General features: G+C 42.4%; 15 protein-coding genes and 1 long non-coding RNA gene across 30 annotated transcripts in view; 7 read left to right on the top strand and 9 right to left on the bottom strand.

Moving 5' to 3' along the window:
* The window catches only part of ripor2 (RHO family interacting cell polarization regulator 2), a 137706-nt gene extending 120835 nt beyond the window's left edge, over positions 1 to 16871 (top strand). For 5 of the 6 annotated variants that reach the window (XM_061966928.2, XM_061966927.2, XM_061966930.2 and 2 more), the window contains exons 11-23: positions 1 to 64; positions 1464 to 1593; positions 1801 to 1947; positions 2130 to 2837; positions 2901 to 3091; positions 6558 to 6720; positions 6789 to 6921; positions 7547 to 7699; positions 7776 to 7946; positions 10758 to 10960; positions 11039 to 11122; positions 11239 to 11329; positions 16337 to 16871. The exon at positions 1 to 64 is cut by the window's left edge and continues 85 nt beyond it. In XM_061966928.2, coding sequence (XP_061822912.1) covers positions 1 to 64; positions 1464 to 1593; positions 1801 to 1947; positions 2130 to 2837; positions 2901 to 3091; positions 6558 to 6720; positions 6789 to 6921; positions 7547 to 7699; positions 7776 to 7946; positions 10758 to 10960; positions 11039 to 11122; positions 11239 to 11329; positions 16337 to 16437 — 2339 coding nt within the window. In that variant the 3' untranslated portion in view covers positions 16438 to 16871. The remainder of the gene's footprint in view (positions 65 to 1463; positions 1594 to 1800; positions 1948 to 2129; positions 2838 to 2900; positions 3092 to 6557; positions 6721 to 6788; positions 6922 to 7546; positions 7700 to 7775; positions 7947 to 10757; positions 10961 to 11038; positions 11123 to 11238; positions 11330 to 16336) is intronic. The other variant, XM_061966929.1, reaches the window with a different exon arrangement.
* Positions 16872 to 18114: 1243 nt separating this feature from the next.
* Positions 18115 to 23066, bottom strand: gmnn (geminin DNA replication inhibitor). The gene is made up of 7 exons (XM_061966937.1): positions 22920 to 23066; positions 22598 to 22683; positions 19399 to 19500; positions 19179 to 19329; positions 19033 to 19115; positions 18831 to 18941; positions 18115 to 18625 (listed from the first exon to the last, which is right to left on the bottom strand). The coding sequence occupies exons 2-7, from the start codon at positions 22667 to 22669 to the stop codon at positions 18470 to 18472; spliced, it is 675 nt and encodes a 224-aa protein (XP_061822921.1). The 5' UTR covers positions 22670 to 22683; positions 22920 to 23066; the 3' UTR covers positions 18115 to 18469.
* A 9-nt stretch (positions 23067 to 23075) lies between these two features.
* lg11h6orf62 (linkage group 11 C6orf62 homolog) lies at positions 23076 to 28781 on the top strand. Its single transcript, XM_061966936.2, has 5 exons — positions 23076 to 24475; positions 24547 to 24723; positions 24797 to 24922; positions 25712 to 25846; positions 27978 to 28781. Exons 1-5 carry the CDS (start codon positions 24347 to 24349, stop codon positions 28101 to 28103), a joined length of 693 nt encoding a protein of 230 aa, XP_061822920.1. The 5' UTR covers positions 23076 to 24346; the 3' UTR covers positions 28104 to 28781.
* Positions 28782 to 28963: 182 nt separating this feature from the next.
* acot13 (acyl-CoA thioesterase 13) lies at positions 28964 to 30353 on the bottom strand. The gene is made up of 3 exons (XM_061966938.1): positions 30192 to 30353; positions 29928 to 30112; positions 28964 to 29232 (listed from the first exon to the last, which is right to left on the bottom strand). The coding sequence occupies exons 1-3, from the start codon at positions 30273 to 30275 to the stop codon at positions 29073 to 29075; spliced, it is 429 nt and encodes a 142-aa protein (XP_061822922.1). The 5' UTR covers positions 30276 to 30353; the 3' UTR covers positions 28964 to 29072.
* A 152-nt stretch (positions 30354 to 30505) lies between these two features.
* On the top strand, positions 30506 to 38892 carry tdp2b (tyrosyl-DNA phosphodiesterase 2b). Its single transcript, XM_061966935.2, has 7 exons — positions 30506 to 30769; positions 30926 to 31053; positions 31182 to 31328; positions 31417 to 31508; positions 31577 to 31695; positions 38008 to 38178; positions 38255 to 38892. Exons 1-7 carry the CDS (start codon positions 30638 to 30640, stop codon positions 38528 to 38530), a joined length of 1065 nt encoding a protein of 354 aa, XP_061822919.1. The 5' UTR covers positions 30506 to 30637; the 3' UTR covers positions 38531 to 38892.
* Positions 38893 to 39895: 1003 nt separating this feature from the next.
* Positions 39896 to 53214, bottom strand: LOC133610562 (phosphatidylinositol 4-kinase beta-like). The gene is made up of 14 exons (XM_061966939.2): positions 53002 to 53214; positions 52097 to 52556; positions 51606 to 52033; positions 51106 to 51531; positions 46450 to 46677; positions 46162 to 46392; positions 45195 to 45289; positions 45024 to 45128; positions 44834 to 44957; positions 44655 to 44768; positions 44404 to 44555; positions 44193 to 44325; positions 43991 to 44111; positions 39896 to 41044 (listed from the first exon to the last, which is right to left on the bottom strand). The coding sequence occupies exons 2-14, from the start codon at positions 52542 to 52544 to the stop codon at positions 40863 to 40865; spliced, it is 2787 nt and encodes a 928-aa protein (XP_061822923.1). The 5' UTR covers positions 52545 to 52556; positions 53002 to 53214; the 3' UTR covers positions 39896 to 40862.
* Positions 53215 to 53614: 400 nt separating this feature from the next.
* rfx5 (regulatory factor X, 5) lies at positions 53615 to 65886 on the bottom strand. Its single transcript, XM_072914113.1, has 11 exons — positions 65742 to 65886; positions 61614 to 61768; positions 60428 to 60461; positions 60267 to 60349; positions 60042 to 60161; positions 59862 to 59978; positions 56647 to 56725; positions 56365 to 56563; positions 56212 to 56291; positions 56019 to 56141; positions 53615 to 55941 (listed from the first exon to the last, which is right to left on the bottom strand). The coding sequence occupies exons 2-11, from the start codon at positions 61733 to 61735 to the stop codon at positions 55162 to 55164; spliced, it is 1737 nt and encodes a 578-aa protein (XP_072770214.1). The 5' UTR covers positions 61736 to 61768; positions 65742 to 65886; the 3' UTR covers positions 53615 to 55161.
* Positions 65887 to 66156: 270 nt separating this feature from the next.
* psmb4 (proteasome 20S subunit beta 4) lies at positions 66157 to 73915 on the bottom strand. Its single transcript, XM_061966953.1, has 9 exons — positions 73768 to 73915; positions 72901 to 73097; positions 71826 to 71952; positions 71673 to 71752; positions 71453 to 71599; positions 66886 to 66967; positions 66703 to 66819; positions 66528 to 66616; positions 66157 to 66271 (listed from the first exon to the last, which is right to left on the bottom strand). The coding sequence occupies exons 2-9, from the start codon at positions 73023 to 73025 to the stop codon at positions 66259 to 66261; spliced, it is 780 nt and encodes a 259-aa protein (XP_061822937.1). The 5' UTR covers positions 73026 to 73097; positions 73768 to 73915; the 3' UTR covers positions 66157 to 66258.
* Positions 73916 to 74050: 135 nt separating this feature from the next.
* Positions 74051 to 77905, bottom strand: mindy1 (MINDY lysine 48 deubiquitinase 1). The gene is made up of 11 exons (XM_061966943.2): positions 77680 to 77905; positions 77364 to 77606; positions 77088 to 77290; positions 76965 to 77022; positions 76833 to 76897; positions 76596 to 76754; positions 75053 to 75155; positions 74841 to 74983; positions 74578 to 74766; positions 74381 to 74509; positions 74051 to 74304 (listed from the first exon to the last, which is right to left on the bottom strand). Exons 1-11 carry the CDS (start codon positions 77903 to 77905, stop codon positions 74227 to 74229), a joined length of 1596 nt encoding a protein of 531 aa, XP_061822927.1. The 3' UTR covers positions 74051 to 74226.
* A 4568-nt stretch (positions 77906 to 82473) lies between these two features.
* LOC133610566 (BCL2/adenovirus E1B 19 kDa protein-interacting protein 2-like) lies at positions 82474 to 93474 on the top strand. Of its 6 annotated transcripts, none has more exons than XM_061966951.1 (14): positions 82474 to 82569; positions 82764 to 82825; positions 86963 to 87031; positions 87098 to 87172; positions 87255 to 87296; positions 87373 to 87459; positions 87531 to 87683; positions 87749 to 87958; positions 88028 to 88130; positions 88909 to 89040; positions 89139 to 89225; positions 89294 to 89392; positions 89459 to 89493; positions 93018 to 93474. In XM_061966951.1, the coding sequence occupies exons 2-13, from the start codon at positions 82789 to 82791 to the stop codon at positions 89481 to 89483; spliced, it is 1119 nt and encodes a 372-aa protein (XP_061822935.1). In that variant the 5' UTR covers positions 82474 to 82569; positions 82764 to 82788; the 3' UTR covers positions 89484 to 89493; positions 93018 to 93474. The 6 variants fall into 6 exon arrangements, 5 of the variants coding, with proteins under 5 accessions (XP_061822935.1, XP_061822934.1, XP_061822933.1 ...); XM_061966950.1 differs by lacking the exon at positions 93018 to 93474 and adding an exon at positions 90176 to 90970; XM_061966949.1 differs by lacking the exon at positions 93018 to 93474 and adding an exon at positions 89639 to 90970.
* LOC133610572 (uncharacterized) lies at positions 84979 to 89340 on the bottom strand. The gene is made up of 3 exons (XR_009815896.1): positions 88894 to 89340; positions 87789 to 88031; positions 84979 to 87676 (listed from the first exon to the last, which is right to left on the bottom strand). It is a non-coding gene; the product is annotated as an uncharacterized lncRNA (long non-coding RNA).
* cdc42se1 (CDC42 small effector 1) lies at positions 90790 to 97195 on the bottom strand. 3 transcript variants are annotated; one of them, XM_061966959.2, is made up of 5 exons: positions 96922 to 97195; positions 95805 to 95930; positions 91709 to 91813; positions 91486 to 91557; positions 90790 to 91403 (listed from the first exon to the last, which is right to left on the bottom strand). In XM_061966959.2, the coding sequence occupies exons 2-4, from the start codon at positions 95856 to 95858 to the stop codon at positions 91489 to 91491; spliced, it is 228 nt and encodes a 75-aa protein (XP_061822943.1). In that variant the 5' UTR covers positions 95859 to 95930; positions 96922 to 97195; the 3' UTR covers positions 90790 to 91403; positions 91486 to 91488. The 3 variants fall into 3 exon arrangements, with proteins under 3 accessions (XP_061822943.1, XP_061822942.1, XP_061822941.1); XM_061966958.2 differs by having other exon boundaries at positions 90790 to 91373; positions 95805 to 95958; positions 96922 to 97194; XM_061966957.2 differs by having other exon boundaries at positions 95805 to 95958; positions 96922 to 97111.
* Positions 97196 to 97320: 125 nt separating this feature from the next.
* Positions 97321 to 98545, top strand: mllt11 (MLLT11 transcription factor 7 cofactor). Its single transcript, XM_061966960.2, has 3 exons — positions 97321 to 97588; positions 97947 to 98095; positions 98182 to 98545. Exons 2-3 carry the CDS (start codon positions 97952 to 97954, stop codon positions 98272 to 98274), a joined length of 237 nt encoding a protein of 78 aa, XP_061822944.1. The 5' UTR covers positions 97321 to 97588; positions 97947 to 97951; the 3' UTR covers positions 98275 to 98545.
* A 422-nt stretch (positions 98546 to 98967) lies between these two features.
* Positions 98968 to 107904, top strand: LOC133610565 (GA-binding protein subunit beta-2-like). The gene is made up of 8 exons (XM_061966947.2): positions 98968 to 99490; positions 101849 to 101956; positions 102026 to 102193; positions 102295 to 102489; positions 102572 to 102725; positions 102808 to 102981; positions 103055 to 103173; positions 106578 to 107904. Exons 2-8 carry the CDS (start codon positions 101849 to 101851, stop codon positions 106911 to 106913), a joined length of 1254 nt encoding a protein of 417 aa, XP_061822931.1. The 5' UTR covers positions 98968 to 99490; the 3' UTR covers positions 106914 to 107904.
* Positions 107905 to 108639: 735 nt separating this feature from the next.
* On the top strand, positions 108640 to 117520 carry anp32e (acidic (leucine-rich) nuclear phosphoprotein 32 family, member E). Of its 2 annotated transcripts, none has more exons than XM_061966955.2 (7): positions 108640 to 108824; positions 111532 to 111681; positions 111765 to 111887; positions 115326 to 115491; positions 115559 to 115686; positions 116177 to 116222; positions 116301 to 117520. In XM_061966955.2, the coding sequence occupies exons 1-7, from the start codon at positions 108771 to 108773 to the stop codon at positions 116378 to 116380; spliced, it is 747 nt and encodes a 248-aa protein (XP_061822939.1). In that variant the 5' UTR covers positions 108640 to 108770; the 3' UTR covers positions 116381 to 117520. The 2 variants fall into 2 exon arrangements, with proteins under 2 accessions (XP_061822939.1, XP_061822940.1); XM_061966956.2 differs by having other exon boundaries at positions 108641 to 108824; positions 115559 to 115650.
* A 2286-nt stretch (positions 117521 to 119806) lies between these two features.
* plekho1a (pleckstrin homology domain containing, family O member 1a) lies at positions 119807 to 132496 on the bottom strand. 2 transcript variants are annotated; one of them, XM_061966961.1, is made up of 10 exons: positions 132431 to 132496; positions 131788 to 131937; positions 129347 to 129487; positions 128643 to 128747; positions 128463 to 128558; positions 128105 to 128398; positions 127939 to 128036; positions 127706 to 127862; positions 122031 to 122143; positions 119807 to 121957 (listed from the first exon to the last, which is right to left on the bottom strand). In XM_061966961.1, exons 1-10 carry the CDS (start codon positions 132455 to 132457, stop codon positions 121315 to 121317), a joined length of 1824 nt encoding a protein of 607 aa, XP_061822945.1. In that variant the 5' UTR covers positions 132458 to 132496; the 3' UTR covers positions 119807 to 121314. The 2 variants fall into 2 exon arrangements, with proteins under 2 accessions (XP_061822945.1, XP_061822946.1); XM_061966962.1 differs by having other exon boundaries at positions 119807 to 121954.
* Between the last annotated feature and the right edge of the window lie 5518 nt (positions 132497 to 138014).

Raw genomic sequence — 138014 nt, 5'->3', positions numbered from 1 at the left:
AGGTGGTGGCGGTGGACGTCAACGACCTTGGGACCATTAAGCTCAACCTGGAGGTCACGTGGTAGTAAGTAATAGCCCCTTTGCGCCTTCCAATAGGATCCAATTCTAGATTGCAGTTGTGTAGTAATGTGCTGCTTCATACGAGGATGTGTTTCTAATACAGGAGAACCTAGATTTACGGAGTTAATTGGTACTTGAACAGGGTTTGTAAATAGAACGGTTTGTATATTGTATCATTCTATTTAATAGCAAGGCCAAAGAAACAACAATTAGCTGAACTGTCCTCATTTTCAGCCGCCCTGCCGACACACACGCATGCTCATACACACACTGTAACTAGCCCTGTGGTGCACTCACAGTCTGAAATGACAAAACTCTAACTTTTACAGCCATGTTGCTAGAATGATTAGGAATAAAAAGTTAAATCCACTTTACCTTGTCGGTTAATCTTCTTGACGTGCAGCGGAAGGGAGGTGGACGGGAGAGGGCAATGTCGACAACACTACACTCCCTCGCTTGTCCATTGCTTTCTTTGGACTCACAAGATAGCAAAAGGCTTTAAAAAAATTCTAAAAAGCACACCAAGTAGCAATTAGCACAATAGCTAACGACAGCTGCTAACTGCTTTGCTGACTGAATGATTACCAGAGATTGATGCGCCAACCCATGTGCTGCCGGGCACAAAATGGCTACATTGTGAGGCACACAATGGGTGGATGAAATGTCCGTACCACAGCATATACTTTTATTCTGTCCCGTGGTTCGTAGATCAAAAAGGTCACACGAGGGGTTTGTAAATCGAGATTCCACTGTATTTTGACCCTTTCATGTAGCTAAATAATAAAGTTGATTATTACGACCATAAACGCCATTAAACACAAAACATAAATACTCCAATTAACAACCCTTTTCCATTACTGCCGAGTGTGCGGTCTCGCAAGTCGAATCCACCCATGGTTGCTAATTAGCACCGGGTCAAAAAACATAACCAGCTGTGGCTGTAAGCGACCTCCTGATGTAGTTTTTGATTACCTCCACAAGATGGCAGTAGTTGCATTTTAAGTATCATGAGTGGTCAGCATCCCACTTCATGACTGCGTGGCTCTGTTGGTAGAGCGTCCATGCCAGCAACTTGAGAGTTCCTGGTTCGATCCCTAGCTTATGCCATCCTAGCCATGTCCGTTATGCAAGACACTTCACTCTTGCTCCTGATGGGTCATGGTTAGGGCCTTGCATGGCAGCTCCGCTATCAGTGTGTGAACGTGTATGTGAATGGGTGAATGTGGAAATAGTGCCAAAGCGCTTTGAGTACCTTGAAGATAGAAAAGGGCTATACAAGTATACCTCATTGTGAACTGTCCAAGTGAACATTGATAATGTTTCACTGCCCTCTGGTGGTTAGCTTTGAGTCATTACACCCAATAGCAAATCGGTTTTACCCTATGTTTGCTCCCCCTTTGCAGCCCCTTCGACGTGGAGGACCTTACACTGTCGTCGGGCAACGTGAGCAAAGCCACAGCGCTGCAGAGGCGGGTGTCTGTTTACAGCCAGGGCACACCGGAGACCCCCACCTTCCAGGACGCCTCCTTCTTTGTGAGTCTTCCAGGGTTTTCTGGAAGTCGGTTAGCTTTAAATGTCGTTGTTTGAACACAAATGTATTTAACATTTTCCCCCCGAACTAACCCACTACCCCTTTCCGCATTTCCACTTGAACCTCCCCCTCCCCACTTTGTATGTCACTTTAAATGTGCGTCCACTCCCCTTGCTTCTCCTAATTCCCTGCATGTGCGTCATGTAAAGAAGTGGCGGCCATATCCCGTGGAGCGCCAGCGTCTGTCCTTCCTGCACATGCTCAGAGATGCCCTGCTCGAGAAGCTCAGGCGCACTCGCTCCTTTGGGGACCTGGCCTCGCTCCGGCCTAGACCCAAATCCAGTCTGGAGGTCTATGTGAGTGTGTGAGGCACCCTTCCCCCCCACACCTAACACCCCGCTCCTGTGTGCCCACATCCCCGCTTCCAAGACAGAAAGTCACCCCCCCCCCCCCCCCCTGTCGGCTTTTTGTTTGTTTTTGTGTCTGCACGCTTCATCTTTCACTTTCATATTTTCAAACAAAGTCTTTGTCCTTTCAGTCGACTCTACCAGATGACGTTTTTGAAAATGGCGGCTGCGGCATGGCCGAGTGCAAACGGCTCTCGTTCACCTTCTCTGACACCTCAACGTCCACGCCCAGCCCGAGTCCAGCGCCCAGTTCCCACTCCCCGGCCCAGTCCAACCCCGAGATCACTGTCACTCCCCCCGAAACGAACACCTCCCCCTCCAGGCTCCTTGCGGCCAGAGAGGGCTCAATCGCGGAGGAGGATGAGGAGGACGGTGAGACGGGCAGCAGAGGAAGCGCCAGCCTGGCCAGCGACGAGGCGGCCGAGGACTCCGAGTGGGAACGCACCGAGTCCCAACGCAACTCCAGCGGCTCTAACCGCGGCTCAGACGCTCCTTCCTCATGCTCAGACGGGCTTCTGTCGACAGTGGCGCCGGAGGACGTCTTTTTGGACCATGCAGACGAGCTAAAGCCGGTGGAGCTAGACACTGAGGAGTGCGGCAACCTGACACGGCAGCTGGTGAAGCGTCTAACATCATCAGAAATGCAGGGCGGCGGCAGCAACTTCTCTGAGAGCGTGGGAAGCCCGAGCTGGGCCGGAGAGGGAAGCAGGGCCTTTCTGGAGAGCAGCCTGGAGGACGCCATCCACGGGCTGCTGATGACACTGGAGGCGCTGACACATCGCTGCAGGGAGCTGCAGGACCTGGAACAGGAAGTCATGCGACTCGAGGACCTCCTGAAGGTAAAAGAACAAACGGGTCTACAGTTAAAGCAATTTTCTAAATCTTCGCTCTCTTGTGTTCAGTGTCGCCTACCGGGTCACAGAAGTCGCTCGTCCAGCCTCAGCCTAACGGTGGAGAGTGCATTGGAGAGCTTCGATTTCCTCAACACGTCAGACTTTGACGACGAAGACACCGGAGACGACGCTGCTGCCGCCATCCTCAGCCTGTCGTCACAGAGGTCACCAATCTTTGATACCGACGGCGAGAGAATCGGGTGAGTTTTAGATTTGAATAGCTAACAAGAAATCTCCTTTAAGTTCCTTATTTATACTTATTTATTATAAAATTATCCATTATCCTCTTAGAAATCCAGAATCTAACTTTTTATTCAATTAAAATATAAATATTATTATTAGAGATGTCCGATAATGGCTTTTTTGCCGATATTCCGATATTGTCAAACTCTTAGTTACCGATACCGATATCAACCGATACCGATATATACAGTCGTGGAATTAACACATTATTATGCCTAATTTTGTTGTGATGCCCCGCTGGATGCATTAAACAATGCAACAAGGTTTTCCAAAATAAATCAACTCAAGTTATGGAAAAAAATTCCAACATGGCACTGCCATATTTATTATTGAAGTCACAAAGTGCATTATTTTTTTTAACATGCCAAACAGCAGCTTGGAATTTGGGACCTGCTCTCCCTGAGAGAGCATGAGGAGGTTGAGGTGGGCGGGGTTGGGGGGGGCCGGGGTTGAGGTGTGTGTGTGTGGGGTAGCGGGGGGTCATATATTGTAGCGTCCCGGAAGAGTTAGTGCTGCAAGGGGTTCTGGGTATTTGTTCTGTTGTGTTTATGTTGTGTTACAATGTGGATGTTCTCCCAAAATGTGTTTGTCATTCTTGTTTGGTGTGGGTTCACAGTGTGGCGCATATTTGTAACAGTGTTACAGTTGTTTATACGGCCACCCTCAGTGTGACCTGTATGGCTGTTGACCAAGTATGCATTGCATTCACTTGTGTGTGTGAAAAGCAGTATATATTATGTGACTGGGCTGGCACGCAAAGGCAGTGCCTTTAAGGTTTATTGCCGATCTGTACTTCTCCCTACGTCCGGGTACACAGCGGCGTTTTAAAAAGTCATAAATTTTACTTTTTGAAACCGATACCGATAATTTTGAAACCGATACCGATCATTTTGAAACCGATACCGATAATTTCCGATATTACATTTTAAAGCATTTATCGGCAGTCCGATATTATCAGACATCTCTAATTATTATTAATGATAGCATTAATCAATAATGTATTAGTGATAGGAATCTTACAACAAATCACAATTTGATTCCAATTCTTGGGGAGACGACTCGATTCAGATCAAATACTTGCAATATATATTTTGGTATAAAAATATTTTCTTAATTATTCTTTTAAAATTATTTTTTTAAGTGTTTTTCAGGAATCCTTTTTTAAAAAAATGCTTTTTAGGCCATATCCGCCCTTACTTGCTGTGCGCATATGTCAGCAGCCAAGAGGAGCTTGTGTAACCTGTCACCTGTTTTGAAAAGGTTTTATCATTTTTATGTCAAAAATATATAATGTTACAATTGGTTCAAATCCTAGAGTTGATTGTGAAACAAAATGTCACCCCAAGCATGAAATCAAATCATGAGTTATTGTAAGATTCGCATCCCTCATACACAGAGCTATTAATTAATGCTATTACTATTAATAATATTCATGTATTTATTGAATATAAATTAGGGCTGTCAAAGTTAACGTGATAACATGTTAACTATAGGTTTCTTTAACGGCACTCTTTTTTCTTTTTTTCTATTTTTTTTTTACATGTCATTAACGCTCATGTGTCCTTTTTGACCATCGGGATGTTCCACAGCGGGAGGGAATTGGCTGTGTTCACTCGTTACTGATTAGCCACAAGCAAGAAAATAGCGATCAAAAATGGACAAAGAAAGGGATACATTATGGAAATATCAGGTCCAAACCCATAAAAAGTTGTATTCTCGACAAGAGAAGACTATTTATTGCCGTGAGCAGGCTACACTGGACCAAATGCCTGCTGTGCGTGTCGTTTAAAAAGGTGGGGGGTGCTTCATTTCCATGATTAGGTCACAGTAAAGGTACATTGATGAGATTAAATGTAGATTGTTATTGTGACTGCTTTAGTAATGTGGCTTGAAAGCTAAACAGAATTTAAATTTAAAGACGGTAGGCAGGAAGTCAAAAGGGAACTTTCTATTGAGTCGAAAGGGAACTATTGCAAACAGTAAGGTCCGTCTTCAAAACATGTCAAGACACCTTCTCAAACCAATCACACTTAACCGGCTTCAAAAATAATCGCTAAGTTTTACATCTGGTTTAACTCCATTAAAAAAATTCAAATGTATAAAATGTGTTACATTACAATCATGCTTTGTCAAAGATGTTTTGTAAAGTAATCTGTGATATTTGCACCTAAATGAATTCTGCCTCACAATACGAAGGTCCTGAGTAGTCGTGAGTTCAATCCCGGCCTCGGGATCTTTCTGTGTGGAGTTTGCATGTTCTCCCCGTGACTGCGTGGGTTCTCTCCGGGTACTCCGGCTTCCTCCCACCTCCAAAGACATGCACCTGGGGATAGGTTGATTGGCAACACTAAATTGGCCCTAGTATGTGAATGTTGTCTGTCTATCTGTGTTGGCCCTGCGATGAGGTGGCGACTTGTCCAGGGTTACCCCGCCTTCCGCCCGATTGTAGCTGAGATAGGCTCCAGCGCCCCCTGCGACCCTGAATGGAATAAGCGGTAGGAAATGGATGGATGAATTCTAGTACATCAGTTGAGGAATATGGTGGGAATATTTCTGGCAGGTTGATATATTGCGCAAATTATTTTATAACATATAAAGAAATAAATAACTCCTCAGTAACAAAATGTTAAACAGGCTGAATTTATAATAAATAGAGAAGGTTAAGCGATTGTCATGCAGCAATATGAAGGTCATTAACTTGTACAACATGTAATGTATAAAAATATCAGAAGCATTTATTCAGGTAGAAATATTACAGATTACATTTCCAAACATCTTTGACAATCAAAGCATGATCGTAACGATCCACATTGTGTGTTATTAATGCGTGAAACTGGTATCCAAACATGGAAGTGTAGGTCTTAACGTCTGAATGCAAGTGCTCCTACAGCAGGAATACAAATTCTGTATTCCTACAAAACACAAAATCTGGACCAACATATAATTTTTTTAATCGTCATTAAAAGTGTGTTAAGGTCCTTTTTGTGTTGAGCTGTTTAAAAAAAACCCACAATGTTTAAAACAAATTTTGTTAAAGCAAACTAATTGTCCAGTTATAGTAATAAAAACTTGAAAATGATCTATCTATCTGCGATTAACTTTAGTTAACTTTAAAGACAAATTGTGATTAATCACAATTAAATATTATTTTTTTGAGCACTCCTACTGTGTATACACTTGATGGAGGACAACAAGCATCAGGCTTCGCTAAACATCTTAAAAATATAGCATAGAGCTCAGCATCTGCTTTGATTTAGATTTTCTGGCCACATTCTAGCGTGATGTCGCCGTTTAAATGTGATTGTAATGTTAGCATGTAGCTCTCATGGCTATGCTAGTTTTACTAACGTTTAAGTCTTTGTGTTATGTTGTTTTATGTGATCTATTACATACTTTTTCCTATCATGTTCGGCTGCCCTCTAGTGGCCAGCATCCAGAAGCACGGGGCCACCTGAGCGAAGCCCTGACCGAGGACACCGGGGTGGGCAACAGCGTGGCGGGAAGCCCCCTGCCGCTCAGCACGGGCAACGAGAACCTGGATGTGGCAGTAGTCATCCACCTGCAGTACTGCAACCACCTGATCCAGGTAGAAAATACCTCACCAGTAACCTCCTAGTAACCATACATGGACGCTAATTGGCACGTGAATGACAGCTGCTGACGGGAGCGGTGAGCACGTGGCGGCGGCGTGGCGTTCTCCTCAAGCTGTCCGCTCAGACTCAGCTTCTCGAGGAGCTGGCAGAGGTCATTGTGGACAAAGAGGAGGCGGTGACCTCAGCGGCTGATGGTGGGTGTCAGAACTAGCACTAATGCATACTTAGTACTTTATAATGCAGAGGTCTTCAACGTTTTCCAGGCCTACGCTGATGGGGAGAAAGAGCAGGAACCACCTACTTATATATTTTGTATAAAGTTATGATTGTATTTTGCATTAAACTGGTCCTTAAGGTACCATGTTATTGTGCAATACTAACAATATTCAAATAACAGTATTGTGCTGCTAATAGCACCACAATAGTGTTGGCTCAATGTTCATATGGACTTAAAGACATAACAATTGTGAAACTTTTTTTTTTTTTTAATGGAGTCCAACATGTACTGTATATAACAATTATTTTTTCATGTTGTCTTTTTATATTTTCACATTGAACTACATTACCGCGTGTTGGCTCAATGTTCATGTGGACTTAAAAACACACAAAGACATAACAATTGTGAAAAAATTACAGGGAGACATGAAAAATCTTTTTTTTTTTTAAATCAACCAAAAATTACACGGCCCTCTGAAGTACATCTGCGGACTCCCTGGGTGTTGTGGATCCCCTGTTGAAGACCTCTGTTTTAATGTGTACTTAATAGTTATCTAATGGATACATCATATGATGACTAATGTTTTGTTGTGTCCATGTCAGTCCTGCCGGGGCTAGCAGAGCGCGAGGCTTTGATGTCTCTGTGGTCTGAGTGCAGCGGGTCCGCCGGACTCTTCCACACCACACTTGACCGAATGTCGACCCGCATGACGCAGCGCTACACGCAGACGCTGCAGGAACTCCGTTCTAACGCAGGTTTGTGTTGTCGCCCCTTCAACTTGACGCAAAGTTGTGAGTAACTGTAACCCGTGTGTCTCTTCCTGCTCCGCAGTCATCTCTTTGGTGGTAGGCGACATGGCGGACTGCAGCGACCTTGTGGACTCCAAAAGTCCCACCGCCACTCTCTGTCAGGACGTCATCACCGTCTTTCAGTTCCACAGTTACGTGGTGGAACATGAAGTTGGAGACATGGGCACACACCTGCTCCACCTGGCCTGCGAGGGTAAGCAATCATGGTGGGGATGCAGGACACCGACTACTGTGATGGTCCTCAAAATGTGTACAGCAAGTACCACCACTACTTGAATATGGTTTCATATTTGTTTATACACAAATTTAAATTGTATGGTTATTTTATGTACCGTAGACTCCTGCTGTTTGTGTGGTTGACGTTGCAAATGATGAAAAAACTAACGTACCTGCAAAAAGCATACAGTGTACACCATTGTACTTAGGGCTGCACAAATAATCCAATCACGACTGAATGAAGGTGATGGTTTGTCTGAATAAGGCGAGGAGACTCGAATCAAAGATTAACAATTTATTCTACAAATACAGTACAAAGTCTGCCGCGCTCTCTCTCGATTGTCTCTCTGTTTACATGCATATATTTGTGTGTGCGTGTGCGCGTGCGTATATACTTAGTTTAAGTATCATTATCACGTACCATTATCACTGAAGGTTGAGGCTAAACATTTGACACACTGAGAGCAAGCCAGGAGCAGGCATGCTTATAGCTAGGCTTACCGCTAAGCTTGCTTGAAACAACACCAAGAAATAAGTGAAGTTTAAGAAGTGTATATGCAAGTGCCTGGCAGCAGAAAGCAAGCAGTTATTAACAGGAAATTAACATGTAGATTAATAAGAGTAGAGAGAGGATAATATAACAACAACAGTGGGTGTGTTAGCATTGCACATAACTGTGGTGCATTCAAGGTCTGCAGAAGAACGCGCAAAAGCTAAACGCTCGATGAGAAACATTATCGATGACAGAAAGTTGTGGGCTTCCTGATGCAGACTCTGACATGAAGGCACTCAATCGCTTTTCTCAACGAGAAGCGGGTGCCACTGTGGGCCCCTCCACCATCTCAAAGTACAGTTGTTTGAGGACATTTTGAGAAAAAATGACAAAAAGTCGCTATATTCTTGTGCTTTCAATGTTATTTTACAAACCCTGTTTTCATATGAGTTGGGAAATTGTGTTAGATGTAAATATAAACGGAATACAATGATTTGCAAATCATTTTCAACCCATATTCAGTTGAATATGCTACAAAGACAACATATTTGATGTTCAAACTCATAAACTTTTTTTTTTTTGCAAATCATTAACTTTAGAATTTGATGCCAGCAACACATGACAAAGAAGTTGGGAAAGGTGGCAATAAATACTGATAAAGTTGAAGAATGCTCATCAAACACTTATTTGGAACATCCCACAGGTGTGCAGGCTAATTGGGAACAGGTGGGTGCCATGATTGGGTATAAAAACAGCTTCCCAAAAAATGCTCAGTCTTTCACAAGAAAGGATGGGGCGAGGTACACTCCTTTTGTCCACAACCGCGTGAGCAAATAGTCAAACAGTTTAAGAACAACGTTTCTCAAAGTGCAATTGCAAGAAATTTAGGGATTTCAACATCTACGGTCCTTAATATCATCAAAAGGTTCAGAGAATCTGGAGAAATCACTCCACATAAGCGGCATGGCCGGAAACCAACATTGAATGACCGTGACCTTCGATCCCTCAGACGGCACTGTAACAAAAACCGACATCAATCTCTAAAGGATATCACCACATGGGCTCAGGAACACTTCAGAAAACCACTGTCACTAAATACAGTTGGTTGCTACATCTGTAAGTGCAAGTTAAAGCTCTACTATGCAAAGCGAAAGCCATTTATCAACAACATCCAGAAACGCCGCCGGCTTCTCTGGGCCCGAGATCATCTAAGATGGACTCATGCAAAGTGGAAAAGTGTTCTGTTGTCTGACGAGTCCACATTTCAAATTGTTTTTGGAAATATTCGACATCGTGTCATCCGAACCAAAGGGGAAGCGAACCATCCAGACGCAACGTTCAAAAGCCAGCATCTGTGATGGTATGGGGGTGCATTAGTGCCCAAGGCATGGGTAACTTACACATCTGTGAAGGCACCATTAATGCTGAAAGGTACATACAGGTTTTGGAACAACATATGCTGCCATCTAAGCGCCGTCTTTTTCATGGACACCCCTGCTTATTTCAGCAAGACAATGCCAAGCCACATTCAGCACGTGTTACAACTGCGTGGCTTCGTAATAAAAGAGTGCGGGTACTTTCCTGGACCGCCTGCAGTCCAGACCTGTCTCCCATCGAAAATGTGTGGCACATTATGAAGCGTAAAATACGACAGCGGAGACCCCGGACTGTTGAACGACTGAAGCTCTACATAAAACAAGAATGGGAAAGAATTCCACTTTCAAAGCTTCAACAATTAGTTTCCTCAGTTCCCAATCGTTTATTGAGTATTGTTAAAAGAAAAGGTGATGTAACACAGTGGTGAACATGCCCTTTCCCAACTACTTTGGCACGTGTTGCAGCCATGAAATTCTAAGTTAATTATTATTTGCAAAAAAAAAATAAAGTTTATGAGTTTGAACATCAAATATCTTGTCTTTGTAGTGCATTCAATTGAATATGGGTTGAAAAGGATTTGCAAATCATTGTATTCCGTTTATATTTACATCTAACACAATTTCCAACTCATATGGAAACGGGGTTTGTACTATTTGTCCCCCACAACATTATTCTTCTCTGCTGCGAATTATGCAAATTAACATGACCCCAACACCAGCAATGGACAGATTGTCCTTTAATTGCTTTCTTCCTGTTTCCGATTGACTTGAAATGTTCTTTCCATGAGAATATATTTATTTACTCCACAGTTAACATTGCAGACAGAAGAAATGTGTTCCACACATTCAGACACAACTGTGGTTACCATGGCAACAGTAAATACGCTATCCTCCTCATTAAGTATTTAATTTTAAACAGAGACATTTGCGGAGGTCCTATGCAGCGGAGACGCCTCCCGGTCTGCGTCCATGCTCGAGGAGACGCCGCCGTCCTCCCTGTGGCCCCAAATCAGCACCCTGAGGACGTTGGCGTCGCTGCTCACCGCCGAGGACCCTCGTCTCAACAAGGCTGCGGCCGACTACCTCGGCTCCGCTACGCTGCACGGACACTTTAGGAACAAAGTGAGTGGCTGAGCCGCGTGCGGTACGCACAAAGATTGTTTATTGCTGTGAGACGTTACCGTGTTTGTCTGACAACAGGCAGTGGAGTACTACACTCGGGCACTGTCGGAGGCGGGCGTTCAGAGTCAGAGGGCGGCATGTGCGGCGCTCAGCTGCCTGCAGGTCAGCTGTTCCCTAATATTTTGAGATCTTGTTAGTGTAGGTGTACCTAATTATTTGGCCTGTGAGTGTATTTGTTTACTTGTAACTAATTCGCATCCTATATTTTGCGTGTGTAGGCTGTGGAGAGTATTCGAGCAGTGGTCGCGCTCTGTGACTCTGCCGACGAGGAGCTGCGGCACGTTGCCATAGAAACGCTGCTCACGTTCGGTGAGTGTCATCCATGATTACGAAGTTCATAGAAATATTTAAGAAAATACTTTAGAAGTCTTTTCCTCACAATGCAACACGTCTTTAAACTCTAATGTAAAAGAAATAACAAGAAAATAGAAAGAAAACAATAAAAAAGATACTTAAATAAAAATTAATAGATACAATTATACAACATGCCGCTTGATACTTGTGCAAGGGTGTTTTTACTTGAATTGATCCGTTCCAAAGTCAAACTGTGACCATCATAATACCTTCAATAACTAGAGATGTCCGATAATGGCTTTTTTGCCGATATCCAATATTCCGATATTGTCCAACTCTTAATTACCGATTCCGATATCAACCGATACCGATATATACAGTCGTGGAATTAACACATTATTATGCCTAATTTTGTTGTGATGCCCCGCTGGATGCATTAAACAATGTTTTCCAAAATAAATCAACTCAAGTTATGGAAAAAAGTGCCAACATGGCACTGCCATATTTATTATTGAAGTCCCAAAGTGCTTTTTTTTTTTTAACATGCCTCAAAACAGCATCTTGGAATTTGGGACATGCTCTCCCTGAGATAATCCTAATACCCACTACAACTATGGGAAATACTATACTTTGACTTTCACAAAGTGCATTACTTTTTATTTTTTTTAAACATGCCTCAAAACAACAGCTACAAAAACAATGAAGGCACACAGCTTTAGTCCAGAGTATACTAGAGTATTAAAGTAACCAATAACATAGTCCTCCTTCAGTGCAAGACTGCCTGGCATACTGTATAACAGGAAATTATAAACTGGGCTCAATCTGCTCTGCTCTAACGTATTTGTATGAGTAACACAAATGTGCTGCACGCTAGTGGTGAGTGCTTGAAGTGGCCTACCAGTCAGCCAGAGCTTCTGAAATGCTGCATTGAGACAGGGCATCTCTGTTCACTGCAAGCTGCTTTCGTGTTTGCTTTTCATCCATCTTCCGCTTGTATTCATCGTGTATCTCCTTATGATCCTTGGAGAGGTGGGAGATCAAATTGCTTGTATTAAAGGAAGACGTCTTGGTTCCTTCTCGCATAACCAACTTTTTGCAGTCATTGGAAATTGCCAGTTTTTTATCCGTCACACACACTTTAAAATAATCCCAAACCATAGACGTGGGGTCGTTAGTCAGTCACCGAGTGAGCTCGCTTGTTAGCCACGGCTACAGCACCGGCAACAACACACTCTTGTTGTTGTTATGCTCCGCTCGCGGAGGTTTGATGAGGTCATCAAGCGTCGCCAGTAAACCTCTCATGCTGCAGTCGTCAACTCCTGTGTTGTGTGTGGGAGAGGAGAGAGGGGTTAGGGGAGAGGGGAGGGGCTGCTGACTAGAAGATGCAACTGCTCTGTACTGCTCCCTACGTCCGTGTTTTACCAGATATGTACAGCGGCGTTTTAAAAAGTATTTAATTTTACTTTTTGAAACCGATACCGATAATTTCCGATATTACATTTTAAAGCATTTATCGGCCGATAATATCGGCCGACAGCATGTTTAAAGTTGCAGTGTAAAAAGGAAGTTAACCACTAATATTAATAACAATAGAATGTAAAAATGTTTTTTAAATATTCTGAATTGTGTTTAAAGTGTAAAAACAAGTTAACCAGCACATTTATTCATATATCCATCCATCCATTTTATACTGCTTGTCCCGTTCGGAGTCGCGGGGGACAAGATATTTAATGTTCGAACTGAGAAACGTTATTTTTTTTTGTTAATAATCATTAACTTAGAATTTAATGGCAGCAACACATTGCAAAAAAGTTGGCACAGGGGCATTTTTCCCACTGTTACAGGGCCTTTCCTTTTTCCAACATTCAGTAAATTTTTGGGAACTGAGGAGACCAATTTTTGAAGCTTTTCAGGTGGAATTCTTTTCCATTCTTGCTTGATGTACATCATGGGTGTCAAACTCTGGCCCGCCGTGTAATTTCACTTGGCCCTTGAGGCGATATCAAATTAACACTAAAGCTGGCCCGCCGATTATATATTGCGGCGGTGCCGCGGTAGCACCGCATTCACCGCTAATTCCAATACTTGCCAACCCTCCCGGGAGTCTTCCAAACTTCAGCTCCCCCTCCCCGTATGCTTTTCAGCCAGTCCAACGAGTGCTGGCCCAGTCACATAACATGTGCGGCTTCTGCACGCACACACAATTGAATGCAACGCATACTTCATCAACAGCGATACAGGTTACACTGAGGGTAGCCGACTAAAAAACTTTAACACTGTTAGAAATATACGCCACACTGTGAATCCACACCAAACAAGAATGACAAACACATTTCGGGAGAACATCCGCACCATAACACAACATAAACACGACAGAACAAATACCCAGAACCCTTTGCAGCACTAACTCTTCCGGGACGCTACAAGGTGTGTGTGTGGGGGGGGGAGGTTTGTTGGTAGCGGGGGTGTATTTTGTAGCGTCCCGTAAGAGTTAGTGCTGCAAAGGATTCTGGGTATTTGTTCTGTTGTGTTTATGTTGTGTTACGGTGCGGATGTTCTCCCGAAATGTGTTTGTCATTCTTGTTTGGTGTGGATTCACAGTGTGGCATGTATGTCTTAACAGTGGTAAAGTTTTTTATACTGGCACCCTCAGTGTAACCTGCATCGCTGTTGATGAAGTATGCGTTGCATTCTCTCGTGTGTGCGTACAGAAGCCGCACATATCTTGTGACTGGGTCTGAACGATGTTAGAATGGATGAAAAGCGGACGTGATGATAGCTCGTAGAGTACGTTAAAGGCAGTGCATTGAAGGCACGCCCCCAAGACTGTGGTCCGGGTGGACGAGATATAATGACTGATGAACACCTTCGTTCGATAATGAAGGTTGCCTCAGCTCAAAGCCTGAGCCCCGACATTAATGAACTATCATCCAAGAAAAGATGGCAGGTATCTGGCTTGGGCACATCAAATTAGATCAGTGTGTTGCAAACTGAGCAGTTTAAAGTCCTGAATGGTTGTTTTATTCATTGTTATTTTATTTTTAAATTTATTAGCCTGTGGAAAAAGTTAATGTTGATATTTACCTCAGAAGGCTGCAAATAGAAAAGAGGCACTACATTTTTATTTCAATTGTATTTGATATGCCATTGATATTTTTTAATTAGTATTATTATTATTTGAAACTCGAGGTTGCATGTCACTATAAAGTTATATAAGCCTTGCTTGTTCAATATTCAATGCAAAACTTGTTTTGGGTCTCTATTAAAAGGTTAATTTGTTCAACCTTGGCCCGCGGCTTGTTCAGTTTTAAATTTTGGCCCACTCTGTATTTGAGTTTGACACCCCTGATGTACAGCTTAAGTTGTTCAACAGTCCAGGGTCTCCGTTGTCGTATTTAACGCTTCATAATGCGCCACACATTTTCAATGGTAGACAGGTCTGGACTACAGGCAGGCCAGTCTAGTACCCGCACTCTTTTACTATGAAGCCACGCTGTTGTAACACGTGGCATGGCATTGTCTTGCTGAAATAAGCAGGGGCGTCCATGATAACGTTGCTTGGATGGCAACATATGTTGCTCCAAAACCTGTATGTACCTTTCAGCATTAATGGTGCCTTCACAGGTGTGTAAGTTACCCATGCCTTGGGCACTAATACACCCCCATACCATCACAGATGCTGGCTTTTCAACTTTGGGCCTAGAACAATCTGGATTGGTCTTTTCCTCTTTGTTCCGGAGGACACAACGTCCACAGTTTCCAAAAGTAATTTGAAATGTGGACTCGTCAGACCACAGAACACTTTTCCACTTTGCATCAGTCCATCTTAGATTAGCTCGGGCCCAGCAAAGCCGGCGGCGTTTCTGGGTGTTGTTGATAAATGGCTTTCGCTTTGCATAGTAGAGTTTTAACTTGCACTTACAGATGTAGCGACCAACTGTAGTTACTGACAGTGGTTTTAAATAAATATATATAATTTTTTTTTTTAATTGGCCAAAAAAAAAGTGTCAGACATTGTTTGTTTTCTTATGGACGCTATATTATATTCCTTTACTTTGTTATGAAGCCGTACATTAAGGAGAACCCCTAAACGTAGGTAAACCGGATGTATAGCGTAGCGCTTTTATTTTGAAGCCGGAAAAGTGTGTGATTGGTTTGAGATATTGTCTTGACATGTTTTGATGTCGGATCGACTGTTTGCAATAAAAATAGTCTCCTTTCAACATCCTGCCAACCGTCTTTCATTTCTGTTGAACTTTTATTCAAGATTCAAGATTGTTTGTCATATGCACAGTTAAACAGACAGTTTGCCGTACAATGAAAATCTTACTTTGCTAGTCCACCCTTCAACAAGTCACACGGTACTTAGCTAAAATAAAAACAAAAATGTATATACAAGGCACAGTAAGTAACATAACATTGTTGCACATTCTGATTGACAGTGAACAGTATAAACTGCCTTTGTCTTCTTACTTTTTAAATCAGTCACTTTAACAATCTAAATGTTATGTTATCAGTGCACCTTAACCGTAATCTGAACACGTAAGTGAAGCACCACCCACCTTTACAACGATGCGCGCAGCAGGTGTTTGCTGCAGGGATGTCGCCTCTTCTCACGGCAAAAAATAGTCCTTTCTTGTCAGGAAAACAACTTTCCATGGCTTTGAACCTGATATTTCCGTAAGTTAGACTTACTTTTGTCCATTTCTGCTCGCTTTTGGTTCATGAGTAGCAAGTGAACTGCAGCCAAGTCCCCCGCTACGGCACGGCTCGAGGGTCAAAAAGAAAGTGTTCGCGTTAATCGCTTGTTAAATAAATTTGTGCCATTATTGAAATTTATAGTTAACGCGTTATCCCGTTAACTTTGACAGCCCTAATCTATCTATCTATCTATCTATCTATCCATCTATATCTATATATATATATATATATATATATATATATATATATATATATATATATATATATATATATATATATATATGAATGATAAAGTGAACATGAATGTGTGTGTTTTGGCAGGTGAGGAGGGGCGTCTGGCCTACGAGCAGCTGGACACGGTGCCGGGCGAAATGATACGTTTGGGCACCCGGCGAGGAAACGCTGTCACTACTGCCTTCTAAGCCAACATGTCACATGAAAAAAACTAAACTATGGAAACCTGCTAGCGGTCTCACTGACAGGGAACACACACACACACACACACACACACACACACACACACACACACTGCCTGTAATTTTTGGGGTTTTTAACTGGAATCACACACGCTTATTCACTCCTTCACTTCATTAACCTTTTTACTGTGAAAGCTTCATTTCTTTTTGCACTTGTAAAATACTCAGCTAGTCTCATGTGCCGCTTTGTTCCGTGTTCTACAACTTCTAGAATGTTCCGGGATGGCCACCGTGTGTGTCGTCGTGTTTCAGGGAGGCTAAGAGAGGACGTGCAGTTTTTCAAGTGCAATTTTGTATGTACATAGTTATGATTCATGTCAGGCAGGTTTCCTCACATAAGTTGATGGGGTGAAAATGTGAGTAGGCGTTTTTGTTTTTTTTACATAACCGTCCTAAAAGAGGCGTGGCTTCAATTAGATTTTTTTTTACTTTACTTTGAAGAATAATTGAAAAGGGGATGTTTGTCTTTCTGCGCTTGGCATCCTAAAATTCTCAACTTTTTAATTGTACTACTGAGATCTTATTTATTATTCATATCATTCTAATGATATTGTCCTGCGTTATACTGTATACATCGCAGGACTTTGTTTATGGGTTGTATATTTATGTTCTCAGCGGGGGTTTTTTTATATTCTAAATATTGAAAAAGGGTCTCTATTGTTACAATGTGATGTCACTCATGCTTAACTTTAATTTGAAGTTTGAATTAATGAGTCATTCTTTTGGGGAAAGCAAATTATAGTCCCTGAATTTAGATTTACTTTTAATACTGCATTAACATCCTATAACCAAAGGCAAAACATTTTGAGTTTAAGGCAAATGTATTTTTAGCACATTTTGGCCAGAATACAATTAAAGCCTTTCAAAGCACAATTAAAATTTACTGCTCACTGCTTCAAAAGCCATATGAAGTAAAAACTATTTTTATGGAATAGAATTTGCCCTTTTGTATAACCTGTAAATGTGTGCAAGTGAATCTAAGTTACTTTTCTTTTTTTTACCTACAGTACAAATATGGTCGAGGTTTTAACTTTTTTTTCCCCCACATGTGAAAAAAACTTTGTTAAAGTGAGCTTTCATTTTAAATAAATTGCAGTTGACCAGTGTTATGAAAGCATAGTTGGCTGTCTTAACTTCATCTTTGATTTAAAGAAGTTTTAACTATTGACTTTGCTCAATCTGTGGTATTGACTCGACTGTAAATGCAGGTGAACTTGTTCTGCTCATTTAAAAAGTTGCAATAAAGTTTATTTTTGCATATTTAAACAAACTGGTGGAGTTTGTGAACAAGTCCTAAATATTACATATCTGCAAATGTTTACATTGGACCAACAGTAAATTTAGTGGTGGGAGCATCAATAGCACACAATGCAACTCTTTCTCGTGATGCCCCTTAAAGAATGCCACCCTGTACACATCTAAAACCAAAAGTCAAAAGTAAGCCATAACCAACGCAGGTGGGGCCAAAACCCGACCCAAGGGTCATTTACAGCAAGAAACGTCTTTTTGGGCACAAAAATCCTGGAAACAAAACGCTGCTTACTTTTAAAAAAAGGAATATGACCACATTGAATCATGGCCCTCACTGGAAAGTTTATCACTGAATTAAATAAAGCCACAAAATAGTTGTAAAATGTTTAATAAAAATACAGTACACACATCAGTTTCAGGGTGAAGGTAAATAAAATGTTGAGTCAGTCTGTGGGAAAAAAAAAATTAAAAAGGAGTGGTAGGGAGCATTCAACAAGCTAAGAAAAAATAAAAATGGAATTGCTTGTGATGCAATATCAAGTGAGGTCTTACAGGATGCAATTCAGTCCGGACAAATAGTCTGTTATACAACAAATTACAACTTGGTTTATTTGGAAGGTGTGCAAGGTGGGGGTGAGGATCATAAGTCTGTCAAAGGCCCGCCTTTATGTTCAAAAACAGAATAATTTACTTATAGAATCAAGAATCCTTCCAGTAGCGTCTTTAGTCAACCCTGCTCTTTGTCTCCTTCGTCCTGGTCTGAAGTTTGCTCCTTTTCTGTGTCACTGCAATCAGACTCTTCGTTCACTTCATCGGCGGTTTCCTGACCAAGAGCCAGTCCCCTCATTTCCTCCAGGTTGTTGGGACTCTTCCCAGTCAGCCTCTGTATGGATTGTATGATATTTTAATTATGTCTAAAAGTAGATTAAGTGTACAGTAGCAGCTCTTTTAAAGCTACAGACAAGGACACGTTCCAAGAAGTGCTTTAAACCTGTATACATTCCAGCATAGAGGCTAGATTTTAAACATTCCAATGGGACCTTTTAGACCAATTTAAAATCTGAAAAATACTAAAACCAAATTTATACCTCAATCATGTCAGCCATGTACTGAACATGCTCAGCCAGCTCTTGCAGTTCATCATTCTCACCCTTCAGCTGAGCTATCTGCTCATCTTTGGCCTCAATGTCCTTGTGCAACTAGTGAAAAAAGGATAAAAGAAGTGTTAGAGCAATTAGGTACTGCAAAGGTCAGGGACAAAAGTGTGGCAACATTCAGCGATGAACTCACCTTCTCATTCTCCTGTAGAACATTGAACAAGGCTTTGCGTCGCTCCTCCGCTACCTCTTTCCAGTAGGCGGGAGGCGGAGTTTCTAGAAAATGAACATAAGGTAAGCTAGAGAAAAAGGTTCATCAGCACAGTCACAGCCGCTCACCTTTCACCATAAGCTCGTACGCGTCACTGGCCAAGCCATCCTTCAAAGTGGAAACATCAGTTTGTGTTGATTTGACTTCCACCTTCACTCTCTTCAGGCCTCTGCTTTGCTCCGCGTTCCACTGTTTGCGCTTAGGGATGCTTTTTCCAGCCTTCAGAAAACAAAAAAACAAAAATTTTAAAACCCTACAAAACCAACCCAATTTCCAGTTGCTACACACCTGACTTGACTTCCCCAATTGTCTGTTGACAGCTGAGGGTTGGAGGACCTGCAGCATCGGCCTGGAAGAGCACATAGTCTTTGGGGATTGGGAGAAGATGCTCTGTGGACAAAGTTAAAGGGTTAAACAGTCACCATGTAGGCAATGATTAAGTGCAACAAGAGTATGTGAACAAGACTTCTTAGGCCCCTTCTACACTAAGCCGGATAAGGTTACCCAGGGTAAATCCCACCTAACCTTATCCGTGTCCACACAACAATGCCACCGTTTAAGACCCCCTCCCTCCTCCGGCGCAACGCGACCTCGTACACATGTGTGGAAAAAAAATGCGCGCGTCATAGTCATCTCAGGGTAAGAAAACACTTCCAGGTCAGTGTTTCAATGTAGACTATTGCCACATTTCTTTTAACAGTAAACCTTGCTTGCCTCACCATCAGCAGCTGTTAGACTATTGTAGTGAATGACACCTGAGCCATCAAACATGAATCATATCTTTAATGGATGTGTGAAAGTAAACAATGTGATAAAGAACCATTTTACAGCAAGCAACAACAGGACAATGTGCTTGTAGGCTGAAATTGGCGGTCGTACTTGATGGCCGCAACCACTTCATGGCTTCACAATAGTTATGGAGTACAAAACTAAACGTTGAGTAATCGCTCGACATACATCACGGACAATTACTAGTAATAGTCTGCTTTGCCAGTCCAAATGTATTCGCTATTTTTCGTAGTCTTCCCTTGTCCACGGGAGCCTGCATTGTCTTCTCTCCTTCGACAAATGGATTAAGTTTTTCACTAAGTAGAATCACAGCTGACCTGGACATTCGAAAGTTCTCTTGCCGTCCTCTGACAACACACTCGGTGACAAACACATCCCACCAGGTTGCCGTTCTTCCAGGGCTTATCCAAAACCGTCGCTCAACATTGCTATGTTGCCATCTGAGATGTGTTGTATCCGAAATAGCTGCAATAGCGCGTTTCCTTCTCTTAAGGCAAGTGTCTCAAACACGCGGGCCGCAATTGGCCCGCGAGACGTTACTTTGCGGCTCCCACCTTAATATGAAAGTTTAATGTTAGTGCGGCCCGCGAGTTTTAAATGAATGGCGCTTGACAGCATTGTGTGCGGATCTGAAGGAATCTACCATTCACAGTGTGGTATAAGGCTCTCAACAATATCGAGGGCGTGCCGTGATGACACTGCCGTTAGTGTCCTATAGAATCTGTCATCTCATCATCTTTTTCTCCATACTAACAGCTTGCCGGCCCAGACACTTGTTGTAAGAGACATCAACTCCACGGCGAGCCCCCCCGTTGGCTCCAGACAGACGATATTTGATGCAATATTTCTTTGTTGAGCACAGGAGCACCCCGCCGTGTCTTATTTCATTTCATTTAATTTCATTTTTATTTATCTCCTTCATTGATGTGCATCTTTGATCCATAGACAATTATACCTCAATTATTCAATTATACTTTTACACACCAATGCCTGAGAAGGAGCATGCTGAAGAAAAATCTTAGATTTTTCTGCCCCCTTCAACATAATACGCAGTCTTACTTAATGATATCCCATAAACCAACAATTACATCCAAATATAACGAAAACAAACAAAAAAACACAAGTGCAAAACTTCATGATGTACAAACCGAACAAAAAAAAACAAAAAGTAATATACACCTCACGGGATGATACAAAAATACAAAACCAGGCAAAAAATAAGTAAAATAATAAATGAAGCGAAATCTAAACATTTATGGCTGTCCATACGATCTTATTGTTCTGTCTTTATATTTTTTTTCCATTGGAATATATTTTTACAATCTTTTATCTCATTGTAAAGAGAATTCCATAGTTTAACCCCCACCACTGATATACACATTTGTTTTAAAGTTGTCCTTGAATACTGATGTTGGAAATGACCTTTTCTTCTATGCTCTTCTTTCTCAGAAGTGATGACAAACATTTTTTGTAAATTTGCTGGTAATGTTTTACTTTTAGCCTTAAACATGACACATAATGTCTGTAACTTTACTAGCTCCTGTAATTTCAATAAACCCGAATTAATAAATAATATGTTAGTGTGTTCTAAGTAATATACTTTATGAATAATCCTTATAGCTCTTTTCTGTAGTTCATACAGAGAAAGTTGCGGTGCACAAGGAATACAATTTGAAACGTCATTATACAACTAGACATGCTGAGGAGTATGCAAAATACCAGGGAGATGAGAGAGTGAACCGGGTTGCAAATTTTAAAACAGTCTACTGAAGCAACAAGATTTCGTCAAGAAAGCAAACGAAAAGAGCGATGCAGCAGTCAAAGCTAGCTAAATGGTGAGTGAGATGGTTGCTAGGGCAGGAAAGCCATTCAAAGAAGGTGAATTCATTAAAAAGTGCATGTTAGATTTTTTTAAAGAAATCTTTTCTTGCGGCCCAGCCTCACCCAGTTTCTGCATCCAGTGGCCCCCAGGTAAATTGAGTTTGAGACCCCTGTCTTAAGGTATTCGTGTGTGATTTATAAAGCGCCTGTACATGTACAAGAAGGAGAAACACTGCCATGTCTGGATGACTCGCCTCCATCTTTCTAGTGGTTGCCACCGAGTTACCGAACGGGTTGTTATGAAGCTGGCTGTGGTGCGTTCTTTCTGGCGTCACTTCTTCTCCGAACTCAGTTTGTAAACGATCAATGTGTCCATACAAAGCTAAGAGCCGGACATTCAAGAAATAGACGGCACACTTACTTGTGTAAAAAAAATATCCAAGGAGGGTTATCTTAAACGATGGGTTAGTGTGGCTGACACGATGCTTAGGCTAAATAACTATTCGTTTAAGGGGTTATACGGCTTAGTGTAGACATAGCCTTAGACAGCCGTGGGAAAATGGAGGCGATCACTCTCCATTACACTCTCGATGTTTGGCTCAACGATACAACATATTTTGAAGGTGGTTTTAGATGCAAATGTCAATTAAAGACAAGTTGAATTACTTAACCAATCATCAGCTGCAATGACGCCATTTTGAAACTCATTTATATAGAACAGAGGGCCCTATGAAGTTAGATTTAACCTTTTCACGTCCAATATTTTTGTCTAACAAAAACACATGTTACGCACGATTACATGTTAAAGTCCAAACCCGCAAGAGTGACATCTGACGCCATTGTTACGGTTAATGTTGGTTTTAAGCGTGTTGCTCACCTTTACGTTCACTTGGGCGTTTTCGTTGGACCTCGCCGGGTCGTGTTGTCTCACTTTGCCACCGAAACTCATTTTCTTCCACAAGCCTGGTGATATGAAGCACAATAAAGCGCGTCAATTACATTGAACAGCTTTAAAAAATGACGTCTAAAACGCACTAGAATGTAAAACAGACCGGGTTAGCAAGCTAACTATGACGGCCTAACAAAAGTAGCGCAGAGTTAAAACGAACCAACATAGGTTTCAACAAGATAACTTGTCCACACAAGTAGTGTTACATTATTGGTAAAAATGTAATTTAGATCAAACTTCGTCGACTTACCAGTAAGTTAAAGTCCGAACACGACACTGGGAGTAACGCAAGTACACAACTGCTTCACTGTCTCCCGCCAGTCACATTAAATACGCCCTCTGTCGTCACGTGACTTGTAAATTCTCGCCTCTTATTTTGGTCACGTGTCACCCCTACGTCACGTTCCTCTTCCGCTTGGTCGGCCATTTTGGGGCAACGAGCTTGTTGTTTTGTGTGTGTGTTCGCCATTATTCGCTGCTCCTCACCTTAAAACAACCTACTGAACGCACAGAACGCGAAGGGGGACAAAAAATCGTTGGACGACAACGCCGTCAAGTGAAATATGGGCCCGCCGCCGGGAGACAGATCACGCCGCTCGTCGACTGAAAGAACGGGGGACTCCAGCTGGATTGTCGATTTATCTTGACATGGCATGCGGCAGGGCGAGCTTGTGACGACGGAGGAAAAAGATCAGAGAAACTTCCAGAAGTTGAAAGAAAAGCTAAAAGGGGCATTTTTGTTTCGCTTTGTCGAGTTGGCTGTTGTTAACGAGGCGGTAATTGTTCCCAGCAAGTTGTTGTCGATGACGCTAGCGAAAATGTTGAGCTCTGGCGCGGCTAATTAGCTTAGCATAGCCTGCGGGTGTTAGCATATCACACAACAGTCACGCTGGGCCTGGGCGAGAACAACGCGAACGGAAGATGAAGGAAATGTAAAGGCGAGCGAGTCCTCTCTCTCTCACGGACGCCCCTGGTCGAGCCAACAGCCTGGAAGATAAGATGTAGCTTTTTGTCGCTGGCTAGTGTCGGAAGTGGGAAAAGGTTAGCTTGCTAGCTCGGCCTAGCAAGTGTGCTAAAAATACAGCATGACAACCAGCAGCAGGCCGTGTGCCAAATGAAGGCCAGGGAAATGTCACGTTGCTTTGGTACTGAGCCTTCTTCCATGTTTCACAGTGCCAACATCTGGCAATCTGCTCGTCTGTCTCTATCGGAGAAGTACACATTCAGCCATGGATGAGGGACTTTGAGACGACCCAAATATCAGCCTTGTAGTCCTCAATTTCACTAGATATGGGTCTCTGTTGTTAATTTCGGTCTTATCTTTCACAGGAAAATAGTCAAGCCACATTTTGAGTTGCTATTTCACTCACTAACCCGGTAATGGCAGGTTGATGTCAACCTTATTAGACTTTAAAAGCAACATGGATTTGTGAAAAACTAACAAGGCGATGTAGTCTTCATCTAACACCCCAACCTTCCAAACACTGCCCCTTTGTTGCAAAAATGACTTAGTTCTGAGTTTGATGACCTTTTCAGTTTGTAGTTAGTGGCTTTTTCAGAGTTGTGTTGTTACCTCAGAGGCTGGCAAGCTCTCCGTAGTCTAAATACACACATACAGTAGAGCGAGTGATCAAACGTATTCTGCACAAGAGACGTTGTTGCCATCACAGTCCAACCATGGGGGATCCGACCACGCGAAGAAACCAAACAAGAACTCGTCTCCGCGCTCAGCTGCGGAAGAAAAGGGAATCTTTGGCCGATCAGTTCGACTTCAAGATTTATGTAGCCTTTGTTTTTAAGGAAAAGGTTTGCCTGCTCCAAAATGACGCTAACTTCCTGTTACGAGTATAAATATTCACTTGTCCTTGTCCCGGCAGAAAAAGAAGTCGGCGCTCTTTGAGGTCGCCGAAGTGTTGCCAGTAATGACCAACAACTACGAGGAGAACATTCTACGAGGCGTCCGGGAGTCCAACTTCTCCCTCGAGAGTTCCATAGAGCTCCTGCAGAAAGATGTGGTGCAACTCCACGCCCCACGATACCAGTCCATGCGAAGGGTAGGCAGCACGCCATGGACTACTTTGTGGCGGAAGTCATCTAACGCATCGCTTTTGTGTTCTTCCCTCGCAGGATGTGATAGGCTGCACGCAGGAGATGGACTTCATCCTTTGGCCGCGCAACGACATTGAGAAGATTGTCTGTTTACTCTTCTCTAGATGGAAGGGAGCTGATGATGAACCCTTCAGGCCTGTTCAGGTAAGTTACTCTCATTGCAGTTATAAAAAGACACATTAGGTACACGTGCTTTCTAATGACAGGCTGTATGTTTTAGGGCCTGTAAACTAAAAAGAAAATAGATATACCACAGGAATGTCAATGCAATATAGTCATTGTTTTTGGCAAATTTATTGGAGAAAAAACTAATGGTAATATAATATGTATAATATGACTAATATAGCTGTAATCTTGTAAAGCATCTCTTAAAAAATAAAGATTTAAAGGTTTAAGTGAGTCATTTTCATACATACTTTATATTTCTTGATTACTTTTATTTTATAAAGGCCTTTTTTTTTTTTTACAAATGTACAGTCAATTATGAGAAGGGGAAAAAACTTACTATAAAAACGGTGCGATTTTCCCCCAAGAAAAAAGTCCTGATACATCTATTTTTTGACAATACAATTCTTTAATACTAATTGACAATTTCCAGCAAAAAATATTTTCAAAACAGAATTTTACTTTTTACCTAAGTAAAGACAAATATAACAGAAAATGCAGTCAGACATGAGAAAACAAATATTACTAGTATTTAATTTAATTACATAATTTAGGATGTACTTTAATCAAAAATACTTTCTACAAAAATAAGCCAAAACATTCATAAAGTTACTTGTTGTATATTTAAAAACCTAAAGTTCATTTTTTTAAGTAAAATGTGTATTTTATTCAATGTCGTTAAAATGTGCAGGTGTACCTAATGTTATTTCCTTGTTTATGTGTGTTTGTAATTCATGTCTTAAATATTTTTGTATTGCATGTCTCCAGGCCAAGTTTGAATTTCACCATGGCGACTACGAAAAGCAGTGCTTGCATGCAATGGCTCGTAAAGACAAGGCTGGAATGGTCATGAACAACCCCACCCAGTCTGTGTTCCTCTTCATGGATCGACACCACCTCCAGGTGAGGACCAACAACTTCACTTCACATATATGTAGTGTGCAAGTGGTGTAACGGTACTTTTGATCACGGTTCATTCATGGTACAGTAAGAGAACCAAAACAAAACATAGCTTTGGCGTAAACCTCTTCAATGATTTTTAGAATAAAACAAAAACTGTTAGCAGCATTGATTGTTTCAGCTTGTGGCCCTGTTCTCCAACACCCTTGAACAATGGTGTCACACTGCTTTAATCTTATCCACTTGTTTTAGCCAAAAACAAAGTGCTATCAAACAAAAGGCTTTTCCTTTGTACTATCACTAGCCATGACTCCTGTATGCCAAAATCTGGGCTGCACTGTATTTTTAATTTATTTGCACAAGACTGTTAGACTTTTATACGCTGAACTAATGAAATCATTAGACCTCTGTACTGTACTCCCAAAAAAAATCTGATTTACACAGGGTTTCCACGGGGCATTAAAATCATTACATTGATTTCGCTAAAATTAAAGGCTTTAAATGGCATTAAAAAGCATTAAATTTGATGTCCAGAGGCATTAAAAATGTATACAATTACAGGACTGAGCCGAGAGTAATAAGTCGAGCAGTAAATGAAAATGAACTCCATAACTTTTCCGTCATCAATACTTTGCTACGTCTGTGTTTCTTTTCTTCGGCTACGACGTTCAAACTGGATACAAGAGGTCCGTCCGTTCCGGTAGCGTGAAAAGCGCCGCCTCAATACGGCAAAATGAAACGGCTCCGAGGGTCCAAACTTTGCCGTGATTTGGTCACTGTAGGTCTGTAGTCCTTAATTGTGACACCATGTCATGTTTGAGGTAGCTGAGCTTGTTCCAATGCGACTCATTTATTTCAGTCGTCTCCAGTTTGACACACACAGTAAATTAGCTGCCTGACACTTTATACATAACTTGCTATCTACTGTACCCATTTAAACAACTGAGAGGGTGTGAAATACAATTATTCAAGATGTTTAATTTACTCATCTTATTTTTGATGAATCTAAAAGATGCAAATATCATTTTAGTCTTTTTCTTAAAAGTGTAAATCAGTCATCCATTTCCGACACATGCATTATTTGCATTCCTAGTTTGATGTTTATTATTCCATGAAGCCTTTACCAAATGTTTTTAATTTTATCCAGATTAAAGAAATGTATCCTCCATTTTTTGGTTATTATAAATTATATTTTCAGAGAATATGCATTTTTACAGCATGTTTTAAAAAGACAGCATTTAAAAATGACTTCTGGGTATATTATATTGATCAACATTCTTATTTTGGGGTTTTTTGGGCGGAATAGAGGCGCTCCCATTACCTCCATTGTTAGAAATAGGATAGTTGGGATTTTGCTAACATTTATGACTTAAAATGCAAAGCATAAACAAGAAACATGTGTTCTTGTCTTACATAAGGATTGTGAATGGTATGCAAAATAAATTTAAAAAAAAGTTCAGATGCCCTTTAATAAGTGTTCTACATCCTGTGAACATGCTGATGCTTTGTTGAAAGCCAGGAAAATATATACATGTAAATACAAAAGTGGCTGGCTAACTTTTCAAAACCTGTTTAAAGCTCGTTGATGGTAAACCCAGAGAGGCCTTCCCGAAGCTTGTGCAAAAAAAAATCCAAACTTTGCTCAATGTGCATCAATACAGTGAAATCACACATGCCATTAACTAATCACAAGTCGGCCAATAAAGGCAGGCATCAGTTAACAATGTCAAATTTCTTTTGGCGTGACCAACAAAGCAACTTTTCCTGTCACCGCCACAACTGTCGGCCTCTACTACTGGAAGAAAAATAAAATACAAATACCTTTTCAGATGAAACAGTCTTGTGAGCTAATAGTAATTCACTAGAGTCACAGTTAATGTGAACTTTTCAACTACCGGTACTAAATATTACCGTTGTCAAATGCTTACAATTTTGTCTATACAGACAGTTGTAAGCTTTTGACTATATATAATAACTATCTGCAGAAGGGCATGGCATTAAATGTATTTTGAGTGGCATTAAAAACATTCAATTATACCTGTAGAAACCCTGTTTCGAATACTCGTATCGTTACACCTCTTTACTGTACCCTCCCTCCCCTGAAAACACCAACTGTCTTGTTGACTTTCCCCAGACTCCTAAAACCAAGGCCACGGTGTTCAAGTTGTGCAGTCTGTGCCTGTACCTGCCCCAGGACCAGCTTACCTGCTGGGGCGCGGGAGACATCGAGGATCACCTTCGACCTTACATGCCTGACTAAGGCTTCCCATGTGGGGGCTTGGGGGATACGCCCTTAGCCACCCCCTCCCTCACTTCTTCCCTCCCTCCTGCCTTCAGAAGCACTCTTCCTCACCTGTGTAAAGATTGAACTCGTGCTTGGATCTTTTAATTTTGGTTACCCTCCTTCATTCTCCCCTCCTTGTTGTTCCTTCTCCTCTGCAATGTTTGGATTGACCCCTCCACCCCTTTTTGTTCAGTTTGAGCCTTCCCTTCATCCCGCTTCAACATCCATTCATTATTTTCTGTGAACCTGCACGAACATTGATTTGGAGTGGTTCTTCTCAGCAGCAGGCATCATTGTCCATGGCAGGAACTCTTTATGTTGCATCCAGCATCCAAACAGGAATCACACAATGGTGGACGTGTTCTTTATCCTTGTTTTAAGGGAAGAGTGTGGAAGTTATCTTTTTGTTTGTCAGTTGCGCAGACTAATGGGGGTGGGCTATTACCGGAACAACTTTGCACAATTTTTGACCAAGGAAGGCATTGAAGCAGCCATGAACAATATTCTGCCACATCATAGCGTAGTTACTGCTTCTTTAGTTCTCTGCTGGATGCAAAACATTAATCGCTGAAGCTACTGATGTTTGATTCTTTTTAGAGATGGTGGTAAAAGTCAATCACTTCTACTTACTAATAAAAATGTACCTAACATTCACATTGATTTCACTGATAATTTGATCAAATTGGGGCTTGCTTGTCAAAGACTATGAAATAGTGCATTTTTTTCTTGTTCACTCAAGTGTGTCCAGTTGAAGGTTTGAAGCAAATAACTTGTTTTTCTGTTCTGATCAATACTGCTGAGCATATACCAATACAGTGCAAAATTTGAACTCAACATTGTTGTCCACTTTTTTTATTGCATGTGTGTGAATGATTGGGTGGGTGACTTTCTTAGAATGTTGTTTTAACCATTTACATGTTTAGTGTGAGTTAAAACAGAGCGTGTTCAGCTGCTGCCAAGGTGTTTGGTGTGTCTTCCTTGTGCGATCAGCTTCCCAGTGACCTTGTTGGTTAAATCCACAGTGGCAAAGGCCAGTGTGCGCCCTTGCTTTAGAACCTCAGCGGTAATTAGAACATCTTCTCCGATCTTTGCTGCGTTCATGTATCTGAAAAAAGACATCTATATTTTAGATTTCATCTTATAATTTAACTTTTTATACCGTTTAAGTAAAAAAGAAACTAATTTGTAATCGACAGTAATACCTCAACTCATGGTTCTATGACAGCTCTTAACTCAAAACAGTTGTATCTCAAATCAACGTCTCCATTGAAATCAAATTGGTGCTTGGCCCCCCAAAACAATTTTAAAAAGAAAAAAACTTAAATAAAAAAAGTATAAATGCAATAGAATGTACTACTGAAAACGATTTGTTTTATGATGTAATCTCCATTTACCTTGGAGAGTGGACTTCTATGGTATCTCCTTCCACCTGCGCCACTCAGCTTTTTCATAGATACGTGTCTGCTGTTTAGATATATTTTAAAATACTTGGCTGGCGTTGGACTTATTCTACTTCAGTATGGCGCAGACTAGCAGTGATACGCTCAAATGGCTTTTCCAAGTCGGCGAAACACTCGGTCATGTTTTCTATACACATACACACACCTCTTAAATTGAGATACCACTGTTCTCATTTTAAAAGTGACTCGTATACTTTTGGGCGGTTGTTCCGCCTCCCAAAACCAGAACCTCCACTCTGATTTTATCCTTGACACAGACCAGTGTCCCTGTGGGGTTGAACGTCACAACAAACCACAATTCAGTGTATTAAAAAAACATGCATCATCTACATAAACTCACGTAATGTTCATGTCGACGCTCACCCCCGGTGCTCCCCTCTCACTGTTCATGATGGCCAGGGTGGAGATGACGTCCACCAGAGTAGCTGTCAGACCGCCGTGCATCGTCCCTAACCGGTTGGTGTGCTCCTCTTCCACCCGCAGCTCACACACTACTTTGCCCGGCGTGGCAGCAAGAACGTCCACCTGAAAAGTGGCAAGATAAGATAGAGACGACGCTTTGAGCAACAAGCTAAACCAGAAACCGCATCAATCACACACTGGCCTTGCTCATGACTCTGTCGAAGCCTGAACATTCTGCCATAATTCGAATCATTTGCTTTAACGTGTTTAAAGAGACTGACGCCATGTTGATACAATTCTAAACTTCCTCAATGTCAAAATTATAAGCCGGAAGCTGTTCCGTTGCACTAAAACGGCCGGACTGAAACGCAAACACAATCATACCTATAGTGGTATGCGCGAACTAAAATCTGTAAATATAATCAAAACATGTTTGCTATTCAACCACTTCATTAAACTATTAAAAACCGTAGTTGTAATTTAAAGTTGATAAGTTGTGACGTGGAAACCCGGAATAAGAAACATGCGGAAGCATTTTGCCGGTGCACACCTGCCAACAGAAACAGCGGGATAACAATTCCAGTGTCAGGACATATTATCTTTTAACCAAAATATAACCTTTATTTGAGTTTTTTTTTTGTTATCGTAATGGCTACAACATCCGACGCAGGTGATTTGCAAGAAAGCCGAACTCGTCTCTGCGAAGAGTTTGCCGGCATTGCGGGGACCGATAGCGCCGTGGCTCAGTGCTACCTGACTGAGAATGAGTGGGACATGGAGGTACTAAAACAGGACAAACTATTTCTAACACTGATATTATTTTTTATTTACTTTTTTTCATACATGCTTTCCATCGGTCTTTTTGTAACACTAGAGAGCAGTAGAGAGTATGTAGTGATTATTTTTGTCGAATGTAAACATGGCTGTCCTCCATAGAGAGCAATAAACTCGTTCTTCGAGGCTGACCTGGAGAAAGCGTTTGAGGCAGAGTGTTCTTCAGATAAGGAGACTGGCGAGCCTGCAACCATGAGACAGAAAGTGGAGGAAAAAGCTCCAACAGAGAGGTAAAGACTTCTAGACTTGCTTCATTATAGTGTAAGCCTGTCAGGCAATAGTTTAGCACGTGCTGCTATGTTAGCTTGAATATTTTTTTGTCAACCCTGCAATTAATTGGCGTGACTGACCCCTACAGAATAGACTTAACTGGAGAGAGTCCCGGCTCGTCATGCAAGTCCCCCGAGAAAGACGCCGGGCTGTCGCTCATCTCTTGGAATGTGGACGGACTGGACATGGAGAATCTGGGGGACCGCGCCAGGGGCTTGTGCTCCTACTTAGCCCTGTAAGACATGTTTGTGCTGTAATTGGTTGGTTTTCATTTCCATGAAAACCAAACAATTACAGGGCCACCACCACCACCGTCTGTGCAGATACACACCCGACGTGGTCTTCCTGCAGGAGCTCATCCCCTCGTATGTCCAGTATCTAAAAAAACGGGCAGTCAGCTACCTTATCATTGAAGGTAGGTCTTATAAGGGGATCGTAAAGCTTGTGAGCGTGGCTTTTTACGAGCGTATCCTGCTTCACCAGGAAACGAAGACGGCTACTTCTGTGGCATGATGCTGAAGAAGGCGCGGGTCAAACTGGTGGAGAGTGAGATTGTGGCCTACCCCACCACTCAGATGATGAGGAATCTTCTGGTGGCTCAGGTGTGTTCATAATACAAAGCGTCTTTTGTGTTGTCGTACCGGAGCGCCAAGCACAGGGCTTTTGTCAAGTTTGAAGATGTTCTTTTCTGTGCAACCCTAGGGCCCAAAACAGGCATTACAGTGAAACTATTTACGAACCTAATTGGTTGTTGAACAGGGGTTGTCAATCGAAAAGTTTGTGTTGTGAAGCAAATTTCTCCATAAGAAACAATGTAATCAAACAATGGGTTCCAGCCTCGACAAGTCCTTATTTTAGTGAAGGTTTGTACACTTTGAACACAATATAAAGTGCTCTACAGAGGAGAGATACTGTATTTCCCACCGCTATATTATAAGTCTGCTCTGGCACATTTTTCCAGAAAAGACTGTTCTCATCACAATTAAAACATGATGTGGTTGCTGACTGTGATTTGGTCATGCTTGTGACAGCCATTAATGTACTCCTTGGAAATAGTCATTTAATTTTTTTTACTCGATTCGCTCTGTCTTTTCATGGTGGTCTGTTCAGTTTTTGGGACTGTTATTGAGTTAACAAAAAAGAAAAAGGCACACATGCTGACATGTGACTATGACATGACTCCTATGCAGAAAGTGCAAGTCTACGCCTTAGCAGCAATGTTGTCCCCTGCCTTTTTTGCCTGCAGGCGTCTGAAGTAAAGCGTTCTTACACAGACATATTTGGCTTGATCTAAAAGTTTGTCAATCAAAGTTTTCAAAGAGGGGTTTGTAAATCAAGGTTCCACTGTACATGTATTCTTTATGTTATATGATTAGATAGATTAGATGGTACTTTATTGATCCCTGAGGGGAAATTAGATTTTCAGTTTGAAGGTTAGCGGTCGGAAATTTCATCAGGGAGGTTTTTTAAATAATTTTTTGAATAATATTGCATTGTGTTTTTAATCACAACATTGTTATAATAAGATATAAACAAAGTATACACTTTCACCTAAGACCTCTTTCGGGCCCCAGGTTGTATTCAATCATGTGACTTTTTCTGAGACGTTTACTTCCTGTGAATGAAGTGGTGGTCAAGCAAACGAACATGGTACTGTGCAGCAACCAGTGTGCGGACTATCTGAGTATGCAAGGTGCCCAGATCCAACCACTAAAAGCAGATACGAGCAAAAAAGCAAACTATGCAATAGAATCGATCTCTATACATTATCAAAAAAATATCAGTGAATTGATTTCAAGGTTTATCCGTCGGTCGCGTTCCCAGACATGTCAAATTATCTGGTGCTCCAGACATCATTCTACACGACAAAACAGATGACAGCACGTAGGTCTACAAATTCTTTGTGTGTTGGTGATTCAAGGATTGGTATCAAGACTCCCGGAAAAATAATGCATCGTTTTTGCTCAGGGAAGGTTGCATTTCATGATTTAACTTTGCGTCTTGCCAGGACGTGTCCTTGTAAACAAACTGCAAGTAGCACTCGATAACCTCAATTAGATTTTTTTTATTTTCCCATCATGTTAACCACTCATTAAGATAATCAGAGACACCACTAAAAATCTGAATGGGTGTGAAAGAAGACGGAGAAGTGATTCAGCTCATTAACTACACGGCCATGTTGGCTTTTTGTTGTTGCACGCGTCGTTACCAGTACGCGTGGTTTTCCCCGTCTTTATCAAAATACATATAGATCCCAACGTGTATGTGTTAAAAACTTCATTTATGCTTGCTGCCTTTTGGTAAAAGCTGAACTCGTTTAGGTGTTGCTCACATTTGCTTTCTTTTATTTACACTTACCGAGTTGCTGGTTTACGAAACACTCGTAGCAATAATGAGTTTTTAGAACTCTGAAACAAGATAAAATACAAATAATATGAATATACAAACCCCGTTTCCAAATGAGTTGGGAAATTGTGTTGGATGTAAATATAATCGGAATACAATGATTTGCAAATCCTTTTCAACCCATATTCAATTGAATGCACTACAAAGACAAGATATTTGATGTTCAAACTCATAAACTTAATTTTTTTTTGCAAATAATAATTAACTTAGAATTTCATGGCTGCATCACGTGCCAAAGTAGTTGGGAAAGGGCATGTTCACCACTGTGTTACATGGCCTTTCCTTTTAACAACACTCAGTAAACGTTTGGGAACTGAGGAGACGCATTTTTTAAGCTTCTCAGGTGGAATTCTTTCCCATTCTTGCTTGATGTACAGCTTAAGTTGTTCAACAGTCCGGGGGTCTCGTTGTGGTATTATAGGCTTCATAATGCGCCACACATTTTCAATGGGAGACAGGTCTGGACTACAGGCAGGCCAGTCTAGTACCCGCACTCTTTTACTATGAAGCCACGTTGATGTAACACGTGGCTTGGCATTGTCTTGCTGAAATAAGCAGGGGCGTCCATGGTAACGTTGCTTGGATGGCAACATATGTTGCACCAAAATCTGTATGTACCTTTCAGCGTTAATGGCGCCTTCACAGATGTGTAAGTTACCCATGTCTTGGGCACTAATACACCCCCATACCATCACAGATGCTGTCTTTTCAACTTTGCGCCTATAACAATCCGGATGGTTCTTTTCCTCTTTGGCCCGGAGGACACGACGTCCACAGTCTCCAAAAACAATTTGAAATGTGGACTCGTCAGACCACAGAACACTTTTCCACTTTGTGTCAGTCCATCTTAGATGAGCTCAGGCCCAGCGAAGCCGACGGCGTTTCTGGGTGTTGTTGATAAACGGTTTTCGCCTTGCATAGGAGAGTTTTAACTTGCGCTTACAGATGTAGCGACCAACTGGAGTTACTGACAGTGGGTTTCTGAAGTGTTCCTGAGCCCATGTGGTGATATCCTTTACACACTGATGTCGCTTGTTGATGCAGTACAGCCTGAGGGATCGAAGGTCACGGGCTTAGCTGCTTACGTGCAGTGATTTCTCCAGATTCTCTGAACCCTTTGATGATATTACGGACCGTAGATGGTGAAATCCCTAAATTCCTTGCAATAGCTGGTTGAGAAAGATTTTTCCTAAACTGTTCAACAATTTGCTCACGCATTTGTTGACAAAGTGGTGACCCTCGCCCCATCCTTGTTTGTGACTGACTGAGCATTTCATGGAATCTACTTTTATACCCAATCATGGCACCCACCTGTTCCCAATGTGCCTGTTCACATGTGGGATGTTCCAAATAAGTGTTTGATGAGCATTCCTCAACTTTATCAGTATTAATTGCCACCTTTCCCAACTTCTTTGTCACGTGTTGCTGGCATCAAATTCTAAATTTAATGATTATTTGCAAAAAAAAATGTTTATCAGTTTGAACATCAAATATGTTGTCTTTGTAGCATATTCAACTGAATATGGGTTGAAAAGGATTTGCAAATCATTGTATTCCGTTTATATTTACATCTAACACAATTTCCCAACTCATATGTAAACAGGGTTTGTATCTGGTGCTCCAGACATCATTCTACACGACAAAACGGATGACAGCACGTAGGTCTACAAATTCTTTGTGTGTTGGTGATTCAAGGATTGGTATCAAGACTCCCGGAAAAATAATGCATTGTTTTTGCTCAGGGAAGGTTACATTTCATGATTTAACTTTGCGTCTTGCCAGGACGTGTCCTTGTAAACAAACTGCGAGTAGCACTCGATAACCTCAATTCGATTTTTTGATTTTCCTATCATGTTAACCACTCATTAAGATTATCAGAGACACCACTAAAAATCTGAATGGTTGTGAAAGAAGACGGAGAAGTGATTCAGCTCATTAACTACACGGCCATGTTGGCTTTTTGTTGTTGCACGCGTCATTACCAGTACGCGTGGTTTTCCCCGTCTTTTTCCAAAATACATGTAGATCCCAACGTGTATGTGTTAAAAGCTTCATTTATGCTTGCTGCCTTTTGGTAAAAGCTGAACTCGTTTAGGTGTTGCTCACATTTGCTTTCTTTTATTTACACTTACCGAGTTGCTGGTTTACGAAACACTCGTAGCAATAATGAGTTTTAAGAACTCTGAAACAAGATAAAACACAAATAATATGAATATAATTCTTAAATGGGAAATACTAAACGTTAAAAGTATATCAAACAAACCTTTAACGAAGTGATCACAGACAACAGACACTCGCTTGACCACCGCCTTGAGCCTTGCATATTTAATGAGTCGGTATATTCCTGGTATATTACAATGCTTTTTCCATGGAAACCAAATTAGTTTCATTCTTGCCGAATTGAAATACAAAAAAATATTGTTTTGGTATGTGCCCCTTAACCACCAGATGACGCCAGAAAACCATGAGCATAATCATCAGAGCTTTGACAAGCATAAACAAGTTAAACTGCTATTAAACGCTGAAATGCAATGAAAATGATCTTGGGCAGTTATACAAGATGGCAGATATATATAAAATATTTGTGTGAACTTAGTAAACTCAACCACGTACTGCCTACCTCAGTAGGCACTGTAAAATAGTATTATTGTCTACTGTATCAAAATCATTGTTTTCATGAATTATTGACTCATTCAAAGCTGTAATTACCCAACCTCAAATATTCCACTCGGCAACTTATTTTTTATAAATATTGCATTGACAAACAGGCCATAAAACATTAAAAAAAGTATATCAATTGTCAGATCTCCATCCATCCATCCATCCAATTCCTACCGCTTGTCCCTTGGGGTCGCCGGGGGTGCTGGAGCCTATCTCAGCTGCATTCGGGCGGAAGGTGGGGTACACCCTGGACAAGTCGCCACCTCATCACAGGGCCAACACAGATAGACAGACAACATTCACACTCACATTCACACACTCGGGCCAAGTTAGTGTTGCCAATCTGAAGTTGTTAAAACATTTAAAGCTTTGAAATTAAAAAAAAAATATTGCTGACTTATGACACTTTTATGAGCGGGTCCCTTTTGCTTCTTATGAGTAAGTGTGCCACACTTTTGTGACTCTTTTCGAGTTGTTTTTTCCTGTTTTGTGTGGTGTTCAAGTTCCTGTCCAGTACTCTTATTTTGTAGTTTCTCTTCCCCTGTCTGGCCACTGAGTGCTGGCGCCCACACCTGTCCCTAATTGGCAAATGGGACACACCTGTGCCCGGTTGTCTGATCATTGCTCTGCTCAGTTTATTTTCCTCCAAAAGGAAGTTCTGTATCTTGTGCATTTATTAGCTGCACTCGCCTTCTTTTGTTCTTTTTTCCCACTCCTAGTTACGTGTACTCCCACACCCTCGTGAGTGTGTTTTCTTTTGTTTATATTAAAGAACATTATTTTACTCACCGTCGGCTTCCTGTCTGCTGCAGCTTGGGGTCACGCCGCTAAGATATATGATCCAGCTCGTGACAAAGTGTGTTTAGTCAATCTTAAAGGTTGAAAATGTAAGTTAGAAACAATGTCATAACAATAATATACCCTCGGAAATTCAACAATAAGGTTGCTTGAATCAAATTAAGAACGTGTAAAACTACAACACCCTCTATCAAAAATACGAAATGGTTCGTGCCATCTGCATTGGGAACTAGCTTCAAACGCTTCACTCAAAACAGACGTCATAACATCATCAAAGCTTGAAAAAAATTTGACTCCCGGGAAATGCACAAAAAATATTATATTAATAATAAGGTATTACCATGATTCCTATTATCCACAGATGACATCCTACACTAGTCAGCTAATCTCTATTTTACACCCTGAAGTAAAGGAAAACTTGTCAGATTTGTAATCATATTTAAGTGAATAATCACAGGTTATAAATGATAAATGGGTTATACTTGTATAGCGCTTTTCTACCTTCAAGGTACTCAAAGCGCTTTGACACTATTTCCACATTCACCCATTCACACACTGATGGCGGGAGCTGCCATGCAAGGCGCTAACCAGCAGCCATCAGGAGCAAGGGGTGAAGTGTCTTGCCCAAGGACACAACGGTGGTGACTAGGATGGTAGAAGGTGGGGATTGAACCCCAGTAACCAGCAACCAGCAACCCTCCGATTGCTGGCACGGCCACTCTACCAACTTCGCCACGCCGTCCCCAATGTATAATGATTTTAAATTCATATTCAGGACACTTTTTTTGTTTTTGTTGAACAAAACCAAATTATTCAGGGAGTTAATCTTGATATGTTCTATAAATGTTCATCACATCTAAAAAGTCTAAAACCTTTTTCCTTGTTTTAAAAAGCTTGTTTAACCAAATCCATGCAATAATTATTTGTAAACATGTCAAGTGTGAGTCTATGGAGCAACAACGTTGGGTTTGGTGATTAGAGTCTTGTGTCAGAATTTGGTGCTACAACTTTGGTTGTCGCCACAATAACAACTCCTGCTTGGTCACCAGGTGAGCTTCAAAGGCAGCAAGCTGTGCCTGATGACGTCTCATCTGGAGAGTTGCAAGGGCCAGGCAAGCGAGCGGATGAAACAACTCAGGGAGGTGATGCGGAGGATGAGGGAGGCACCCGACGACATTACTGTCCTCTTTGGCGGGGACACAAACCTCAGGGACACGGAGGTTCGTGTCTCCTCTACTCTGCAGTGTGGTCCACATGGATTTAAATTAACCGTCCCTTGCTCTGCCCTGCCCCCAGGTGGCTAAGGTGGGCCTGCCCGCTGGCGTGTGCGACGTGTGGGAGCGCCTAGGCAAGCAGGAGCACTGTCGCTACACATGGGACACCAAGGCCAACAGCAACAAAGGCGTCCCGTATGTCAGCCGGTGCCGCTTCGACCGCATCTACCTGCGCCCGGCATCCCGCGATGGAGTTCCCAGCTTGTCCCCTGACCACATGGCTCTGGTGGGTATGGAGAAGCTGGACTGTGGCCGCTTCACCAGCGACCACTGGGGCATCTACTGTAGCTTCACATGATCACTTTCTAATTTTTACATAATGCTTTTGTTTTAAAGAACATCTTAAGATATAATTAATAAATGTATGCACTAGGGCTGCGAATCTTTGGGTGTCCCACGATTCGATTCAATATCGATTCTTGGGGTCACGATTTGATTCAAAATCGATTTTTTTTTTTTTATTCAACGCGATTCTCGATTCAAAAACCATTTTTTCCCGATTCAAAATGATTCTCTATTCATTCTATACATAGGATATCAGCAGGATCTACCCCAGTCTGCTGACATGCAAGCAGAGTAGTAAACTTTTGTAAAAAGCTTTTATAATTGTAAAAGACAATGTTTTATCAACCGATTGCAATAAATGATAAATGGGTTGTACTTGTATAGCGTTTTTCTACCTTCAAGGTACTCAAAGCGCTTTGACACTACTTCCACATTTACCCACTCACACACACATTCACACACTGATGGAGGGAGCTGCCATGCAAGGCGCTAACCAGCACCCATCAGGAGCAAGGGTGAAGTGTCTTGCTCAGGACACAACGGACATGACGAGGTTGGTACTAGGTGGGGATTGAACCAGGGACCCTCGGGTCGCGCACGGCCACTCTTCCACTGCGCCACGCCGTCCCTACATAATAATATAAATTTGTAAATTTTGTTTTAACTATTTAATGAACCAAAAATATGACTTATTTTATCTTTGTGAAAATATTGGACACAGTGTGTTAAGCTTATGAGATGCGATGAAAGTGTAAGCCATTGTGACACTATTGTTCTTTTTTTTATTCTTTTTTTATAAATGTCTAATGATAATGTCAATGAGGAATTTTTAATCACTGCTATGTTGAAATTGTTACTAATATTGATACTGTTAATATTCATTCAGGGTGCTGGAGCCTATCCCACACCAAGTGCAAATTACTACTAAAATGTAATAGTCTTATGTTTTAGTATATATGCACGATTTAACTACGAAACGTTAGTGCTTAGTTATACGTACGCACAACTGTAGTACGGTACTCCTGTGTAATATACTAATATGTGTCGTGTGGTATGAATGCACTAACATACTATTGTGTAGTAGTACTAAATAACTGAGTAGTACTTATGCGCTACTTTTTTGACATGGACAAAAAATGCTAATAAGCCAATCAATAAATGTTACCGTTTCAATTATTAGGTTGAATTCAAAGCACACTAGTGGAACCAAGCACCAAAAAGTATTTTCACATAAAGTATAGATTTACAGTAAACAACGTTACATATATGTCATACTTCTTTGACGTTAATTAGTATTTTAGAATGTTTTATTTTTGTGTTCCACCTGGTCTGGGGAATATATCGGCCATCGTTTTAGTTCAGAAAGTGTCAACAGTCCATCAATCAAGAAAGTTTATTCCAGTTTGAAGTTGTGTGTACAAAAACAAAAACAAGTTAGCTGGTTAGTACAATCTGAATGCATTGGTTATGTTAAATATAAATATAGACTGTACATTATAACATCTTCAAGGCTGCTTTGATGCTTATTTAGATTTGTATATTTAGTGGAAGTTAACCACTTCGTTGTCATACAAAGTTCAAGTACACAATCAGAAACCCGATTGGCTGCAGTCAACCACAGAGTACAATTAAGTACACGTTGCGTATTACATAGTCTGTACTACTTGAGTTACTCAGCATAGTAAATTTTACGTAAGCTCTCCTACACTACTGTTTAGTAGTACTATGTATGCACTATTAAACAACTACTCAGTAGTTAGTAGTACGCACTACTAAACTACTGCTGTGTCGTACTAACATATTATTGTGTAGTAGGACTATGTAATTACTGAGTAGTACTACTGTGGTAGTAATATTTGGTAGTACGTACTTTGTTCATTAGTAGGTAAGTATGTAACTTGCATTATGTAAGCAGGTGTATACATACTAGTAAGTACCTGCTTGAAGGCTGTACTGACGCTAGGTTAGCTTCCATTTTGTTCACATAATCAGAAATGTCCTGATTGGCTGCAGTCAATCACCGGCAAGGTATGTGTCGACCAATCACAGCGCACCAATGTAGGGGGCTCAAACAACGCTCTGTTAGCTGGAATGTTCCATCAAGTCTCAGCGACGTTAAAGCATCGTTCTACATTTCAATAAATGTGGATTGACGCAATGTATCATTTACAACACATCAGTCATCTTTTCCACGCCATCACCACGCGTGGATGCGTGCTAATGATAGCATGTTAGTGTTCAGCCCGCATCATGAGGAAAACATTCAGCATTTGTCGCGTGTGCTTCACATGGAGTGTTTATGTGCTTAAGAACGAAAACAAAAGAACAGCTGACTCAGCGTCTGGTCACATGATGCCGTTTGTGACGTACTGGAAGGAGTCGTATAGTTTAGTGGTGATGGAGCGCATGGAGCCGTCTACCAGCTGCTCCACCAGAACCTGCAGCTGCTCCTCGGTCAGGCTCATGTGGAAACGCTCCTTCAGGCCGCGGATGGTTCCGGAACCGTGGAAGCAGGCCAGCTGGGAACCTGAAGGTCACGGCCAAAAAACAAACATCAATTACCAGACAGCTTCTTGTTTCCGCGCTGAACGCGGTAAAAGACTGACAAATTTAAAAACACATTTTCATGTGAGAAAGAAAGGATTTCTTACAAAATATAATACTTATGTACGCACTACTAATAGTGCTACTGTGCTTACACACATTCTAATTTAGTGTCTACAGTACTACCACTTTGTAGTATGACATATAAAATAGTATGTGTACCACCAAGTATATACTACATAGTGTAATACAATGTGCGCACTACCAAGTGTTCATTACGGTGTGTACACTATGTAATGTGTATTATGTAGGACATACAAGTGCTTACTAATGTGAGTACTATTAATTGCACATATATAGTGTATACTATAAGTGTACATACTACAAACACTGCAAAAACTGAAATCTAAGTAAGATTATACATCTCAAATAAGGGTGATATTTGCTTATTTTCTGTCTGATAAGATAATTCTTCTCACTAAGCAGATTTTATGTTTGAGTCTTTTACTTGTTTTAAGGGTTTTGGTCCTAAATTATCTCAGTAAGTTATTACAGCTTGTTGCTGAGATTTTATGACCTATATTGAGTAAAACATGCTTGAAACTAGAATATCAACTATTGCAAAGCTGTGTCATCAACACTCACAAGTATAAAAGTACTTTTTGAAAGTACAGTAATCATTTCTTATTTCAAGCATGGAAAAAAAAAAATCATGATTTTGACACAATTGTGTCTCATAATTAAACCAGATGACAGCCAAATGGCCTTTGCTGTTTTATTTTCAATGAAACAATAGAAAATAGGTACTAGTATAGTAGTACAGTTGGCACAGTACAGTAAACTGACAGTTAATATTCAAACATTTAACATGTGACATTTCTAACAATTTTGAAAAGAAATAGTTCATGCACATTCAAATAAATTCTTCAAAATTGCAATAAAAAAAATTGTCCCGGGGGCCAGGCTGTGTGTATACATATATATTAGGGCTACAACTAACAACTAATTTGATAATGGATTAATCTGTCGATTATTACTTCGATTAATCGATTAATAATCGGATAAAAGAGACAAACGACATTTCTATCCTTTTCAGTATTTTATTGAAGAAAAAAAACAGCACACTGGCACCATACTTATTTTGATTGTTTCTCAGCTGTTTGTAAATGTTGCAGTTTATAAATAAAGGTTTATAAAAAAAATAAAAAAAAATTAAATCCTTTGCGCATAGCATAGATCCAACGAATCGATGACTAAATTAATCGCCAACTATTTTTATAATTGATTTTAATGGATTAGTTGTTGAAGCACTAATATATATATATATATATATATATATATATATATATATATATATATATATATATATATACACACACTTCTTGCGCACTAATTGACTGAAAGAGCACGCACTTGGCGCGATGATGTCATGTTATCGATGGAAAAATGCATTTTTAGACATTATGTTTTGCCTGAGCGGCTAGTAAACCCCGAGAGTAACAAGCCTTGTTGCCTTTCCATTAAGAACAAAAAACTAATTTTTAGTATAAGTTTGCTGGTTTCAAAATGTAATGTCGAGCGCATATCATTATGCCAAGATAATGGCACTAGCATTTACTTAATTTAAGAATATCTTTCAACATATTGAGAAAAAAGGTCTCATTTGTTTTTTCTATCAAGAAAAGTGCACTTATTAGTGAGAATATATGTATTTTGGGGTTCATTGATGTTAGCTAATTGTACTTGTTTTGGAAAGTCTTGGCAAGCCAAATTTTCTTCTTCTATTGGCAGATAATTTTGCTTAGTTCAAGTAAAATACCACTAATTGTTTTATTTTTTTTTACTTGTTTTTGAACACTGACTTTTTGCGGTGAAGTCCTTACTACCAAGTGCAAAATATGAAGTGCCCACTAATACATGCGTAATATTAAGTGTACATTACATTGTGTATACTATAAATTGTACAACGCCTACACTATGTAGTACTAACTTCAAAGTCCTTATTACCAAATGCGTAAGTGCACACTCCGTGGTGTGTAATTGAAATTGTACACTCTGCAGTGCACACAACTACAAAGTGCATACTATGGAATTATACACAATGCAGTGCACACTATAAAAGCACTTGTTACCAAGTGCATACTACTAAATGCACACTACAATGTGCATACTATTTAGAGCACACAATGAAGAGCATACTTCAAAACTTTAGTACCTACCAAAGTTGACAGGCTGTGTATACACTATAGAGTGTACTCCATGAAGTGTGTACTACTCTACACATTACTACTGCTGTGTAATTGTCCTATGCCATAGTATGTATCCATCCATCCATCCATTTTCTACCGCTTATTCCCTTCGGAGTCGCGGGGGGCGCTGGAGCCTATCTCAGCTACAATCGGGCGGAAGGCGGAGTACACTCTGGACAAGTCGCCACCTCATCGCAGGGCCAACACAGATAGACAGACAACATTCACACACTAGGGCCAATTTAGTGTTGCCAATCAACCTATCCCCAGGTGCATGTCTTTGGAGGTGGGAGGAAGCCGGAGTACCCGGAGGGAACCCACGCAGTCACGGGGAGAACATGCAAACTCCACACAGAAAGATCCCGAGCCTGGGATTGAACCCCAGACTACTCAGCACCTTCGTATTGTGAGGCAGACGCACTAACCCCTCTTCCACCGTGCTGCCCCGCCATAGTATGTATGTACGCACTATTTACCTATTACACAATACAGTAGTAGTTACTTAATAGTACGCACGCACGCCAAACTGCTCCTGTGTAGTATGTATGGAAGTACTATGTAGTTACGATGTTCCCTAGTAGGTATGGTCTAGTATGTAACGAGGTACATAGGACAAAGTAACTGCAATGTACTACATAGGAGTAGCTGAAGTAGAAGGTGTACTCGGGTGTTGTGTGTACCTTGCTGCATGATCTCCACTATGTGCAGCACCTTGTCCATGTACTTCCTGGCAGCGATCAGTCCTTGCAGCATCAACATCTTGTAGTACAGGAACATGTCTCCTTCCAGGCCCCCCATCACCTGCACGCACGCCTCACCTCTTAGAAAACCGCCCTCAACCACGCCGCTCCCCAACCCAGACCAAAACCGAGGCGCACTCACGTCGACAAACTCGGAGGTGAGCTTGAAGGCGGACGTCTCGAAGCCGAGATTGCGAGGAGAACTGGACAAGATGAAGCCGAAGTCGATGTGAATGATGTGACCTTCCGAGTCCAGCAGGATGTTCCCATTGTGCCTGGGAGGGAAGCAGACATCTTAACCTGGCATCTGTAGAAAGGTTGTCATGGAAACAACAGTAAGCTCAGCGTCGGACCTGTCTTTGACCTGCAGCAGGTAGCAGATGAGGCTGTATCCGGCGCAGCTCTGGACAAAATTCCTCTGAGCCGTGAGGAACTCCTCCGTGGTGGGGCTGCCGTGCTCCTGCAGGAAGTATTGGAGTAGCGAGAGCTGACTCTGCTTACGGACCTGAGACGGGGAAAAACAAGCGCCATCTTTTTCTGTCTTTGTCTGTGAGAGGCGTTTGGTCGGCCATCATGTGACCTCGCCAGGTGTGCGCCAGCGTACCTGATGGAGGGACACGGCGTTGAGGACGGGCTCGATCATGCCGCTGTCCGACGACATCACAAGGATCTTGTAAGGTTTGATCCACAGAGGAATTCTCTCCTGCTGCCAGATGGACTAAAAAAACCAGAGGCTAAACGCTAACACGCTAACGGCCACGTGAACGCAAGAGTCGGCGGTACCTGCAGCTGCGTCAGGACCTGATAGGCCAGCAGTTCCTGTCTCAGGTCGTCGCCACACTTGACGATGACGGACAGAAGACGCCAGCTGGGCAGGTGACCATACGGAGACGCTTCCCGGATACGCCTGCAACACGTCCCACGCACACCTGGTTTACTCCAGACAACATGGCTTCGGCGAGGCGTGACCTACCTGACTTTTTCCTCCCAGGGTTCTTTGAGGGCCACAGCTGACGGGTCCTCGGGGTCCCTCCTAAACGTGGTGGGCGTGTGCGCCAAGTTCTCCGACAGGCGGCGTCTGAGGAGTCAAAAGGACAGGAAGTTGACGAGGAAGTCAAAATAAAAGCGCGGCAGGTAAACAAACCTGATGTCTCCAGCCGCGATGAAGACCATCTCCCTGCTCTCCAGGCTGGTGATGCTGTCCACGGAGAACTGGCTGATGTTGTCGCTGCTGCTCGTCTGCACCTCGGCCACACCATGCAAACGTTAGCACTCGAGATGTCCGATAATATCGGACTGCCGATATTATCGGCCGATAAATGCTTTAAAAAAATGTAATATCGGAAATGATCGGTATCGGTTTCAAAAAGTAAAATTCAGGACTTTTTAAAACGCCGCTGTGTACACGGACATAGGAAGAAGTACAGAGCGCCAATAAACCTTGAAAGCACTGCCTTTGCCAGCCCAACCACATAATATCTACGGCTTTTCACACACACAAGTGAATGCAATTCATACTTGGTCAACAGCCATACAGGTCACACTGAGGGTGGCCGTATAAACAACTTTAACACTGTTACAAATATGCGCCACACTGTGAACCCACACCAAACAAGAATGACAAACACATTTCGGGAGAACATCCGCACCGTAACACAACATAAACACAACAGAACAAATAACCAGAATCCCTTGCAGCACTAACTCTTCCGAGACGCTACTATATAAGCCCCCACCTCGACCTCCTCATGCTCTCTCAGGGAGAGCATGTCCCAAATTCCAAGCTGCTGTTTTGAGGCATGTTAAAAAAAAAAAGCACTTTGTGACTTCAATAATAAATATGGCAGTGCCATGTTGGCATTTTTTTCCATAACTTGAGTTGATTTATTTTTGGAAAACCTTGTTACATTGTTTAATGCATCCAGCGGAGCATCACAACAAAATTAGGCATAATAATGTGTTAATTCAACGACTATATATATCGGTATTGGTTGATATCGGAATCGGTATTTAAGAGTTGGACAATATCGGATATCGGCAAAAAAGCCATTATCGGACATCTCTAGTTAGCACCGACATCAGCACCCTCGTTAGCGTGACGTGCCGCTCACCTCCACCTGCAGCTGCCCGATGTCATCGGTGGCCCAAGCCTCGTCGTCGTTGTCGTAGTTGTTGACGGTGGAAAAACTCGTCGTCCGCTGCTCCGACGTCACGGCGGCGCCACAGTCGAGGTTGTCGGCAGAGCGGGCCGAGCGGATCCGCGTCTCGGGGATCCGAATGGGAACAGGGGAGGTCTCGAAGCTCTCGCACTGCAGGACCTCCACGTAGATGATGTATGGCGCCTGCATGAACCAAACGTTATAGTCCAGTACGGAGGAGCTAGCAGGCGGCGTGCTCACCTTGTCTTTGGAGTTGAGCACCACGGCCTGCGTGTGCGGGATGCGGACCACGTGGTGCTGGAAGTCGGCGGTGGGCAGCCACACTCGGGCCGGCAGCTTGTGGTTGAGCAGCGACAACTCTGAGATCAGCCGCTGCGTCTTCTGCTCTTTGGTGGGCAGCGTGGCCAGACGCTTCCCGATGGCCAGCAGCGACTTCACCAAGTCACGCTGCGGACGCAGACGCTCCAGCTGAGGACCACAAGCATCACAGCATATCATAGCAACGCCTGGTCACTTCTTAACTGCATGTTACATGGCCGGGGACAGATGGAGCTGCGGTTCACTCATCAGCCACCAGAGGGCTCTACAATGCAGCCGCAATGTTGCCAGGCTGCAAGCGGACACATGGAATCACTTTGGAGAAGGGAAGGGAAGATGTTTGTGTGACCTACATTCCACATTGCTCGGACCAATGAACTTTGACATGGCCAGCGTTGTCACATGTCAACATATTATGACTATCAAGCGTTCCGTAAAAACCTCCACGCTGTGTCATTATTTGAACAAGCGTGCGACAGGAAGTGCCCACACAACAAACCACCAGTGATATCGCTAGGTTTTCAATATAGTGAATTTCCAACGGGTAGTGATTTGAGTTATTGTATTTAACAACCAAGCATTAATATGCAAAAAAAATAAACAAGTGTCCTGGCTCAAGATAGTCCACAGGTAAAAATGTAGCATTTAACTTACATATGCAAGTACAGAGAACATGGAATACGTTGTTATAAAACAAATATCAAAAACAACAACACGCCTCATCTAATTTCAATAAAGTTGAAATTGGTTTGTTTGTTTACTGTAAGTCTCATCACAAAAAAAGCCCAACGCCGACCTTTTTGTTAGCAAATTTGCTGATGAAGTCTTCGAAGTCGGCTTAGCTGACTTTCAATTGTAAGTCCAGCAAGACTATTTAGCCTCTTGGCTTGTTGTGGATCTGAAATTGTTTTTAACTAGTTTCACTTTGCTAAACGTCTTTTCTGCATCTGCAAAAGTCATGGGGGCAGCATGGCGTAGTGGGTTAGAGCGGCCGTGCCAGAAACCTGAGGGTTGCAGGTTCGCTCCCCGCCTCTTGACATCCAAATTGCTGCCGTTGTGTCCTTGGGCAGGATACACACTGGTGAATGAATGATAGGTGGTGGTCGGAGGGGCCGTAGGCCCTAAAGGGACGGCGTGGCGCAGTGGAAGAGTGGCCGTGCGCGACCCAAGGGTCCCTGGTTCAATCCCCACCTAGTACCAACCTCGTCATGTCCGTTGTGTCCTGAGCAAGACACTTCACCCTTGCTCCTGATGGGTGCTGGTAGCGCCTTGCATGGCAGCTCCCTCCATCAGTGTGTGAATGTGTGTGTGTGAATGGGTAAATGTGGAAGTAGTGTCAAAGCACTTTGAGTACCTTGAAGGTAGAAAAGCGCTATACAAGTACAACCCATTTATCATTTATCATAACTGGCAGCCTCGCTTCCGTCAGTCTACCCCAGGGCAGCTGTGGCTACAAATGTAGCTTACCACCACCAGGTGTGAATGAATGATGGGTTGTCACTTCTCTGTGAGCGCTTTGAGTATCTAATAATAGAAAAGCGCTATATAAAATCTAATCCATTATTATTATTATTATTATTATTATTATTTTTCGGTATGATATGAAAGTCAGTGTAAAACAGTCCCAAAAAATACTTTTTACTCTGTTGTTGTGCGCTATTATGGTGTCTTTCATTTTATATCGATACAAAAACAAACAACAAATCTTTGAATATTCAACTTTTTTGTATTCAGGCTATTCAAATGTCCCACTAATAACACATTTTACAAGACCACATTGAACACATCATGATAACGTAACTCATAATTATTACTTAGTAACCATTTAATTATCCATATCCATTAACTAAGACAGAAGAATAAGCAGTTGTCATATTGTTGGAGTTGTCCCGACTTTTTTTGTGCTCTTGAACGCATCACTGGTTAAAAAGTGCGGTGTAGCATATGACAAATGACAGTTGGTTTTGGCCTGATTTGTACGACAGCCAATGCATTGCTAGATATACATTTTTTACTAATGCTTTTGGGGTAATTACGGCCGAATATAAACAGTTGTGTTCAATAAAAGGGATCTTTGGAATTCTGTGTCTCGACAGACGTTACAATAATTGAACAGTGTTGACGAACATCTGTTATGGCCGGCGGCCGCTGGTCACCTGTCACTCACATTGTTGCATTGCAAAGTCCTACAGAATATATTATGACTTTATTTTGTTTAGAGTTCAGGTTATATTTGATTTTGTGCGCTGCTTATTCTTTGCTGTGCGTAGAGGACACCTGGGCAGAGCGTAGATGCGCATGTTGGGCTTACCTTTTAGAAAGAAAGTTTTTAATGTCCTGGACCCCTGCTGTGTTGCTCCTACTCCTGGCCTCCTTCCAAACTATATTCTGATGTCTGGACTTGTGCTTTTTGAGGGGCATCCTAACCCTGCTGGAGTTTGCTCGCACTCACTTAATTGCGATGAGGAAGAACCATGGTGGGAAGAACGAACCAAACTATTTTTTTTTATTTTTTATAAAAAGTGGCCAAAGGGGTTATTGAATTTATTTAATTACAAAACCCAAAACCAGTGAAGTTGGCACGTTGTGTAAATCGTAAATAAAAACAGAATACAATGATTTGCAAATCCTTTTCAACTTATATTCAATTGAACACTGCAAAGACAAGATATTTAATGTTCAAACTGGAAAATTTTAGTTTTTGCAAATATTAGCTCATTTGAAATTTGATGTCTGCAACATGTTTTAAAAAAAAGCTGGCACAAGTGGCAAAAAAGACAGAGAAAGTTGAAGAACATCAAACACTAATTTGGAGCATCCCACAGGTGGAACAGGCTAATTGGGAACAGGTGGGTACTATAATAGGGTATAAAAGCATCCATCCATTTTCTACCGCTTGTCCCTTTTGGGGTCGCGGGGGGTGCTGGAGCCTATCTCAGCTGTATTCGGGCGGAAGGCGGGGTACACCCTGGACAAGTCGCCACCTCATCACAGGGCCAACACAGATAGACAGACAACATTCACACTCACATTCACACACTAGAGCCAATTTAGTGTTGCCAATCAACCTATCCCCAGGTGCATGTTTTTGGCGTATAAAAGCAGCTTCCATGAAATGCTCAGTCATTCACAAACAAGGATGGGGCGAGGGTCACCACTTTGTGAACAAATGCGTGAGCAAATCGTTTAAGAACAACATTTCTCAACCAGTTTTCGCAAGGAATTTAGGGATTTCACCATCTAAGGTCTGTAATATCATCAAAAGGTTCAGAGAATCTGGAGAAATCACAGCACGTAAGCGATGATATTACGGACTTTCGATCGCTCAGGTGGTACTGCATCAAAAAGCGACATCAGTGTGTAAAGGATATCACCACATGGGCTCAGGAACACATCAGAAAACCACTGTCAGTAACTACAGTTTGTCGCTACATCTGTGAGTGCAAGTTAAAACTCTACTATACAAAGCGAAAGCCATTTATCAACAACACCCAGAAACGCAGCTGGCTTCGCTGGGCCCGAGCTCATCTAAGATGGACTGATGCAAAGTGGAAAAGTGTTCTCTGGTCTGACGAGTCCACATTTCAAATTGTTTTTGGAAACTGTGGACGTCGTGTCCTCCGGACCAAAGAGGGGAAAAAAAGAGTCGAATTGCTATAGGCGCAAAGTTCAAAAGCCAGCATCTGTGATGGTATGGGGGTGTATTAGTGCCCAAGGCATGGGTAACACACATCTGTGAAAGCACCATTAATGCTGAAAAGGTACATACAGGTTTTGGAAAACATATGTTGCCATCCAAGCAACGTTATTATGGACGCCCCTGCTTATTTCAGCAAGACAATGTGTTGCAACAGCGTGGCTTCATAGTAAAAGAGTGCATCGCTGCAGCGGCAGCATCGTCTTCTCGCTGCTGTGCGCCTGGTTGCTCGGCGCCTACTCGTCGGAAATGCACATCGTGCACATTGAAAATGTGTGGCGCATTATGAAGCCTAAAATACGACAACGGAGACCCCCGGACTGTTGAACAACTTAAGCTGTACATCAAGCAAGAATGGGAAATAATTCCACCTGAAAAGCTTAAAAAAATGGTCTCCTCAGTTCCCAAACGTTTACTGAGTGTTGTTAAAAGGAAAGGCCATATAACACAGTGGTAAAAATGCCTCTGTGCCAAATTTTTTGCAATGTGTTGCTGCCATTAAATTCTAAGTTAATGATTATTTGCAAAAAAAAAAAATTAGTTTCTCAGTTCGAAACCTTCGAACATTAAATATCTTGTCTTTGCAGTCTATTCAATTCAATATAAGTTGAAAAGGATTTGCAAATCATTGTATTCTGTTTTTATTTACAACTTATACAACCTACCATCTTCACTGGTTTTGGGTTTTGTAGAATATTGTATGACTTGTGGCTTTATTTTAATTCGGATTCATTCAAATGAATATATATTAGTTCAGTGTCTGCATAATCATTTGTCATGTAGACTACAGCAGGCTGTGTGTTATAATTGCTCTAAACTTGAACTACTGTGAAGGACTAACTAACAACAACAACAACAACAACAAAGATGGCCGGACTCACCTCTTCATGGACAGCCTCCACTTTGGGGTTACTCCCCGTCCTTCGGAGGCCGCAGCCCGGCCCGCCGCTCGCCATGGTGGCGTCTGATTTGGACCTCTGGTGCGTCCTTCTTGAGGGGGACAGAGCGACGTCCGCCCCTCCTGGAACGAAAGACCCATCAAGCGGGCGGTCTGGGACGCTTGCGTCACTGCCGTGATGGCGCCGGTGAGCACGGCGGTAGGACGGTGAGGTCGCCGGGCAGTCAGAGGCCGAAAGCGTCCGTGAAGGGGCGGCGCCGGCGGGCCTGAGTTCATCAGACAGGATTAGCTTTCGGAGTTTGGCGCCCCGGGAGTGCCGTTGCGTGGAGATGTGCATGTCCGACGAGTAGGCGCCGAGCAACCAGGCGCACAGCAGCGAGAAGACGATGCTGCCGCTGCAGCGATGCACCTGGTGGCGCAAAAACACGCATCAGAATACGGCGACGTCAGTGTGAGGCGGGGCGGCGGCGGCGGCGGACTCACCAGGTAAGGTCGGATGGCGTCGCCCACCTCTGCGTCCATGTGCACGTACATGCTGAGCAGCTGCGGCAGGTAAAAGTCCACCTCGCTGTCGGCGAAACTGAAGAGGCGGTTCCCGATGTACGCCTGCACGCCGGGCTCCTTGGACTTGTACAGGTACGCCATCGCCATGGAAACGTCAAAGAGCTTGGACTCGAACAACCGCAGCAGCCACGACTGTTTGGATGACGACGACGGCGGGGGCGGCTCTTGCTGGGAGCAGCCACGCCCATCCGCCTCTTCATCCTCGTCTTCTTCTTTGATCGAGGCGTTGTCAGCACCGATGTGCCGCCGCTCGTCCAGAGCGAGGGGCTCCGCCCCCTCTCGACTTTGTAGTTTGACCTTGAGAAGAACTTCCTGACATGCCTTCAGCGCCACTTCGGGGTCGATGACTGCAGGAGCGAAACAGTGACTTTCAAAATGGCTGCCAGTCCTTCTTTTAGTGTCGACCTTACCTTGCTCCGCCTCCATGGCGCTCTCAGAGATAGCCTGGTCCGCCAACGGACTCGGCCCGTTGGCCGCAACGTCATTGCTGGCTGCGATGTCGCCGCTAGCTGTGCCCTCGCTGGCACTGCTGAGGCTACCGGTGCTCCCGATGCTCCCGCTGGGGCTGGAGCTGCGGGGGCTGGCGCTCGGCGAGGATGGCCGCTCATCTTGAGGGGGCGGGGGCAGCGGCAGCTGGGGTCGGGGCTGATTGTGGCGGTGACGACGGCGACCTGGGCCGTCAGAGGAGCTGTCAGAAGAACACGAGGACGACGATGAGGAGGCGCTGGAGGGAGAGGAGGGGCAGGAGAAGGTAGTGGGGGAGGAAGAGGAGGCAGAAGGAGGGGCCTCGGCAGTGTGGGCGGGGCTTAGGTGCAGCAGGCGCACGGCTGGGGAGAAAGAAACTTCGGTGTCAGCCATTGTGGAAAAGGTCTGCAAAAAAAAAAGAACAGGACACACGTGACTCCAATGACGTCATCATCCCTTTCGCCTGACAAAAATGAGTTGGGTGGGCGGGATCAATCCTCATCACACACACAGACATGAGAATATGACGTCACGAAAACGTGACGTGTCACAGGTGAGAAGCGCGCCCCCAGACGTAACATCAACACATGAAAAAAAGCGTACATACACAAATGCGGACACTTGATGTTCTGTTACGTCAGAGCCTACGTCAGGCTGTGACGTTTACATCACAATAATAAACATTGGGATTCGTTTTCTTATGACGTCACGGATTGACAACTGTGTTTGCAAGCGACCTGTGTCGACGGATGATCCGCTACGATGAAGACAAAGATGGAGGAGTCACGTAGAATAACGAGAACAAACGCGAGCGGAGAGGAGGAGGAGGAGGAGGGGGAGCGGGACTTACCGGGTGCTCGAGATTTTGCCGCCGTCAAAGGCTCGCGCACGTCTTCCTTCAGTCTGTTTCTGGAGTCCAGCTTGTAGTCCAGTTTCCAGTTGAGCTTTCAGAGTAGAAACTGTTCCATTTGGTACGCTTCTGGTTCTGGTCTGTGGCCTGACCGCTGAGCTTTATGGCAGCAGTGACGCAAGATCAAGTTTCCTTCACCCAATCAACAAAATAGACACTTCCGGGTGCGCTTTACATAATAAAAGCAGACAGGATTAGTTAATTTGATATCTACGTCCACATCAACAAATGTTCTTAGATTTTTGTCTTTTTAATATGTAAAATATACACCTATTGTCACATTAGTGACGCCTTCTTCAATTATCTCAATGTATTTGGCTACAGGTGCTTTACTTTGAAAAATCGGCTGTACAAGTTCCGCAAGAAAATTGTGTGAATTTTGCTGATTGTTGATGCTGCGGATTTTTTTGGTCAAGTCTTCCGTTCGGACCAAAACACAGAAATATACACGCCCACTGACTTCCTCCCCCAGTCAGTTCAAGTTGAAATGAGATCATCCAGCAAGAAGACCAGCAGCTAGGAATCAAATGTTGAAATAGAAGAAAAGCAGCAGCTCGTTAACATCACGTTTTATTCCCATCAGGCGGTGTAGGAAAATAGATCCATTGTGACTCACATGAGTGTGTCACTTTCTGTCTCTCTTCACAACAAACAAACAAAAAATTGGACGCGTAGGGAAATTAAAGGTGCTTTACGCTGATTATTCTCTTCTTCTTTTTTTTTTTACACTTGGACCGACGTTAACAAAACATTTCAAGAATAAAGTGCGAACAATAAACACAAAGCGGGAATTTAAAAATACAAAACTGTTACAGGAAAACCATGCAGGACACTCAGAGCGTCGTCATAGCAACAAAAGCACACACAAATACACAGAAGAAGCATTTCGTTAAAAAAAACATTGATTCACTCCACGAATAGACTTCCTGTTGTCTACTGTGACTTGAAATGTTTGGGACGTCACAACCACAACAGAACCGTTTTGTGGACTGTCGCTTCCTAACAAGCCGCGATGGACCAGGATGGTGAAAAGTGTTGTATTCGCCCACAAGTGTTGTCCTTTCCGTTGTGTGAAAGTGCAATACGACAAGTGTGTGTGCTACCCGATTTGTCTTTGATTATCTGACCCGGTGACCCGCCTGAACCTTTTCATCGTCTTCCGCCACAATGCAGGACCAAAGGGTCCCGTTATCCAATCGTCATTTCATGTAGCCACTCTTCCAAACACGAGCAGAACAACAGAACCCCACAGTGCATCCTGGAGTAAGCTCCGGTCATATTTTCATAGGTTCCCGCTTGAGCTCTGACTTTTCCAGCAGGAAGTAAGGAGTCTTAACTTCCAGCTCCTGCAAAAAGCAGTGACGTTGCAAAGGGGGCAAAGGGTTTCAGGTCATGTTGACGCCACAACACACACGCACACACACACACAGTCACAGGGTGTAAAACGACAAAGGTCCATGGCGGCCCCAAGGATCGTAGCACCAGCGGCGAAGTGAACAGAGTGAAACTCCGCCTCCTTCAGAGGTCCTCCTCCTTTTTCTAATAATGCTAAAAATAATAATCACTGATGTAGTTGTGTTAGTGCAAACAAAGCATGAGCTAGTGGGCTAATAAACATTCATTTACTGCATTGGAACATTTGCTTTGTGCTTTGTCTTTTTTCTGTCTGTCATCAGCGGGGATGACATCATACAGTAAGTGCACGTTCATTTAGGCTTGATGGAATTGGGAGGGGCGCGATGTTGTCTTTGACACAAACACAGACACACACTCACACAGAAAGCAGCTGATTGACAAGGCTGAGTTCTGCTCAGAGAGGTTAGCAACAAAGAACCTTAACAAGGTTCTGACCCGTAGTACCAAAATAAGTCCATCAATACTGAACTCTTTTTTTCCGAATGGACGGCTGTGCGATGGCATAAATTTGGTGAGGGTGGGGGTAAGAGGGTAGGGGGGGTGGGGGATTCACAGTGCGTGTTGAGTGCAATGGAAGCTGATGGACCGTCAGCGAGGCCTGGCTTCATTCATCCTCCTCAACTGGCTTGGCCAATCTGGGATTTCCACCAATAGGGAAGGGGGTGGGGCTTGGTGAGATCAAAACTAAGGAGAAGGCCCCTCCTCTTCCTGTTTCTGCTGCTGTTTGACGGAAGCGGAAGGACAGTCAGGCGGTGGGACGCTGACCTCCACCGGAGTGAGCGTAATTTCCACTTCCCCACGCTCCTGCTGCAGCCTGGGAGGAGGTAGTGTAGTGCCGCTGTTGTTGTTGTTGGGTCTTGGCGTCTTCTGAATCACCTCCACCATAGTACGCGTGCGCCCGGGCGTCGCCGTCTCCCAGCCAGCATTACCTGGACTCTGGAACAGCAGCAGCGGGCGGGTGTGGCGGTCCGGCTCGGAATTTCCGCCCGCTTGGCACTGCACCACCACGCCCCGGTGCTCGACCAGCCTTGGGCCGGTGTCTGACGTGATCGGAACCGGGCTCAGAACCAGGCCCGGTGGCTCCTGGATCACTAGCTCCAACACGGACTGTGACACGGGCGCAGAGGAAGCCTTGTGGATGACGCCGCCCTTCACTGAGGCAATGACGGGGCTGTGGGGTGGGGCTGCGGGTGGCGGAGGAGGCTGTGGGGGGAGGGAGTGTTTAGGCAAAGTGTCTTCAGGTCGAGGTTTTCTCGGTCTTCCTCGTTTCCGTTTCACCGGGAGCGCTGCCAAGCCACCGGATCCGCCGAATGAAGTGCCTGATGTCACCTCTAGGGGGCGCTTGTTGGCGCTCTCTCGAGTCTCATAGGACAAACAGCCCTGAGGAACGATCATTAGCTGGCCCTTCTCCGGGATGGAGCTCCGGGGGAGGATTCTGGGTAACTGCTTCATGTAGGCCTCAACCTGCATCACGTCGTAAGAACTCCCGTCAAATAAGCCAGCCACTGGAGACAGGGATTGATTGACAACAGGTGACCTACCGCAGGACGCAGAGAGGAGGCGGCAGGAGAGGGCGGAGCTTCCTGCGACAGCCCTTTGGATGGCCCCTTGTCACTGGCCGGAAGCTTCCCAGCCAACGAGGAGGCGGTGTCTCCACCGTCCCTCTATGGAAACAGGAAGTAATGAGCGGCAGTAACAGGAAATTATGGTGGTGAGAGGCCCAAAGGGCAGCACCTTGTGGTCAGCAGTGTCGCTGTCACATTTGGGCGCCAACGGCGTTCTCTTGATGACCTTGTGAGGCTTGGCGGGACCTCCTGCAGCGCACACACACACAGGGTCACCGTGGCGACCACTTGGAAATGACATGAGAAGATGTTAAAGACAAACCAGCGAGCGTTGCCGACGCCACCAGCTCCGCCTGGCTGCAGCGAGGGTTGACGAGGTGCTCATCCATGAGGTAGTGAGCAATCTCCACCACCGTGTCGAACGAACGCTTCAGGATCTTCTGTGCCCAATCACAGATGAGCTTGCACGCCGCGTCTGTCACTTCCTGCTTGTACGTTTGCACTAGCTCAGTCAGCTCCGCCTAAAGAGGAAGAGGAGGTGCTTCAGCAAAACATGATTTGTGCATGAGCATGGGTACTTGTGTGTGTGTGTGTGTGTGCAGACCGGGTCATTCTTCAGGTCCAGGTTGGGAAGCAGAGGCATGTTGAGAACCATCTTCCTCCTGATGCCGCTGTAACAGTATGTGTCAGCCGACCAGTTATGGAATCAACGTCACATGACCTGAGCATCGTCAACAATAAACCCCGGTCGAGTCATACCAAAGACTATAAAAATGGGACCCATTACCTCCCTGCTTGGCACTCAGCATCAAGGTTTGGAATTGGGGGTTAAATCACCAAAAATAATTCCCGGGCGCGGCCACCGCTGCTGCTCAGTGCTCCTCTCACCTCCCAGGAGGGGATCAAGGTTGATGGGTCAAATGCAGAGAATAATTTCGCCGCACCTAGTGTGTGTGTGACAATCATTGGTACTTTAACTTTAACTTAACACTAAAACGGAGCGTAACGCGTTGTATGGCTCGCTAGTTTACTAACTCTGTGATGTAATGACTCTATGTCAAATAAAATACTTATGTGAGTACACTTCAATAAGTGTACTATGCACACTGTGTACTTAGTTCTGGAGTGTGCAAACTGACAGCAACTGCAATGCTATTCCAGATTCATTACGGACACAGTGCACTTACCGCAAATGACCATCACACGATTGATTCACTTTTTCTTCTCTCCATATTAATGGTGAATTAAAACCACCCTCGTTAGCCCCTCCCCTTCCGCCTTGTAGCAAAAATGGCAACTATTTAAGGTGCCAGGTGTCTAATGCTGCGCGATTTTTTGAGTAGGATGTACAGATCGATCGACCAATTTTTCTTGAAAAAGTATGTGATCGCCGTTGCCTGTTAATGCTTTTTAATGCCGATTAACGCCAATCCCCTCTGGCTGACAATATACCTATTTTTAATCCCCCGGCTGACAAGCGGCTAGCAGATAATTACTGGTATGTGTCTCCATACACCGGGAAGAGCCGTTCCCCTAAGCTAATAATAATCGGCGGTATAGCCCGTGCCAGCAACTTGAGGGTTCCAAGTTTGATCCCCGCTTCCGCCATCCTAGTCACTGCCGTTGTGTCCTTAGGCAAGACACTTTACCCACTTGCTCCCAGTGCCACCCACACTGGTTTAAATGTAACTTAGATATTAGGTTTCACTATGTAAAAGTGCTTTGAGTCACTAGAGAAAAGCGCTATATAAATATAATTCACTTCACCTCCATTACGGCAAGTAAACTGGATTTCTTAGTACCCTATTTAGTATTATTATCACTGGAGGACGAGCCGAAACATGTTACACACCGAGCACAAGCCAGGAGCAGGCATGCTAATGGCTAAGCTGGCCCATAAAATAGCTTTAAACAACACAGAGGAATAAGTGCTTAGTGAAGTTTAAGAAGTGTAGATGGAACCGTGTTGCAGCAGAAAGTAAGCAGATGTTATCAGGAAATTGACAAAATATGAGTCTTTAGAGAGGATAATATAACAGCAACTATTGATGCGTGTGCATTGGAGCTGTCAGTACACCACCTCAGAGTCACGTATAAAGAGAATATGGCCAACCTGGTTTCAGACGCCATGACTGCTACCAAATTTGGCTGATGCGATGAATTTGCAGCGCTTTCTCGTCCGTCTTATGGCGTGCATAAATGCCCTGTTGTGCAGCATGGGGCTGCACCACCCGCCAGAGATGCGGAAAGCTTTTATGTCGCTTCCTCGCAACACGGAAAAAAGAGGAGTATGGGAAGTGAAGGTTCACGAACAACACTGCAAAGCCACGGATTACTGCGTCTTGTGCCAGTTAAACACACAACACAACGTCTGCGTTTTGTTCAGTAGAGAACACAAATAACAGAAGAAATTAACAAATTAAAGAGATGTTTTGACAAAAACATCTCAGTGAAACTAAAATAATGCTATTGTCTAACAGCAGAAGAGAAAATCAAACACAACTACAAATAGACGGACATTGAAGAGTAAAAGAAACCACATTTTGGGCGTAATAATAGACGATAGTGGATGAATAAAGTTTGTCCGAGTCTAAAAGCACAGGCAAAGCACAAATACGTTGGAGGCAGCCACCACAGCTGACATACTTCACACAAAAATCACAATTTCTCTGTGATTGTTTGTCCAAAGCTAATGAAGATTTTGGCAAAATGAGGGTAGTAAGTTATTTTTTTGGTCGTTGTGTGTACTTTTTTAAAACGTTTTTTTGTGCCGTGTTGTGCCTCTCGTTTAGTTGGCCATACTCTCACTATAGGACATGTCAGAGGAGGGTGGATCGATCCATAAATTGGTGATATTGATACCAAGGGGAGTATCAGTATATGATTGATACTAGAGTGATTAGGTCGCTCTTTTTTTTTTTTAAATCTTTTGTTGTTTTGTTTTTGCTTTTGTATGTTATCGTGTACTATTGACTTTGTTATACACAAACAATTGTTTGTAATAAAAGAGCATAGGGAACTAGTTTAAATATTGTGTTGATATTGTTAAACTGCCAATGGCAATCACCTCCTTTCAAGCCTACATAAACAGCATTACCCGGTCTGCTTACTTTCATCTTCGGAACATTAATCGTCTTCGCCCATCCTTTACCCCACATACTGCTGCCATACTAGTCCATAGACTGGTCACTTCTCGCCTAGACTACTGCAACTCTCTCCTGTTTGGTCTCCCTCACAAGTCACTTCACAAACTTCAGCTTCTCCAGAACTCTGCAGCCCGGATAATCACCAGAACCCCTTCAATCGAGCACATCAACCCTGTTCTGCAGCAACTCCACTGGCTACCCATCAAACATCGTATCCACTTTAAAATAATTCTCCTCACTTTCAAAGCCATTCATAACCTCTCTCCATCTTATCTCTCTGACCTGATCCATGTCGCTACGCCCTCACGTTCCCTAAGATCCTCTTCATCCATCCATCTCACTGTCCCTTTATTTAAACTGTCCACCATGAGTGCCCGAGCTTTCAGCCGCTCTGCCCCAAATCTTTGGAACTCTTTACCACCAGACCTTCGTAACTTAGATTCAATATCCCTCTTCAAATCAAAACTCAAAACACACCTATTCCTGACTGCTTATTCATTGTAATCATCTTTTCTTCTCTATCTTTGTTGTTGTTGTTGTTTTTTATCCAATTTGATTTTATTTTGATTTTGTACGGTGTCCTTGAGTGCCCAGAAAGGTGCCTTATAAATAAAATGTATTATTATTATTATTATTATTAGGCTAGTCTCCATGACAACACTAGACAGGATATTTGGACTGTCCTCTTCCGCCGAGCCTTCGGGCCTTGATGTTGGGGAAAATGTCTCGGATGATCTTCCCAAAGTTGGCCGCGCTCAGCGGGTGATGTTGCAGGTTGTCACAGTAGCGCCTGGACAGGACACAGACAGTATGGTGAGTGACTGCGTGTGTGTGTATGTGTGTGTGTGCTCACTTGTAAGTCTCGTAGACGTCCTGTTTGGGCAGGCAGGTGTCCGAATGCTCCTCCAGGTGGCTACGGATCCAGTTGCAGGTGTGAAGTTGCTCTGATGTGGTGAATGAACAGTCACCTCCGCTACACACACACACACACACACACACACACACACACACACACACACACACACACACACAGTCAGAAAATGACTTATTTGGGTGTCTGACAAGGCAAGCAGCAGACCTTTTGTCGCCGGCACCAAGTCCCGAGGGCAGCTGGAGGTACAGGTACAGCTTGTCGTTGTCGGAGAAACGTTGAACATCTTGCTGTCAAAGCAGAAAACAAAGTCGCTGAGGTGAGGTTTGACTTTCAACCTCGCAGATCAGGAATTAGACAAGTCTTACCAGAATCTGGTCCACTTTAGTCTGAACACTCTTGCTGCCGCACAGAGAAGGGACATTTTTATTAGCAGTATTGGAAAAAAACATGTTGTGTCATATACATCTCTTTTTATTTTACTTCTAACACAAATGGCTCTGGATTCTTTCATAAAGACTATACAGTTGTTCAGTGCCAATACCACTAGGAGGGACCACGTGATTACGACAACAGGTCACGTCACTATCTTATCATCAAAATAATAATGTTTGCTTGTTCTACTATGATGGACTGAAGTGTTAAATTGATATACTTATATTTTGTTTCTGCTAAACGTCGCTTCAAAAGCTTATAACTTCAAACTCACATCATAGTGACAGATTTACGGCCATATTTCTAAAACGACCGTCTTATATACAATTACATTGTAGCCAAACCTTGTCCCTAAAAATACAATGTCTAGAGAAAATATGTTTTTCCCCATTTATTATGTTTTGTTTACTTTTTAAATTAATGCTGAAGGGGCATAGCAGTTTTGAATTGACTTTACTCAAGTCAGAGATAATAAACACTTTTCTTTCCCCTTTGGACCTATCAAACATTTTTTTTTACCTTTTTATATAAACTTTGGACATTATCTGAAATATGAACACATGACTATTGAAGATATTGGATTAAACTGAATTGTAGTTGTCACAGTGTTGTTTATTGCTCATATGTAATTATTTATTGTAAATACAAATATTTACATAACATGTAAAATATCAATAAAACATTATTTCACAATATTTAATTATAAACACATTTGAACTGCAGTTTTGGTGGTTGTGTCTTTCAGGCACACCCTTCCATAGCCAAATGTACTTCTGGTCACCCAGAATAATACAGTAAACCCTGATTTGGCAAAGTAGGAATAGTTAATTATAAATGGAATATTTTCATAGATAGGATATAAAAAAAACGAGATTCTAAATACAGTTTTCCACATTAGGAAAGCCCTCTAGATATGAAATAACACCTACATAGTCACCTTTACAAGCCGCAAACTTTGACGACTGTGTTACAATGCTCACTAGGCTGCAGTCAGCCCTTAGCGTGTTACACTAGTGACTAAAATGAGACCACAAACAATATCTCGTTTAGTGTCACAAAAAGCTACGGGCCCGGTTCTTAAGAGTTCAAATAGTTTGAATACCAAGGAACATAACTTACGAGATGTTGGTCTTGAGCTTCTGCAACAGCATGCTGGGCTCCGTCTCGCCCTCCACCACCTCCAGACCTGCCTCCCCCTGCAGGGAGGCATCTCCACTCGGGTGAAGTTGCTCCTCCAACATGTGGAAACGCTAACCAGTGCTCACAAGCACCATCTGAGGAGATTAAAGATGCTAAAAACCAATTCAATGTAGGTCAATATATCCTAAACCAGTGATTCTCAAACTGTGGTAGGGGTACAACTAGTGCAACGTAGGCTCTATCTAAAGAATCACTTAATTGAGTGGTTAGTGTTTTGGTTTTAAATACTCAAAGTGTTACTGTTCAAACTGTGTGTAATGCTACAGTTGCCAAATAATTAACACTACTTGTTAAATGAAATCTCTGCCTTGTTTTAATTAATACTTAGGCTTAGTATGCCACCGTATTTCAATGTTGGTCAATATGGTGGTACTTGGAGAGCCAAGTGTTTTCTGAGGTGGTACTTGGTGAAAAAAGTTTGAGAACCACTGCGCTAAGCTATCTCAACCAAAACATGTTCGTCCTTGTTTTGCCTATCGTTCACAATCATTTTGAAAGACAAGAACATGCGTCTTTTTTGGGAAGAGGGGGGTTTAAAGATGATAAAAAACGCTTGGAAGATGTGGCTAATGGGAGTAACCGTTGTAGCCTTTAAAGCCCTCTAAAAACAACTTCAAAACCCTTCATCAATGTTTTGTGTACACACTGCAAGTCTATATACCTGTATAATGTAGTAACAGACACATTCATAACAATATGTAATATGTACAATATTTACCCTATATTTGGTCATTTTAATCATTGCCGAAACTAATTCTTCTGCTCATTTTGTTTCGTTTCCACAGCAGCTCATGTCTGACTTCCAGCAACAAATGTGTGTTCCTGCTTCCGGATACAAAACGCATGTGTGTTCTAATCATAGCAGACTTGGTAACAAACAACAAAGATGACTATTTTTGGACAAATGAGGATTGACAACCTTATACTTTTGAATCTGGATTTATGGAGGATTAACTACTGCTTCTAGAAGCCAGTGCAAAGGAAGAGTGAGATGTTGGAGCAGAGAAAACCCGAAAGAGTGAAAGTGAAACGAAGCTGCAAAAATGTGGAACTTGAAGCCATGTTATTTCGACATAAATTGATTGCTTATCCAAAATCAACAGGAAATGTCCCCGGACAGATCAGATGAACAACTGTCCATCGAGTGAGTTACACTGTAAATATTGATCATGATACTCGCAGCACGTCATGCGTGTTATTACAACTACAGTACATACGATCTCTGGCTCTCTGTGTACAAATATGAAATGTGGGCTAATACTTTACAAATACTGTTATATGATTGTTCATGTTTTTCAGTCAGTACAGACTGGTGTCCTGACGTAGAAGCTAGCTTATCTCTTGTCATAGTTAGCTTTTATGGCTAATATCATAGCACGCCGATGTGTTACTATGCTAGAAAAAGAGTTCCTCAGTGTTCGCTCTTACAATAACAATGTCGCTACAGTTTGGCTTTTATACAGGTTAAGAAATGTAAAAAAAGTATTGTTGACTGTTTTTTAATGCATTTCAAAGTGATTTATTGGTAGAATTGATTGCTCCCATTAGCTGCATTGCACGCTACCAAGATTGATTTAATTTTCATATGTTAGAAAGCGAACAAAAAAAACAACTTTTGTCGTCTTGTCTTTCATAATGAGTGTGAACTATAGGCAAAATTCCCCAAAAAGTGCAGTTGCCCTTTAAAGACATGAGTCCAGAAGAAAGTTGGCCGACTTCAAAAAAGAGGGGGCGTGAAAAGAAACATTATTATCAATGTCGGCTATAATATTTTCCAATTGTATAGAGCAACAGATTAGCATAGCTATTGTAAGTGTTTACCAAACAAATACAAAAAAATGTACCTTTTCATTCCGGCTCTTGTAAAAGACGGATTTTCTTCAGGTCTAAATTAGAGATGTCCGATAATATCGGACTGCCGATATTAGCGGCCGATAAATGCTTTAAAATGTAATATCGGAAATGATCGGTATCGGTTTCAAAAAGTAAAATGTATGACTTTTTAAAACGCCGCTGTACGCAGTGGTACACGGACATAGGGAGAAGTACAGAGCAGTTGCGTCTACCAGTCATACTTGCCAACCCTCCCGAAAATCTCCCAGGGCAACCATTCTCCCGAATTTCTCCCGACTTCCACCCAGACAACAATATTGGGGGCGTGACTTAAAGGCACTGCATTTGTGTGCCGGCCCAGTCACATAATATCTACGGCTTTTCACACACACAAGTGAATGCAACGCATACTTAGTCAACATCCATACAGGTCACACTGACGGTGGCCGTATAAACAACTTTAACACCGTTACAAATATGCGCCACACTGTGAACCCACACCAAACAAGAATGACAAACATATTCCGGGAGAACATCCACACCGTAACACAACATAAACACAACAGAACAAATACCCAGAACCCCTTGCAGCACTAACTCTTCCGGGACGCTACAATATACACCCCCCGCTGCCCCCTAACCCCGCCCACCTCAACCTCCTCATGCTCTCTCAGGGAGAGCATGTCCCAAATTCCAAGCTGCTGTTTTGAGGCATGTTAAAAAAAATTATGCGGAGTGGGGACGGCGTGGCGAAGTTGGTAGAGTGGCCGTGCCAGCAATCGGAGGGTTGCTGGTTACTGGGGTTCAATCCCCACCTTCTACCATCCTAGTCACGTCCGTTGTGTCCTTGGGCAAGACACTTCACCCTTGCTCCTGATGGCTGCTGGTTAGCGCCTTGCATGCAGCTCCCGCCATCAGTGTGTGAATGTGTGTGTGAATGGGTAAATGTGGAAATACTGTCAAAGCGCTTTGAGTACCTTAAAGGTAGAAAAGCGCTATATAAGTATAACCCAAAGAATGCACTTTGTGACTTCAATAAGAAATATGGCAGTGCCATGTTGGCATTTTTTTCCATAACTTGAGTTAATTTATTTTGGAAAACCTTGTTACATTGTTTAATGCATCCAGCGGGGCATCACAACAAAATTAGGCATAATAATGTGTTAATTCCACGACTGTATATATCGGTTGATATCGGAATCGGTATTTAAGAGTTGGACAATATCAGAATATCGGATATCGGCAAAAAAGCCATTATCGGACATCTCTAGTCTAAATCACAAACTTCCGTCAAGTTTCAGCGTTTTGCTTATGCGGTTGTTTTTGGAGGTTGTTTTTTTTTTTTTTTGCAGCATTTGTTTTTAATCTTGCATTTGTCTTGTGTGCGTACAAGGGCCAATAAAAAGTGAGTTGCGGTCCAAAGACGGCGCCTGGGCCAAACTTTGGACACCCATTGGTTAAAATGTCCAAACTTTAAAAAATAACTTGCATTTTTAATAGAACCTATTTGATCAATTGAATACACTTTTGAAGAGCACATTAAATGACACCTGGCGTCAAATACAAAATTATTAAATGACAATAAATGGATTAGGAAAAGGAAACGAGAGGACTTCCCAAGTGAACCGCCAAAAGGCCGCCGTCCGCTGACATATGGCGGCATTGGTGAACCTCTTCTCCGGCTCCGAGCGGAGCTGCGGTCTTGTGCCAACCGAGCAGCCTCGGCCGGGCGCACACACAGCCCCCGCATGTTGAGACACTATTATAGTGAGCAACGGTGCTCATGTTCCCTGAGTGTGAGCTCCGAGGTGCCGGTGCCATGTGTCGCCTTTTGACCGAACGAGCAAAGTTAGCGCGGGGCTAAGCGGCTAACAGGACATACCGCCGCCACATGCTAGCATAGGGGTTACTCCGGTGTGTCTCTGACCGACGTGACGCATTTACGCCTCGCAAACTGGTTACATATTTGACATTTTAGTCGGGGCAGCATTATTACAGACTGACGACGATAGGAACGAGGAGCTAACTAGCCTAGCTCGATTCTATCAGTTAGCATAAGCTAGCACGCAACGAAACAACCAATACACTTGTTTTTATACCCTATTTTACTTGAGAAATAACCCCCAGCCATAGGTAATGATTTGTGTTGTTAAATTACAATAGGATCGGTCACTCGTATTAGAATTATAGTTTTTAAAAAGAAAAGGAAAGTACCTGAGCCAAGATACAGCAAAAAAGCCTTTGAGATTTTTTTGTGATTGGCCGACTGGGTTATGTCTGCCTGACTACAAAGAAGACGTCTTTTCCCATTGGTGGGCTGTCGCAAACCTACCCGGATACCAAAATCCAGCTCGACTCCATTCGTTGATGGCAAATATTTTTCTGAAGGGGATTATTTTGATTGGGCGTAACATTGTGGTCTGCCCAGTTACGAAACAGGTGATTTTATCTGGCGAATTCTGCATAGCAACAGCCTGGCCTGCAACAAACACCAAGAACAATGAAAAATAATAATGTTAATAATTTAGTAATGATAATATAATGCATAAAACTTTTTTTTTTATTTGATACTTATAACATGCTACTGAATCTTTATTCATACACACATCTTTCCAAAAACAATACCGTGTTTCATTTCACACATTTATTTGCAACAATACAAAAGTGACAAGAATCTTTCTCGGAGACAAACAGTAGCATGAGAAACTTGACGTCTGCCTCCCCCTTGTGTTCATTCAAAGCCACTGCAGACAAACAGAAGAAGCACACTTTTAATAACAATACATTTAAATGTAAAAAAACATTTATATAACCGTCAAATATATATATATATATATATATATATATATATATATATATATATATATAAAAAGTAGCTAAAAAGTTTAGGACATACCACTTTTTGAGGAATGGATGGATTAAAAGAAGCCTTATGTAATGTCTTATGTGCTTTTACATAGCACGTTTTACTAAGTAATGACCGAGTGAACTTATCCCTACCTGACCATGTGAGCAATGTCCCAGTTGGTTTCAGAAGACAACGGTCCAATGATCTCGACACCCTCCTCTGTTACTATGGCAATTTCATACTGGAAAAGTTTGAAAAAGTTTATTTTGCTGACAAAATACTTTGACAGTTCTTTGTGGTCAGTGTTAACAATCTTGTGTTTCTCACCTTGTTGTAGGAGCGAGCATCTCTGTAGTAGAGCACTTTGAGGCAGCGCTCCACCAGCTCCCGTGCTTCCTGTTTGCTCAGCTCACCCTTGTTCTCAATCGCCTCCCTCATTAGAGGCTACACACAAATATGTCAGATGTTAACGGAGCAAAAAAATTGTCTTTTGGAGGATGGATTATTCACCTGAGCCAAGTAGGCACCAAAGCCAGTTGCCACCATGGGGGCCTCGTAGGCCACGCCCAGCTTGTCCACGAAACCAAGGAAACTATGAAAAGACAAAATAGTCGACTGATGACGAATACATCATTTACTAAAGAAAACTGTTTTGCATTAGCTCCTCCAGTTATTTTTTTTTAAATGTTCATTATAGAAAGCATTAAAAAGACTTCAAAGTAATCTACTTAGTCAAAATAAAAACTCGCAATTTAATACTAATTACATTATCATCTAATTTAACTAATTGGCTGTGACCCGTGTGTCATTTCTGTGGAAAAAAAACAAAATATTAGCAAAGAACAACCGGTACAATATTTTTAGAATTATAAATGATCTTTTGTCTCACTGCTCGTTCATGTTAAGAGTCCCCAAAAGTGTCCAAAAAGACCATAGCGACTAAGTGTGATACCCCAGATTCCTCCTGCTGAGTCTTCTTATTCTCTGGCAGACCAGGTATGTATGAGGTGTGTGAATAAGCAGTGTTACGATGCATACAGAGTTGTGACAAGCTACATTTACAGACAGCCCCATTACAATGTGTTTATGAGCAAGGGGGAATGGCAGGCCGTCACAAGTAAATCAATGTATGGGAAACACGTTGACATAAGGCAGTGCTTCTCAATTAGTAATAGCATATATCTTGACACGTACAAAAACATTCTCTTTAGGGGGGGTGTGATAAAATTATCTGCTCTAGAAAAATTTCACTGTGAGTAAGTTCCAAACAGCCCGTTTAATGCAGTGCTTCTGAGTGGGGCGGGCACCCAAAGCTGTGAGGTTCACATACAGATAGAGTAATAAACATTAACTTCAGCGGAGGCGTAAAAAAAACGTTGTCCCTTAGGGGGGTGTGACAGAAAATAATTGAGAACCACTGACATTAGGGAACTAATTGTTCATAGAAATTATCCCTTTGGTCTCACATATTATGTCAACTAGGCATGTAACAAGGTGATAAACCACAGTAAACTTTTGACGGTTAGTATTACTGCTTTAAATTAAAATGATAAAAATGAGATTGATAAAACTGATAAAATTGCGGAGATGGTTATACTGCTAATTAACTGGAGAAGCAAGCAAGCGCTAGATAGCTTAAGTGGTAACATGAATGCAAGTGTCATTAATGTATTTCCCTATTAAGAACATTATCTGTGCATTTTAAATAGTAAAATCCTGCTAGTAAGAGGCAGCTAACAATACAGGTAATCGGGACACCATCCATTCAGTCTATGAAGCCCTATAAACCAACACCGTTTTCTGTACATTATGCAAGTACCGGTATGTCATATAGCATTTTGGTCATTTTAAGTATCACCGTAACTATAGCAACGGTAGCGTTCATTGCTGTGCAATGTCAACAACAGAGAGCACTTTCTGTGTCTGCTACCACTAATGTCAGACGACTTTAGCGCTATCGTGTAGCACTATTGCTAAACGCTTCAAAATAACAGCATATAACAGTGACTTACAATGTCCGCTCTCACCGTAGGGCCAAACAATTATGGCAAAAATAAGTCACGATTATTTGGATTGATATTGTAATCACGATTAATAACACCATTATTCATTAATTTGAAAATATATTAGTATTTATTGTACCACCAAAACTCAACGGATATAAATTGATAACGAATAAATCACAGCAAGTAAAATAATAGTAGTAACAATAAATGTAAATAGCAATATAAAAAGAATAACATTTAGTTTTTCCGTTTAAAGTATTTTAAATTCAGTTTTTTACCTTTTACACTTATTTTACCACCATAGAGTGTGTGCTTTTGTGTCAAATTATATTTAATACACTTTTTTTTAAATCAAATGCAAAAATCCTCACATTTATTGGTGCATTACAACTTCGGAAAATTTTGACCAGTATTTTAGGTCAAAGCATAATTGTGTAAATGTATCAATGGCCCCGGTTACACTGCACATTAAATCTGATTTGTTTTCCCTCAAGTGACACAGATCTAATTTTTTTTGCTAAACGCTCCAAAGTGCTTCAAACCTGATCTTTTGGCATCAGATTCAGGCCACATCAGGAGGTAGTACTGAATCCGATTGGAATCTGATCTTTTCAAATGTGACTTCAGTCTAAACGCAATGCAACCTGAGTGTGACCTGAATGTGATTTTTTTCGTCAGCTTTGGGCAAGCTATGTCATTCGTGTGAAAGACGCAGTCGCCAGCGAAAATAAATATTTCATCACATTTCGGTTTCTATTTAAGACGACCAAATTTTCGGTGCCTCACTTGTCAATAGTGCGCAAATAATAGACTATGTAATAAATGAATATAAATAATAAATGATAAATGGGTTGTACTTGTATAGCGCTTTTCTACCTTCAAGGTACTCAAAGCGCTTTGACACTACTTCCACATTTACCCATTCACACACACATTCACACACTGATGGAGGGAGCTGCCATGCAAGGCGCTAACCAGCACCCATCAGGAGCAAGGGTGAAGTGTCTTGCTCAGGACACAACGGATATGACGAGGTTGGTACTAGGTGGGGATTGAACCAGGGACCCTCGGGTCGCGCACGGCCACTCTTCCACTGCGCCACGCCGTCCCTAATATATATTTTGATTCCGAAGAAATAGCGATTGTTGAAAGACTTACATGTGAGTTGAAAAATAAAGCTCCCGTAGATCCAAGCTGATGTCCGTGTCTCCTCTACTTGACAGCCATAAGACGATAACAACCCTCCCAAATATATTACACTTTACATTATATTACTTTTATTCACCTTAAAAAACAACAACATTTGCTTCAATACTCGCAAGGTGTTGCGACTTTTATTTTATTTTGTAGTAGTAGCGACTTCCTCTCTATCAACTTCCTTTGTTTTCACTTTATCGAAGTGTGCATGCAAGTGACGTCGAGACCGCATTGAGGTCTGTACGCGTTTACACTGGAGTCTGATAAAAATCACATTTTACTTGCAGCGTAAACAGTGAGCTGGATAAAATTGAGCTCTAAAAAAAAATCCCACTTGGGCCACTTTGGCCTGCAGTGTAAACGTAGTCAATAAGTGTTTTTTAAGTACATTATGCTTGTGTAATGTACTTATTTTGTTAGTGCGGTCAGACCGGGTGTGGGGCACCCTGCAATTATTGTGAAGGGAGAAATTGTGCTGTGCTGTTGTCAACTTTACGAGTAAGGAGACAATTTCAAGCTGTAAAAAAATAAAGCGCACCTCTCAAGTTGCGACTGCCGTTTGTAAATTGATCTTACATCAATCAATCAATGTTTATTTATATAGCCCTAAATCACAAGTGTCTCAAAGGGCTGCACAAGCCACAACGACATCCGCGGTACAGAGAGCCCACATAAGGGCAAGGAAAACTCACCCCAGTGGGACGTCGGTGTGAATGACTATGAGAAACCTTGGAGAGGACCGCATATGTGGGTAACCCCCCCCCCCTCTAGATTCGATGATGTTGTTCACAACAACACAAGCAGATGAGATGTGTTGTGATTGTTCTTGCTAGCTTTAGCTTCTTAGTTTACTCGCTGTTTCAAGGGGCCGTCCCACATTGTTTAGTTTAAGATGAGGCGGTTCAGTGTGTCGGGAATAAATGAGCGATCCCGGACACATTATTTTCCCCAACAAATGTCACACAGCATAATGAAGCAGTAGGCTGGTTGGTGTTACTGGCTAACATCTTTGTGTGTATCCTATAATAATCTTTACCTATGAAAACACCATTGTTAAAGGTCAATTATTTTCATGTTGCTGCTGATGTTTAAACATGTCCTCTCACACCAGGGCACTTTATTTTACATTTTGTTCTTTTACATTGTTGTTAGCTGAAGAATTTAGCATAGCTAAATGTTTTCAAAGAATAGTGGAGATTATATTTGAGTTTTATTTTATTATTTTCAAGGCTTTTTCTTTTTTATTATCTCAAAACACCTCTTAAGTTGGGACCCTATTATAAAAAACCTACTTTTCTTACTTGTTGGTACCTGTTTTTGTGAATATGGGATCCCAATCAGTCCCCACATTTTTTAATCAAGGCATGGTGGAGAGATTTAGTTATGTCAACGGATATTTCCATTTATGGGTTGGTTTATGGGCTTTATCGGGATAGGAGTTAAGATTTATATCGCCCAGCCCTACACTTGTGTTACCAACAGTGCTATCACAGTTTAGAGATGTTCTTCGTTTAACTGAGCGTTACAGTAGGCCTTATGATAGCATTGTGTTTATATGTATGAGTGCACGTGTGTACCTTGTTTGAGTGTTAATAATGAAATGGTGATATTGAAGACATTTTATAATGCTACTAAATGTTTTTTGTGCTACAAGTGAAAAAGCTAAGCATACAGCCCTGGAAAAGTAGTTCTTACAATAACAATGTTGCTACAGCTTGGTTAATATGCAGGTCTCGAAATGTAAATTGAGCATCGGTGGCAGGCCACATGCTATAAAGTAAATACAACTAAATTGACCTTTTTGAAGGCAAATTAAATACTGGAAACCATGACTCTTATCAAAATCAAAAAACGTCAGGGCTCATTTGGATCACCTCTCCCCGTTGTAGAAGCCGCCGATGACCACAGTGTTCCACAAAGGGTTCATCTTGCTGCGGCGGTTGTACATGACTCTGGTGAGCCAGGAGTGGACCGCCTTGGGACTGTAGCTGTGACCGTCCCCCAGCAGCTCCTCGTCAATGCTGTTTTCGGGAAAAACAGCATTACCACTTTTGTGACTTTGCTCGCTCAACTTTCAGGATTTGCCACGCTTACACCATCTGCTCAATGATATGCTTGAGGTGCTGGTAGTCGGCGTAGTCTCCTGAAGCGCCCAGAATGGTGCTGTTGTTCACCTGAAACACCAAACACACAAGCTGACGTGTCCGTCGCCGTCCACACCAACGCCGCACATCTAGAGACTCTCACCTTCATGAGGCGGGAAATGTTGCGGAATCTTGCCAACGACCCATATGACCCCAGCATGTCAGCAGCCAAGATTACACCACCTTTGAACTTCAGTCCTAAAACTGACGTTCCAGTAACCATGGGGGTCCTGGGGAGAAAAAATATTGTCATCCTGCTGTACCACCAAGTAGGAACATACCCAACTCAAATTGGTTATAATATACATTATTAAGTTTCAAATCGGCAGCACGGTGGAAGAGAGGGGTTATTGCGTCTGCCTCACAATACGAAGGTGCTGAGTAGTCTGGGGTTCAATCCCAGGCTCGGGATCTTTCTGTGTGGAGTTTGCATGTTCTCCCCGTGACTGCGTGGGTTCCCTCCGGGTACTCCGGCTTCCTCCCACCTCCAAAAACATGCACCTGGGGATAGGTTGATTGGCAACACTAAATTGGCCCTAGTGTGTGAATGTGAGTGTGAATGCTGTCTGTCTATCTGTGTTGGCCCTGCGATGAGGTAGCGACTTGTCCAGGGTGTACCCCGCCTTCCTCCTTGAAGCTGAGATAGGCTCCAGCGCCCCCCGCGACCCCGAAGGGAATAAGCGGTAGAAAATGGATAGGTGGAAGTTTCAAATCATACATTAAAAGACACTAGCCTCTGTGTAAATGTAACTTTGTAGTATTTGATTGAGACTTGTATTAGTAGATTGCACAGTACAGTACATATTCCGTACAATTGACCACTAAATGGTAACAGCCGAATAAGTTTTTCAACTTCTTTAAGTCGGGGTCCATGTTAATCAATTCATGGTAGAGGTCTATTTAACACTAGCTGGCTAATCCACAGCACAGAGATGACAAAATACATACTTAATATTTTAAAGATTCCTTTATTTTAATATTGAAGTTCTACACAACAAATGTATCGTTTTCGAGGCTTAAATCTGATGTAGTCTTCCATGAGCTGAAAATTAGCAGTTAGCTTAGCAGCAGTTAGCCGCGTCACTTCATGATGATACAGCAGCGGCGCTCGGACCGAAACTGGGAACTAAAATTGCGCCCCAAAGACGACAAGAAAGGGCGAATTCAGAAGCACTCACAATGTGTGTCGAACGGGACCACATCCTGCGTCCGGTCCAATGCTGCTGCTGCCGGGGAAGGAATAAAACTGGCCCGGTTTTGGTCCATTCTCCCAAAAATTTAGCCTTAAACTGCTGCCGTCCATGTTGGATGTTTTCCGGAAGTGACGTCATGGCTCCATTTTGTTGGTCTTAAGACGCCTCAGTGTCGCCGTCTACTGTTAGAATGAAGCTACAGCTATTAATTATGTGCAGTTTGTGTCGTAAATTATGAAGGTAATGTGTCTTTTTACACTGAATTTGTTTAACTGAATTTTTTTGTGATTGAATTTTGTAAATTCTATTTTTTACAACAACAATTTCATTGAATAAAAATTTGTCAGCAAAATTTGCGTGTTTAAAAATTCGGTTTGGTAAAATATTGTTTAAAACTGTGTAAGCCAGTGCAGAAAAATGTGTTGCTTCAATACTCAAGACCCTCTTCCAGTAAAGTCGGACGGAATGCAATCAATTCTGCCTCAGAACCAGCCAACGAGATGTGAAATGTGTAGTTCCGTGACACACATACCGGTATTGAGAATATGTGACAATATTTCTACACTGAATTTTTACACACTGATTTTTAAAACACTATGATTTTAAATACAAATTTATCTTAAGAATATTTATTCAATGAATTCATCAAAAATTCAAGCGCAAAAAAAAAATCAGTTACATAAATTCAATGTCCAAAAAAAGCTGATAAAACACAAATTAAACTCCATACATATAGATACAAGTATAACATGTATGCAAGATGTATGATAGATTTAGCTTTTGTCTCATAAATGTTTTAGTATTTTTAGAACGGTTTTCTAATTCTTACGTTATCATTAAATTAATATATACCTGCTTTTGCCACTACGGTCTTGTTTAGTATACTGCAAATGGAATTGCTGCTATTAGAACCTGAAATTACATAAGGCCACACCCAAAGCACTTTTACTTAAATAGCGCATACAACAAAACAAAGCACGTAACTAAAATAACATACAGTACAAATAAAATATTAAAAAATAAAAGGTATCTAAAAAATCTAATCCGAGAAGCTAAACCCATTTCTGCTTTACTGCTATTTGTCATTGTGTGGGTTACCATGGTGATTTTCACCACAAGTATTCATCACAAACACTTTATTCAAACTCTTTTATTGGACGCCTTGAAATGACATGAATTGTTATCTTCACCAACACTGGACGATGATGATGATGATGTAACAAAGAGAGGAGTATCTCATTAACGGAGTCATTATGAAAAAAAGCACTAAGGTTTGGCATCAGTGTGTATGATGACGAGGAGGATGTAAAATTACAGGAGGACACAGTCAGAGGAGTCTTTCTCTCTTCTCCTGGCCCCTCCTGGCTGTGACGCTGCCTGACCGCTGACCTAGAAGCACAACAGGATGTCAGCATGGCGACGAAGTCTGACTTTTTATTTTTCAGCCAATTGTTGCCGTAGTTACCTGAGGGGCTGCCTGATGAGGGCCTTGCTGCTGATACTCTTCCTGCTGGAGCTGCTGGGCCAACTCCAGGTCACTTAGGGGCCCTGAAGCCCCGCCTTCTTGCTGCAGAGACACGGCCACTAGGTAGTCCTAACACACACACACAGTTAGAAACCGCCATTAAAAAAGACCTCACGGGAGTCCTGCCGACATGGCACCTGGTCAATCTGCCTCTGCTGGTCACATGGCGGCAGCTTGGCGGGTGGCGAACCTCTCTGAGGGGGATGACACAGCCGGAAGTGTGAGTCACAGAAGTTTCCGTCTCCTTCGACGTTGTGCAGAGACTCCCACACCAAGGTCTCCTCCCGCAGGAAGCCCTGATCCGTCACCAACAGGTACAAGTGACCCTGGGGGTGCAGCGGGATGACAGCATGCACGTCAATTTACTCTGTGAGTGTGTGTGTGTCTGTGTCTGTCCCACCTTGTGTTTGATCATAGTACTGAAGTGGTTATTCCTGAAGAAGACGCACATCTCTCCTTCTTTGGCCACCGCATTGAGCTCACACAGGCCATGATAAGACAGCTGCGTCGCCGTCGTCTCCAGGAAGTGCTCTGCCGCTAGCCCTGCACACGCGCACACGGCATGAAAACAGCGACTGAAAACCACAACCTAAGCAGGTGTGAGTGTTAGACCTTCGCTGACTTGACTGCTGTCACTCGAGTGTTTATAGTCAATGATCTTCTCCACCAGCTGGTTGTAACTCAGTTTTCCCACAGCAGAGGCCATCTCTGGACTCTACACACACAGACACACACACAGTACTCAAGGCTGCCGTAATGGAGGCGCTCACAAGTCATCTGGATCAGAGTCAAGTATAAAGACAGTATAGCCAACTTGGTTTCAAACGATCTCCTCAATGATTGGTCAAAAGGCACTCAAGTGACTATAGGGTGCCATGACTGCTACTAACTATGTGTTTGCGGCGCTTTACAAGTTTTTCGACATGTATAAATGCCTTGTTGTGCAGCATGAGGCTGCTCCACCCACTAGAATTGTGGAAAGCTTTTACATTGTTATCCCTACAACCTAGAAAGAATACATATGGGAAGTGAAGGTCCGCGAACAACACCGGAGAGCCACAAATTACAGCGTCTTGTGCCAGGTGAACACACAATACGACTGTTTTGTGTAGGAGAGAACACACAGAAGCTAATACAAATAATAACAGAGGAAATTAACAAATTAAATAGATAGTTTGACAAATATAAACTACTTTTGAATCTCAGTAAAACTAAAATACTGCAATTTGGTAACAGTAGAAGAGAAAGTCAAACACAAATAAATGGACATTGAAAGAGTAAAAGAGACCACATTTTGGGTGTAATAATCCATGCATCCATTTTCTACTGCTTGTCCCTTTTTGGGGTTGCTGGAGCCTATCTCAGCTGCATTGGAGCAGTAGGCGGGGTACATACACCCTGATGATAAAATGATCTGGAAATCTCATGAATAAATGTACAAGATAAAGTGGCAAAAAATACGTTCATAATCAATAAAGCAAAATATGTTATGGACTTAAAATCACTCCATATTCAGTGCTGCTCGTTAGTGTTACCCAATCTTGAGGTATTGTGCAGAAATATTGGCAAATAACTACAAAAGTACACTTATTCACTGTGCATGTTACAGAAAAGAAATATCAGTTAGAATAATACATAATGAGTGATATATACAGCGATTACAAATACGTTGGAGGCAGCCACCACAGTTGACAAACTTCACACAAAAGTCACAATTTCTCTGTGATTGTTGGTTAAAAGCTAGTGAAGATTTTGGCAAAATGAGGGTAATAAGTTTTTTTTAGGTCAATCTGTGTATTTTTTTCTGCGGTTATTGCACCGTCAGTTGTGTGTTAGACTTCCTGCTGGTCACGAAACACTGCAGGAATGTAGCAGCAGAGTGTGTCAAGTACGGTTGCAAAATTAGACCTTCACGAAAAAAAAAGCAAGTTTTATTCTAAGTTTATGAGCTGCAGTATGTTTAAAACTATATATAGACTTATTATTTTGGGGGGGGGTTTGTCAGGAAAAACGTCATAACGACAGCAATTGCATGCATCCCGAGCACAGCCGCATACGTCCTTGCTAGCAGTCACGGCGCTTGTTGTTTAGTTGGCAATACCCATAGCCATACGTGAGTTTGATCTAGATGATTGGCAGGCAGTGGGCGTGTCACCTGAGGATCCACCAACCAGCCGTGGTACAGCGGGATGTCCAGCAGGTCGAACACTATGCACTCGGGTGTGTACTCGAAATCCGTCACGCCCGTGAAGCGAACGTTCACGTCAAGACCCGTTGACAGTTTTGGCAGCACTGCCATGGCGTCACTCATGTTCTGACACACACACACATACACATTGACTTTGTAAACATCTTTTGCAGAAAGCGTGTGTGTGCGTGCATGTGTGCATACTTGTTGAAAGTTGAGCTCCACGCCTTGTGTCTTTTCTCTCGGTGTAACTGACAGCACACACTCACCTGCAGAGCGTATATACAGGCGAGGTGACTTACAGTGTCATCATCAGCTGATTGGCTATGACATTACCCAAGTGAGCCATCAGGTCTTCCGTGGTGACAACTTCAGTGTGAGCAGGAAGCTTGGCCTACACACGTAGACACACACACACACTTATACAAAAAGAATATCGTGTTTGTGGTGTTGTGTTACCTTCCAACGCAGGAAGAGAATGTTCATTATGGCCAGCAGAGGGCAGGGTCCGTTCTCGCTCTGAGTGATGATGGGTGTCTTTTTCTCCTTCCACGTGATCCACTTCACCAAGTAATATGCCGGTGTAGACGCGCTGGTCTCTGAGGACGTGGCCGTGGCAGCGGCCGTCGTGGTAGCAGTGGCTGTCATGGTAGCAGTGCCCCCTTTGAACAGGTTGAAAAAAGTCACAAACTGGAAGCCCACTTGGGTTTATTATCATTGTCATGATGTTGTCACCTGTCAGCTCGTCCTCCTTCAGGCTGGCCACCTCATTGGACGGAGAGCAGCCCTCTGCCCCCAAGGCGGAGTAGGACGAGGACAAGATGTCGTCCGCCTCCTGGCAGCTTCCAGCAGCCGCCAGCCCGTCGGACATATCCAGACTGGGAATGGAGAAGGATGCTGAGTCGCTGGACTCTCGCAGCTCATCTGAACTGTCGGCCGTCGCCACAGAAGAACTTTCCAACACGTCAGCGTCCTGACCTGCAGGCAGACAATATGTTTGTCGCTGAAACATGACAAAGATGGTGTTACCATTGTAACAAGTTGTTCTCACCTAGCGCTCCTTCTGTAGCCACGACATCTTGTAGATCTCCTTCCGTGTCGTTGACATGTGTCAGTTTATTTGGTGTCAACTCTACTGGGTCGGCACCCTCCTGTAGAATGCTGACGGGGGCGCTGCTCGTGAGGGGTGCCTTGACCTCTGACCCTTCTGTGGTTGTGGTTACAGTAAGTTCTGTGGAGACGTGCGTCGCAGCGGGGGACGAGACAGACTGGGACATGCTGGGACGACGAAGATGATGTTGAGCAGTTACTCAGGAATCGGTCTCATGAGACTGTCCACTCAGTCCTCAGACTTGTGAGGAGGACTTATGTTGAGGCCAACAAATGAAGATCCAACATGACACGGACGATCTCCACCCGTCTGCCTTCTGTCAGCGTTCCATAAAACAAACGCATCTATGTGACAGTGAACACTCATGAAGAACACTCAAAACTTTCACTTGCGGCCGTCACAGTCCTTAAGAAAAAACATGAATTAAAAACCGACATTTTTAATGTTGTTCATTGAAAAACATCTTGGATGTACCGGTAGTCATGACCATGACAAACTGTTAGCAAGCTCTGCTAAGGTGCACTTTGCTAGCTGGAGGAGAAAGCTTCTTTCCCAAAACTTTCCCGGTACAACTAGACCCAAACTTTAGGTAACAATGTTGTACAACCATGACGTCCTTACCGAGAACTTTTCACCCAGACGAAGAAAGTCACCTCTTTTGAGTGGAACAAAGCTGCTCCAGACCAAAGTCAGCCGCTAATGACTTAACAGAGCCATTGCTTGGCAAGTCCCAACCTCACAGAACCAAGGAGCTTCGGTAAGACAGTCGACCCCGGCTCAACAGTAAGCAGCTTTGTCCGACAACAACCCCCCAGTTTGCCAAGCCGCACTAGCTTCACATGCTAACACAGCAAACTAAGATAGCCAGGTTAGCTGCTGAGCTGGCGTTCATTTCCTGTTTACAGCCAAGGCCACACCTACCCCACCAGACAGTGACGTCATCACGTCTCAACGTCAAAGGCTAACTAGTTAGCTTCTTCAAAGACATAAAAACATAAAAATTACGACCTGTTACTCTAACGCACGCACCTGGTTGGTAAGCCGACGTGACAACCAAAGACACTCAAATTCAAAATGATAGTATTCTAAACATAAAGGCAAATTAGTAGCATTTAGGTTTATTTTTGCTTGCTTCGCTTCAAAGTAGGACACACGTGAAATAGCTTTAACGTCGCTGGCATGCTAACAATCACTGTCAATAATGCAGTTAGTTACATCTAAATACAACTAAGCAGCGATGTTTAGATTTAGATTGAGATTACCTTTTTACTTGCGACACGCTTCGATGTTTGTTGACAGTTCCTCGGGTGGGCGGAGCTAGCCCTGTTACCCCTTTAAGCATCGTCGATGACAAACTTGTAGTCTCACGAGGTGATTTTGTTTTGACTAATTAAAAAGGACATCAATGAGGTTTATTAGCGGGAAACAGTTCAAGTCAAGACATGAGTCGGATTTAGCAGCATGGGGCAACAAAGACACGACACGAAGTGCGTTGTTTTCTCCGACTGTGAGCGAGAGAAAATCACTTAAACACATTAGTAATATTAGGTATTAGATTAGCATAGCGGGTGAATGCAATGTGATTAATTATAACATTATTGTGAAGGTCTCGACAGGAAGTGGCATTTTATTTAGCATAGCTACGTCACAAACTGGCGCGTTTGAGGTAGTTTGTGTAACGTTCTACTGAAGTTAGGACAATTGAGACTTTAGCACAACAACGTTATTTCTCAATTGTTTGTAAATGTTGCCATTTATAAATAAAGGTTTATAAAATAAAATAAAATAAAAACAAGTAGGACACACTTCCGCCTTCTTCGGATGACAGGTCAGTTATACTGTCTCTTAGCGGCCGAGTGGGTGCACTGCTGCTGTGAAATAAGTAATAAAATACACATCTGTGTTCATTTCCATGCAAGCGCAGGGCAATTCTTGCACAATAATAATTGGTTTAAAGAGAGAAGCCAAGCACTGTGCAAATTATTTATTTTCAGGATCTCCAGCAGACTAGACAGGTGGAGAATGTGTTCACAGCAGAAATAAGTGACAATTCAGCAGATGTTTTCCAAACAATGGATGTTCATTTGTGTCTTTATCAAAAAAGCTTTTTTTGGACACAGAATTTATGTAAATCAACTGTTTGCGTTTGAATGTCGTTGAATAAAAAAATGTACGCAAAAAAAAAAAAAAAAAAAACTTTAGCACAACAATTCCTCAGTTGCTAGTGCCCACTTTACGTGTCATTAATTTTTTTTTAAATAAGATGGTTTCATCCCTGCGATGAGGTGGCGACTTGTCCAGGGTGTACACCTAACCTGACTCTTGCCAGATCCTTGTGTCTGACGAGAGTAGAATAATTTGATTGATTGATTGATTGAAACTTTTATTAGTAGATTGCACAATGAAGTACATATTCCGTACAATTGACCACTAAATGGTAACATCCGAATAAGTTTTTCAACTTGTTTAAGTGGGGGTCAACTTAAATTGATTCATGATACAGATATATACTATCATAATACAATATCATCATAATTATTTACATTATTTACAATCCGGGGTGTGGGATGTGGAGGGGGCGGGGGAGGTTAGGTTTGGTTGATATCAACACTTCAGTCATCAACAATTGCATCATCAGAGAAATGGACATTGGAACAGTGTAGGACTGACTTGGTAGAATATGTACAGCAAGTAGTGGACATAGAGAGAGAGATCAGAAAGCATAAGAATAAGTATCTACATTTGATTATTTACATTTGATTATTTACAATCCGGGGAGGTAGGATGTGGAAGGGAGGGTGTTAGTTTAGGGTTGAAGTTGCCTGGAGGTGTTCTTTTAGTGTGGTTTTGAAGGAGGATAGAGATGCCCTTTCTTTTACACCTGTTGGGAGTGCATTCAATATTGATGTGGCATAGAAGGAGAATGAGTTAAAACCTTTGTTAGATCGGAATCTGGGTTTAACGTGCTTAGTGGAGCTCCCCCCGGTGTTGTGGTTATGGCGGTCATTTACGTTAAGGAAGTAGTTTGACATGTACTTCGGTATCAGGGAGGTGTAGCGGATTTTATAGACTAGGATCAGTGCAAGTTGTTTTACTCTGTCCTCCACTCTGAGCCAGCCCACTTTGGAGAAGTGGGTAGGAGTGAGGTGGGATCTGGGTTGGAGGTCTAGAAGTAATCTGACTAGCTTGTTCTGGGATATTTGGAGTCTAGATATGAGGGTTTTGGAGGTGCTAGGGTACCAGGAGGTGAATTGATTAATGTGGACCCCGACAAGTTGAAAAACGTATTCGGGTGTTACCATTTAGTGATCAATTGTACGGAATATGTACTGTACTGTGTAAACTGTACTGTTTCATATAATGTATTCTCTTCCTTTTCAATCTACTAATAAAAGTTTTGATCAATCAATGGATGGATGGATGGACTTCTCAAAAGACAGCTGTCGCAAAGAGGCCACACATGTTGCAAAACACCCAACAACTTCCCACTCTACGGTGAAGGACGGTTGTTTACATTTTAGATCTTGCCTGTTGTGTGAAGTTGGCATCCCTTATAATTGCAAATAATAAAATAACATTGCCATTTGTTTGTGCTACATAACCATACCCATAACATAAAATACAAATGTTGCAGCAAACGTTTTGGACAAGTTTAGGGAGATTTTGACAAAAGTGGCCTGGCTAGCTGGTTATGAATAAAAACAAATCCAAAAATGTAGCGCAAACGTAGTACAAATGAATAGGATGCGTTTGGGGGAGTCTTTAACAAGGTTGGTTATGAATAATAACACGTTAATAACATAAAAAGTATAATAGACATAAATATTTTGCAGCACAAACATTAGGAAAAGTTTGGGGAGGTTTCTACAAGGTGGAACGGGGCTGCATGGAAATATATATTATAGTTAGGAAGAAATACAATTGCAGCATATGCGAATGGGACAAGTTTGGGGAGATTTTGTCAAGGCAGTGGGGGAGTATGATGTCACTAGTCAGAAAATGTATTTTAGAATAATTTAAAAACCGTAATGGCACAAACAAAAATGTTTACAGCACAAATGGCAGTGTTGTAATAATGCAAATGGGGGCCAACTTCACACATGTTCAGATGTTGCTGTTCTTTCACATCGAAGGAGCCAAATGTTTTCATTATAAAAAAATTTTTTTCAAAAGCCTTGAGTGTATAGTCACCATTCCTTTAAACTATATATTCCCAACACAAAGAGGTGGATGATACTGCAAATTGACAAAGTACAAAGTTTTGCTGATCCAGGTCAATGGTCGTTTGTTAGCACGCCAACACCTGTTGACGTTTTGAAGGCGGGTTTTAACAGGCCCTGCCCCCAAGTAACAAGATGCCTTCTGATAAGACAAGCAGGCTGAAACTTGATCTGCTCCTCATTTGATGACGCTGACCTTTAAACCAGCCGCTGTTGACTTCCTGTCTTCTCCTGACTTCCCTTTTTTTCCATCTTGTTCCTTCTCAGAATGACTTTGACTTGTTTGCTCTTGTTCAGCATGTTCAACTGACACACACACACACACACACACACACACACACACACACACACACACACACACACACACACACACACACACACACACACACACACACACACACATACACACACACACACACACACACACATACACACACACACACACACACACACATTTTTTAGATTTCTTAATAGGTTGGTCTTGTTGCCATGGAATCACCCCAGTCCCTCCCTCCCACAGGTGAGGCATCAGAGTCCACCCATACAGTGATGACATCATCAGGTGAGCCAGCCAGTTTCCTGTGTGAGAGGTGACCAGCGCTGAGCTGCCGTGAGTGTTTTTTTATTCTTCTTAAATTGGTAAACTTTGTGTGATCGTTGGTTTTTAAGTCGCACAAAGTTCTTGTTCGCAAAAAACTCTTGGAAAGACGCAGACGTTCAATTCCTCAACAAGACACATTCTCTTATTATCGACATACCGTGTATATTTTTTAACAACATCAACTCTGTGTCTGTGTTTGTTAGTGCATTCTTGTGTAGTGAAGCCAACATGTCAGCCGTCACTACAACATCAAGAACTGCTGCAGGTATCTCAACAACACACTCGCCAAACACTACATTAGGTACACATTGCAATTATTTAGAATGACAGCCTGATTTTACTTTTTTTAACGGCACAAAACATCTACAGCACGACAAGCAAATTATCTGCAACACGCCAAACAAACAATCGGGGGACGGCGTGGCGCGGTTGGGAGAGTGGCCATGCCAGCAACCTGAAGGTTCCTGGTTCAATCCCCACCTTCTACCAACCTCGTCACGTCTGATGTGTCCTTGAGAAAGACACTTCACCCTTGCTCCTGATGGGTCATGGTTAGGGCCTTGCATGGCAGTTCCTGCCATACGGAGATAGTGTCAAAGCGCTTTGAGTACCTTGAAGGTAGAAAAGCGCATTAATTGTATTTTGCTTTTTATTTGGTCTTTTTTGTGTTAATATTTATTAAGTAGAAGTGAGTAAAGAGTGTGACGATAACTATAGATATGATCTAGATGCTTAGTACAATAAACTAACCAGCACTTTTACTGTATTGTAGTTTCACGATATTGTAGTATCAATATGTTAGTTTTTCTGTATTATACTTTCATTATGTTAAATAAGTAGTTTTTCTATAGAGTACTGTATAATTGTATAATGTTAGGTGAGTAGTTTCCCTTTTGATGTAGTTTAATTATGTTAGGTAAGTAGTTTTTACTATATTTTAGAATTACTTGTAATTTCAATATGTTAGGTAAGTAGTTTTACTGCGCTGTAGTTTCACTTTATTTTAGTTTCTGGATTTTACTGTATTGTAGTTTTACTTGTAATTTCAGTATGTCAGGTAAATAGTTTTACTGTATTATGTTAGGTAAGTAGTTTTACTATATTTTATTTTTTCTTGTAATTTCAATATGTTAGGTGAGTAGTTTTACCGTACAGTATTGTATAGTTTCATTACGTGAGGTGAGAGCTTTATTGTAGTTCCAATATATTAGGTAAGTAGTTTTGCTCTATTGTACTTTCACTTTATTGTAGTTTCATTATGTTATGTAAGTATTTTTTTTTCTGTATTTTAAGTTTTACTTGTAATTTAGTTTTACTTTATTGTAGTTCCAATATGTTAGGTAAGTAGTTTTGCTCTATTGTACTTTCACTTTATTGTAGTTTCATTATGTTATGTAAGTATTTTTTTTTTCTGTATTTTAAGTTTTACTTGTAATTTAGTTTTACTTTATTGTAGTTCCAATATGTTAGGTAAGTAGTTTTGCTCTATTGTAGTTTCACTTTATTGTAGTTTCATTATGTTAGTTAGGTAAGGTACCAATGCAAAAGATAGCAAAAAATGTGCTGCTGCAGTGTTTATGGATTTAACAAAAGCATTAGACACACTTAATCATAGCATCCTAATAAACAAATTAGAATGGAATCAGAGGGTTGGTCTTGAACTGGGTTAGAAGCTACTTAACCAACAGGAAGCAATACGTGAAGATAGGCGAACACACTTCCACAGAGCTGAAAATATTTTGTGGCATACCTCAGTGATCAATACTTGGACCAAAATTGTTCAATCTCTATATAAACGACATTTGTAAAGTTACAAAGGACTTAAAGTTAGTATTATTTGCAGATTATACAGCTGTGTTTTGTTCAGTAGAGAACACAAAAGCTTATACAAATAATAACAGAAGAAATGAACAAATTAAAAAAATGTTTTGACAAAAACAGACTATCTTTGAATCTCAGTAAAACTAAAATGATGCTATTTGGTAACAGTAGGAGAGAAAGTCAAACACAAATACAAATAGACAGAGTAGATATTGAAAGGGTAAAATAAAACACACTTTTGGGTGTAGTAATAGATGATAAAATTAACTGGAAATCTCATATAAATGGTAATGGTAAATGGGTTATACTTGTATAGCGCTTTTCTACCTTCAAGGTACTCAAAGCGCTTTGACACTATTTCCACATTCACCCATTCACACACACATTCACACACTGATGGCGGGAGCTGCCATGCAAGGCCCTAACCACGACCCATCAGGAGCAAGGGTGAAGTGTCTTGCTCAAGGACACAACGGACGTGACTAGGTTGGTAGAAGGTGGGGTATGAACCAGGAACCCTCAGGTTGCTTTATTCACTAACGGTGTTAAAAAAAAATCAATTAGAATAATACATAATGTTGGATATAGAAACATACAAATATACAAACCCTTTATTTATTGAATCACACACACAAATATTGAAATTCAACGATTTGGTGCATTTGCAAACAGCTAAAATTATGTTTAAAACAAACTACACTCTGCTACCCAAGAATGTACAACAATTCTTCTCAACAGAAGAGGAGAAATATAACCTCAGAGAAAAATCTAATTTAAAACATTTGTATGCTCGTACAACATTTAAAACATTTATCATATCCGTATGTGGAATTAAATTATGGAATGAATTAACCAAAGAAGTCAAACAAAGCACCAATATGATTCACTTTAAGAGACTGTTCAAACTACAAGTGTTCACAAAGTACACAGAACAATAATTATGATGAACATCTTGAACCCTTTTTTTATTTTTCATTTTTGTTGTTTTTGTTGTTGTTGTTGGTGTTTTAGATAAAGATTATATATGTATTTAATATTTGTTTACTCACTATGGTATATTATTTATGTATTCACTGTTCTGTTACAGAGAACAAGGAAATGGGATAAAATTGCTATGGTATGAAAAGGGGTAGGATTAAATAAGCTCGGCTTCTTCCTACTCCTTTTCGGACGTGCTGTAATGAAACAACTGGAAATATGTGATGCATTACGTTGTATCGTATGCATGTCCGAAATAAACTGAAACTGAACTGAACTGAACTAAGTAGTTTTTTCTGTATTTTATGTTTTACTTGTAATTTCAATATGTTTAGTAATTAGTTTTACTGTATGGTATTTTCAGTTTGTTGTAGTTTCATTAAGTTAAGTAAACAGTATACTGTATTGTAATTTCAATATGCTAGGTGAGTAGTTTTACTTTTTAACTTTTTTTTAAATTTTATAGTAGTTTAAATATGTTAGGTAAGTAGTTTTACTGCGTTATAGTATGTTATGCCAAGTGAGTAGTTTAAATTATTTAACATGTTAACTTAATTGTAGTTTAATTATGCTAGGTGAGTAGTTTTTATTTATTTTAGTTTGATTAAGCTAGGTGAGAAGTTTTCCTTTATTTAAGTTGTACAAAAAGTGTACTTTATTATATTTTTATTGTGTTAGGTAAGTGGTTTTACTGTATAGTAGTCATTAGACCAGGTGAGTAATTTTGCTTAACTGTCGTCTTTCACTTAATTGTAGTTTAATTATGCTAGGTGAGTAGTTTTCATTTATTTTAGTTTTAGTATATTGCAGTTTCATTATGTTAGGTAAGTAGTTTTACTGTATTGCAGTTTCATTACGCCAGGTGAGTAGTTTAACTTTATTGGAGTTTGATTAAGCTTGGTGAGAAGTTATTCTTTATTTCATTTTTAAGTTATTGTCGTTTCATTATGTTCAGTAAGTAATTTTACTGTATCTTAGTTTTACTTGTAATTTCAGTATGTTACTTAAGTAATTTTACTGTATTGTAGTCATTATACCAGGTGAGTAGTTTTACTTTTTTGTAGTTTTTAACTTAATTGTAGTTTAATTATGCTAGGTGAGTATTCCTTTATTTTTGTTTTACTCGATGGTAGTTTAATTATGTTAGGTAAGTAGTTTTACTGTATTGTAGTTTCATTGTGCCAGGGGAGTAGTTTTACTTTATTGTAGTTTGATGTTTTATTGAGGTAAGTGAGAAGTTTTCTTTTATTTCAGTTTCACATTATTGTAATTTCATTATGTTTGGTAAGTAGTTTTATTGTATTCCATCCATCCATTTCTACCGCTTATCCCTGTCAGGGTTGCAGGGCGGGAGCTGGAGCCTTTTGTAATTTCGTTATGCTAGGTGGGTAGTTTTACTTTATTTTGGTTTTACCTAATATAGTTTCAGTATGTTAAGATACTAGTTTTACTGTATTGTAGTTGTATTATACTATTTGTACTTTATTGTAGTTCAATTACACCTTTATGAGAGCATTCAAAGTATCACTTTGGTTAAATTGAATTGATATGATTTGTTATGAGGACGAGTTTCTGTATATCTAATGAAGTGACTATCAAATAGAACGTGAGGAAGACTCGTCAGTGCAGGGGTGCAGTGTTGCCATGGAGACAAGAGACGCTGATTCAGCAGGTTAGAAGCACGCAGACAAGAGGTGAAGGTGATTGACCTCTTTCATGAGTGATTGTTGTTGTGAAGAGGAAAAGGAGGAGCGGGATGAAGACAGGGAGGAAGAGGAGGAGCGGGAGGAAGACAAGAAGGAAGAGGACACAGGTGAGCAGACAGTGTGATGAAGACTCAGTGAGATGTCAACATGTCGCCTTTTTTTCCTCTTATCACCATCATGGTCTTCAAGGAGGAGGAGTTGGGGAGGAAACGTCATCCAGAGCCACAGCAGGCAAACCCTCTTAACACGTTTGACAAATGTCTATTTTCGCTTTCATCTGTCTGATTTTCTTACTTCCTGTCCTCAGAGCGTCCCAGCACCCTGCCGATATCAATATCTTGTGGCGTGAAGAAGAAGAGAGTCCTGGCAGCTCCGGCCCTCAGCGTATCCTTAGGTGACACCCCAATGATGAAGGTCAGCGGCCTTGTCTTGTTTGTCCGCTGACGCCTTCTTCGTCTTCTTCAGGACGCAGCGAGTCTGGCGACTTCCACTCGGCGTTCCTCTCGCCGTCTCCTGGGGATCAAGATGATGGCGTGCTGGACTTCGACCTGGACGCCATGGAGACGCCGTCAGACAGCGAGTCCCTCCGCTTCCCCACCGACGACCTGGATCTGGAAGGTGATGGGTCAGAGGGTCATGTGTGATGTCACCAAGGATGACATCATCATTGTGTGTTTTCTCAGTGGATGTGCAGGGGGGCAGCGTGTTAGCATCCTCTCATACCGGGTCCTTGCTGGACTCCGAGCAAGGTGGACTGGGAGCGCTGGAGCGTGAGGATGTGGTGGACCACAAGGGCACCAGGTGGCGCGCTTTCACCGTGGACGAGCCCCCTCAGCAGAGCCGTGTCAACATGAGCGTCCTGGAGCCTTTCCTCAAGATTCTGTCACATGGAGGTACGACCGGCCCACACACACAATACCTCAGAAACCTGCTGTGACCTTTCACCTTTGCCAACATCTCAGGTTACTATGGAGACGGGATGAATGACATCATTGTGTTTTCCTCCTGTTACTTGCCGGAGAACGGTCTGGAAAATTACCAGTATGTGATGGACAACCTGTTCAGGTCAGTCATGTTCTCACACACACGCGCACACACACACACACACACATTTGTATTTGTTACCTTCTTGAGACCTCCGAAAAATGCCTACCTCTTTAGGACCAACCTTCCTAGGTATATAAAGATTTGTATTTACAAAATTAATAATATATACATACTATGCAAATATGAAAACGGTAAGCTTTTGGTTCTTTTTTTTTTTTTTATATAATTGGTTTTTGTCTTCATTATTCACTTCAAGTTATTACAGTATGTCTCTATATACATATTTATTTATTTATTTATTTTTATTAATTAATTTCAATGTCTTACACACAGTTGCTATTACATATGTTTACCAGAGGGGGGAGCACTTGAAATTTTTACACACACTTGTTATTTCATATGTTGACCAGAGGGGGAGCACTTTTAAAACCGACACACAGTCCATGCATCCATCCATTTTCAACCGCTTGTCCCTTTCGGGGTCATGGGGGGTACTGGAGCCTATCCCAGCTGCACACGGGCGGAAGGCGGGGTACACCCTTGATACGTCAATTTGAAAAGTCCCTCCTATTTGGGACCACCCTAATTTTGATCGATTTCACCACCAGGGGTGCAAATGAGACATTCTCTATTAGATGCAATGGGTTTCCGTATTGGGACCATGACTTATGTCTTAACTTATTCACCGGTCCTCATATGGAAGGTACTTCTCTTGTTTTAAGAAGGGTAGAAATACAAGAACATACACACACACACACACACGCATACGCATGATACCCACGTGCATGTTTTGTAGGTACTTGGTGGGAACGTTGGACCTGATGGTAGCCGAAAACTATGTGATCGTTTATCTTTGTGCTGGAGGACAGAAAGACAAAATTCCCGGGATCAGCTGGCTGAAGGAATGTTACCACACCATCGCATGGAGGTGCTTTCTTCTGTCATGTCAGTGTGTGTCCATAGGGGGGCGTCAGAGCAACCTGGGAGGTAAACTTGCATACTTCATCATCATGTGTTTGTGTGCAGGTTAAGGAAGAACCTAAAAGGCGTGTATGTGGTTCATCCTACCTGGTCCATCAAAGCGCTCATCACCATCATCAAACCCTTCATCAGGTGCGCTCCCCCTCTTCAAAGCAGGGGACTGTGACCAACTTTGACCTCCTCCCGCTCCTTTTCCTCAGTTCAAAGTTCAGCAGGAAGCTTCAGTTCGTCAGCAGCCTGCAGGATCTGGCCGCCTTGGTCCCCACTGAGCATGTGCAGATTCCAGACTGCGTCAGACTGTGAGTGATGATGTCACTGTGAGGAGGATGATGATGATGATAATGATGAAGGGTGTCTCCCTGCAGGTATGACCACAGCTTATCCAGCTGAGACAGCCAGGGTAAGATGGTGGTCGTGTTTACAGAATGTCACCTTAATCAAGACAGTTTTGTGTTAGAAAAATGTTCCAAATAAAAGTGTCACAGCAGTGAAGTGCAGCCTTAGTAATTACCAATATGGTGAGGATATGTTACAATGTTTTACAGACTATTCCTCGCTTTAAGCGAGCAAAGTGTGCGAGCTGCCAACACCTCCATCATGTTTATTATGGGGCAGGAAACACTGCAGCCATTCATAGCACAGGAAAACACCAAGTGTGTGTGAGATTCCAACGGCTGTGCAGGAAGAGCCAGGCAGGAAGGAAGTGGGGTCTGCTGAGGAAAGTCCATAAACAGGAACACAGAATCCAAACCGTCTTTTCTTCACACTAACGCTACACCACAAACAGCGAGCTGACACGCTCACAAAGCAAGCAAGAACCGTGTATCGAGTTTATTTCAATGATGTTTGAATTGTTTGTTTCATGTTAAAACCAAAAGTCGGGTAGTTTTTTTGTTTTTTTTTAATTACCTATTTTATTTATCCATCCAAAATTTCTACCGCTTGTCCCTTGGGGGTGGTGGAGCCAATCCCAGCTGCATTCGGGCGTAAGGCGGGGTACACCCTGGATATGTCGCCCAAAATTCACACTCACATTCACACACTAGGCCCAAATTTAGTGTTGCCAATCAACCTATCCCCAGGTGGAAGTCTTTGGAGGTGGGAGGAAGCTGGAGTACCTGGAGGGAACCCACGCAGTCACGGGGAGAACATGCAAACTCCACACAGAAAGACCCTGAGCCCCGAGATCGAACCCAAGACCTTTGTATTGTGAGGCACACGCATTAACCCCTTTTTTTTAATTTAGTTATTACATTAGGTGAGTAGTGTTTGTTGTGGTTTTATTACAGTGAGTGGGTAATTTTACTTTGTTTTTTTTTGTAAAGTCGTTACTTAGTTGTTAGTACATACTAATTTCTTGAATATAAAACTTGATGTAATACACACACACTAGCGACCACATCATCCATTGCTTTTGCCTCACCCATTCTCCATGACAAAAGACACACTCAGGTTTTCGTAAGAGGATGTTACACATCCACCCCCCCCCCCACTTTAAAACTTCAACCAAGTCCCTACCCGATAAACTGTATTTACACAACTCTTTGTCTCACATTACAGCAGCTCTGATGAGTCCAGATGTTAGTCATAAAACATGACGTAATCTCTCTCTCACACACACACACACAAATGTTTCAAGTCACATTCGACATAAAAGGCACACACGTATTTGCTTTTCAAAATAAAGGCACACAGCTGGAGGGAATATCACATTTATTACATAACGATGGGTGGAGCTAACGTGTTTGGACGGCATTATGTAAGCAAATATGAAGTGTAGTTCTGTAAAGTTCAGTCTTTGTGGAGGTCAAAGTTCACGCACATTTGTTTTGTTCGAGCACAAACGACACGATCAATAAAGTGACTCCAAAGTTAAATTGTCATTTTGTATGTTCGATGTAAAAAATATAGTTGAAAAAGTGCTAATTGTTAAAACCAACAACAGGAAATGATGCGACGCCAAGCTGCCAGGTCATGTGACTAACGGGGTGCATCCTGGCACAAGGAGGAAAGAATGAACATTTCCACCAACAGTTGTCATGTGTCAAGCAGCAGAAAAAAGGCATTGTGGGTAAAGTGGACTCCAGTGACGTCACGCTTCAATCTTCTTCCTGTCTGCCCTCTAGTGGTGGAAGTGCTCACATGTAGGGCATGTCATGGAAGCAGGAAGTAGAGCATGGCACGCTGAGACATGAAGTCCTGCTTGTCTCACGGCCATAATGGCCCCCCTGCGACTGCCCCGAAAGCAGCACGTCACACCGGGACTCCGAGGGTCCACCGCTGGCGGAGGAGAGGGAGGTGGTGTCAGTCCTGTCAATAAATATAATAATAATAATATAATCGTGTTAGGCCTGTTCCCCTTAATAGAAAAACACTAAACGTGAAGGCTTACCGGCTATAGGAGACTGTTCCTGCCGTTCATGTTTGGACCTTTGGACCTCATCTGCTCCTGAACCGAGCCTGACTGAAAACACAAACACACACACACACACACACACACACACACACACACACACACACACACACACACACACACACACACACACACACACACACACACACACAGTTAGAGTGGCACTAAAGATTGTGTCAGTCAGTCAATGATGGATTCTTACAGGCTGTAGACCATCTGCCATTTCTCCAGAGCCAATGTGTGTCAGGTGCATGAAGTTGGTTGGTTCTCCGATCATACTGCGATCAATCTTCCTTCTCCTCTTCTTCTACACACACACACACACGTACACACACAAGCATAGTAATAATTTAGTCCTGCTCCACGAGCCTCAAATAACTTAAAAAGAGTCCTGATGGTTTTCTACACGTTCACATAGTCTTGTTGCTCATCTACATAATCATAATGATGATTGATACAAATACAAATTGGTAGCGCACACACCTTATCGTGGTTTTATTACGTCAGGATAGTAGTGTTACTTCTTTTTAGGTTTACCGTATTGTGGTTTTACTTTTAGTTGACCCTGCCCCAAGTGGAGGAGTTCAAGTACTTCGGAGTCTTGTTCACGAGTGAGGGAAGAGTGGATCGTGAGATCGACAGGCGGAACGGTGCGGCGTCTTCAGTAATGCGGACGCTGTATCGATCCGTTGTGGTGAAGAAGGAGCTGAGCCGGAAGGCAAAGCTCTCAATTTACCGGTCGATCTACGTTCCCATCCTCACCTATGGTCATGACCTTTGGGTTATGACCAAAAGGACAAGATCACGGGTACAAGCGGCCGAAATGAGTTTCCTCCGCCGGGTGGCGGGGCTCTCCCTTAGAGAAAGGGTGAGAGGCTCTGTCATCCGGGAGGAGCTCAAAGTAAAGCCGCTGCTCCTCCACATCGAGAGGAGCCAGATGAGGTGGTTCGGCATCTGGTCAGGATGCCACCCGAACGCCTCCCTAGGGAGGTGTTTAGGGAACGTCCGACCAGTAGGAGGCCACGGGAAAGACCCAGGACACGTTGTCTCCCGTCTAGCCACACCCACCCACCCAGCGAGCACGCGCACACACACACACACACACACACACACACACACACACACACACACACACACACACACACACACACACTTTGTAGGACGGTGTGCTTATTTAACAGTAAAGACTTCACATTTTAAAATAGTCAATAGAGAAGTGGCTGCTCTGCGTTGTGTTGGGAAACACTGAGTTCTGGCCAGCATCCATCAAAAACCTCATTAAAACCCCATTTTGTTCCCAAAGTCTTGTAATCCTGGAGTGGTGAAACATGTGCCCATCCAGAAACCATCTTGGCTGCAATGGTAACATTTAAGAATGATTTAAGAGGCTTATGTTCCACAGCGTTATTCCACCTTCAAATGTGACCTCATCTGGACACATGACAACACTGTGGAAGATTTTGGAACATTCTAAATGTTCTTCTCGCAGAATAAAAATGTGTGTTTTACAGGACAGAACATTCCAAACATGGCCGACAGTCATCACATCAGATGTTGGCTTGGCGACGGCCACACGTCAGAGCGTGTGGGCTGAAAGAGAGCTCGCCTCCTTCTGGGCCTCATTTGACTCTCTGGATGTCTTTTTCTACTAAGGCAACATTTTACGTTTTAACACGTTACAAAAAACTCAAGTGGCTTCGACGTGAGTTACACGCCTTGACTGCTGTTGCTTAAGTAATCACACAAAAACAAAGTCTGTGTATAAGTAAGGACAACACCGTGTCTTATTGTCTTATGCACATAAATATAAGTTTGTGTATAAGATATATGTTAATATTGGTGGTTATTAGTGACAGGACTAACATAACCGTGTAATTATGTGGTTACCATGGCAATGAATTCATGAACAACAATCTGCTTTGACCTGGTGAGACTTTTGCTTACATGTTCTGTATGACTCTGTGCTGCTCATCAAAAACGTTGTACAAACCCGGTTTCCATATGAATTGGGAAATTGTGTTAGACGTAAATATAAACGGAATACAATGATTTGCAAATCCTTTTCAACCCATATTTAATTGAATGCACAAGGACAAGATATTTGATGTTCAAACTCATAAACTTTATTGTTTTTTTGCAAATAATAATTAACTTAGAATTTCATGGCTGCAACACATTCCAAAGTAGTTGGGAAAGGGCATGTTCACCACTGTGTTACATCACCTTTTCTTTTAACAACACTCAATAAACGATTGGGAACTGAAGAAACTAATTGTTGAAGCTTTGAAAGTGGAATTCTTTCCCATTCTTGTTTTATGTAAAGCTTCAGTCGTTCAACAGTCCGGGGTCTCCGCTGTCGTATTTTACGCTTCATAATGCGCCACACATTTTCAATGGGAGACAGGTCTGGACTGCAGGCGGACCAGGAAAGTACCCACACTCTTTTTTTTACGAAGCCACGATGTTGTAACGCGTGCTGAATGTGGCTTGGCATTGTCTTGCTGAAATAAGCAGGGGCGTCCATGAAAAAGATGGCGCTTAGATGGCCGCATATGTTGTTCCAAAACCTGCATGTACCTTTCAGCATTAATGGTGCTTTCACAGATGTGTAAGTTACCCATGCCTTGGGCACTAATGCACCCCCATACCATCACAGATGCTGGCTTTTAAACTTTGCGTCGATAACAGTCTGGATGGTTCGCTTCCCCTTTGGTCCGGATGACACGATGTCAAATATTTCCAAAAACAATTTGGAAATGTGAACTCGTCAGACCACAGAACACTTTTCCACTTTGCATGAGTCCACCTTAGATGATCTCGGGCCCAGAGAAGACGGCGGCGTTTCTGGATGTTGTTGATAAATGGCTTTCGCTTTGCATAGTAGAGCTTTAACTTGCACTTACAGATGTAGCGACAAACTGTATTTAGTGACAGTGGTTTTCTGAAGTGTTCCTGAGCCCATGTGGTGATATCCTTTAGAGATTGATGTCTGTTTTTGATACAGTGCCGTCTGAGGGATCGAAGGTCACGGTCATTCAATGTTGGTTACGTGGAGTGATTTCTCCAGATTCTCTGAAACTTTTGATGATATTATGGACCGTAGATGTTGAAATCCCTAAATTTCTTGCAATTACACTTTGAGAAACGTTGTTCTTAAAATATTAGACTATTTGCTCACGCAGTTGTGAACAAAGGGGTGTACCTCGCCCCATTGTGAAAGACTGAGCATTTTTGGGAAGCTGTTTTTATACCCAATCATGGCACCCACCTGTTCCCAATTAGCCTGCACACCTGTGGGATGTTCCAAATAAGTTTGAGGAGTATTCCTCAATTGTATCAGTATTTATCGCCACCTTTCCCAACTTCTTTGTCACGTGTTGCTGATTATTTGCAAAAAAAAAAAGTTTATCAGTTTGAACATCAAATATGTTGTCTTTGTAGCATATTCAACTGAATATGGGTTGAAAATGATTTGCAAATCATTGTATTCCGTTTATATTTACATTTAACAAAATTTCCCAACTCTTATGGAAACAGGGTTTGTACTTGACTGGGTGGCACATTTGTGAGTCACAGCTAATTTTCTATTGATTCTATGCCAAACAACTCATCAATTCCTAGTCCACCGTGTTGTAATTGTTACATTTCTACCAAAATATTTCCGTGTATGTCGACATATGTGGCATTATTGTCAACTTCCTCATTATTGCTTGGTAGCGTGCGGCATCACAATTACTATGACGTTACACAGCATTAAAATATTAACACAACTTTCTGTTCAGTGCAAAATGAGCTTCAAAATAAAGCATGGCAGTATTAACTTGGATTCTACACCCTTTTATTATTTTTTTACCCCCACGTTGTTAGCCACCGAAAGAAAGTTTAGCGCATGACAACATTGTGGTTAAGACACACAACAAAACTGCCAAAACAGCCACTGAAGCTAGCAACAGGAGCCAAAGTGAGAGCAATGACAAACATTAGTTTTGATGCAGAATGCAAGAGTTAAAAAGTCTTGTTATCAGCAATCACCCTTAAAAGTCAACAAACATGTCTGCCAGCGTCATGGATGTGCAGAAACTCCCGAAACAGTTATTGTTTTCCCCGCTGCTATGCTAAAAAAGGTAAGTTAGTTCAACTTCCTGAGAGTGAAGTCAGTGTGTGTGTGTCTATTGTTTCAGCACAATAGAGCAAAGAGAAGACTAAAAATGCAAGCTTCCTCACTGCTGCCTAATACTCACATGTCAATTAGCATTAAAAGTAGATTGGTGACACTAAGGTGTGTGTGCGTGTCTCACCGGCGGTGGTTTGGCAACCACGCAGCATCCCATCTTGTGCCAGAAGTCACTCATGCCAACACACCGCCTCTCTGCTGCCGCCCTGCAGGCCGGGGACACAACTGCAGCCTGTGTGTGAGTGCGCTCCTGGGGCATTCAGACAAAAAAATTAGGCCTGAAACGACACAATCAACAAAGTGAGTATGAAAAATAAGTAATTTGTCCAGAGAGGACTCGCACTATAACTTTATTAACACACAAACACATCTTGTTACAGTAGGAGTGTAACCTTTGACCTCTATCTAAGGCCAGGTTGTCTCCAGTGCTGAAGATAAAGCAGGAATGTGAGGAACAAGCAGCTTCTTGCTTGACGACAGGAATGTCAGGCACGAACGCCGCAGGGATGTGATCCATGTCTTCGTCATGTGATGAACAAGTGCGTGTGGCGTATGTGGTCTTCACACTAACACACAGTCACATGTTGCATACAACAGGAAGCAAAGGGGTCAATAAGGAGTTGCTTGATGCCGCTCACTCACACATCTGCTCTGCTGATATGATTGATTGACCGGTCAGCGAATGTTGACTGTTTTTTTATTGGTCACTGAAATGAGTACGTGTGTGTGTTAAGGTTTAAGGTTAAATCCACTCCACTGCACCACAAACAGCGGGCGGGGTCAAAGGTGGTCATGTAGCTGACTCACATTCTGTGGCCATGCAGAAAGTGCGTCGCCATGGCAACAATTACTCTTCAGTCTGGGACATCTGACCTTGTGAAATATTTTAGCATGTTGCTAACCTAAGAAGACTACAAAGAGGCTAACAACGACAGTAATGGAGAAAGACTCCGTTATGAATTCGCACCACGGGAGCTCCGCCCCCCTCATCCAAATATGGTCGTTACTTCTGTTTTACCTCAATTCATTAACTTGACGTTCAGTACACTACAGTACAGTATCTTAACCGCCAAAGAAAGACCACCTTTACACTCACAAGAGACATAGAGTGACAACACTGGTATCGGAGTTCTACCAAACGAAGTGATGACGCTCATTAAAATATATATTTTTTAAAGTATTCCTCGCTAAATTGACACGTACATTACGTGGAGAGTAATGAAGGAGAAAGAAAAGGTTACCTGACACAAGAAGCGGCAAACTAGAAAAGTGTTTCCGGGCGTAGTGTCCACTGAGAGTGTCCTAAGAGTGTTCACAGACTGTCAAGTACGAGAGTGTGTGTGTCTTTTCGTTTTTAAGGCGCGGCTCCATACAGGAAGTCCCGCCTCCCAGCTCCGAGGCAAGCAACCGGCGCGGGTGAAATAGGCTAACGTCGCCCCCTGTTGAGGCAGCGTGCTCACTGCAGCAGTCCCAGTGAAAATACCCGTCACCTCACGACATGGGAAAATAAACCAAACATCGTCATTGCATTAAAGATACAAATAAAAGCACCAGTGTCTCATGTGAGGACGACACGTGACGCATTGAGTTTCCATTGCATGAAACAATCGAGTCTTTCAACATGAGAGTACAAGCTATATAACAAGGCGAAAAATAAACAAAGAACAATACTTTCACTGCTATCTTTTTGGTTCCTCTGCAGTCATTGTATGAAAGAATGGTTTAAAATTCTGCCTTTGTATTTATCCGGAGGTGTCTTTTGTACTGAAATTCTTAAGCGGAAGTGGTTATATTTTTCCAAGTGTGCTTGACGGCAATCTCATCAACCTGCCGCATCTATTTCGAACGTCTGCAAATAAAAGCAGCGGAGGAACAAAGGCATCGCTCGTATTATCACACTTCAAACAGGTAAATAGGATTTTTAGGCAGGGTACTCTTTCGTGTCATCCTGGCGACATATGTGTTTAATTCATTGTGAACTATTTACAATTAAAACATGTAAGCACGGGGGAAAAAATCGTGTCATTTTATATAGTTGGATATCTAGAGAGTCTCGAATTGGAAATAAATCCAATAACAAAGGTTTCAAATTGGACTGATCTCTGGCATCCAATTGAGTGGCCAACGCCTAAATGTAGTGCAAGCCTCACACACACACACACACACACAGATGGTGGAAATGTGTCATCTCTATGAGCTGTATGCAGAATGGGAACACTGACTTGGGAGCAGGCCCGCAGTATTGACACATTTATTTGTCCTTTAGATTGCATGATGATGGAGAAATCCAACAGCCAGTATGAGTCCTTCCTTTTCTGGAGGCAGCCCATTCCTCCTCTTGACCTGGACGAGCTGGAGGACCTCGGCTTCAACTGTCCTCACCGAGGCAAAGACAGCATGGGGCCGGAAAAGGAGGTGAGTGTGAGCAAGGCTCAAACAGAAGCGTTCTGATGACGTCAAAGGTCACACACAGTAAATATGTTTACTTCTCGCCTGTGCAGGAGGAGCTGACCCAGTTCTCATCCTTCAACTACTGGAGGGCTCCCATCGCCAGCGTGGATGCTCTGCTAGACGACCTCAACCTGCTACTGTGAAATCCCACTGGCCATGTTTTGCTTTCGCATGCTATGTGACCACACGCTTAAGAAAGGTCGATCTTGATTTGCACAACATTCTTAATATTTTATGAATCAAGAATGACGAGCAAATAGTTGCAATATTTGTGTCTCTTTGTTGCTGTTATGTCTTATTTATTTCAAGCTGCTTATTTGGTGTTTCACTACGAGCAGGCCGCACCATGAAGCCAATGGACACAAAAACACGGAATGTACCAAAGTCTGGCAACAATAAATATTTTCTTTCATTTCAAAACTCTTCTGGTGGTCATTGCATACTCCATGTTTAAACGTCTTTATTTGTATTCAGAAATGCATTTAGGTGTCATCAGTAGCAGAAGTTAAGCTTTTCAATGTTGCTTTGGTGGTTCCACCCCAAAGTTGCTGGTCTGAGGTCAGCCGTAACGCCAGGCACTCTCGTCGACCCGGAAGAAACTGATCCACAGCCAGCCTCGGTTCCAAAAGAAAGCCCGCCCACCCGGAGGTTAACTTTCACCTCCGACGTCGTAAAGCAGCCATATTGCTACACTATAAACACTAGGATGACCGTTTAAAACCAACTTTAAACCAGTTTAAGCTCGGGTTGTATTGTCCATCACCCAGAAAAGACCGGGTACTCTGTAAAGTTGAAAAGTCAAGTATTTCACGTGCTAACTGTGCATGCTAAGGCCAATCGCTAACAGCTAGTTTAAATTTTGACACTTCCTTGTCGAGGATTTCAAATTAAAATGTTCTACTGCAAGAATTACAATCGACACACGGTATTATTCAATAATAATCACGTTTAATGTAATATTTACGTTTCAATATAGGATGTAGACACTACGTGGTTGCTTTAAATTATACTAAACATCGCAAACTTTGAACAGAGAAGTCTCTCAGCAACTCTTATTTTGGAAGCAACACTCACAACATCCGGGCATGTACCACCCCGACTTCGTTTTACTTCGGCCAGAAAACAATTTGGCGGAGTCAAGCATGCGACGGCGGCGCCTAATGTCCAACATTTGAATATAGTCAATGAATAACGCTACTAATCATTGCTTTTGATCAAATTTTCCCCAGCAAAAACAGACGGAAGGAAGCACACACAGCCGCCCCTCCCAGAGCAGTTTGTGTGGCGTTTAGCTTGCTCGCTAGCTTGCTAACGTTAGCAGCCCAGCAGCAGTCTTTAGCTTCCAACAAGCTGGACGCGGTAAGTTACTTTTCTCCCCCCTGCGGAATAAAACCGCATTCTAGTTTGCCTTTTGCCGACAGCCGACTCTCAATTCGATCTTACCGCTTGAAAACCTCGTCAGATAAACGTCCACTAAGCGACTCGACGTTGCGCGCTCGAAGAAAGCTAGTTAACCGGATGTGGAAGTAGTTTTTTCTCGGTGTGTAAAATAGGAAATTTCTCTCTGACTTCCCCCGGAAAACCAACAACTTTATATCAAACGGTTTCCTGTCCGTCTTGCCACGTACATTTCGCGCTGGTGGACATGCTATTATTCAATGTTGGTGATTTATAAACAAGCTAAGTGCGCAGGGGATACGTGGCACATGGCGGACTCTTTTCTGTCCACAAGGCGCGTAAAATGGCTCCTCCGTCCGGCGAGAAAAGCTTCGTCTTTCGCAATCACACACCCCGTGGAACCATATGATTCCATTATCGGACGACTCTCCTCGCTAGCTGTTGCTAACTTTTGAATTCAAAGTTCGAAGCGTACGTTTTCCCCCCCAATGCATTAGCCTGGTTCGTTTTTATTTATGTATTCTCTATTTCATACAGATAAACGTTAGGGATTAAAGAAGCATTGCAATTTCATGTGTGTGAGATTGTTTTACTCCAAACCAGCAGCTACTCGAAAGTAGCAGGTGTTTATGGAAAATAATAGTTTTTATTAGTAGACTTGTGTGCTATATACAGTTGTGCTCATAAGTTTACATACCCTCGGATAATTTAGGATTACTTGGCAATTCTTTAAATAATATGAATGATAACAGCCTTTCTTCCACTCATGGTAATGGTTGGGTGGAGCTATTTGTTGACAAACAAATGTTTTTACTTTTAAATTAAAATGACAAAAGAAAATACCCAAACAACCATGATCAAAAGTTTACATACCCCAGTTAATTCCATGTATTGGCCCTTTAACATCAAAGACATCTTGAATTATTTTGTGGTAGTTGTGGATGAGATTCTTAATTTTTTTAATTGAGAAAGCTTCTCATTCATGTTGACAGAAAGCCTGTAGTTCCTGTAAATTCTGGGACTGTATTGCATGAACTGCACATTTGAGATATCCACAGAGTAGCTCAATGATATGAAGTTCAAGAGATTGAGATGGTAACCCCAGAACCTTCACTTATGTTTTGGATCATTGTCATGTTGGAATGACCAAAAACGTCCTATGCACAAATTTTTCTACAGTATTTTCTGATGACATGCTGCATTCATCTTGCCATCCATTTTGGCAAAGTTTCCTGTGCCTTTTGTAGCTCACACATCCCCAACATATCAGTGTTCCACCTCAGTGTTTCACAGTTCCTTTCATCATAGGCCTTGCTGACTCCTCTCCAAATGTAACATTTATGGTTGTGGCCAAAAAGTAAAAAGTTTGTTTTCATCATATTCAAATTACTTTGTTCCAGAAGTTTTGAGGTTTGTCTCTGTGCTGTGTGGCATAATGTAAGCGGGATACTTTGACATTTGTGCAGAATTGGCTTTCTTCTGGCGACTCGATCATGCAGCTTGTTTCTCTTCAAGTGCCTCCTTATTGTGCATCTTGAAACAGCCACACTACACTTTTTCAGAGAGACTTGTATTTCAGCTGAAGTTATTTGGATTTCTCTTTGCATCTCAAACAATTTTGCTGGCATTTGTTGCTGAAATCTTTGCTGGTCTACCTGACCGTAGTTTGGTTTCCACAGAACCGCTCATTTTTCACTTCTTAATCAGCTTTTTAAACACTGCTGATTGGTATTCTCAATTCCTTGATATATTTTATAACCCTTTCCTGATTTATGCAGTTCAATTACTTTTTGTCATGGATCCTTTGATAATTATTTTCCTTTTCCCATGATTCAGAATCCAGAAATGTCTGTGCAGCACTGGATGAAAAAGGCTCTGTCAGAAGCCCAGTTTCTTACTGACCCTTTTTTTTTTTTTTTTTACATACAGCCACACACACACACTAATTACAAACAAATAGACCACAGGTGAGGATGGTAAGCTTGATTAGCCATTAAAACCTATTCGTCAACTTTTGTGCATGTTATCGGGTCAATGTCACTGGGGTAAGTAAACTTTTGATTAGGGTCGTTTGGGTACTTTCTTTTGCTATTTGATCTTAAAATTAGTTGTTTGTCAATAAATAGTTTCACATAACCCTTAACCATGAGTGGAAGAAAGGCTTTAGTGTTATCATTCATGTGCTTTGTACAATTTTGTCTTTAAAAAACAGTTCTTGTCAGAGGTAGATAGCGATATGACATCCACATGAATTTTTTTGTACTTCCAGTACCGCACTAAGCGTTCTCTGTTAAATAAAAGTGTACGTGTGTGTGTCAGATGTCGTTGGTGGACCTGGGCAAGCGTCTGCTAGAGGCGGCACGGAAAGGTCAGGATGACGAGGTCAGAAACCTGATGGCCAATGGAGCTCCATTCACTACTGACTGGGTGAGTTGCTGTTGATACTTCAAGTCGTCTCCTAACGTTCACCACCATAACGACACGACCGCCCCTCAGCTGGGGACGTCCCCCCTCCACCTGGCCGCCCAGCACGGCCATTACTCCACAGCGGACGTCCTGCTGCGAGCTGGTGTCAGTCGCGATGCACGCACTAAGGTGGACAGGACGCCTTTGCACATGGCCGCAGCTGAGGGACACACCATCATCGTGGAGCTGCTGGTCCGAGTGAGTCGCTGCTGTCGTGACCCGTGACCTGAGTGGAGCTTGCGGGGTTCGTTTTCAAAAAAGATGTATGGCTGGTTTTTCAACTACGTGCATCCTTCCAGAGCGGCGCAGACATCAACGCCAAAGACATGCTGAAGATGACAGCGCTGCACTGGGCGGCACAGCACGGAAATCACAGTGTGGTGGAGACCCTCATCAAGCACGGAGCTGATGTGCACGCGCTCAGTAAGTTCGACAAGACGCCATTCGACATTGCCGTCGATATCCAAAACACCGAATTGATGCTGCTTCTGCAGGTGAGCAAAACGCCTTGCAGAGCGTTAACCACTGACGGTAGCATTTGAGCATTTTCTCAAATGCACTTGTGTGTTTGTGCAGGAGGGCATGCAGAACCAAGTGAACATGAACCAGGTGAGTGTGAATGTGGAGTCCGGCAACACCACCAACCAGCCACAGTTCATCATCCAGGGCATACCTGCCATCCAGGGCGGCGTGGTCAATTTGGCCGACTTGCTCAACAAGGCCAGCACAGGTATGTGCGCACACACACACACACACACACACTTGAGCTGCAGTTAGCCGTGAGCGTGACTTTAGTCTTTGTCTTAACGCAGAGTCTGAGGAAGCGATGGCTGCCAACGCTTTGGATTCCAACATCCAGCATGCCACCGTTGTCAACGAAGGAGGTCAGAGAGTCATCACCATTGTAACAGACCAACATGGCAATCTGCAAACCACGGGGGGGATGTCGCAGCCCTTCTTTGTCACTATGCAGCATGGACAGCAAAGTATGACACGTATCCATCCAACACACACTACCTCTCCTCTTTGTTAAGTGTGTGTGTGTGTGTCTGTGTGTAGTGCTGGCAGTTCCCGCCAACACCGTGACTGAGGAGGTGGTGGCGGAGGAGTCTCAGGCTCCACCCTCCAGGAAGAGAAAGTTGGAAATGGCTAACAATCACAACGACACAGGAGAAACGGTGAGTGAAGTATAGGGAAAACTCACGTGAGGCCACTCGTACCATACTTGGGCCCACTTTATGCAAGAAGTCCGCCATCTTTGGCATGTCACACGTCCTCTCCTTTGGCACAATGAGAAGGGATAGTCTTCCGACACAATTCCACGCACGCATGCATCATATTGAATGACTCCTGTGTACGATACCCCGGCTCGCTCCTCGCCCTCCAAACCCTTTTACGTAGCCTGACGTGCACCTTCAGAAAAATTACCATTATTGTGAAGTTTTATCTCTTCTGTATACAACTCGTTTAGAAGACGTACAGCCCACTTTTACGGTCTTCACATACTCTATTTCATCTCAATATTTGCAGTAAAAGTTGACTGTTGTAATCCATCGATTGGTTCCAGCTCCAGTCCATCTCTCGCTTTGGTTATCATTGTTCAGAAGCAACAAAAGAAGCCAACAAGCTGAAAGGTCAACTAGAGTTGTGTGGTTGTGGTGACTTAGAAAACACGGCGCCTAATTTTATGCACTCGTCCCTGACAAAAACCTACACAAATTTAAGAGGGCAACAGACGAGTGCAGTGACTTGACAGAAACATAATCCAGGTTTACAATACATCATAAAAATAATATGAAGACTGAAAATTATCCAAAAGTAAAAACTCACAGAACATATGCTCAACCACCACCATATTGGTAGTAAAGATGTCTCATTTAATTAATGTAATCATCCCTCTTGCACGTAATTAATGACCGTTGCACAAAATGAATACATTTACGATTCAGCATTTGTGACCCAGCAAATGTATACATTTGACCATTCTCACTCTTTAAAAATATGCAAGTTTTTTCCCAGCAGAAAACATCTCATTCATCCTAACGCGATAATGTATATTGCGTAATTATACAAGTAAATTGTACATAAACAACCCCACAATTTGTATATGAGTATGCTTTACTGATATTGTCAACGGTTGAGATGTACCAATTTGTTTGGTGTTTCTTGAGGCAAAGCAAAAGTGACACTTATATTTAATTTTCTCTCACTGCCAAAGCCTAATTAATCCATCTGTCATAGGTGGTGTGTATCTATACTTTTTTTATAATTCAAACTATTATGTGAAATACAGTTACCGTATTTTCCGCACCATAAGCCGCCCTGGGTTATAAGCCGCGCCTTCAATGAACGGCATATTTCAAAACTTTGTCCACCTATAAGCCGCCCCGTGTTATAAGCCGCATCTAACTGCGCTAAAGGGAATGTCAAAAAAACAGTCAGATAGGTCAGTCAAACTTTAATAATATATTAAAAACCAGCGTTCTAACAACTCTGTTCACTCCCAAAATGTACGGTAATGTGCAAATGTGCAATCACAAACATAGTAAAATTCAAAATAGTGCAGAGCAATAGCAACATAATGTTGCTCGAACGTTAATGTCACAACACACAAAATAAACATAACGCTCACTTTCTGAAGTTATTCTTCATTCATAAATCCCTCGAATTCTTCTCCTTCGGTGTCCGAATTAAAAAGTTGGGCGAATACGGGATCCAAAATGGCCGGCTCCGTCTCGTCCAGCAGTTCTGTGAATCCTGCCTTCCGGAAAGCTCGGACCACAGTTGTGACCGAAATATCCGCCCAGGCATTTACGATCCACTGGCAGATGTTGGCGTATGTCGTCCGGCGCTGTCTCCCTGTCTTAGTGAAGGTGTGTTCGCCTTCGGTCATCCATTGTTCCCACGCCGTTCGCAGTCGTGCTTTAAATGCCCTGTTGACACCAATATCGAGCGGTTGGAGTTCTTTGGTTAATCCACCCGGAATGACGGCGAGTGTTGTATTTGTGTGCTTCACTTGTTTTTTGACACCATCTGTGATGTAAGTTTAAATTCTGCGTTATACGCGTGTCGCTTAGTAGGAGCCATTTTGTGGTCTTTACAGATGTAAACACACAAATGAAATGAAACGCAATATCCGGGGGCTTCTTCTTCTACGGGGGCGGGTGGTTGCTTACAGTAGAAGAAGAAGCGCTTCCTCTTCTATGGGGGCGGGTGCTTACCTTGGCGGTTGCTTACCATAGAAGAAGAAGCGCTTCCTCTTCTACGGGGAAAAAAGATGGCGGCTGTTTACCGTAGTTGCGAGACTGAAACTTTATGAAAATAAATATTTATATTAATCCATATATAAGGCGCACCGGGTTATAAGCCGCACTGTCAGCTTTTGTGAAAATTTGTGGGTTTTAGGTGCGGCTTATAGTGCGGAAAATACGGTACTTCTGCTGGCTCAGGTGTGTTCATAAAAGAAAGCGTCTTTTGTGTTGTCGTACCCACACATAAGTGTGATATAAAGCGATGTTCTATAAAATGTGGTCGTGCCACATACCCCGGATTTTAGCCCGTTTCTGCACCCACCATAGTCAACTGTGTTGTTTTTCACTAAATTATCGGCTATCAACACTGTATCGACCTACTGCTGGATAGTGCCTGACCCATTTTGTGACGTGGGTGCACAATCCACCATTAACGTCACATCCTGTAGGGTGCTATCCACCAAACATCATCGTTATCGTCATCAAACCTTGCCGTTTGCCAGCAGTGACGTAAAGCAGATGGTACAAATGTTTGTTTACCGTACTTTCAAGATTCCGTCAGTGTTCGGCTTTGCTGGGCTCTTTTTTTTTTTCGCTTGTCAAGAAGAAAACAAATATTTTTGTTGTCGTTTCTGAAGCGGATCATTGACGCGTGTCTCCTTCGTAAAAAATGCATCCGTACAACTGCGTTGAGACAGAGTTAACACTCTAGCAAGGACAAAGCACAACGCAGAGAAAGATTCAAACAATTTAAAGACAGAGTCACGTTACTGTTCACTGTTAACAAGACAGAAACTCGCAAACTTCAACCACAATGCCTTGGCAAGTCTGCCAACCACTGCTGTATTCACCATATACATTTAGAACATTTTATGATATTTTTTGAAGTAAAAAGGGTAAGTTATATTTAACACCGCCTTCGGGTTTAACGGACCCCAAAAACAGCACATAATCGATCTTTGAGGGTATATTTTAAGCTGAAACCAGGAGGGTTTTGTGAGTGAATAATTCACATGGGTTTAAGGGTACAAGTCATTTGTCAAAAATAGATACTTTTATGGGTGTCTCAATTACCAGAGGGATTTTACCATTAGAACCTCTGCCAAAATATTGGATACAATCCACAAAGTCAGTAAAATTGCAGTATAACACCAAAATAGAAAAGATAGGACAAGCAAATCTGTCGTTGAAGGATAAACGTGTGCCAGGAGAGGTGGGGGGAATCACGCCCAAATTCAGCATGGCACAATTGGCTGGGTGTGTGTACTACTTGATTTGTCTTCACATCAGGTTATTTTTGAATTATTTTGTTGTTCTATTGTTGCACGTAGGAGCTGCTACAGAGGCAGTTGCAGGAGGCTAACAGGAAGGCACAGGAGTATCGACAGCAGCTGCTGTGCAAGGAGCAGGAGGCTGAGGAATACCGCGTCAAGTTGGAGGCAATGTCCCAGAGCCAGGCCAATGGCACTGCCACCAACGCAGCCATGGCCGTAAGCCCCGAGGAGGTGGTTGGCGGTGAGGATGAGGAGGACACGACGACAACAACGACAGCGGCAACAGCGGGCGTGGTGGAGGAGGGAGAGATGGTGGGTATCATCATGGAGGGAGAGGAGGGACAGGTGACACTGGTGGAGACTGGAGGAGAGCCCACGGGGGTCAGCTCGTAACAGACGGAGGTTCGACAAGGGAACAAAGGCTTCTGGCGAGTGATAACGAAACGCGTCAAAGACGGACGACGACAACAGGAAGATGGTGTGAATACAGACTGACATGATGCCGTCCTTTCGGCGCCGCCATGTCCATCAGAAGTAATCTCCATGCTAAATTAGCGCTAAACTTTCTGTTTCACAACTTTATATCACTATGCTTACAAAACTTCCTGTTCCATTAACCTCACTTGTGCTTCTTGTGCTTTTGTAGCGCTCGTCTATTACTCAAATCATTACTTTTGAATGTGTTGGCGGATGGAAGAAGCCCACTTTGGTTCCTTTTTGTGTTTTCCAAAAGTCAAGCAGGAATCCCAAGCGTCACCGTGGACTTTGCAATGGGAATCTTTTGGGATAAAAGTACCTCACTCAACTCTGCGTTTTGTTGACATGCTGATAGAAAACTGTGAATTTGGAACAAACCTAAATCCTTCAGTTATTTGCACCATGTCAGAACTCCTGATTGTTTTTGTTTGGAAGGAGATTTGGAAACTTTGGGGAAACCAGCAGGAACATTTAAGCAGTTACTGAAAATGTGTCCATTGAATTGATCAGTGAACATTTGTTGTAAAACAATCATGATGGAAAAAAAATCTGCATTCCAACGTGTCTTTTACAGTTTTCCAACTCCATTCTTCAAGTCGTCTTACTTGTGTCAAAATGTGCAAAAGACGGAGAGAAAAAACTGAGGCTTAAAAGTACATGAAGGAAAAAATAACTGATTTAAATGCAATGTTTTGTCCCTCCTGGACTACCTGTGATATGCCTGCTGCGCCTTCCCTCCTTTATTCCATTTTCATAATTCTTTGTTTGGCAGCATTTGAGTCTGTTGTTTTTTTATGAACTCAAACCTTTTTCTATGTATATATAAAAGTTGTATTTTTTTAACTGTATCTGGCTGCTTCACCATGATAGCAATGCTAACCTGATATATAAACACTTGTCAACGTCATTGTCTTCTTTAATAACACCCTTTGACTAAATTGGCCCTAGTGTGTGGATGTGAGTGTGAATGTTGTCTGTCTGTCTGTGTTGGCCCTGCGATGAGGTGGCGACTTGTCCAGGGTGTACCCCGCCTTCCACCCGATTGTAGTTGAGATAGGCTCCAGCGACCCCGAAGGGAATAAGCGGTAGAAAATGGATGGATGCTGCAAATTGTCTTTCAAATTTCGGCTTGTGTCAACAAACACCATGCAAAAAGCACTGTGATGTAGTTTTGGATGTGACATGTCTTTTAAATGATCTTACTACTTCGAGTTGGATAAACACTTGAGTATTTAAATATAAGATATAGCATTCATGTATCGCAGTTCAACGTACAACCATCATTTTAGATTGATGGATTGTTCGCCCAATCAGAAACGGAGGCCAAGCGGTCGCCATTTTAGTCGTGCCTACTTCAATATGTGAGGTTTAATATCAAAAGTATCGACGTTAGTCATTGATTTTCTCTGTTATTGTCAATGAAAATATTGTCCGTTATAGTGGCTTGAACGAAGACGCAAAAACTCATACAGCATTGGTGTTTTTGTAAGCAAACAACTCCGCTCCCAACGAGGTCTACGCAGACAGTTGGTGCGCTTTTGGATTAAGGCAGCTCAGCCTTGACTGGCAAGTCTTCTGTCCAATCAGCGGCTCAACTGAAGCTCGCGGCCAACCACGTGCCGTAAAGGGCTGGGCCACAGCAGAGGGGGCAGGGCGCGAGGTATCATGGAGGATCAGTGAGCAAAGTGAAGCCATCAAGAGACCAGCAAGCAGCGCTCTTGTCCTGGGGACTTTATTGTACTTTGCCGCCTCGCCGCTGACTAATATTTCACGATGGACATGAAGAAGAGGATCATCCTTGAGTTGCGGAACCGAAACCCGGCGGAGGTGAGCATGCGTAATCCGAATTTTTGTTAAGAGTTGTGGTCCTGGATGTGATGGTCAAGATGAGCGGCCAGCCTGAGACTAGGAGCCCGCCCACCGACCGCACTCTGCCCGCCAACTTTACGTTACTTCCAGCATGTTTGCTCGAACATTCTGCAAGTAATACGGCGGACTTGAAGAGGCAAACGCGGATGGACATGGAGGCATCGGCGCATTCCCGTCCGCGGAGCCATTACTAGACTACAGTATTTTGCACCAGATGGCGCCTAAAGAAAGAATGTTTCGCTACACTTTAGAATCGTTTCACTTTTAATTTACTCTTACTGCGCCAAATGAACGTCGTTCTCTTTTGCGCGCGAACTCGGAACAAGCACGACGACATTTTATAGCGGACGGAACCATTTTGTCCCTCGTTGACGTCCACAGAGGTGGACCGCGACCCGGCACACTTTAGTGGACATCCGTGACCTTTAGGGACGTGTGACACGCGAGCACGATGTGACGTGCTCGATTTGGTTCCTTACAAATACATTACTGTAACGCTGCGACTGAGTAACGAGTACAACACCTCGGGCGGACGCGAATCAAAATGGCGCTTTGGCGGATTAGCGCGCCTGACTTCCGATGAAGAACTGCCTTTTTTATCACGTTCGCCTGCCGCTCTTGTGACGTCGCCAAGCTTTTCTACCGCTGCTGGTTCGGGTGGTCAGCGACCCGAACCTTTGATACTACTCAGACCACTTGCGGGTTCGGCGTGGAGTCGTCCTCTTTTACGGGGCAGACATTTTATGCGGGCGTGTGCGCGTGCAGTGTCGGTTATATAAGCCAGCCTTCAGTGGCGCGCGCATACAAAGCAGCGGGTGTCATGTTTTGCCAATTGGGGGGCGCCGGCAGCAGATGCACGCGCACGCCGAGGAGTAGTTGCAATGTCACGTGCACAGCAGATGCACGCGCACGCCTAGGAGTAGTTGCACAGCTAAATCCTCCATTTGTAACGTCGTAGTAAATGATAAACATGGATTGACAATATCCCTCTTTTAGCCAAACTAGTTTTTATACCGTATTTCCTTGAATTAGCGCCGGGGCGGTAATTAGTTTAAAACCTCTTCTCACTCCGGTGCTTACCAAAGGCATGCGGTAAATTTAGGCCTGGGCTTATACATTTGAGTGTGATGTAAGGATGCCATCATGAAAAGCACATTTAATAAAAAAAAAAAACGTTATTGTGGTCTTACTTTTACTTTTAAATGAAGTCCATGCGCAGCTCCTTCTGGACAAAAGCATCGATGACTTGTTTATAGAAGTCTTCCTTATCTTTCTTCAGTTTTAAAAGTCTCTCTGTCTCGATGGAGATCTTCCTTTATTACCTCCTGCTTCGATTGAAGGTCCAGTTTAGAAAACTGTTTTATTTTAGATTAGGGCTACAACTAACGATTAATCTGTCGATTATTACTTCAATTAATAATCGGATAAAAGAGACAAACTACATTTCTATCCTTTCCAGTAGTTTATTGGGGAAAAAACTAGCATACTGGCGCCATGTTCTTTCAACTTGCCAAATAAAACAAGGAAAATGTTACAAAAATGCACACTTTTGACACCCCTGCTATAGATAATAAAAATGTAATCTGATAAATGTATCAATAAAAAGCAGAGCCTGACGACGCATGCGCGTTTACCATAACTCTCTCACTCTCTCTGTCTCTCCCCCTCCCTCACAAATGCTGCTGCACGCACAATTTGTTGTGTTTTTAACCTTCTTAACCCTGAACGTACATTGAAAATGCACGCAACCCTAACTCAAAATGCCGGACATTTGAGGCATTTAAGAAACGCCGCCCGACAGCCCCGCAAAAGAGGACATGTCCGGTTAAAAGAGGACGTACGGTCAGGACCTAGCCCGGTCGGTTTCACGTCCGGTGAAACCGATCGCTGCTAGTCCTCTTTTGCTAGCAGCTCACGGGCTAGGATAGACTGACCATACGTCCTCTTTTCACCGGACATGTCCTCTTTTGCGGAGCTGTCAGGGCGGGGTTTCATAAATGCCCCAAATGTCCGGCATTTTGAGTATTGTTTACACAACGTGCAGTACGCTACTTAATATGTCCGTGTGGAAACTCGTTCGGTACACTTCTATGTAATCCTCCATGTTAAAAGTGCAAGCGAGAGGAAAGAATAAACGATCGCTGCTAACTGTTGCTGCTTGTTGTCACTTCTTCTGCAGCCGAGTAGTCTCAAGAAGGATCACTAGCGCCCTCTACCACCAGGAGGCGGGAGTCATTCAATTACTCATATTTGACACACGCAGCTACGGTATATTAATAAAACATAGCTGCTTACTGTTCTTTTTAGCATATTCAATAGCTTGGACCTTAAATCCTACTGAATAGCTCTTTATCTTCTTCCCTTTATGTGATTTTAAATTATTGAAATCAGCCTCCTCCATTTTGAAAATGATGACAGGTGAAGTGTCACTTGTGACGTGACGAGTTTGACCCGACGGAAACTCTAGGCATATGCTAATTATTTTGCGAAACGAGTTTGACCTGGCGGTAATTCTGGACATGCGCTAATAAAAATAATATTGTGCGAAACGAGTTTGACCCGGCAGTAATTCTAGGCAGGCGCATACTATATACCCGGCGGCAATTCAAGGAAATACGGTTTGTTAACTAGAAGTGACGTCACACAGGAAGTTGTTGTTTGTCAGGTGGCTGAGATGGTGGTGGACAGCTGTCAATCAGTGAGTGGAGAAGTGGAAGGTCTCACAGACAAGTTCACAGAGCTGGAGGCTCTCAGCATGGTCAACGTAGGCCTCTCCTCGCTGGCCAAGATGCCCACGCTGCCCAAGTTACGCAAGGTGTCGTCTTCTCTCGTTGTCTTATGTTCATGTTGCCGTGACGTTGACACGTGGAGTTCAAATGTCTTGACGGTGTTCTCCAGCTGGAGCTGAGCGACAACAACCTGTCGGGTTCTTTCGAGACTCTGTCGGAGAAATGTCCCAACCTGGTCTACCTCAACCTGAGCAACAACAAGATCAAGGAGCTGAGCAACGTGGAGGCGCTGGTCAGTGCACACGCTCGCGCATATTGAGTTTATATTTGTTCCTTCCTTTTGAGCACACATATATTTTACATGCACATATGTTATATTTCAAGCAAAACAAATCTAATAGTTTGAGTGATATACATTTATTTTCGCTAAAATGTATTTGCATGTTTGCTAATATCCATATTACCGTGCATAAATTACTTCTTTCTGCACGTGCCTCTCTCCTCCTCTGCACCTTGAGGTTTTTTTCCCCTACACTTGCTCTGGTTTCTGCTCTGTGCTCACTAGGGTTGGCACACAGCATTATACATGTGCCAATAAGGCAACCAATCAGAGAACTGGATAAATGTGCGCTCTGATTGGCTGTTTGGTCTCCAATTAGACTGCTTGTTACTAAAGATGCAGCTATTGATTAATTTATCGATTAGTTTGTTCGATTTACCAAGTAATCGGATAAAACACACTTTAGCCTGAATGTGTATTTTAGGGAAAATAGTTTAAATAAACCACAACTAACAATAACCTTAACTCTTTTAATTTAATAAATGCAAATCATCAACTTTGAAATTACAGATGTAACATTATAATAAGAATAACATTAAAAAGATGTATCTGCTGTTAGTAATCACATCATTTCCGCTCTATTGCAATGGCAGTGCGAAAACTTTGTCGGCGTATTTACAGTTCTGGGCACTAAATGCGACCTGTATTTTTTCCATTTTTATTAGTTACACTTATGGCTGCAGCTATTGATTATTTTAATAATCATTGATTTGTTTGTTCGGGTAAAATACACTGCATATTTTAGGGAAAATAACAATTATTTTTGTCTGTTTGCCATAACCTTCATTCTTCTTATTCTTACAAATGCACATAATCAACATTGAAATTGCACTTTCAACATGTGTGCATTAATAAAAATAAAGCCTTTTTCACTGTTTGCAGCCACACTGATTACAGCACCCACACACCACCCCTCTCATGTGCACTCTGTTGCAAAAGCTGTGCGTAAACTGTCGGTATTAAGGTTTTTTATATTAAACAATGTTTATTTGTTTCACTCAAACGATTAAACAGAGCAACAGAATATAAATGGAAGCTTTTTCTATTAGATTAATCAAATTAAAAGATGAATTGTTGCAATTCTCATTAAACGATTAAGCAAAGCAACGTAATATAAATCAAAGTTAATTTTATCGAAATAATTAATCATTGCAGCCTTACTTGTTACATTGCAGACAAAAGTGCAAAAATAACTTCATAATTATAAAACGTTACCCATAAAAGTTAATGTAAGTAATTAGCTGCGAACCAATGCTCCTGGGAGAATGAAAGAAGCGATCTAATTGGAGACCAAACAGCCAATCAGAGCGTACAGTTCTCCAGTTCTGATTGGTTGCCTTTTTAGCACATATTCAATGCTGTTTGCCAGAGGTTGAGAAAGAGGATGCAAGAAAGCAATGTTAATTTTGACTGCTGTTATTAATTTAGTTTTAGTCTTTTGACAAAAATGTATTTTAGTTTTAATCATCCAAGTTAATTTTCGTTTTAGTCGACTAAAATTACAGTGCATTTGGACGACTCTAATATAAAGTATAGCGGATATCTGTGTTGGCCCTGCGATGAGGGGGCAATTTGTCCAGGGTGTACCCCGCATTCCACCCGAATGCAGCTGAGATAGGTTCCAGCACCCCCCGCGACAACCGAAAGGGACAAGCGGTAGAAAATGAATGGATGGATGGATGGATGGACGGACAACATATCTTTGAAGTTGTCTCGAAAGCACTTTTATGAATTATTATTTCAGAGCATTTAAAAAAACAACAAGACCTGCCTTCCAAGAATATTTCCATAAGTACATTTTACACTAAACCTTAGTGTGTTATTGTTTTAGCTGATATTTAGCATTGTTTTCAAAATAGTTTTATTGTAATGTATACAGTATGAGTCATTTGGAAATATTAGTTAAGGCCTACTTACTGTTGCGTAGATGTCCTGATGATTAGCCTACAGAAGACGCTTTAAGTTAATTGTATTTTTACCAGAGAAAATGAAGCCACATTGTTTACATGTCTTGTCTACCTTGCAAAGGTAAAATGTGTTTGTATGTTTTCTCTATCTTCCCGAGGTAGAATAAATATTGTAATGTGTATAACAATACAGAATAGGGATGTAACAATATGAGAATTTCATATCAGTTATTGTGACCAAAATTATTGCAATTATCATTATTATTGTGGTATGTGCTCAAAGCATAACTACAATACATAGTGTACTGTTAGAAAAAACACTATTTTGCATTTTTTTGTATTTGTTTCACTGAAGTTTTAGTCTTTGTGTTTTATCTGTTTTAACAGCTAATCTTTTATTGTTGTACTGCATTTGTTTGTACAGTAGCACTTTCTAAGATTAAAAAAAAATTAAAAGTGCGTAACAAATAAAATCTATTGTAATTATGGATCACTTCTGGCGGGCGTTGTTTGTCTTACTCTTTTCAGCGGTACTTGAACGCATCATAAAAACACCTCCGTGTCTTTTCCTCTGAGGAAAGATCGATCATCATAATTTCTTGCCAAGAGAGCACAGCTTGTAGGTTAAATGTGCACAACTGAATAAGTTAGTTGCTCAGACTGTAATGGGTTTATAAAAGTTTAGACTGGGGTATGTTGTTTTTAACGGGGAATTACGTATGTGTCTTGTTTTCATGTTAGCATTTAAGCTTGCAAGCTGGCACCAGTAAGTCCGCCGTAGCCCGTGAGTTTATAAAAGTTCAGTTATCATTGTCGGTTTTTACATCATTTTAATTTCAAAGCGTATTACTAACCCTTGGGAGTTTTGTCGCTGTCATCATTATTACTGTTTATCTTTACATCCCTACAATATGGTCTTGCTTCCTGGTGAAAAATCCAAACACTGTGTCTTAGTAGTTGTAGTTTTGATTGAAGCCCTGCCGTGATATAAGCCCGCTCCTCTCCTGCATGTTACTGTGATTGGATTCCTAACTGTGATTGGATTCCTAACTTGTCCCACACAAAATTACATTGGATTTCGTTTGTCAATTTTATTCGTCGACTAAATTGTCAATTAATTTCGTCATTGCCTCTGTGAATGTGAATCTGTTTTAACTCGTTATCGTTCTAATTTAGTCAGGGGAAAATAGGTCATTGACAATAACTAAGACAACAATTTTTAGTCAACAAAAATAACACTGCAAGAGAACAGTAATTATTGCATGTTAATGTAGATAATAGCAAACACATTTATTGAACACAAAATACATTTATAGTTTATAAACATGTTTTTGTTACATTATGTTTTGAAAATGAATTCTGTGCTTGCAAAATATATTATGTTCTCAATGTGCCTTTGCTACCCAAAATTAATGTACAAATTTAGTTCGATACACGTGCAAATGCTTGCGAATGCGGATTTATAGTTTTGTGGACATTGCAGCAAAACTTAAAGAGCCTGCAGAGTCTGGACCTGCTGAACTGCGAGATAACGTCGTTGGACGACTACCGTGACAGCGTGTTTGAGCTCCTGCCTCAGATCACCTACCTGGATGGCTTCGACCAGGACGACAACGAGGCGCCAGACTCGGAGGCAGATGACGACGAAGGTGATGAGGATTGCCGGCCGCGGCTCCTCCTCCCCTTGACTCAACTCCAATCTCTTTTTTTGTTTAGACGAGGATGGTGAGGATGGGGCGGGGCCGCCGGGTGACTATGATGAGGACGACGATGAAGACGAGGATGAGGATGGCTCGGAGGGGGGAGAGGTGGGGAAGAGCTTTCATGTGAAGAGGGGAGATCAGGTGGGCAACGCTGGTTTGGTTCATACGGGTTAGCTCCGCCCCCTCCCGATGTGCACCTGCGCTCGGTCGGCAGAGAAGACGACGATTAAACACATTTCCTGAGAAGGAGTCAATCAGGTGTAATCACCACTTTCTTATGACAACCAATCGGGTCCGCTTCTCTGCCGCTCGCTCGCTCTGATGTCCTTGGCGAGGTTGAGCAGCCCTGGCCGCCTCTGACCTTCAACCCCTGACCCCCAGACAACTCCTGTGCTGTAAACTGAGTCGGCCTGGTAGAGCTGACGGTTGTTAGTGTTGTCCTATCACATAGAGCCCTGTGTGTGTGTGTTTGTGTACTTTTATGTTCAAAGTTTTTGTGCATGTTTAATGTCTGCGTGCTTGTGCATGTTGTGTGTATGTCTTATAAGTGTCTGTGTGCCTATTTTGTCTCTTTTTAAAAGTGAATGTACACATGTGTGCGTGTTAAAAGGGTGTGCTTCCTTCCACTTAGGAGGAAGAAGACGAGGATGATGATTTCGGCGAGGAGGAAGATGATGGTGAGTGAAGCAGCACGGGTCTTTTCAGGGGCGAATGCATGTCAACACTGTCCAACCAATTATGTTGTCTATGTGCAGAGGAGCAGGCGGACGTTCAGGGACAGAAGAGGAAGCGAGACGTGGACGACGAGGGCGAGGAAGATGACGAGGACGATTAGTTGCTACACCGCCGTCTTCGTGTTGTTTGTGTCCGTGTGTCCCCCAGCTAGACAACAAACCAGGAAACTCACTTCCTGCATCACATCTTCATGCTCTCTAACCCCGCCCACTCCTTCCACCTGCTTCCTGTTTGTCTACACGGAGCTTCGATGCAGGGGTGCGTATTCTCTTTTTGTTTTTTTGTTTTTCTTTTTTTGGGGGGACAAACTTCAACAGAATCAGATGGATGACGTGAGGAACCGTTTAGAAAGGAGGACAGAGATCTTCCCATGGACGCAAAGTCAACACTTCCTGTCACCGTCTTTTTTTATTTTTACAAACTAAACCAAACACATTTTTAGGATCTCAATTGGACTTTTTTGTTTGTTTGTTTTTAACACAAAAGTCAGCTGATGTTTCTGGACGAGGTTGTCCCGACCTTTCCACTTCCAAAGATCCAAGATGGCGGCTAGCTTGAGCGGGCAGTCGACATGTCTTCCCGATGTTCAGCTTGGAATGTGACGCCTCTTTCTGCTGCCATATCAAGTCTTTGGCGGAAGAGGGCGCCCCCTTCAGGACTCCAAGCGCCCAATCGGGGGCCATGTTTGTTTTTTCATCGGATCAGTATCTTCCTTCATTTTAGCCCAAATGATCACATGATTCCTGTCCCGTCTCGTTTAGAAATATGCAGAGCTGCTTTAGCTCAGGTCACCATAGCGACCATGTTGTTGTTTTTCCCAGTGTGTGTTTACTTTACAGCTCTAGGACTTTTGATGTTTTTTTGTTTTTTTTGCATTTAGCGCTGTTTAGCCTGTCACACTTCCCTTGTGCTGGCTCAGGCTCCACCCCCTACATTATTGTAATATATATGTTACAAAATATTGTAATCAGGTTGAGTCCAGTCATTGCTATGCAAAGCATGACGGGATAATTGGTGAGGGGGTGGAACCTGATGCCAGGCACAAAGACGATTGAACCTTTTAATCCTGCAAAGTAGATTTTTAAGAGAATTGACGAGATGAAGTATTTATAGATTTTTACAGATGTGACGGATGAGTTAGTTTTCATTTGTTCTTCTCCCGCGATTCAAATGCTGTAAACTTGTTGCTTTCCTGTCATTTACACTGACGTCCAAATAAATTTGAATATTTGAATAAGAACTTTCAAGAAAAACATTTTGCCATGTTTGTTCACATGTCATTTCTATGGTCACCCCTCGATAACCTCACAGTGGGTGAATTTCGATAAAGTAGCGAATATTGTTCACATATTAGGTCATTCTAATAACCTTTCATAAACATGACTTTCCTAAACGGGCAGCACGGTGGTACAGGGGTTAGTGCGTCTGCCTCACAATACGAAGGTCCTGGGTCCGATCCTGCGCTTGGGATCTTTCTTTGTGGAGTTTGCATGTTCTCACCATGACAGCGTGGGTTCCCTCTGGGTACTCCGGCTTCCTCCCACCTCCAAAGACATGCACCTGGGATAGGTTGATTGGCAACACTAAATTAGCCCTAGTGTGTGAATATGAGTGTGAATGTTGTCTGTCTATCTGTGTTGGCCATGAGGTGGCGACTTGTCCAGGGTGTACACCGCCTTCCGCCTGAATGTAGCTGAGATCGACTCCAGCGACCCTGAAAGGGACAAGCGGTAGTTAATTGTAATTGTAACATAAAATGTTGGTATTCACTTAATGATAATAGTGGCGGCATTTCACTCGTGTCCTCGTAGTCGGGGAAAAAAGTAATGGAGTATTATTGGCGTTTAATAGACATTTTAACTCATTATTTTTCCCTCGTGTAGGAACCGAAGATTCATCAATTTTGTATGGCAGCTAGTAGCGCGTTATCAAGCTACCTGCTTTCAGCATAGCAATGAGGATGTTCCCCTTGCCACTGATTGTAAGCGGCTTCGTTTAGGGCTTCCGGCACATAACAGGTGGATACCATCGTAGTGGCGAGGGAACACTGGTCAGTATATGAAGTAACGTCCATGTAGTTGCGCAACAACACGCAGCATTCTTGACTCCCCCGGCTCTCATGCTAATGCTAATTAACGTTGCCATGGGTAATTAGCCTGTGACTGTGATTGACAGGACTTTGACCGCTCCCTAATCAGTGGGTGTAGTTAAGCCGGGCAATACTTGATACTGCTAAAATAGAGACCACTGACCATTTATCTATGTATGAAAAGTTTAGACAATTTAACATACAAGTATTCCCTTTTATTTCACACAAAAACATATTTGAGGATATCTACAGACGATCACATTGGTATCGATCCGATACGGATACTGTGCACTTGGTATTGACGCTGGCAATTGACATTTCTATCGATCCTTCTGATTCCCGTCACTCAAGAGCATCTGGTCAAAATCGTCTCGTCGACTTTAATGAAATCTAATCAAACGACGGGTTTTTAAGTAAAAACACGACTCGCGTTAATGACGTCATTTGACTCTTGAGACGAACATACTTTGTGTCACTTTTTACATTTGTACTTGAAATTATTTGAATTTGTGGAAACGCTTCTATGCTGCACCCTTTTTGTCCAGCAGGTGTCGGTCAAGTCACACATTTTTAGTCAAACACGGAAGAGCAGGTGTGGCGTAAGACCTTCATCATGGCACTGACCTCTGACCTTTCGCTTTTGTTCCGCGCACAGGTGCGTTTGTGTTGCCTACAATATTTAACCTCCACCTAAACGCTTTTGTATGACACATATCGTGTTGATTACATCACAGTGACTTCACAGCAAACAGGAAGTATTTTTAGCTCTGTTGCTAGCTAGCTAACAACAACACACACACACAAGAAAAGGAGAGTGATGCAGAGGTTTAGAAGAGATGCTGCAGGGCTTTGACTCACAATGAAACAACACAACCCTCCCCCAACACACACACACACACACACACACACACACACACACACACACACATGGCCTAATGAGAGAACAAACTCTTAACACTGACCTGGAACATGTAGGTGCGTGCGTGTGTGTGCGTGTAAATAAAATATGTGATGGTGCTGATGATGCCACATGCAGGGAAAGAATCAGTGTGAATAATTTAGACTTTCCTCATGTGAACATGACTGCTTCATCTCACTAAAAACATGACCCCGTAAGCACGCTAACGCTGCTAATGTAGCAGCTATTTGTAACGCTTCATTTGCTCATTGTTTGTGACGTGTTGACACTTGCTGTGATTGACAGCAGTATGATGGTCACATGACGAACACTTCCTGAATTAAGGGAAGTGACTCTTTTACCACACACACATAGTTCAGTCATCAAGAAATGTGCACACATGCATACATAATGACACACGCAGTGTGTTTGAGGTGTAATGGAGCGATGTTGCTTGTCTGGCCTACATCTGCTACTCTGCTCACTGACCTGCACACGTGTGCATGCGTGTGTATGTGTTTAAAGCAAAGAATCATTCGTTCAGTTTGGCGAGTTATTTATTGTGCATGTCGTCCAAACAGGAAGTCACGTGCAGCCATATTGTTCACAGAAAAAGACCAAAGATATTTTTTTCATGTTACACACACACACGCACACACACACACACACACGCACACACACGCACACACACGCACACACACACACACATGCACACACATGCACAACCGAGGAACAGGAAATGGTGCTGACATCAGAAATCAGTGCTAATACCTCGTAACATCCCATATTTTTAACAAGTTGTGTGCTTTGGTTGTTGGTGAAAAAGATGCACAGGAAAGAGAAGAAGACCTCAGCCAAGGCGTCCGCATATCATTAATAGTCTGAATGCTTTTTATTGGATATTTGATTGTTTTGTATTTGCATAAAGACGTGTCACTGACGATGGTTGCATTGTTGTGTTGCTCGGCAGGAGAGTCACGATTCAAGTTTTGAAATTTGGGGATGAAACTTCGCACGTCTTTGGTGACATCATCGATCCTTAGAAGAAGGAAGGTAGTAAACAAAACAATGGCTGCCTCAATTGGCGCACTTCCGTACAGTACGGAAAAATGCAGTGCACTGTCAGTACCTGGATGTTGCGCTCAAAATGGTGAGTGAGCGGTGATTGAAGTATTTCATTTTATCAAGTGCAAAAATGTGTTTTGGCAAAATGCACTGTTTGGCACTGTCAGTGCCCGGATAGAGCACTCAAAACAGTCTTAAGTGCACAGTGCTGGACACTCATCAATAGTTACTGTGTCGCAGACTGGCAGGTACTAACAAGAGTGTTGCAATCCACCATTAAAAAGGAGAGAAGGCGGTAAATACTGCGATCGTCATTTTTGCTAAGTACGCAACAAGAGTAATCGCTTTGGGACAGCACTACACCGTCAGTACACAGTATACATATTTTGGTCTGCTAGTAGGTGTGTAAGTGCATGATTTTGAACACAGCCCTAGTTTTTTTAAGTGTATAAGTGCGTTCACACTGAGGTACAGCAAAATGCAGTGCATGGTGAGTACCCGCCGGATGCTGCACTCAATAGACTCACTAGTCTTGACTACATAGCAGAAGGGGAGGGACTAACTCCAGTGGTTGCAATTCACAATTGAAAAGGAGAGAAGTAGCAGGTAAGTATTGCAATCACTATTTCCATTAAGTGTGCAATGGAAGTGATGGATTTGGAACAGCACTACACTGTCAAAATGTGCGCCCTGAGGAAGTAAGTACATACTTATTGAAGTGTACAGGCGGAAGTGTTCCATTTGAGACACAGCCAATGAATGACACTGACGAAGACATGTTGCTGTTATTGCTTATCTCCCTGATGGTCCTAACATGTGGACGATTGGAGGACATCGTTTCCTGTCTTCCCTGTTGAGTCAAGTAGAAAATTGGAAAAAACGTTTAGAAATTGCTAGAAAGACAAGTGCAGTTGTGCTTCTGCAGCCTTCAAAGCCGCGCTGAGCGTCACAGTGCTCAAACAGTGAAATGTTCAAGTCGGGATTAGGGAGACTCGTCCTCGGGCGACGTGTTCGGCGTTGCTACGTTGGCTTCCACTGTGGTCGCGCGGGTGACCTCGGGCGACGTGGGCATGGAGTTCATCTTCTGGTAGGTCTTCCTGCGCTGGCGTCGCAGCGTCTGGCTCTGCAGCTCCTTCACCTCCTGCAGCACCTCTTGCGCCTCCTGCCAGGACGACATGGCCTCCACTAGGAGGCGCTCCGCCTCAGCGCGCCTTCTCTCTAGCCCCTCCTCCTTCAGAAGGGAGGGCGGCGGGGACAGGCGTCGACTCATGTCCCGGAATTCAGACGTGCTCTCTGAGTTTGGCTGACTAGCACAGGACGACTCATCGCCGCTGTGGAGTGAGGACGACTCGGCTGGCCAATCAGCTGCGATGGTCCCTGGGCTTGGGACGCATGGGGGAGACTCCAGAAGCTTGGGTGCCTCATCCATGTTGGGGCTTTCTTTAGGTTTGGGGGAAGTCTTCCGGCAAGGAGACTCAATGGCTTTAGCGGGCGAGCTGGACCCTCTAGAGCGAGACGAGTCAGCTCCCTTGCATCTGTTCTTCCTGCCTTTGGACCGCCGACACTCCCTCCCTCTGAGTCGGGGTGAATCGCTGCTCCTGCTCCGCGGCGACCCCGACGACCTGCTGATGGACACGCAACAACGTCGGACGCCTGTCCTTGCCCACATACCCATAAAGTCATGAGACACTGTCAAACCTGGAATGAGGCGAGTCTGCACCCCTGAGGTGATGAAGACGAGGGGACTCCACACTTTTTACCAACGACCAGCTACCTCCTCGCTCGCGCTCGACTTTGGCCTTTTGCAGCTCCTGGCAGACAAAAGGCACACAATTGTTTTATGGCAAAAACAAAATATGCACTATTTTCCCTCAAACATCTTTAAAAATTGAATATTTGATGCGAAGTAATTGGGGCCTTAACAAGAAAGATATAACAACATTGCTTTTGATATATTTATATATTTTTTTAACAATGACCGTTTGAAAAACAGACTAAAGGTCTCGGGGATCCAAAAGGGCCCCCACATATCAAACATATATATATATATATATATATATATATATATACATACATACAGTACAGGCCAAAAGTTTGGACACACCTTCTCATTTCAATGCATTTTCTTTATTTTCATTGTCACTGAAGGCATCAAAACTATGACACCTGTGAAGTGAAAACCCTTTCAGGTCTTTCACCTCTTGAAGCTCATCGAGAGAATGTCAAGAGTGTGCAAAACAGTAATCAGAGCAAAGGGTGGCTATTTTGGGGAAACTAGAATACAAAACATGTTTCCAGTTATTTCACCTTTTTTTGTTAAGTACATAACTCCACGTGTTCATTCATAATTTTGATGCCTTCAGTGACAATCTACAATGTAAATCGAAAACGCATTGAATGAGAAGGTGTGTCCAAACTTTTGGCCTGTACTCTATGTATGTATGTATGTATATATATATATCTATATCTATATCTGTGTGTATATATATATATATATATATATATATATATATATACACACATTTTATTTTATTTTCAACTTCCAACTTTGGATCCATCCATCGATTCTAAGTTTTTATAATTTTTTGAACAATGACAGTTTTAAAGTAAAAAAAAACAAAACGCCTGCATGGCAACTTTGTGTTATTAGAGTCAATATTGCAACATTTTCTCGTTACATTACACATGTTTGCTCTTTAATTCCAATTTTTATGTTGTTGTTTTTTTATAATGGATATTATAAAACACGGTGCGGGCTGTTAAAAACTAGCTGCGTGCCGCAAATGGCCCCCGGGCCGCACTTTGGACACCCCTGCATTAGATGCTCAAGACCGAACTGTCTCGGACCAACCTGTTTTCTAATCTCTTCCAGGACAAATGGCATAGAATTAGACACGCTCAAAACCAACCTATCTAATAATTGAAAGTTCAAGACCGACCCGTCGAGGGCCAACATGTAATCTCATCTCTTCCAGAACAAAAATCAAAGATTTAAATGTTCAAGACCGACCTGTCTACGGCCAATGTGTAATCTCATGTCTTCCAGGACAAAAGTCAAAGAATCAAATGTTTAAAACCAAACTGTCTAGGACCAACCTCTAACCTAATCTCTTCCAGGACAAACGACATAGAATTAGACCCATTTAAATCCAACCTATATAGAACCAACCTGTAATCTCATCTCTTCCAGATCAATTGGCATAGCATTAAATGCTCATGACTGAACTGTCTAGGACCAACCTATTTTCTAATGTCTTCCAGGACAAACAGCATAGAATTAGACCCGCTCAAGACCAATTTATATAGAACCAACCTGCAATCTCATCTCTTCCAGGACAATACACACAGAATGAGATGCTCAAGACCGAACTGTCTAAAACCAATTTGTAATCTAATCTCTTCCAGGTCAAACGACATAGAATTAGACCCGCTTGAGACCAACCTATATAGAACCAACCTGTAATCTCATCTCTTCCAGATAAATGGGCATAGAATTAGACCCTCTCAAGACCGACCTGTCTCGGGTCAACCTGTAATCTCATGTCTTTCAGGACAAAAATCAAATAATTAAAAGTTCAAGACCGACCCGTCTAGGGCAAACGTGTAATCTCATCTCTTCCAGGACAAAAATCAAAGGATTAAATGTTCAAGACCGACCTGTCTACGGCCAACATGTAATGTGAAGTGAAGTGAATTATATTTATATAGCGCTTTTCTCTATTGACTGAAAGCGCTTTACATAGTGAAACCCAATATCTAAATTACATTTAAACCAGTGTGGGTGGCACTGGGAGCAGGTGGGTAAAGTGCCTTGCCTCAGGACACAACGGCAGGAACTAGGATGGCGGAAGCGGGAATCGAACCTGGAACCCTCTAGTTGCTGGCACGGCCACTCTACCAACTGAGCTATGCCGCCCCAGATGTCATCTCTTCCAGGACAAAAGCCAAATAATTAAATGTTCAAGACCGACCTGTCTATGACCAACGTGTAATCTCATGTCTTCCAGGACAAAAGGCACAGAATTAGATGCTCAAGACCGAACTGTCTAGGACCAACCTCTAATCTAATCTCTTCCAGGACAAACGACATAAAATTAGACTCAGTTAAGACCAACCTGTATGGAACCAACCTGTAATCTAATTTTTCCAGATCAATTGGCATATCATTAGATGCTCAAGACCGAACTGTCTAGGACCAACCTGTTTTCTAATGTCTTCCAGAACAAACGGCATAGAATTAGACCCGCTCAAGACCAACCTATACAGAACCAACCTGCAATCTCATCTCTTCGAGGACAAAAGGCACAGAATTAGATGCTCAAGACCGAACTGTCTGGGACCAACCTGTAATCTAATCTCTTCCAGGTCAAACGACATAGAACTAGACCCGCTTGAGACCAACCTATATAGAACCAACCTGTAATCTCATCTGTTCCAGATCAATGGGCATAGAATTAGACCCTCTCAAGACCGACGTGTCTTGGGTCAACCAGTAATCTCATCTCTTTCGGAACAAAAATCAAATAATGAAAAGTTCAAGACTGACCCGTCTAGGGCCAACGTGTAATCTCTTCCAGAACAAAAATTTAAGATTTAAATATTCAAGACCAACCCATCTACAGCCAACGTGTAATATCATCTCTTCCAGGACAAACGTCTAAGAATTAAATGTTCAAGACCGACCTGTCTACGGCCAACGTGTAATCTCATCTCTTCCAGGACAAAGGTCAAATAATTAAATGTTCAAGACCGACCTGTCTACAGCCAACGTGTAATCTCATCTCTTCCAGGACAAAAATCAAGGAATTAAATGTTCAAGACCGAACTGTCTAGGACCAACCTCTAATTTAATCTCTTCCAGGACAAACGACATAGAATTAGACCCAGTTAAACCCAACCTATATAGAACCAACCTGTAATCTAATCTCTTCCAGATCAATTGGCATAGCATTCGATGCTCAAGACCAAACTGTCTAAGACCAACCTGTTTTCTAATCTCTTCCAGGAAAAACGGCATAGAATTAGACCCGCTTGAGACCAACCTATATAGAACCAACCTGCAATCTCATCTCTTCCAGGACAAAACATACAGAATTAGACCCGCTTGAGACCAACCTACATAGAACCAACCTGTAATCTCATCTCTTCCAGATCAATGGGCATAGAACTAGACCCTCTCAAGACCGACCTGTCTCGGGTCAACCTGTAAACTCATCTCTTTCAGGACAAAAGTCAAATAATGAAAAGTTCAAGACCAACCCGTCTAAAGCCAACGTGTAATCTCATCTATTCTAGGACAAAAATCAAATAATGAAATGTTCAAGACCGACCTGTCTACAGCCAACATGTAATCTCATCTCTTCCAAGACAAAAGTCTAAGAATTAAATGTTCAAGACCGACCTGTCTACGGCCAACGTGTAATCTCATCTATTCCAGAACAAAAATCAAAGAATTAAATGTTCAAGACCAACCTGTCTACGGCCAATGTGTAATTTAATCCCTTCCAGGACAAAAGTCAAAGAATTAAATGTTCAAGACCGACCTGTCTATGACCAACGTGTAATCTCATCTCTTCCAGGACAAAAGGCACATAATTAGATGCTCAAGACCGAACTGTCTAGGACCAACCTCTAATCTAATCTCTTCCAGGACAAACGACATAGATTTAGACCCAGTTAAAACCAACCTGTAATCTCATCTCTTCCAGATCAATTGGCATAGCATTAGATGCTCAAGACCAACCTATATAGAATCAACCTGCAATCTCATCTCTTCCAGGACAAAACACACAGAATTATACCCGCTTGACATCAACCTATATAGAACCAATCTGTTATCTCATCTCTTCCAGATCAATGGACATAGAATTAGACCCTCTCAAAACCAACCTGTCTCGGGTCAACCTGTAATGTCATGTCTTTCAGGACAAAAATCTAATAATTAAAAGTTCAAGACCGACCGGTCTAGGGCCAACATGTAATCTCATCTCTTCCAGAACAAAAATCAAAGATTTACATGTTCAATACCAACCCGTCTAAGGTAAACGTGTTATCTCATCTCTTCAAGGACAAAAATCAAAGCATTAAATGTTCAAGACCAACCTGTCTACAGCCAACATGTAATCTCATCTCTTCCAAGACAAAAGTCTAAGAATTAAATGTTCAAGACCGACCTGTCTACGGCCAACGTGTAATCTCATCTATTCCAGAACAAAAATCAAAGAATTAAATGTTCAAGACCAACCTGTCTACGGCCAATGTGTAATTTAATCCCTTCCAGGACAAAAGTCAAAGAATTAAATGTTCAAGACCGACCTGTCTATGACCAACGTGTAATCTCATCTCTTCCAGGACAAAAGGCACATAATTAGATGCTCAAGACCGAACTGTCTAGGACCAACCTCTAATCTAATCTCTTCCAGGACAAACGACATAGATTTAGACCCAGTTAAGACCAACCTGTAATCTCATCTCTTCCAGATCAATTGGCATAGCATTAGATGCTCAAGACCAACCTATATAGAATCAACCTGCAATCTCATCTCTTCCAGGACAAAACACACAGAATTAGACCCGCTTGACATCAACCTATATAGAACCAATCTGTTATCTCATCTCTTCCAGATCAATGGACATAGAATTAGACCCTCTCAAAACCAACCTGTCTCGGGTCAACCTGTAGTGTCATGTCTTTCAGGACAAAAATCTAATCATTAAAAGTTCAAGACCGACCGGTCTAGGGCCAACATGTAATCTCATCTCTTCCAGAACAAAAATCAAAGATTTACATGTTCAATACCAACCCGTCTAAGGTAAAAGTGTTATCTCATCTCTTCCAGGACAAAAATCAAAGCATTAAATGTTCAAGACCAACCTGTCTACAGCCAACATGTAATCTCATCTCTTCCAGGACAAAAGTCAAATAATGAAATGTTCAAGACCGACCTGTCTACGGCCAACGTGTAATCTCATCTCTTCCAGGACAAAAATCAAATAATTAAATGTTCAAGACCGACCTGTCTACGGCCAATGTGTAATCTCATCTCTTCCAGGACAAAAGTCAAAGAATTAAATGTTCAAGACCGACCTGTCTAGGACCAACGTGTAATCTCCTCTCTTCGAGGACAAAAGGCACAGAATTAGATGCTCAAGACCGAACTGTCCAGGACCAACCTCTAATCTAATCTCTTCCAGGACAAACGACATAGAACTAGACCCGGTTAAGACCAACCTATATAGAACCAACCTGAAATCTCATCTCTTCCAGGAGAAACAACATAGAATTAGACCCGCTCAAGACATGTAATCTCATGTCTTCCAGGACAAAAGGCACAGGGTTAGACGCGCTCAAAACCGACCTTTCTAGAACCAACCTGTAATCTCATCTCCTCCAGCAGCTCTTGAGCCCGCTGCATCCTCTGAGCGATGAGGCTCTGCAGTTGACCCACCGGTTGCACAGAAGCCCCGCCCTCCTCTTCGGTTGGACACCGGCGAAGAACCGAGCGCAACTCGGAGCGGATCATCGCCGGTCTGGAACAGAAAGGAGGAAGAAGATGCAGGCGGCAAAGGTTGATGTTTTTCCCTGCCGGTGTGGAAACGTTAATACCTGGAAGAGAGGACTTCATCCATCGAGGCGCAGCGACTCCGCCCCTGCACGATGGACTTTTTACCGGGCTGAGGGGTTCTGGACTGATTCTGGAGAACCTGAAAGAAAACAATGGACTCAGATCAACATGGCCTGGGCCAGGCTGACAAGTGGGTCTGAGTCTTACCTGCAGCTGCTGGCTCTTGTGCACCTTGGAGGCTTCCAGGTGGGAATATTTTCCCCAGGATCGCTCACTTCCTCTGGGCAGACTTCCAGTCTTCACCTTGGGCTCCTTGGTTTTGACCCGTAACTTGGAAACGTCTGTACCCGAACGCTGACGCCCTCCGACCACCTGATACGCCGCCACCTGGTTGCTGGAGCCCACACGGAAGCCGTTGTCCCACGAGTCACATTCCGAGGAGAAGCCCTCCTCTTCGGCCACCAGGTCAAGGGTCACCAGGCCGTGGCAGGACGTGGACGCCTGGTGGTCCAAAAGGACAGTGAGTGCCTTAAGCCAACATGTCAGACCAGAGCAGTTGCAGTACCACAGCCATGAGGTGTCCTCGCGTTGGCAGCCGACGTCCTTGCGGTATCTTGGCTCTGTCTCTGGTGGGATGGACCAACACATCCTCCATGGTCACCTGCACAGAGAAGGTCTGTGTCTTTTGCAAGTGTTGTGTACACGTGTTGACTATGTGCGGACATCATCTACGTCTGGCCCACACCTGGTCTAGGACGCGGTTCTTGGCTCTGACGATGGCCACGTTGAGCGCGTGGACCCATGACTCTTTCTCCTCTGGACTCACGGCCAGGAAGACCAGGTTGGGAACCTGGAGGAGGACAAGTGACGTCAAAGTGAGACGGGTTGACAGGGGGAATACTGTCATGATGATGACAACGATGACATCACACAACAAGCAGAGGACTACGTCCTGACGTTCAGCAGGGATTATCCTGCTCCCGCACTGACACACTAATGGGATTCTGTGGATTAAAGATTTTTACAGGGGGGAAAAAACTAGGCAGCGGCCCAGCCAATCAGAGTGTGGCAGCACGTTAAATCCCACCCACCACTCGGGATCAAAATCCACCAATGAGGATTCAGCGAGCGTCAGGCCGGGACGAAGTAAATCTCTTGGAGGACGGACACACTGAAATATTCCACTTTGGTAGTTTTGACATCATCAGGAATGTAAATAAAGTGTCCTCCATCTTGGAACGTGTTGAGGCAGGCCATCTATGCAGTTGTTTAGGGCCACATCCACAAGGGGGGACACATATTTAGAAAGGCCATCAATATAGAGACTTTCAAGTGGCATTTTTAACCTTGGAAGGTACTTTTTTTTTTTTTTTTTTTTATTATATTAAATTCTATAATGGGACAACTACCAAAATCTTAGGGACCACAAAAAGCCCAGAGAAGACTAACCGTGTTTCCGGGCTGCCTGCAGCGAAGCAGAGTGAAGCGGCTGTGGTTCTTCTTGCTGCGACTCTTTGCTTTCCTCAGCTCCTCCGAACGCTCGTAGTCGGCCAAGTCAAAAACTTCCTGCGCCTTGCGCTCGTCCTTAACCTGGGACATACACGCAATGGTTTCGGTCACGCCACACTGATGCTCTCATGTGTTGCTATGGTTACTGTGATGATGCCTCCACATTGCCCGGGGGAGATCAGTGACCTTGTGTGTGTGTGTTACATAACAGGATGACACAACAAACCAGTCAATAATTTGTGACAATATTTGAAAGACACATTGTGTGTGTGATTGTGTGTTAGTTTGTGTGCGTTGGTGTGTGTGTTAGCGAGTGCTTCAGTGTATCAGTATGTATGTTTTCGTGGTAATGTGTTTGTTAGTGTCTGTTTGCTCACACCAACAAACTGTGGATTGGTATAGCAACGTGTTTCAATGTGTAAGTGTGTGCATATGGATGCGGGAGTTTGCGTATCACTGTGTCTCAGTTTGTGTATTTGTGTATCAGCATGTTACCGTGTATGTTTGTGTACATGGGTGTTTGTGTATCAGCGTGTGTATGTTTGTGTATCAGTATTAGTGTATGTGTTTGGTGTGTGTATCTTAGTGTATCGGTGTGTGTTTTGTACCACTGTGTCTATGATGGTGTATCAGTGTGTGACTAATGTTCATTGGTGTCTTAGTGTGCACGTGCGTATGTCATTGTGTGTTTGTGGGCCTTTCATTATTATATCATTGTATGTTTGTGTATTAGTGTCTGATTTTCTTTTGGTTTGTGTCTGTTAGTGTTTCAGTTTGTGTATGTTTGTGTATCAGTCTGTGATTGAGTGTAAGTGTTTGGTGTTTGTGAATTATTGAGTGTGTAATTGTGTTTCAGTGTACGTGTGTGTTAGTGCATTAGTGTTTGTTTGTGTATCGGTGTGTGTGATGTTGTATCAGTGTATGATTTAATGTTCATTGTTGTCCTAGTGTGTGTGTGTGTGTGTGTGTGTGTGTGTGTGTGTGTGTGTGTGTCAATGTGTGATTGTCTGCCTTTGTTAATGTGTGGGTGTTTGTTTCCGTATCATTATGTGTTTGTGTATTAGTGTGTGATTGTCTTTAATTTGTGTCTGAAAGTGTATCAGTGTGTCTTTGTGTATCTGTGTGTTTATTAGTGTATCAGTCAGTGATTGCCTATTGGTGTAAATGTTTGGTGTTTGTGTGTCAGCGTGTGTTTGTGTCTCAATGTGTGTTTGTGTACCAGTGTGTGTTTGTGTATCAGTGTGTGTGTGTTTGTATCAGTCTGTGATTGAATAATGGTGTAAATGTTTGGTGTTTGTGTCTCAGTGTGTGATTGTTTATCTGTGTTGTGTATCATTGTGTTTTTATTAGTGTGTGATTGTGTTTGTATTAGTACGTGTTTGATAGTGTATCAGTGTATGATTTAATGTTCATCTGTGTCTTAGTGCGTGTGCATGTGTCAGTGTGTGTTTGTGTGCGTTTGTTTATCTGTGGAAGTGTGTTCGTGTATTATTGGGTGTTCGTGTATCAGTGTGTGATTGTGTTTTGGTGTTAGTGTATCAGTGCGTGTGAGTGAGATGGTGCATCAGGGTGTGATTTAATGTTCATCAGTTTGTGTGTGTGCATGTGTCAGTGTGTAGTAGTGAATCAGTATTAGTGTATTTTTGAATCAGTTTGTGATTGAGTAATGTTGTAAATGTTTGGTGTTAGTGTGTCACTGTATGATTGTTTATCAGTGGGTGTGTGTTTGTGTGTCATTGTGTATTCTTGTATCAGTGTGTCTTTGTGTTTCGGTGTGTGTGTTTAAAGGTGGATCAGTGGTTGATTTAATGTTCATCAGTTTGCATGTGTGCGCGTGTGTCAGTGTGTGTTGGTGTATCATAATTTGTATCAGCCTCTGATTGAGTATTAGTGTAAATGTTTGGTATTTGTCTGTGTGTTTTTGTGTGTGTGTGTGTGTGTCTGTGTTTCATTGTGTGTTTGTGTGTCAGTGTATGGTTGTGTTTTAGTGTGTCAGTGTGTATGTGATGGCGTATCAGTGTGTGAGTTAATGTTTATCAGTGTCTTAGTGTGTACGTGTGTTTGTTTATCTGTGGCAGTGTGTTTGTGTAACAGCGTGCGATTGTGTTTTGGTGTTTGTGTATCAGTGTGTATGTGATGGCGTATCAGTGTGCGATTTAATGTTCATCAGTGTGTGCGTGCATGTGTCAGTGTGTGTTTGTGAGCATTGGCTGCAGGCTAAGTTGTGTCACATGATCTTTGATTTAGTCGCACGTGTTGACTGTTCATCCAGCAGCCTCTCTCAGTGTGTGTGTGTGTGTGTGTGTGTGCGTGCACATGTGTTTTGTACCGGCATGTACAAGACATCAGAGGAATGAGGTCACATGACCGAGGGTCCTCACCTCCTTGTCAGAGATGAACAGGTGGTCTCCTCTGAGTACCACGTAGCGAGTCCTCCACAGCTCCCTGAAGATCCCTCGTCCGCAGAACTTCCTGATCCAGCCCACCTTCTCTGGCTGCTGGGGGGCTGGATGTCCCGAGTCCTGTGGCCCCTGAGGGATGACATGGATTCACGTGCTGGCATGCAGGTGTGGGTTGTGTTAAGTGTTGCGCCCCCTGCTGGCGGGACCACCCTCACACGACAAGCGACCTACTTTCAAGACGTCACAGCTCATTTAGCTGTTAGCTTAGCATGTTCTCATACATAAAAAAATCTACTTCAAATCCATTTGCAACCTAAATCCACATTTTATTCTAAGCTGCTTTTAAACATGACATGCAGGTATTCAATCAAGTAACTAATATATTAACATAATGATCATATATTTATCACATTACATCATTATTACTATAGCAGTGCGTGTAGATGCACAACAGGACATCAGTCACTGGCCACTTGATTAGGTACACTAATCTAGCGATATAGATGTTTCTGATATTTTGACCCAGCTGGGTGACAATGTTGTCATCTTTGTAGTGCATGCGCGCGCAATGATTGGTGTTCCTAATGAAGAAGATGCTGATGCAGGATGAAGGTGTGCCTACCTGTCCTCCGTGCTTGCTCTTCTTCATGCTCGCAGGATGCCGCTCAGCTTCTTCTTCTTCAGTCGTCTGTTGTCCTCCCTGCGCGCGCGTGTGCGGCAGATGCTCCCCCCCCCCCACCCCCCCCCTTGGCGTGCGCGCACTCGCCACACGCGCACTTTAACCTAGATTCCTATTGCGCAAAATGGCGCCATCTCGCGGCCTATGTTCGTGCTTACGTGCCATAACAAAAGACGCTCGTTATAATTAATGTTTAAAATGTGTTGTATTAACAACGTGTATGTACCATCCATCCATCCATCCATGTGTTTGTACTTTATTGTTTGTGTTAGGTTTTAATTCACACTATTCTAAAAAAAACAACAACAAAAAACAATCTACTCCGGTGCATTTCCAATGCTACTCGTTCATTTTCGTTTTGTTTCGGCAGCCAAACACACTTCCGGCCTGTCAAGCGTTCTGACTATTTTAACCAATCAGATTATGGGGAATTCAAAATGCCCTCTCACTGTAACCAAGGGTCCCACATTGACAGTGGCGTGTCCAGACTTTTTTCTCTTACAGGGTGACACCCATATAACAGTGAGTCCACCCAGAAGCAGCTGGGTAGTACTTTACCACGGTTACCACCACCAAGTATGGAGTGGATTTTCTTGTAAGACCATTGCTGACAATAAACCATATTGCAAAGCATTAAGCTATTACAGTACGTCAGACAACTTGCAACAGTTGGCCCAACATTCAAATAAAGTATGTACATTTTTTTTATTTAATAAAGAAAGATTGTAATATTCATAAACCTTTTATTTACAAAACCCAAACCCAGTGAAGTTTTCTCGTTTTGTAAATAAATAAAAACAGAATACAATGATTTGCAAATCCTTTTCAACTTTAATTCAATTGAATAGACTGCAAAGACAAGATATTTAATGTTCGAACTGAGAAACTTTTGCAAATCATCGTTAACTTAGAATGTAATTGCAGCAACACATTGCAAAAAAGTTGGCACAGGGGAATTTTTACCACTGTGTTGCATGGCCTTTCCTTTTAACAACAGTCAGTAAACATTTGGGAACTGACGAGACCAATTCTTGAAGCTTTTCAGGTGGAATTATTTCCCATTCTTGCTTGATATGTACAACTTAAGTTGTTGTCGTATTTTAGGCTTCATAATGCGCCACACATTTTCAATGGGAGACAGTTCTTGACCACAGGCAGGCCAGTCTATAGTAGCCGCATATGTTTTTACTACGAAGCCACGCTGTTGTAACACATACAGAATGTGGATTGGCATTGTCTTGATGAAATAAGCAGGGGCGTCCATGAAAAAGACGTTGCTTGGATGGCAACATATGTTGCTCCAAAACCTGTATGTACCTTTCAGCATTAATGGTGCCTTCACAGATATGTAAGTTACCCATGTCTTGGGCACTAATACACCCCCATACCATCTCAGATGCTGGCTTTTGAACTTTGCGCCTATAACAGTCCGGATGGTTCTTTTCCTCTTTGGTCCGGAGAACACTACGTCCACAGTTTCCAGAAACAATTTGTATCAGTCCATCCTGGATGAGCTCAGGCCCAGCGAAGCTGGCAGCGTTTCTGGGTGTTGTTGATAAATGGCTTTTGCTTTGCATAGTAGAGTTTTAATTTGCACTTACAGATGTAGCGAAGAACTGTACTTACTGACAGTGGTTTTCTGAAGTGTTCCTGAGCCCATGTGGTGATATCCTTTACACACTGATGTCGCTTTTTGATGCAGTACCGCCTGAGGTATCCAAGGTCCGTAGTATCATCGCTTACGTGCATTGATTTCTCCAGATTCTCTGAACCTTTTGATGATATTACGGATCGTAGATGGTGAAATCCCTAAATTCCTTGCAATAGCTTGTTGAGAATTGTTGTTCTTAAACTGTTTGACATCCTTGTTTGTGAATGACTGAGCATTTCATGGAAGCTGCTTTTATACTCAATCATGGCACCCACCCGTTCCAAATTAGCCTGTTCACCTGTGGGATGTTCCAAATAAGTGTTTGATGAGCATTCCTCAACTTTCTCAGTCTTTTTGTGCAAGCTTTTTTGAAACATGTTGCAGGCATCAAATTCCAAATGAGCTAATATTTGCAAAAAATAACAAAGTTTACCAGTTCAAACGTTAAGTATCTTGTCTTTGCAGTCTATTCAATTGAATATAGGTTGTAAAGGATTTGCAAATCATTGTATTCTGTTTTTATTTACTATTCACACAACGTGCCATCTTCACTGGTTTTGGGTTGTGTACATTTAAACAGATTAGGTCCTCATTCAAGTTCACTCTTTGCATTGCTGGCAACTTTAAGAGTATTTTTCACAACAAATGAATTACCTGTACTGAGTAGAACTACAATCACAGTGGAATAACAAAGGACTAAGATAACGTTCAAAACAGATGAATACTGCTGTTCTTGTGTTGACAGGCAAATACTTTAAAAGGACAACTGCACTTTTTTTTAAATTTTTGGCTATCCTTCACAATCATTATTAAAGACATGATGACAGATATGTTTTTTAAATGCATTGTATTTAGTAAATAAATGCGATCAAAAGTCCGCTTACAATGGAGCCTAAGGGAGCTGCTCTTTCTGCCTATAAAGCCCTTAAAAACATCCAAACATCTCTATTAAGGTTTAATATACATGCTGTAAGTATTTATGTAATATAGTAACATGTACATTTATAATTACATGTAATATTTATGTATTTTGATCATTTTAAGCATATGCTGCACGTTAATTTAAAAAACGCATCACAACTTTTTTTTTTTTTTTTTGCTTTTTCCCCAACATCACTTATTACTCACTGCAGACTTCATGGGAGCCAACAAACATCACTTACTGTACAAGGTCTGTTGTCATTAGGATGCCAATTTAGGATGTTCATATTTTCCAATTTAGATGAATAATGACTCATAATCTTCGTGAAAAGAAAGTGGCAGGAACCAAATGTCTTTTTGTCATTCTCGCCATCTCGGGTCTAAATTGGCTGTCAAAGTTTATCAACTTGTTGGAATACGTTCTCGTCCTTCTATTATCCAGTTGAGAGGCATGATTTATGATCTAAAATAAAGTTTGACGAGCAAGAAAATGCAGAAGCAGCTGATCAGTCGATTATGTCAACATTGGCACACAAGCTCGTGAACACTGCGCTGCTAAAAATAGTTTGTCTGCGTTAGCGCTTATAATAACAATATCACTAATACATGGGTAATATTCAAGTCACGAAATGTAAATGGAGTATTAGTGGCGCTTTTTGGGGTGTTTTATGGGCGGAATAGAGGACCTCCTATTGACTGTGCTGTGAGCTGACTTTTATTTACGTTTATTTACAAGTTAAAAACATTTTATAAATAAAAAATACATCTGTCATCATGTCTTTTAAAACGATTGTGAACAGGAGGCCAATTTCCCAAAAAAGTTCCCCTTTAAACATGGCTGTGTAAAAAAATATATTTTAACTAAAATAACTTACGTTTAATGAAGGACCACAGGCGTCTGGAACCTGGCTATTTATCGTCAGTCATCATCAATCAAAAAAGAATGCTTGCCACCCAGATGTGTGCGCGCTGATTGGGATTTCCCGCCAACATGGAAATCAGATCGAGATGGTCTGGACCAGGCTTGCAAGTGGGCCTGAGTTTTTACCTGCAGCTGCTGGCTCTTGTGCACCTTCAAAACATTGAATATTAGGACTATGTGAACTATTCCTACCTTGTTTACTTCACTGACGACCTCCTTAACATTTTGTAATTAATCAGAAAATACCTAGCCATCCATCCATTTTCTGTTGAGATCCCTCAAGCAACTAAAATGCGTCAAATATGTCGAAGTGTGGAGAGTGTTTTGCATGTTACCCATCAGGCCTAGTAAATTGGTTAAATTGGTGTATTTTTGAATTGTGTATGGTACTATTAGACATTTTGTTATAAAGTCCACATACTTCAGTGGGCATGCTGTGTGTTTTTATATCACATATTCAATGTTATGCGTGGGCAGCACGGTGGAAGAGGGGTTAGTGCATCTGCCTCACAATACGAAGGTCCTGAGTAGTCTTGGGTTCAATCCCGGGCTCGGGATCTTTCTGTGTGGAGTTTGCATGTTCTCCCCGTGACTGCGTGGGTTCCCTCCGGGTACTCCGGCTTCCTCCCACCTCAAAGGCATGCACCTGGGGATAGGTTGATTGGCAACACTAAATTGGCCCTAGTGTGTGAATGTGAGTGTGAATGTTGTCTGTCTATCTGTGTTGGCCCTGCGATGAGGTGGCGACTTGTCCAGGGTGTACACCACCTTCCGCCCGATTGTAGCTGAGATAGGCTCCAGCGCCCCCCGCGACCCCAAAAGGGAATAAGCGGTAGAAAATGGATGGATGGAATGTTATGCGTTGGTTTTCGATTAATTGGACTATAAATAGGAAAGGTTGTCCAAATTAATAGTGATATAATGTGCAAGATATACTACAGTAATGCACATGGTAAATAATAACCTCACCCGTCGGGCGCCTTACCAATATACAGTATCTCTTAAACCATGTTTTAAAAATAAATTTGGGATAATCTGCGGGCTGTTGTTTGGGATCCCCTGAATTAAGCAATTTTTTGGTGTAACACAAGATAGAGCTGGAGTAGTACGTGTACCATAGTTTGAAAAACACTGCTGCAAATCATTCCGCCTCTGAGTGAGGTGGCACCTAGGGTGGCCTATCAGATTCCAGGGGTGGAACGTGCCGCTCCAGGCCTCTCTCTAGACATTCCACTGGATCATTTAGACAGTCTGACAGACACTTAAAATCAGTAAAGTTGTCATTTATAAAAACAAACAAACATGGTTTTTAGGTGTGCATAGGGCGCTTGTAGTGGGCATTTCTGATATCTGGAAAGATTGGAAGGAACAAAGCTGATCCCATTCCCAAAACCGAAGTCAATCAGTGACGTGCAGTCACTAGAGGCAGGTGAGGCAGGGCCTCACCTGCCATCATGGAAAGAAAAAAAATGTAAAAATATTTTTTTTTTATCAAATTGTTATATGTATCCAGTGATTATACTATAAAGTTATTTTCCATTTAACTTCACCCGTTTTAGATTATTTTTATTTAAAATCGCTGAATTTTCACATTTGCCGTTCAAATACTGAGAAGAGACGGTGCGGTGAACAGCAGCCAGTCGAGGCACGTCACTCAGTACCTACTCAGTGGCCTAGTGGTTAGAGTGTCCGTCCTGAGATCGGTAGGTTGGGAGTTCAAACCCCGGCCGAGTCATACCAAAGACTATAAAAATGGGACCCATTACCTCCCTGCTTGGCACTCAGCATCAAGGGTTGGAATTGTGGGTTAAATCACCAAAATGATTCCCGGGCGCAGCAACCGCTGCTGCCCACTGCTCCCCTCACCTCCCAGGGGGTGATCAAGGGTGATGGGTCAAATGCAGAGAATAATTTCGCCACACCTAGTGTGTGTGTGACAATCATTGGTACTTTAACTTTAACTTTAACATGGATTGCGGACTCGGCTAACTGCTGGTCTGCTGTGCAGTGAGACCGTATTGCTATATGATCTA

Source organism: Nerophis lumbriciformis, linkage group LG11 (genome assembly GCF_033978685.3).
Source record: "Nerophis lumbriciformis linkage group LG11, RoL_Nlum_v2.1, whole genome shotgun sequence".
Taxonomy (NCBI): Eukaryota; Metazoa; Chordata; class Actinopteri; order Syngnathiformes; family Syngnathidae; genus Nerophis; species Nerophis lumbriciformis.
Note: the sequence above shows the minus strand (reverse complement) of the source record. Positions and strands in the feature narration are given on the sequence as shown.

What these genes read in the sequence shown, in the direction of transcription:
- gmnn (XM_061966937.1), bottom strand. Translation starts at nt 22,669, where the DNA reads ATGAGTTTCGGTGGCAAAGTGAGACAACACGACCCGGCGAGGTCCAAC. An exon ending in AATTGGGGAAGTCAAGTCAG is followed by an intron (nt 19,330 to 19,398) that starts GTGTGTAGCAAC and finishes TGTTTTCTGAAG; the next exon opens with GCTGGAAAAAGCATCCCTAA. An exon ending in GTACGAGCTTATGGTGAAAG is followed by an intron (nt 19,116 to 19,178) that starts GTGAGCGGCTGT and finishes TTCATTTTCTAG; the next exon opens with AAACTCCGCCTCCCGCCTAC.
- lg11h6orf62 (XM_061966936.2), top strand. Translation starts at nt 24,347, where the DNA reads ATGGGGGATCCGACCACGCGAAGAAACCAAACAAGAACTCGTCTCCGC. An exon ending in CCTTTGTTTTTAAGGAAAAG is followed by an intron (nt 24,476 to 24,546) that starts GTTTGCCTGCTC and finishes TTGTCCCGGCAG; the next exon opens with AAAAAGAAGTCGGCGCTCTT. An exon ending in TGGATCGACACCACCTCCAG is followed by an intron (nt 25,847 to 27,977) that starts GTGAGGACCAAC and finishes GACTTTCCCCAG; the next exon opens with ACTCCTAAAACCAAGGCCAC.
- acot13 (XM_061966938.1), bottom strand. Translation starts at nt 30,275, where the DNA reads ATGGCGTCAGTCTCTTTAAACACGTTAAAGCAAATGATTCGAATTATG. An exon ending in TCGACAGAGTCATGAGCAAG is followed by an intron (nt 30,113 to 30,191) that starts GCCAGTGTGTGA and finishes GCCACTTTTCAG; the next exon opens with GTGGACGTTCTTGCTGCCAC. An exon ending in AGCGTCGACATGAACATTAC is followed by an intron (nt 29,233 to 29,927) that starts GTGAGTTTATGT and finishes GTCTTTTTTCAG; the next exon opens with ATACATGAACGCAGCAAAGA.
- tdp2b (XM_061966935.2), top strand. Translation starts at nt 30,638, where the DNA reads ATGGCTACAACATCCGACGCAGGTGATTTGCAAGAAAGCCGAACTCGT. An exon ending in AGAATGAGTGGGACATGGAG is followed by an intron (nt 30,770 to 30,925) that starts GTACTAAAACAG and finishes TGTCCTCCATAG; the next exon opens with AGAGCAATAAACTCGTTCTT. An exon ending in GAAAAAGCTCCAACAGAGAG is followed by an intron (nt 31,054 to 31,181) that starts GTAAAGACTTCT and finishes TGACCCCTACAG; the next exon opens with AATAGACTTAACTGGAGAGA.
- LOC133610562 (XM_061966939.2), bottom strand. Translation starts at nt 52,544, where the DNA reads ATGGCTGACACCGAAGTTTCTTTCTCCCCAGCCGTGCGCCTGCTGCAC. An exon ending in TGCTCAACTCCAAAGACAAG is followed by an intron (nt 46,393 to 46,449) that starts GTGAGCACGCCG and finishes TGGTTCATGCAG; the next exon opens with GCGCCATACATCATCTACGT. An exon ending in TCACCTCCGAGTTTGTCGAC is followed by an intron (nt 44,112 to 44,192) that starts GTGAGTGCGCCT and finishes GCGTGCGTGCAG; the next exon opens with GTGATGGGGGGCCTGGAAGG.
- rfx5 (XM_072914113.1), bottom strand. Translation starts at nt 61,735, where the DNA reads ATGTTGGAGGAGCAACTTCACCCGAGTGGAGATGCCTCCCTGCAGGGG. An exon ending in GACGTCTACGAGACTTACAA is followed by an intron (nt 59,979 to 60,041) that starts GTGAGCACACAC and finishes TGTCCTGTCCAG; the next exon opens with GCGCTACTGTGACAACCTGC. An exon ending in GGCGTCGGCAACGCTCGCTG is followed by an intron (nt 56,292 to 56,364) that starts GTTTGTCTTTAA and finishes TGTGCGCTGCAG; the next exon opens with GAGGTCCCGCCAAGCCTCAC.
- psmb4 (XM_061966953.1), bottom strand. Translation starts at nt 73,025, where the DNA reads ATGGACGGCAGCAGTTTAAGGCTAAATTTTTGGGAGAATGGACCAAAA. An exon ending in TTGGTGCCTACTTGGCTCAG is followed by an intron (nt 66,820 to 66,885) that starts GTGAATAATCCA and finishes ATTTGTGTGTAG; the next exon opens with CCTCTAATGAGGGAGGCGAT. An exon ending in ATGCTCGCTCCTACAACAAG is followed by an intron (nt 66,617 to 66,702) that starts GTGAGAAACACA and finishes AAACTTTTCCAG; the next exon opens with TATGAAATTGCCATAGTAAC.
- mindy1 (XM_061966943.2), bottom strand. Translation starts at nt 77,905, where the DNA reads ATGTCCCAGTCTGTCTCGTCCCCCGCTGCGACGCACGTCTCCACAGAA. An exon ending in TTCTCTTCCTGCGTTGGAAG is followed by an intron (nt 77,023 to 77,087) that starts GTAACACAACAC and finishes CTACGTGTGTAG; the next exon opens with GCCAAGCTTCCTGCTCACAC. An exon ending in CAGCAGTCAAGTCAGCGAAG is followed by an intron (nt 74,984 to 75,052) that starts GTCTAACACTCA and finishes GCGCGTGTGCAG; the next exon opens with GGCTAGCGGCAGAGCACTTC.
- LOC133610566 (XM_061966951.1), top strand. Translation starts at nt 82,789, where the DNA reads ATGTCAGCCGTCACTACAACATCAAGAACTGCTGCAG. An exon ending in AACATCAAGAACTGCTGCAG is followed by an intron (nt 82,826 to 86,962) that starts GTATCTCAACAA and finishes ACTATCAAATAG; the next exon opens with AACGTGAGGAAGACTCGTCA. An exon ending in GTGATGGACAACCTGTTCAG is followed by an intron (nt 88,131 to 88,908) that starts GTCAGTCATGTT and finishes CATGTTTTGTAG; the next exon opens with GTACTTGGTGGGAACGTTGG.
- cdc42se1 (XM_061966958.2), bottom strand. Translation starts at nt 95,939, where the DNA reads ATGCCCCAGGAGCGCACTCACACACAGGCTGCAGTTGTGTCCCCGGCC. An exon ending in TGGTTGCCAAACCACCGCCG is followed by an intron (nt 91,814 to 95,804) that starts GTGAGACACGCA and finishes GTGTGTGTGTAG; the next exon opens with AAGAAGAGGAGAAGGAAGAT. An exon ending in TGGCAGATGGTCTACAGCCT is followed by an intron (nt 91,558 to 91,708) that starts GTAAGAATCCAT and finishes TTGTGTTTTCAG; the next exon opens with TCAGGCTCGGTTCAGGAGCA.
- mllt11 (XM_061966960.2), top strand. Translation starts at nt 97,952, where the DNA reads ATGATGATGGAGAAATCCAACAGCCAGTATGAGTCCTTCCTTTTCTGG. An exon ending in GCATGGGGCCGGAAAAGGAG is followed by an intron (nt 98,096 to 98,181) that starts GTGAGTGTGAGC and finishes TCGCCTGTGCAG; the next exon opens with GAGGAGCTGACCCAGTTCTC.
- LOC133610565 (XM_061966947.2), top strand. Translation starts at nt 101,849, where the DNA reads ATGTCGTTGGTGGACCTGGGCAAGCGTCTGCTAGAGGCGGCACGGAAA. An exon ending in TCGTGGAGCTGCTGGTCCGA is followed by an intron (nt 102,194 to 102,294) that starts GTGAGTCGCTGC and finishes GCATCCTTCCAG; the next exon opens with AGCGGCGCAGACATCAACGC. An exon ending in AATTGATGCTGCTTCTGCAG is followed by an intron (nt 102,490 to 102,571) that starts GTGAGCAAAACG and finishes GTGTTTGTGCAG; the next exon opens with GAGGGCATGCAGAACCAAGT.
- anp32e (XM_061966955.2), top strand. Translation starts at nt 108,771, where the DNA reads ATGGACATGAAGAAGAGGATCATCCTTGAGTTGCGGAACCGAAACCCG. An exon ending in CGCTGCCCAAGTTACGCAAG is followed by an intron (nt 111,682 to 111,764) that starts GTGTCGTCTTCT and finishes GGTGTTCTCCAG; the next exon opens with CTGGAGCTGAGCGACAACAA. An exon ending in TGAGCAACGTGGAGGCGCTG is followed by an intron (nt 111,888 to 115,325) that starts GTCAGTGCACAC and finishes TGGACATTGCAG; the next exon opens with CAAAACTTAAAGAGCCTGCA.
- plekho1a (XM_061966961.1), bottom strand. Translation starts at nt 132,457, where the DNA reads ATGAAGAAGAGCAAGCACGGAGGACAG. An exon ending in GCAGGCAGCCCGGAAACACG is followed by an intron (nt 128,748 to 129,346) that starts GTTAGTCTTCTC and finishes GTCCTCCTCCAG; the next exon opens with GTTCCCAACCTGGTCTTCCT. An exon ending in GATGAAGTCCTCTCTTCCAG is followed by an intron (nt 127,863 to 127,938) that starts GTATTAACGTTT and finishes TTTCTGTTCCAG; the next exon opens with ACCGGCGATGATCCGCTCCG.